At 41.5% G+C, this 144,179-nt stretch overlaps 3 protein-coding genes and 2 long non-coding RNA genes across 8 annotated transcripts in view; 3 read left to right on the forward strand and 2 right to left on the reverse strand.

Annotated features, from left to right (window-relative positions):
- Positions 1 to 6,931: 6,931 nt before the first annotated feature.
- serpinb1 (serpin family B member 1) lies at positions 6,932 to 11,337 on the reverse strand. Its single transcript, NM_001303844.1, is given in 7 exon segments — positions 6,932 to 7,457; positions 7,784 to 7,951; positions 8,254 to 8,396; positions 9,132 to 9,249; positions 9,679 to 9,816; positions 10,504 to 10,686; positions 11,161 to 11,337. Coding segments are annotated over 6 exon segments (1,140 nt in total). The 5' UTR covers positions 10,669 to 10,686; positions 11,161 to 11,337; the 3' UTR covers positions 6,932 to 7,049.
- Positions 11,338 to 11,394: 57 nt separating this feature from the next.
- Positions 11,395 to 16,543, forward strand: LOC109616011. The gene is made up of 3 exons (XR_002197040.2): positions 11,395 to 11,478; positions 14,618 to 14,767; positions 15,330 to 16,543. It is a non-coding gene; the product is annotated as an uncharacterized LOC109616011 (long non-coding RNA).
- Positions 16,544 to 32,659: 16,116 nt separating this feature from the next.
- mylk4b (myosin light chain kinase family, member 4b) lies at positions 32,660 to 84,980 on the forward strand. 3 transcript variants are annotated; one of them, XM_020048709.2, is made up of 16 exons: positions 32,660 to 32,922; positions 46,593 to 46,887; positions 47,072 to 47,137; positions 77,158 to 77,254; positions 77,498 to 77,831; positions 77,952 to 78,178; positions 78,614 to 78,719; positions 79,203 to 79,296; positions 79,713 to 79,822; positions 80,055 to 80,196; positions 80,822 to 80,892; positions 80,999 to 81,127; positions 81,372 to 81,524; positions 81,681 to 81,759; positions 81,838 to 81,888; positions 82,298 to 84,980. In XM_020048709.2, the coding sequence occupies exons 1-16, from the start codon at positions 32,858 to 32,860 to the stop codon at positions 82,325 to 82,327; spliced, it is 2,049 nt and encodes a 682-aa protein (XP_019904268.2). In that variant the 5' UTR covers positions 32,660 to 32,857; the 3' UTR covers positions 82,328 to 84,980. The 3 variants fall into 3 exon arrangements, with proteins under 3 accessions (XP_019904268.2, XP_019904269.2, XP_019904267.2); XM_020048710.2 differs by lacking the exons at positions 32,660 to 32,922; positions 46,593 to 46,887; positions 47,072 to 47,137 and adding an exon at positions 52,670 to 53,064; XM_020048708.2 differs by lacking the exons at positions 32,660 to 32,922; positions 46,593 to 46,887; positions 47,072 to 47,137 and adding an exon at positions 72,070 to 73,103.
- On the reverse strand, positions 67,690 to 70,330 carry LOC105026390. The gene is made up of 3 exons (XR_002197037.3): positions 70,246 to 70,330; positions 69,914 to 69,971; positions 67,690 to 69,221 (listed from the first exon to the last, which is right to left on the reverse strand). It is a non-coding gene; the product is annotated as an uncharacterized LOC105026390 (long non-coding RNA).
- A 6,910-nt stretch (positions 84,981 to 91,890) lies between the features above and the next one.
- gmds (GDP-mannose 4,6-dehydratase) overlaps positions 91,891 to 144,179 on the forward strand; it is a 170,311-nt gene continuing 118,022 nt past the window's right edge. Inside the window, exons 1-7 of one of the 2 annotated variants that reach the window (XM_010897815.3) lie at positions 91,891 to 92,122; positions 103,398 to 103,442; positions 104,579 to 104,666; positions 106,102 to 106,122; positions 107,608 to 107,717; positions 140,262 to 140,454; positions 141,830 to 141,934. In XM_010897815.3, coding sequence (XP_010896117.1) covers positions 92,027 to 92,122; positions 103,398 to 103,442; positions 104,579 to 104,666; positions 106,102 to 106,122; positions 107,608 to 107,717; positions 140,262 to 140,454; positions 141,830 to 141,934 — 658 coding nt within the window. In that variant the 5' untranslated portion in view covers positions 91,891 to 92,026. The remainder of the gene's footprint in view (positions 92,123 to 103,397; positions 103,443 to 104,578; positions 104,667 to 106,101; positions 106,123 to 107,607; positions 107,718 to 140,261; positions 140,455 to 141,829; positions 141,935 to 144,179) is intronic. The other variant, XM_010897816.2, reaches the window with a different exon arrangement.

The raw sequence follows: 144,179 nt of genomic DNA on the forward strand, positions 1-144,179 counted from the left end.
TTGAGGTATATTTTCTCCCATATTAAGTTTATTTGTAGGCGCCGACATTGAAGCCCAAAACTTTAATAACCATGCTGTTGTGTATGTGGGACAATATCTCGGCGCACCTCGCTAACTTGAAGCATTTTGTCTTATTTTCATTTGTGTGAACACATTTTTTCTTGTATGTATCTCGAGCAGAAGACCTAATATTTTGAGAACCGACAAGGGTGGTATAAAAATGTAAAAGCAACAATGTGACATTAGAACAACCCATGATAATTTGCTTTTGACTTCCCTGTGCTGAATAAAATAAAAATAATCAATGACCATCCAGTCTTTTGAGATTTTCTTGGGACAACATTTTTCCTAGTTGTTTTCCCTGAAAAGTGGACTTTTCCACAACTTATTCTATAAGCACCACATGCCAGACACTACACATTTGAAATGAAAGAGTTTTAATACTCTAAAGTAATTCAATTCAATGAGTGAAAATAACAGGAGAGGTATTATCTGCCATTTCTATTGAGTGTTACTTGGTTTCAGATCCACAGTCTTAATTGACGTCAACCTCAGTCAGTCCAGACCCACTGTAGCAGGGCTTTGTAGTTGCCTCGTGGTTCAATGCTTCACTGTTGTGACATACAACTTCTTCCAGGGGGTGGTCAACTTGGTTCAATGGCACCTGGATGAAATGCACAGTATCAGGGACAGGAAAGGTCTCTGGGATGCTAGGCTGAGCTGCTTTCCATGGTCTCCAGCAAAAGGTTCTCTTTCCAGATGTGTTTTCTGACTTCAAGTTTTCTGTGGTGGCAACTGACTTCTCCAGCTTCTCTTCAGAATCATCAGAAACCGGAGCAATCTGTGATGGAAATGATGCCTCTTTCAGACCAATCAGTGAAGAGATGCTTGCCCTTACTCTGGATGTCAATGTCAGCACAGGTTCAGTAGTAGCCGGTTCTCTTTCCTCCGCAGCACCAATAGCATTATTTCTTCTTATACAACCATTATAGATCGTTACAGCCTCAAATAAAAACAATAGTGCAACAACGATGATGAAAACAACTCTAAAAGTATAGTTTGATTTCACAGGTGGCTTGTCATGAGGAGGCTTTCTGTTGAGATGGGAATGGTCCTTCTCTGGCTTTAAAGCCTTGTGTTCTGGAACAGAAGTCTGGGGTTCAGCAAGCTCTGAGGGGTCATCTAGGGAAGGAAGTCCATTTGTCAACCGTCCCACACTACCTGGAGAAGAATCATCTTTCATCTTGAAACCTGCAAGTATCTTCAGTAACCCCTTTGAATTAGTCTCTGTTGCAGGGATGTTCAGAACAGAATGGTCCTTCGCTGGCATCAACGTGTTGAGCTCTGGTGATGAAAGAGGCAATCCAGTTGCAGTAACAGGCAATAGGAGGCTGAAAATAATCAACAAAAAGAACATCTTCGTGTTACACAGCCCATCCTTCCGGAAGAGCTGTGCCATTTTGACAGAAGGTATTCTATTTCAAAAGGAAATGCAGTGCAAATTAGAGGTCAAAATACTAGCTGGGTTAGCTGTGATTTGTTGAAGTGAATTGTGGTAGCGGTTCACTGTCAAACACACTTAAGACTTGGACCAAATAAGACGTAACAGAGCAATGTATTATGACGTCACGACCAGACGTCATAATCGCTCCTAGAATGTTGACTGTAATCTACATTAAACAATACAAGAGTGAGATTCCACACGAAAATTATACAAAATAAACCAAAAATGGGACCAGGGCAATGTTAGAAAGCGCGACCAGTGGTCAGGATTTCTGTCAATTTAATGTCGCGATTACCAAATCATTTTGTAAACTTCCCCTTTTGTGTGGAATGTATATATTTTTTTATAAATCTTCACAACCATAAGTATAATCACTATTTTAGCTTCCAAAGCGAATGGATTCAGATATGTTTATTAAGGGAAGCCATCTCTGGTAGGTTCACATTTACGCAGGCTGCCATTTTGCAACTTCAGCGAGGTGTGCTCGAAAGGTGGAGAAGGATTTCTCCACAAAAATCGACGACGTACAGTTCACTAGCTTTCAGACCGCAATGAGCTGGCCGTCGAATAATGAAGGGCGGGATATATTTGAGGGTTCGGTAACCAGCGCGATCCAGCGAAAGCTTCATTAGTTAGCTAAGGACCGTCATGAGCTCGACAAATCAGAAACCTTAGTAGATGCAACGGTTTTTCCAAAGGGCCTACCAGTTTTAGGATATTTTATTTCAGAAGTAGATATTCCAGTAGCCTAATATTTATAAACATTGCTAGCTTGCTACATTATTTGCATGTTTTATTAGCAACATGACTTATAAGCAAGGGCTGCAAGTTGAGGTTGAATGCATTGGGTAGACCAACCTCGGTTGTTTCTTTGCCTTTCCGTCTTCCCCCGTGGCTATTGTTGATAGTCTGGGGTGATGTCCACGTAGATTTGTCAGTTATTGTTAGGAAGTTTGAGTCTTTACTAACTCACATATTTTTGAGTCGTTCATTAAAAAGAACGCTGATCTACAGGAAGACGCGGGTTGTACTGATCCGTAGCAAGTCATTAAAATGAACAATTCAGCGATTGAGTCAGTACAAAAAGGCTAGGGGGTACATCTCAAATCGCATACTACTACTGCAATTATACATACTTCGCGGGTGATGATGGGTACTAACTCTGTATAGCTATGTATTGCGATCTAGGCTACTTGGTCATGAAATTGCGTGGCAACATAAGATAATGTCGCGCATAATGTTTGTCGCGCATTACACCAAGTTTTAATAATTAACTTGACACCATTAAGCATTGTACACTGACTAACGTTTCTGATAAATTTGCTTCCACCACAAATACCATGTACGAACTGTATGGCTTTTGCCACTGGCCGTTTTTATAGCTTACAAGCCTGTAAAACAAGTCTTATTTGGAATAGTCATTGAGCCCATGCTTGCGAGACTGAAAGCGAACTTTACACTGCCAAAGCGGCATAATAACGTTAGTATGTGAATGACATTGATGCAACAACTGTCAATATAGGTGACGATAACTGACTTTTTCGTCAAGTAAAAACACGGGAGAATCGTGGAAACCCCTCCCCGCAATATTATTCTCAACTGTTATAATTGTATTACTTATTGTTATAGTTAATTGAACAAAGGTATGTACCAGATAGAGAGGCTAGCCCTTTTGGGATCAAGATAAGTAAATCATTGTTCATGATGGGGACACTGGCCACACACTGGAGGGAATTAAACAACATTGGAGGGAGAGGCAGTAGCTACTTCCCTAACAATGCATATCAGTGCTACTGTCATGTTGGCCTGCCTTCGCATGCAAATAGGGAAGCATCTTAAGATTTGAAATTATTCTTCATTATATCTGTTTCATCTTGTGACTGTAACCAGGTTGAATTATTTTCTATATTCTAAGTGTCCAATTCAGTGTAACTACTAAAGATTAGTAAAAACTAAATCAGAAAGCTATAATTGAAGTGTCTGTTCTCTGGATTTGTTCCAACCCGTTTAGTCTGCAGTTTTTGCTGTTTGCTTTGCTATTTCATCAGACTCTGTATTCAGCTCATCACGATTATGGCACACCCTCACACCTATGATGACACAACCTCTGATCCAATTTCTAAACAGAATGAACAAGTTAATAATGGCACAATCCAGTCGATAAATGGTGGTCCTCCCCCTAACAGGCATGTACCAGTAGGTACTCGTTCATTTTGGTGTAGGTGGAGAAACAGGTCAGATGTTCTGGACCTACACAGACTCTGAGCCACACCCTGCATTGCAAACGGCTTCCATACATGATGCCCCAACATGTGAAGTTCATAGGAGCCCATCAAATTTGATGTGACAACAGCTAAGTATAAAAAAGCCATAACATTTTTTCCATTCTAAAAATGTGCCAATGTTTGCTTGTAAAAAATATGTAAAAGCGGTTTTAAAATGAGCAGAAAACGTGTTAATAAGTAATATAAAAAATCTAAATACATATAGGGAGAAGAGAAATGTGTGAGACAGACACCAACAATTTAAAAACATTTTATTAGGTGGGGGAAGGTTAAATGAATGCAGAAGGTAAAGAAACCAGGCAAGCCTAGTTCTGGGATGAAAGTGGTTGCCCAAGCTGGATTCGATCTACGGTTTACTGTGACAGTCTTTAACCACTACGCTATTTAAACACTGGGTGTGGATGCAGGTGATATGTGTGTAGAGATGTGCTGTCTGTTTACATGTATTGTCAAACCAATCCGTCGAAACTCCACGGTTCCCTACATTAGTTAACATCCAAACCAACAACAGATATAACAGGATCGCTACACTACGTTCAACACGTTCAACACGTTAAATTAGAAAGGGATTACTGTAGATGGCTAATAGCTATACAGTACCTGTAATGAAAAAAAACAAACTAAAATCACTCTCTGGTTTGATTAATTTCTGTAGAAAACCAATAAACAGTTGAATAGCTAACCACTACACCATTTTAACTACACCTGTCACGTCCTGGCTGTGCCCCTAGCCATCTATGCGCTGGGCTCGGGGCATAGCCAGGACAGGAAAGGAGGTGGCATCTAGCCACCTCTAATCCTTTTTGGTCTCCCCAATTGGAGGCAGGTGTTGGTCATTGCCTCCAATTGGGGACCCTATTTAAGTTCATTGTGTTGGCCATGCTGATGTGGTTCAATTTGGTTTTGTCCCTGTTTGAGATTGTTTTGTCTACTATGTTCAGACTGAGGAGTACAAAATCACCACCCCAAGTTCATAGACTTGTATGTGACCTCAGTAGGATTCAATCCCACGACCTTGGTTTTGGAATTTTTGTGCTCTAACAACTGATCCACAAAACAGCACTCCATTGCCAATACCATACAGTACTGTCGAATACAGGATGTGATTTCCATCCACAGTTGTAACCATATTAGAGGGACTGTGAATACTGGATTTGTCTTTCAACATGAATGTGCAGACATATATTTGAAGATTGTGAGGTATGACATACGACCCTTCTCTTGTCTTACAATGCTGGGGCTGCACCTCATTGACTTCCTCAATGAAACTATGTGAGATGATGTTATGTTCCACCATTCAAGGTGGTTCAACAGTGGTTTTGGGCCAATTCAAGATTCCTGACCCTATATCTTTCCCCTCCTTTTCATCATGGAGGTGGACGGTCTATGACCACCATCCCCATGAACATGTCACCTTCAGCCCATGGAAGAGCCAAGGATGGCATCACTGGTTACCAATGTCAGGTTTGGAATCGCCATGCCAAAAGCTTTTTCCCGCAGTGCATTAAAATGAAGATATTCATTGTGACTTGGACAAGATCTCAAGGCCAAAAGCCGGAGGCGGAATCAGTGTAGTGAGTTAAACATTTATTTCATAACTTTTTTTTCAGATCTTACAATATTTGTTACATTTGATTAGATCAAAATCTTTATGTTGAAATAAAAGTATGTTTTTTGCATCAATGACTCTTTTGATTGATTGATCAATCAATCAAATGTATTTATAAAGCCCTTTTTACATCAGCAGTTGTCACAAAGTGCTTTTACAAAACACCCGGCCTTAAACCCCAAGTAGCAAACAACAGTAGTGTTGAATTTCAGTGGCTAGGAAAAACTTAGGAAGAAATTTAGGAAGACCCAGGCTCAGAGAGGCTCAGAGGGGTGACCAGTCCTCTTTTGGCTGTGCCAGGTGAACATATTAAGAGGCTATTACAGCATTCAACTCTACTAGAGTTAAAAGCATGGGTGAGCTTCTCTTGGTCTTTTTGGGACACCAAGCCCTTGATTCTGGCTATATTTTTAAGATGATAGAATGCTCTTTTGGTGACCGCTTTGATATGACTGTTAAATGGGAGGTCTGAGTGTGACAGTGAGGTGATGGACAGCTCTGTCATCTCCCGCTCTTCCCGGATTGTATTGTGTGGAATGTATATGTATGCATTATACAGTGGGGAGAACAAATATTTTATACAGTGCCGATATTGCAGGTTTTCCCACTTACAAAGCATGTAGATTATTTTGTTATTTTTAACATAGGTACACTTCAACTGTGAGAGACGGAAAAATCCAGAAAACAAAAATCCAGAAAATCTGATTGTATGATTTTTAAGTAATTAATTAGCATTTTATTGCATACCATAAGTATTTGCTACATCAGAAAAGCAGAACTTAATATTTGGTACAGAAACCTTTGTTTGCAATTACAGAGATCATACGTTTCCTGTAGTTCCTGACCAGGTTTGCACACACTGCATCAGGGATTTTGGCCCACTCCTCCATACAGACCTTCTCTAGATTCTTCAGGTTTCAGGGCTGTCGCTGGGCAATACAGACTTTCAGCTCCCTACAAAGATTTTCTATTGGGTTCAGGTCTGGAGACTGGCTAGGCCACTCCAGGACCTTGAGATTCTTCTTACGGAAACACTCCTTAGTTGCCCTGGCTGTGTGTTTCGTGTCGTTGTCATGCTGGAAGACCCAGCCACGACCCATCTTCAATGCTCTTTTAATCATATTTTCATATGCCTCGAGTGTACAACAAAACTTTTTGCTATTTTTTGTTTCCTGTTGTAAAAAAGACTTTTCAAGGCCACTGTATCTGAGTTTTCCAAGACTGAATATACAGCTCCGGAAAAAATTACGAGACCACTGCACCTTTTTCTTTCCTTTCCAAAAAAGTCGAAAAGGAAAGTTTTGAGTGAGGAACAGAAGGGTTAAAATTAAAAGACCACTGCAAATTGAGCGCTTCTGATCCTCTCTCAAAACTTTCCTTTTCAACTTTTTTGGAATGTAAAGAAAAAGGTGCAGTGGCCTCTTCATTATGTCCGGAGCAGTGTATTCCACACCACCCAGATTTCAATCAAAATCCTATTTGGATATGGAACCGAGATCACCAACACAATGACACTGCCCAAACATTTGTTTTCCTTATTTTATTTTTTACATTGGAATAACCAATGTCATTGACAATATTGTCTAGATCCAGCACATATACAGATATGTTATTATTTATTATCTCTCCTGTCTACATTTACTATACTCCTCTACTGAGGAGAGGAGAATCTGCCAAGGAAGAGGATGCTTTTGGTTTTGTTGTGCCTGATAAAGAAGAGGAAGGGGTGGTCTGCGGTGAAGTGTTCCTCTCGGAGCATACAGAACGATACCATCCCAGCAGTGGCAGCCGCAGCCTCTGTCCCCTCCTCATTCACCTCCACAAAGGCCTTATGTACCACAGTAGACAGGAAGAGCCCTCCCTTCCCATTCATCCCAGAAAGGTCAGCCAGCCCACCTGTGAACACAACCTTCATGCCCAGCGCGACCAGGGGCTCAATCAGCTTGTACTCCTCTTCCAGTTTGAACTTAGGCAGATGAACTATGATGTCAGTGCCCGTGTCCATGTTTTCCCTTCTGGTCCACTCATCCAGTTTATCCACAGTCAGCTCTCTCTCCAGCTAAATGGTAGTTTGGTATACAGAGTTAAAATCAAGTCACACACAGTTGAAACACAGCTGGTATATAGGAGTTTTCACTTTTTTTCATCCATGGTATCTCTGAAGAAACACCAGAATTCCATGGCTAGGTCAGAAGAAACATTCCATATATCCACTATGTTGGTGCTCTACAAAGCACATGATATAGATCATGTTTGGTTTAACTTTCAGACCTTACTATGCAGTGTAGCAAACAGAGGGGCCAAGGAAACTCTTATTTTCCTAAAAGGATAACTAAGATCCCTTTAGGAAAATAAAAGACAATAGGTAAAAGCAGTTGTGTTTACCTTCACTAGGGGATCGGCTCCGTCAGTGGCCTCCTCTGGCAACAGGACAAACATACTCAGCTCCTCGTCTACATATGGAAGCTCAACGATCTGCAGGTTGTAGTCTGGAACATAGTTGAAGGGGAACTTCTTCATTTGGTGCATCATCTGAACCGGCTTGCTCTCATTCTAGGAAATAAAAGAGCATCATAAAGGAAGAGAATGAGCAACTTAATCTGAAAATGTTACCTGAACATATAACCCTTGGGCCTAAAGAGTACGTTTTTCTTTGATTACAAAGTAATGTGTCAAACTAATGCCTGCACAATTCAAAAAATTAAGCCCAAGTGTAAAAATAGGGCTGTTTTTAATTTAAAATACAGTATCTTCATATTGTCTAGCAGTGTAGTATATAATTGTGATGTCCAGTCAGTTGTCATGTTATTCAATCACAGAGATTACATGTTAATATTAATATTGCCAATATCAACCTGGTTTAGTTTGAAAGGCATCTCTTGGGTCTCTTTCTGGTCAAATCTGTTCAGCCAGTTTCCCTTGAAGTAGATGGCATTGACTAGGGCCAGTGTTGTCATGCTACTGACTGTCCCAGGCTTGAGAAGATCCTTGATTTTATCTACACACACACACACACACAGAAATTATAAACCAATTAATAATTATACCAGGTTTGATGGTTGCCGTTTAAGTTTTAAATGTGTGATGTGCTATATATGCTTATTGATCTGTCAAAGGTGTTTGACACTGCGGATTATAAGATCACGCTGCTGCGACTTACAAACATAGGATAATCAGAACAGGAAGTCTGACAGTTCAACAGCAACCAGACACAGTTTAATGTATTAAGTGTCCAGAAGGGGGTGCCACAGGGATTTGTTCCTGGATCTCGGTTGTTAATTATCAAAATGAATAATGTTGGTAAGAAATTGTGTCAATTTAAGTGCTGCTTTAAGGTTATCCCGGCTCAGTTTTCTCAGCTGAAGTTAAATGTAAATGCTGATGAACTCAAGCGAGTTCCACTGCATGTTTTCATTACAACCCTGTAACCAGTGATGTATTTAGGCCTGGGACACCAGGTGTGTGTAATTAATAATGAGTTACAACATCAGGCTCCAGCCCTAGCAGGGTAAGAGCTGAATACCCTTGGTCTAAATTGTAAGCACCAAAGCACGATAGAAGTAGACAAGGTACCCACATTGGGGATCTTGTGAAAAAGCTCAGGCATGTTGTATTTCCTTTGAAAGGCAAACTCTTATTTTAGAGGAAAATACTACTTTACCCTGTATAACACTATATATTTCCTCATGCGGTTGACTACCCTGAATGAGACTGATACATTAAATGATCATACTCTCTGTCTGCAGCTCCACCCAGCTGTTGATCTGGGCCCTGGACTCCTCTGCAGCTCCAAGGAAGTTCACTGCCTTCATGTCTGCGTGATAGAACTTGTGAGTTGATTCCAAGTAATCCTAGAGCCAACAGCAATATTAACACAGTCATTCTACTGTCCAATAAAGCACTGTTCTCACAGGACTAGTAGTCGATTGAAAGAGAACGTTGGGTATCTAATTATTACCCCAATACACCTGTAAATGGCATTGTTTTTTTACCTTTATTTTACCAGGCAAGTAAATTCACAATATGCTTGTTAAAAATATTAAATGTCTGGATTTTAAACACTTCTACAGCAGAGTGACACACAAACATAATATAAGCTGGCTTTGTGTGAGTAGAATAATTGTTTCACAATCAAAAGACAAATGTTTAACTCCTGTACTTGCTCCAACTCAATACAAAACATTATGAAAAGAGCAGGCCTAAATCTGTAAAATGGTTGTTAGTAGCAAGAGTATCATGTTACTAGACCCCCATGAAGAGTAGGGTGTTATTATACTCACAGTAAGGAAACCGAAGGTCTCTTCTCCATACAGACGGTTAGCCAGTTTGAGGATATAAGACGCAGCGGGTGAGTTGATAACTGCATTGAGTGTCTGGAAATCGGTGTGAACGTCTTTAGTCAAGTTGAAAGACAGGGCCTGAAGAAAATTCAGAGAGCAATAAAGATGATTAAGTGATGATGACAGCGATTTTATTGATGATAGTGATGACAAGTGTGACTACATAAAGCATGGACTTTATCCATAAATGTTACACATTGTCAAATGCTAATGTAGACTTGAAATGGTGCCGTATTCCCTACTAGTGCACCACTTCTGAACCGATGCATGAACTGCAGTATCATTTGGGACAGAGGGCGGGCTTTACAATCAGATTAAATGGTAGTCCTTGGCCAAAAAATAAAATAAAGCTCAATGGATTTTTAAAAATTTTTTAGTCCATGGCCATATGATTAATGTGTGATCTTGAAACTGGCCCGAATAACCTGGTGGTTAAAGATGGTTACTACTTAGACTGTCTTCTAGCAGTGGTAGATGCTGTGATTGCTTCTTGAACAGTCTAAAGTTCAAGCAACAACCAGCTAGTGAACATTTCTACAGACACACCCCTTCACACACACACACACACACACACACACACACACACACACACACACACACACACACTTTGAACAGGAGATTTATCAGAATTAAGGTTACGTTTTATGGGTATAAAATTCGGGTTTTGTTTAGGAGTTAGGGGTAGGTTAACTTCAGGCATGAAAATTAGGTTAAGGTTAGTGTTAGTAAATCTAACGTCTGTATGCATGTCAGTGTATGTGTTACCTTTGCCATCTGAGTGGCTGTGTCTCCCCTAGCTCCCAGATAGACCATGGCCAGAGCAGAGCTGATACTGAAGGGGGAGATGAAAATGTTCCCTGTGTTGTTCTGACGCAGAACTCGATACAGCTCCAAGGAAAATGCTGTGTTACAGCTACTGACAGAAGCCATGACTGGTGACTGGAGTGTCTACAGAAAGGAGATAATGTAATATTGAATACATGAAGATCATAAGATCAACAATAAATTCAACACATTCAAATTAACTAAAGTCAAAACCACTTTAAATGGTACAAATTTGGTAGCATCTTTAGTGGTGTCGGTCAGTAGTCAATTCTTTCTAGATTGATTCCTGGAAAAGTAGTCATTGGTCATATATGACTCATATTCACTTTAGAATAAATCGTATACTGAATGAAATTGTCAGCTGTGAAATATTGTCAAATGCAAAATGTTGTTCATTTCAACTCGGTAATCGAAGAAAAAGATTTCCCGAAATAGCCCAGCCCTTGAGACTGTCGCAACCCGGAAGCACTGCAAGGAGTGATATTAAATTCAGCAAACTTGAAACAAACCGCGATGAGGTTTGATCCTTCAAAATCAGTCGATTTTATGAAATTGTATGTGAATGAACACTTATCGCCACTTACTGGTACTGCTTACCTCTGTTAAAATGTGAGACGCGATCTTCCAGTGAAAGAGGATCGCAGAAGTTAATGCAGGAACGACGTAACACCTTCAGCACCAAAACCCCTAAAAAGTGTTGGAGAAATTAGTATATCACTAATAATTTAGGTCGTCTATAATATAGGAGACTGTTCTACCGCACCCAAAAACTAGGAGGAGACTGTATGTACAGGGCTGTCATGACATGATCAGTTTTGCGGAAGTCAGTCAATCAATAAAATAAAATCCCTGAATTTATCACAAGGCTGGTACTGGACTTTAGGCTCACAGCAAGACCTGCCCTCCAGAGAAGAAGTAAGGCAATGCAGCCCAGAGTACTTCAGGTTTTTTGTCGCTTTGTTACTATCAGTAATGTGTTTTTTCCTCTTAGTACAAAACTCCAAATGATCACACTTGTAACATGTTAAGTAAATGTAACATGTTAAGTCAAAACAACTGATTGTTCTTTCATTTGGTTTGTAAAAATCTTTCACCTGAAGATTATTGATTCAACCAGAACGTTTTTTTGTGAAATATATTGTGAAAAACAATACATTGTTTAAGTCATGAAAACATTACAATGCAATTCTCTCAGTTTAGTAAGTTTAGGTTGATATAAACAACCTACATCTGTATTTTACCAACTCGTTTTCATATAGGCTATGTAAACCAAACTGCAAATGTGTAGTGTTGTTTAAAATACAAGGAGTGAAGTGTTCAAACTTACCCCATGATCTGGGTGAAAAAAAAAGTATACATCTGAAATAATAATTAATATATTATAAACATTTGTAAATATTTTACCCTCTGCTAAATTATCTTTCTTAACCAAATAATAATTAGGCTAAACTAAATACCTTTGTGTGTGTGTGTGGGGGGGGGGGGGGTATTTGTATGACATGGAGTGTCCACTTAATCAGAGTCACAGTTGTGACAGTGGTATTGCTACCCTGGGGCACAAGCTTGGTGGGCCCATGATTTGCATTCCAAACATCACACCCAGACCTCCTTGGACTTGTGCTTCGCAAAAACAAAACATGTAACAAATTCGGTTTTACTCAGGATTAGTTATGACATTTTCTTGCACGTAGTTACAACTAACCCTGACAACTGCAACCTAGCTTCCATTTTAGGTAAACATTAAATCTTTAAGATTGCCAACTTGCATCAAATATCTCTACACACACTGGTTTTAAACCTGTTACACATGATGAATAGAACTACAAAGCAGTTGATGCTATCAACAAAAAAAAGTCAAAATAATTACTTTCTTACTCGAAAATCAGATATCTTTCATGAGATGCCGATGAGGATGGCAGTCATAGACCTTCCCTCTTTATAATGAAAATGAAGGGGCAAGTATAGAGTCAGGAATCTGAGACTGGCCATTGCTGAACCACCCGAGTGGTGGAACATAACACTATCTCCCACAATTTAATTGAGAAACCCAATGAGGTGTGTAGCCCCAGCATTGTAGACTCTAAGCAGGGGCTTATGTGCTACCACCCCATCTTTGGATATAGCTGCGCACATGGATATGTTTCCCCAACGTTGTCCAGGAACTTAGACAGTTGCTTATTGGCCGAACATCTTGCACCCACAATACAAAGTATGGCCAGGTAGAAGCCTGCTTCATCAGCAAACATATACTTGTGATGGTTCACAGCATTTCAGTTTGGAGTTCCTCATCTGCCTTCCTGTATCTTGCTCCATGCTGAAAGAAATTGCCATTGTTCACACCCCATCTTATACGATTACCATTTGTGGTTTCTACTACTGGTGGCAAACATCTGATATTTTACAGTTGTCTTTTGCTCAGTTGTTAGTGCACAACACCATCAACACCAAGGTTGTGGGTTTGAATCCTGCTGATGACACATACAAATCTATTACCTTTGGGTGGTCTTTCTGCACTTTTCTATCAGAAAATGGTAGGCAAAAGAATGTAAAATACATACAGAATATTCACTAAATGGTTGAGTGGTAATTCATCAATAACAACAGTTTTAGTGATAGTAAAAGGAATTTTTACAGTAGAGAAAAAAATTATATAAAAAGTCATGCATCTATTTTATATGAACAACATGTCTTTCTAGATGTGTTGTACCCAATGACAGATGTGCTTAGTTTTGAAAAAAAATTTTTTTAATGATCTGTTGTGTTTTTTGTATTAAGAGTTGTGAAACATTACCACACACTTGTGAAAATAGTACCAAAGCAACAAAGGGAACTGCAATTGTCCCATTCAACCTTAGTAACTCAAATTCAGTATTAAAGTGACATTTAAAAATATTTCAACCTTATCTTTTCATTATCTGAGCACCATTCAGCGTCAGTATACCATAGTGAGAAAACAGCAGGTTTGTATGATTTCCACTCCTGGGCCGGATTGACTTTACATTCAATGATTAACACTGCATCCATAATTCGTAGCAGCATCAGAGCAGACAGATACATCCACCTTGAACGAGACCTATCAGTAGTTAATCTTCACCCTTTTCTTTCCTATCAGTTGTATTCTCACTATGAGTACCTCGCCCCCTACTTCCTTTTGTCCAACCCTATCTCCCTCTTCTTTTTTTTTTGTGTTAAGGCAGTCCCTAAACAATCTTTTACTACTCTGCTGGAGAACATGAAGAATTAATCACTCTACTTCAGTGTAAAAACTTTACTCTTATAACCCTTTATATGGAATTGAAGACATTTAACTGTAAAGCTTGGTCAAATACATTACATTTACTCTTCATTTAATATTCCCTGTAATATTTCAGATTACATTTTGGAAGTCCAATAATGATGATATCCAATATCTCTGATGTTTAATTTGTTCACCCTTAAAGTATCCCAGCATCATTTTGATTAACAAAAACTGGCCTTTTCTACTATTTGTTTTGCCTCTAAATAACAATGTAGGATAGTCCTGGTTGTAGCTACTGCAAAGTCTGTAACTCTTGCAGGGCACTCTGGGAACTACAATTATTTCAATCACCAGTCTTTTAACACATACCAGGTAAATTGGCTAAGTACTCATTAGTATTTTCAGCAACGACCGAAGAGCAATTTGGAGAAAGACGATTTCTCAATTTACTTGCTCAGGGATTATTGCAAGCACCCTTTTAGTTACTAGGCTACTATGGAGTTAGATGTGTCTCAGTATTCGTGAATATATCTAGGACATTCGAGCGTATATTCATCACAACTCACAAATAAAAATAGGATTTGTGAGTAAATAAAAATATTTAGTAAATTAAACCATTATCTGTAAATATGTCAACATATTTCAAATATATAAATAAAGTCTGTGAATATGAAAATACATATTTCAAATAAAACCTAATCTGTACAAATAAAAATCACAATTGTTCAACATTTACAACTGTAGCTAAACATTTACAACTGTTGCCTTAGATTTACGACTCTTGTTTTCTTACTTATCGGCATTTCGTATTTACAGATTTATGACACTTTCCTTCGGTCAAGTTCTCATGTGCGTGGTTTCAGTCAGAGGGCTCGCACGAACTCATTGATGGGACCTATGGAATATCCGGACTGGAGCCTGGTAGATTGGAGTCTGTAGGTAGCTAGAATAGGTTCTTCCTGAAATGTGAGTATAATTTTATTTTGTATAATATTTTAGCAAATGACTGCATGACTAATAGGCAATACAACGCAGAGTTCAGCCAACTAACTGAAGCACAGTTACTGTAACGTCAGCCTACATCTGGTTGGCTAGCTAGCCAGTGGGCAACTGTAGCCTACAACTGTAGCCTACTTATTGCACAACTGCATTCGGTTCATTCAGTCTTTTCCATCCAGCTAACGTTAGTGGTTATGAATGGAAAACAGTATGTGTGTTATTCCATATAACTGTTGTGTGTAAAGTACAGAGGGATAGTACATCACCATCATGGTCCATCTACGTCTCTATTTTCAAAGGTGTATCTAATTTTTGTTTGACAAGTATTGGTCGCTTCTTGTCAACCTTTCATCACATATCCAATCAGAGATTAAATTATATCGACTGCAGAACACTCAGTGCACTTGCAGGTACATTGAGAATAGTTCTCAAGATGCTGTAAATAACGTATTGCAATATTGGATATTTTTTTAAATCATGAGTAACCCTTAATGTGTTTGTATTTCTCTTTGTTTCCTTCCTACTGTAGCTTGTGTCAACCTAGAAACTCTACCAGACGTTCCTCGATGCCCCTCAAACCTCACATCAAGGAAATAATCGAACTCTTCATTTCCTGTTATTTTTAGAATGACATTCCCGAATATTTAGTATTACCAAATGTACTGAACTATACTGTAGTGCCCTCTACTGACTTCTACACAACCTCAATCTCAGTGTAGTAATCATTCATTTGATAGTTACTTTGATAATTGGACAAAAAATAGCCATCAATCTTGATGTATTTCTGACAATACTGCTTCTCCGTCATGCTTTTTTCAGCAACATGTTTTAACAACCATCCTCTTTGCCACATCTATCGAATTATGGCCCGTCATTGAACTCCTAAAATAATCTCCAATTCATCAGGGACTAAGGATTATTTCTCAGAGACGAGACCATAACATAAAATATACTTTATAGTTATTAATATTGCTTTTATTATTATAATTGTTTTTGTTATGAAACATCCTTGTTTGACATCATGTTGTCATTATGATTGTATAAAATACTGTTCTTGCCGGAGCCGACCACGAAGAGCGAATGTCTCTTTGAGTGAGAGATTGATCGACTACCCCTTGAAATAGCGGTTAGAGACGTGGACAAGTAGGTCCCACGTTCTCGTCACAGTCTAACTAATTACGCCTTAGGATTTGTTCCGGATATAAACACACTTCGCTCGATACAACCTTCAGCAACGTTATAAGAAAGCCTAAAATAAACTGTTTATGGTTATATTGCGACTATTTCTGGTGGATTCTTTTTAGGGTAATAGGCTAGATCAAAGCCACTTGGGCAGTAAGAGTATGGGTTTCCATGATTCATCTTTTCACAGTTATCGTCACCTATATTGGTAGTTATTGTATCAATGTACAGTAATTTAAGTATTCAGTCTCGCTAGCAATTGCTCAAAATATTACTATTCCATATGCTGGGTAGTGGTATTTTTCACTTAATTGCGGTCTGTCCGAACTATAGGCTTTTCTGGTTATTAAATCCCCCTGAATGCAAACTAGCAATTAGATACTGGGGAATCCTTGTTACAATAAATATTTTGGTATATGTTTTATTGTCATAAGATTCACTGTCTTAACAAGTAATGCTTCCAAAAAAATATAAACTTTGCTTTGAGAATGCCTAACGTTATTGCCTACTGTCTTCAGCCACAAAACATGTATTAGTTTATTACCTGCCTTCAATAAAAGCAAGATAGTGCTATAGACTGGACATCATAAGAGGAACAGCAGATATAGTAGCACCACCAAAAGGTTCAAAATGAACAACTGAATTAAAACAGCAAAGGCATTGCTGTTCTAGCATCAAGGGAAAGCTTGTGAATGATGTATTGCAAGCCTCATCATAGATCCGTTGATAATATCTGCATACAATTATTATTGAGTGACGGTACCAAAACATCTGGGATGAGTTTATTACCCCAATCCTTAGCTAGTAGACCGCAGGCCAAATCTCAAATAATACTTCTGCACTCCTCGGCAAATACATTTGCCAGAGAGATAAGTGAAGATTAAACAGGCTAAACCCATAGTAATGCTTAAGGGACGCCTCCCTAAGTTCCCATTGTAGATCGCGCATGGACAACCCCATTGACAGTATCCCCCTTTTAAATGTAGTGTTGTGGGTGGGGACTTCCAACATGACTCCAACCAGGTCATCGGAAAGGTCATTTCTGTCACTTGACTACATTAAATTAAATTATGCTTTTAATGGTGATGTTCAAGCTAGGACAACCTTTTTGTCACTAGAGGCCTTGGACCTTCTTTATGGCTTAAATCAGGCTGCCCAACTCTTCCTGGAGATTGACTGCCCTGTAGGTTCTTTTCAACGCCATTTACGATTAACCTAATAATTACAAGAACCAGGTGTGCTAAATTAGAGCTGGAGAGAGGACCTAAAGGACAGTATATCTCCAGGAACAGGGTTGGGCAGCACTGGCTTAAACACTATCACGTCCAAAGAATGTGACCTTTTAAAACAGTCCTTATTGTTATCATGGCTTACCCTGCTAAGATATAAACTGGCCAGGCCTGTCAGGACTGCTTACAGTGTACATCAGGGATTTCCCCTTGTTTTAGTTATTTCACCACCACTGACAGGGGAATGTTTTGACACAATGATCTCTGTCCAAAAACACTTTTGGGGACATATATTTCAGGTTTTACTATCTTTGTGGTGACATCAGGTTCCCACATGTAAATATTGATGTGGAACACACACAGTGTTAACAGTTATAAATCCAGAAGGACAGGAGCTTATTTGTTCTTTTAGAGTCCTACATCACAAATGACTAAACAAATACAGACATACAGACACCTCTATCCCCTTAAGCCTGGTGACTAGGCTGATGTAGCATTGACACTCTACTGTGACAAACCACGAGACAATGCTTGGATCGTAAATACCACCCTATACATAGTGCACTCATTTTGTCCTGGGTCCATAGAGGCCTGGATAAAATTAGTTCACTCTAAAGACAATTAGGAATTATTTTGTACGCAGATAATTGGAAAAACGACTTCAAACTATGTTTCCATGAGAGAGTTTTGATTTTTTTTTTTATGATCCCCATAAGCAGAAGCAGCGGCTACTTGTCCTGCGATCAAAACACAACAAAATACATAATACAATTCACAAAATACACGAAACATGGGTCATACAATGCATCATATGCAACACCTGCACAAATATTAGAAACCAAAACAACATATCACAAAACAGTCCCTGTTGTTCAATTTGCATGCAATATTCATGATAACTACAGGACTGTCTACCAGAGTTGTTGCCAGACAATTTCATGGGACATTTCTCTACCATAACCATAACCACATAACCACATTCCACAATTATACCGCCTGTATTACCTGTTTTATCTAAATTATCAAATTATCTTAATCTTTAACAAAATCTCACCGGCTTCTTAGATTCTTACAATGACACATTCCATTTCATATTCTGTATATCAATTATTAGTTAGCCCCAACATTTAATGAACAGCTTGGTCTGATGTTCTCTGTTATAAGCCACCTCATTATGAAGATAATGTATTTACTATAGGAGAATGAACACCCTGGGTAAGTGATTCATGAGTGGCTCATGTCGGATGCAACAGTTGCGCTATGTACCCACCCACAACAATACCCTACAGCCTTCCGTTGTTGTGATTTTAATGAGTATTGGTAGATCTAAAGAAGCCACATTTCTTATTGGCGGATGAGTTACAAGCATGATTGGTCACCCCTGTTGTTCATCTTTGCCCCCTATAAATACTGCTTTGAAAATGAATTAAAAAAACTACACACTGATGGAGACCATAAACATATTTGACTCATCACACTCTTCCTGTTTTACGCTTACACTTCATTCAATGTCAATGCCTGCATCAGTGGTATACCACATTCAACTGTGTATCTTGTTACACAAGCATTTATTGATGAAAACCCTCTTATCAGACAGGTATGGTAAATCTCAAGTCAAGATATGTCAGGGAAATTAAAATCATTGTATCTACAATTTTGATCAACTGGTTATGATCTATGATATCAAATGCTCTAAGATCTACTGGTAGAGCTTCCACAATTATATTGTTGTTATAATCTATTCCTTTCAAATAATCATCAACCATGTGTCAGTGTGCAGATACAGTATCTCACAAAAGTGAGTACACCCCTCACATTCTTTGCAAATATTTGATTATACCTTTTCATGTGACAACACTGAAGAAACGACACTTTGGTAGAATGTAAAGTAGTGAGTGTACAGCTTGTATAACAGTGTACATTTACTGTCCCCACAAAATAACTCAACACACAGCCATTAATGTCTAAACCGCTGGCAACAAAAGTGAGTACACCTAAGTGAAAATGTCCAAAATGGGCCCTATTTGCCATTTCCCCTCCCTGGTGTCGTGACTCATTGGTGTTACAAGGTCTCAGGTGTGAATGGGGAGCATGTGTGTTAAATTTGGTGTTATCGCTCTCACATTCCCTCATACAGGTCACTTCATGGCAAAGAACTCTCTGAGGATCTGAAAAAAAGAATTGTTGCTCTACATAAAGATAGGCTATAAGAAGATTGCCAAGACCCTGAAACTGAGCTGCAGCACAGTGGCCAAGACCATAAAGCGGTTTAACAGGACAGGTTCCACTCAGAACAGGCCTCGCCATGGTCGACCAAAGACGTTGAGTGCACATGCTCAGCGTCATATCCAGAGGTTATCTTTGGGAAATAGACGTATGAGTGCTGCCAGCATTGCTGCAGAGGTTGAAGGGGTGGGGGGTCAGCCTGTCAGTGCTCAGATCATACGCCGCACACTGCATCAAATTGGTCTGCATGGCTGTCGTCCCAGAAGGAAGGTGATGCACAAGAAAGCCCACAAAACAGTTTACTGGAACCATGTCCTGTGGTCTGATAAACCCAAGATAAACTTATACCAGGTGAGGAGCACAAAGACAAGTGTGTCTTGCCTACCGTCAAGCATGGTGGTGGGAGTGTCATGGTCTGGGGCTGCATGAGTGCTGATGGCACTGCGGAGCTACAGTTCATTGAGGGAACCATAAATGCTAACATGTACTGTGACATACTGAGGCAGATAATGATCCCCTCCCTTCGGTGACTGGGCCGCAGGGCAGTATTCCAAAATGATTAACAACTCCAAACACACCTCCATGACGACCTCTGCCTTGCTAAAGAAGCTGAGGGTAAAGGTGACTGACTGGCCAAGCATGTCCACAGACCTAAACCCTATTGAGCATCTGTGGGGCATCCTCAAACGGAAGGTGGAGGAACGCAAGGTCTCTAACATCCACCAGCTCTGTGATGTCGTCATGGAGGAGTGGAAGAGAACTTCAGTGGCAACCAGTGAAGCTCTAGTGAACTCCATGGCCAAGAGGGTTAAGGCAGTGCTGGAAAATAATGGACATTTTCTATTAAGGGTTTACTCACTTTGGTTGTCAGCGGTTTAGACATTAATGGCTGTGTGTTGAGTTATTTTGAGGGGACAGCAAATTTACACTGTTATACAAGCTGTACACTCACTACTTTACATTGTTGCAAAATGTCATTTCTTCAGTGTTGTCACATGAAAAGATATAATCAAATATTTACAAAAATGTGAGGGGTGTACTCACTTTTGTGAGATACTGTATGTACATAAGGAGCAGTTAGTTACAGATTAACTGTGTTTAGATAAAGCCACACTCTAGGACTGCTTATCTACTCTGAACATCAGTCGTGTCTATGTCTATGTGCTTGTGTGCATTCGTGCAATGCTTGATAAAGAATACTATAACTAACAACATTAATCTTTCTGAAGGTCTGTAGAAGTGAGTGTACTCTTTACATGAAACTGAATCAGGTGCTGCTTGTTTGATACAACTGTAGAAATCTCCCTGGCGACGGGAAAAAGACTGAGGGACTGACGAGCATTTCTGTCATCCAGTGTGTCACTGTCGTAAAGCGTTTCTCAGATTTCTGTACTCTTGTGCCAAAATGTTTAGTCAGATTACACTTTGAGATTCAGTGGAAACTGCACACACTCTTTAATTTCATATCAGATGTTCTAAATACAGAGTAGTAGGTCAATCCAAACCATGAGTGACGATCACAACCGTCAGCATCGAGTAGCTTTACCATAGCACCAATTCACCTAATCACGCTATGAAATCATGTTCCACGCAAGGTCAGGCAACACAATGCCCACTATCTATAACTTGCCAATGGGTAGCTTATTTTCTTCAAAAATGTGTAAGATTAGGGAGACATTAAAAAATAATGTGATTTTATTATGGATACAAAGGACAGTTGTCCAAATGTGGCATGCATGTGCTGAGGCCAGAACATGTCATAACAGGGTAAAGGTAAACATGCTGTGTGTGTACACTACTTTAGGAGATTATGGAGCAAGTACGGTATTTATGTAATAAATAAACATACGTGCACTAAGACAGCTGGAAGACTCAGCCCAGTCTATCAAACACACACAGAGCTGTGACCTTCAGGGGGATCCCACAGGAATCTGTCCTACTGCTTCTGATGGGGATTCCACGTAAGATTAAACCACTCGCAGACTGTCAGGGTACACTGTATATCATCTGTCAACACACACACTGGGGCTCTAACTGTACACATTCGTAATCGTACATACCGTGTGTCTCTTACGGCTCTAACCTGAACCCAAATTAATACATTTGAAAAATAGATAGCTTTACGCTGTGTTGAATACCTCTTGAATGGAAAAATTTGCTGAGAAAAACCCCTACATATTCTGTTTAAATGGGAGTATTTGTATTTGTGAACATCCTAATTTAATAGTTTTTGGTGCTTTTCTAACTTCTAAATTGTGAGCCGAACCAGAAAAGTAACAGCTCAATATGGAGAGTGGTGGTACGTTCAGCAGCAGTTTGTCAGTACGTTGTGTAATTATGCTCCTGCGACGTGCTCAGGAGGTAAGGAAGATTACCAATTATGTGGTCATGCAATTACCTTCGGATAACATTGACACGTTTTGAGAAGGTAATGTCATGACATTACCAATCCATAACGTCAATGTTGGTCGTGGTTACGTAACATGTTAGCTGGGTGAACATCGGGTCACCTCACAAGTACTCGATTTCCACAAGTAATGATTCAACAAGATATTTGACAAAATTGTAAAAGTGATATAAATAAATTATGAATGAATTGAATCAAATGGTTGACACTCTGTTTTATACTGGTTTTAAACTGGTTTTCATTGTCCATGTCCAGGTGCAGCAACGTGTCCAACGGCAGAGGAAGGTGAAGATAGAATTGAAGACCACTCAGACTCATTTCTGACAACAAGAAAGAGTAAAGTGTCTGTCTTTGCTTGTGTGATTGTATTTCGTCAGTTGGATAATATAAACTGTTATATTCAATTTGTAATTTTTCTTTTCTTCATGATTTCACTATCCTTCACCATTTGAAAATAAAATTACCCAAAAGGTAAAGCAGTCATATTGGCTTGTGTTCTTATATTAAAATTATTTGTAAAATGTCCAGTTTGATAATATTTCTAAATTTGATCAGTTGATATCTGGAACAAAAATGTCAATGATTGGAGAAGAATAGAACTCTACTAGTGGGGAAAAAAATACTGTTTATCAGGGCTATTGCCATTGAAGATCTACAGTTTCATTGGAATTAACTAGATGAGATTGGCTACATTATCCTTCCTGATGGTTATGAAGTCCCATACAGTTCCAATTTTAATTTCTGTGCTGTTGACCAACTTGGGAGTGTGAGGTGGGTGATAAATACAATATTTTTTAAATTACATCAATGTTCTGGTTTGTTTGTAAATGTAAATGTATATACTTTTTTGCTACATATGGGGCTCTTGTATATTACAGGTCATGTAATTTGCTGGGAGAAAATGTCTGGACTGATGATCTAACAGCCTTGCCGTTATTATATCTGGGAAGGGGTTGATAAAATAAATGTATAATATTTATACATAATAGCTCACTGTAAAACTAAACGTCGGTGTAGAACCCTACTGAAATGTGTTTTGCACATTTAAGATTTCATGGAACAGTTGGAACAGGTAAACACAAGGTTGGAGAAAACTGTCAAGAAGTTGCCTGGACAGAAATGAATTTAGCTGTACATATTCTAGCTGTACGTATGAATATGGAAAATGTAAGAGGAAAAGGGCAATTAATGGTCAACTGGACAGGATGCCTGGGATTAGCAATTACAGACAACCTTAGAAACGCCACATTGCTATGACATGCTAGCAACAAACTGACAACGTCAATTAGTTACGTCGCAGCCACAACAAGAAAACTTTCACTTTTCCGGTTGTGACAACGTAGCTGATGTTGATGCTACCTAATTTCGGTCGCCAGATAACTTCGTAACACCATTGTGACAACGGAAAATTGCTGGGTAGACCCTTTTTGTGACGTCTGGTTGTGATGTCATAATCAATTGTTCTATTACATAATTTTTGGTCCATGTCATAAATGTGTTTGCCAGCGAACCTTAATCACAATTCACTTTGACAAATCAGAGCTAAACCAGACAGTATTTTTACCTCTATTTAGCACAGCATTTACATTTAAATGTGAATATCTTCTGCAAAAATGGCACAGCACTTCCGGAAGGATGGGCTGTGTAACTTGAAGATGTTCTTTTTGTTGATTATTCTCAGCCTCATATTGCCTGTTACTGCAACTGGATTGCCTCTTTCATCACCAGAGCTCAACACGTTGATGCCAGCGAAGGACCATTCTGTTCTGAACATCCCTGCAACAGAGACTAATTCAAAGGGGTTACTGAAGATACTTGCAGGTTTCAAGATGAAAGATGATTCTTCTCCAGGTAGTGTGGGACGGTTGACAAATGGACTTCCTTCCCTAGATGACCCCTCAGAGCTTGCTGAACCCCAGACTTCTGTTCCAGAACACAAGGCTTTAAAGCCAGAGAAGGACCATTCCCATCTCAACAGAAAGCCTCTTCATGACAAGCCACCTGTGAAATCAAACTATACTTTTAGAGTTGTTTTCATCATCGTTGTTGCACTATTGTTTTTTTTTTAGGCTGTAACGATCTATAATGGATGTATAAGAAGAAATAATGCTATTGGTGCTGCGGAGGAAAGAGAACCGGCTACTACTGAACCTGTGCTGACATTGACATCCAGAGTAAGGGCAAGCATCTCTTCACTGATTGGTCTGAAAGAGGCATCATTTCCATCACAGATTGCTCCGGTTTCTGATGATTCTGAAGAGAAGCTGGAGAAGTCAGTTGCCACCACAGAAAACTTGAAGTCAGAAAACACATCTGGAAAGAGAACCTTTTGCTGGAGACCATGGAAAGCAGCTCAGCCTAGCATCCCAGAGACCTTTCCTGTCCCTGATACTGTGCATTTCATCCAGGTGCCATTGAACCAAGTTGACCACCCCCTGGAAGAAGTTGAATGTCACAACAGTGAAGCATTGAACCACGAGGCAACTACGAAGCCCTGCTACAGTGGGTCTGGACTGACTGAGGTTGACGTCAATTAAGACTGTGGATCTGAAACCAAGTAACACTCAATAGAAATGGCAGATTATACCTCTCCTGTTATTTTCACTCATTGAATTGAATTACTTTAGAGTATTAAAACTCTTTCATTTCAAATGTGTAGTGTCTGGCCTGTGGTGCTTTTAGAATAAGTTGTGGAAAAGTCCACTTTTCAGGGAAAACAACTAGGAAAAAATAAGTCCAAAGAAAATCTCAAAAGACTGGATGGTCATTGATTATTTTAATTTTATTCAGCCCAGGTAAGTCAAAAGCAAATTATCATGGGTTGTTCTAATGTCACATTGTTGCTTTTACATTTTTATACCACCCTTGTTGGTTCTCAAAATATTGTCTTGTGCTCGAGATACATACAAGAAAAAGTGTGTTCACAAACATGAAAATAAGACAAAATGCTATGCTTTCATGGCAACCATAGTTCTAGGTCAAGTTTACCGACCTCCTGATATGAGCCATAGATAATAGAACAGAACTGTATGTCCCATCTATGCTTTTTTATATCTAAGATCTGAGCTACTACCACTTGTTTATTTTCTGCCCCAAATGACAGGACCAAAAAAGAAGCAGCAACAACTTGGAGTGCCATAGGTAACACAGTTTGAGACCTGACACCCTCTGTTGTGGCCAATTGGGAAGGGCTGCACAATTCATTGAAATATAATCGAAACTTCGATATTGACATATGCAACTTAAATGATTTTTAGTTCCAAAAAGGTGAATGTTATGCCCTTCACACGAGGCAACGGGCAAGCGTCGTACGTCAGTAACAGCTTTTCTTGCGGGTGCTGTAGGTATTTTTATAGATTACTTAAATACATGGACTAATTGTGTTGAAGTATAATATTGTTTTTCAATGTTAGTTTGAGTTAACACTGCAACTGCTAGCAAACACGTCGGCTTCAATTTAGCGAGTGGCGCCGAGATATTGTGCCACATACTCAACAGCATATTTTTACAAAAAATGTCGTCTTCAATATCGATGCCTACAAACAAACTTAATGTGGGAAAAAATATCCCTCAAGTTTGGAGAAATTTTGCCAAACCAGCTATGGCCACGGCATAAACATAGCAAAGGTCTGCAAACGCCATTGCATTAAACGAGCGGTTAAACCAATCGTTCGACACTAGGCTGTACCTTCAAATTGGTAAAAAAAAAGTGTCAAATACAAAACACTGAACTTAATTTATTCAGTTTAATAGCACATTATGTAGGGCATGATCTCTATTTTTAAGTGCAATTATGATGTTTACACCCATGTTTGAAAATCTCTAATCATAACCGTAACTGGAATATTAATTTGTCAAAGAAATCGCGATTCAATATTTTCTCCAAATCGTGCAGCCCTACAATTGGGTATTTAGCCCAGTGACGAATAATGTTTTCAATTGACCAAAAATTTAAATAGGTTAAAACTGCATATCAAAGTAGGTTTTGCCTTATTTTTCAAACAATGTATTTTAAGTGTTTTGAGAATCATATGACGACACCATTCAAAATGTCATATTGGATAACGTTAATGAATAGTCTAAATATTATGATATTAAAATGTTGACATCAAAAATACTTAATGAATATATAATGTGAGGCAGTAACCAATATTTAGAGCTCAGAAAATAAAACTTATGTCCACAGTTTAAACTTCAATTAGCATATTAACTTACAACAAACTGCGACTAGCTAGTCTGGTTGTTGAAGGTACTTTTGTATAATTAAACATTATTTTATGCCGAAAGGATAATGTTATGCTTGGGCAGAACGAATAAGCAAACTTAAGGAAAATTTGTCAGTAGGAAATGTAGCTACTCACTCACCTCAGTTGGATTTCCCGCCACTGAAGAGAGAAAAAACTGCATTGTGATGTCAGTAGAGTGGAAGGCCTTTTCTTAAAGGGGTCGATTCACTAATATTATAAGTTGGACAATCATTTGTTATTTAATATTATTATGAATATATAATTTGCTAATATTTAAATAAACAATGTTAATAATGTGTTAATCTCACAAAATGAATGGAAATGATACATATAAAAGCTGAAAACTGTATAAAAAGAATAAAATATCAAACGTGTCATTTGCCAGAGCAGATCATCAAGACATATTGTACAGGTTGTGTTAACTCAATTTAACTAGAGCTGAACTAGATAGGCTACACATCTAACAGCTTTAAAATAACAATGGAAGTTCATGAATATCAAGCCATACAGTCACAGGGATGTAATACAAGGCATTTACAAAAGTTTTCTGAATGAAAATATAAAAACCTTTTTTTGTCTAGGCGATGGTTCTCGCTACTCTTGCCGAACATTCACTTCCATTTACCTTTGCACCAGTGATGGTGGAGCTGGCCCAGGCTCTGGCTGCAGACAAAGTAGCACAGACTCGATTGAGGCTGTCACGCACATCGGCAGCTTACAAAATGGTGCATGGATTGGGGTATACATGTTCAGAGAGGATCTTCAGCAATAAACGAAAGTATCCATTTTCCATCAACCTCAATGGGAGCACTACCAATGGTGATAAAAAAACTGCTTTCCATTAGGGTTAGCTACTTCAAGTAGACAGGAAGACAGTTGAAGTGGAACGCCTTGGCTCTTTAGTGGTCTTGAAAGTTAGTGCTCTTGAGCTTGAGAAGTTGCTGGTTAAGTTCTTTAAGGATAACAACATCCCATGGTCCAACCTTGTCAGTATGCTGATGGACTCCTGGGGTGTCATGCGAGGCAGCAAGATGGGCTTGGAAACAAGAATGTAGCAGAACCACTGCCCAACCCTACTTCATGTTGACGGGGATAGTTGCCACCATATCCACAACACTGCAAAAGTTTTTGCAGCTCCTTTCAGGACTTTTCAGGTCAGAATGATGCATGGTACTAACTGCAATGCTTGTCTATACACTAAACAAAATTTTACCTTTACAGTATACACTCACCTAAAGGATTATTAGGAACACCTGTTCAATTTCTCATTAATGCAATTATCCAATCAACCAATCCCATGGCAGTTGCTTCAATTCATTTAGGGGTGTGGTCCTGGTCAAGACAATCTCCTGAACTCCAAACTGAATGTCAGAATGGGAAAGAAAGGTGATTCAAGCAATTTTGAGCATGGCATGGTTGTTGGTGCCAGACGGGCCAGTCTGAGTATTTCACAATCTGCTGAGTTACTGGAATTTTCACGCACAACCATTTCTAGAGTTTACAAAGAATGGTGCGAAAAGGGAAAAACATCCAGTATGCGGCAGTCCTGTGGGCGAAAATGCCTTGTTGATGCTAGAGGTCTGAGGAGAATGGGCTGACTGATTCAAGCTGATAGAAGAGCAACTTTGACTGAAATAACCACTCGTTACAACTGAGGTATGCAGCAAATCATTTGTGAAGCCACAACACGCACAACCTTGAGGCGGATGGGCTACAACAGCAGAAGACCCCACCGGGTACCACTCATCTCCACTACAAATAGGAAAAAGAGGCTACAATTTGCACAAGCTCACCAAAATTGGACAGTTGAAGACTGGAAGAATGTTGCCTGGTCTGATGAGTCTCTATTTCTGTTGAGACATTCAGATGGTAGAGTCTGAATTTGGCATAAACAGAATGAGAACATGGATCCATCATGCCTTGTTACCACTGTGCAGGCTGGTGGTGGTGGTGGTGTAATGGTGTGGGGGATGTTTTCTTTGCACACTTTAGGCCCCTTAGTGCCAATTGGGCATCGTTTATATACCACAGCCTGCCTGAGCATTGTTTCTGACCATGTCTGTCCCTTTATGACCACCATGTACCCATCCTCTGATGGCTACTTCCAGCAGGATAATGCATCATGTCACAAAGCTTGAATCATTTCAAATTGGTTTCTTGAACATGACAATGAGTTCACTGTACTGAAATGGCCCCCACAGTCACCAGATCTCAACCCAATAGAGCATCTTTGGGATGTGGTGGAACGGGAGCTTCGTGCCCTGGATGTGCATCCCACAAATCTCCATCAACTGCAAGATGGTATCCTATCAATATGGGCCAACATTTCTAAAGAATGCTTTCAGTACCTTGTTTAATCATTTCCATGTAGAATTAAGGCAATTCTGAAGGCGAAAGGGGGTCAAACACAGTATTAGTATGGTGTTCCTAATAATCCTTTAGGTGAGTGTATATCAAAATACCCTGGCCTTCTGTCTTGGAAAACCAAATATATCATATATTTTCAAATGATACATCGGTTGTCCTGTTCACTTCCATTGTAGCCCAGAGAGAAGCCATATTTAAAAAATCTAAAAATTTTTAAAATATTCATAATCCCCAGAAAAAGTTTCTCTACAGTCCATGATTATGCTAGTTCATCTGAAAAAAGGCCCCAGGTTCAAAAAAAGCGAACCTTTCCTTTAAATGGAGATATCTCAAATGCTGCAGCATGGGTTTGAATTCTGCCCACTGTTATTTCAGAACCTCTCGCCCATTTAATGAGAGACGGTCTTATTCTTAATGAATAAACAAACAGCAATCTCCGTACTCTGAGGTTAAAGAATGCTCTCTAATTAGGGTTCTGAAATGACCTGTCAGTAAACTACTCCAAAGGAATTAACACCGAAAGAATATAGAAGACATCATGTAAAAACATCAGACATATCATTTAGTAGAAATATAAGATGTGTCACTCAGATTACGTACAGTGTATGTCGGGTATGCATGATTCAGGCAGTGTGATAAACATGACCCCCTATGGGATTGCCATTCACAGTGCTCTATGGCCCTTCTTATACTGCAGAAAACCACTTCAACAGTCACTAATTAATGTCCGGTTATCTTTAGTCTGACTGGAAGCACTAAGACAAAATACGAAAGAGGTGTGGGTGAGTGCGAAAAGTGAGCCTGCACCTTGTGTGCATTTTTCCTGATCTCTTGTATAGTTGTTTGCTTTTTTCTTCTTATGGTAAGACATTTTCTGTGATCCACATTAGAAGTATTCGTTGGCCTACCAGGCTGTTTAAGATTGCTGAGCTCCCATTAAGGAAAATTGGAAACATGGTTGCAGGATTCAAACACCTGTCAAGTGGGTCAGAAAATTTGGGATTAGAACCAAAACAAATTATGGGGTGAAATGTTTTTTCTTTTCTCAACATTGCTGGCCAAAATGGGTTAACCAGACTAATAAAGGCAGTCATGTATTGGAAACATGTACCGTACAATGATAATATAGTTCCCTGTTTTTCGTGCATATGGGCACGTTTTGAAAGTAATTACTGCCGCTACGGGTAGTATTACCGGCATGTAGCTTTAAGTGAAGTTTTGCTTGGGAGTTGTGTTTGGGATCGTGGCTTGGCTTAAGTTCATCCACTTGGATGGCAATACTTGCGAGTTTGAAACACAAGAGATGCCCAATTTATTTTTCTAATCTTAACCATAACCTCTATCATACTATAAATGTATCTAACTGTTGTCTAACCTTTCCCCTAACATTAACCCTAACCTTTACCATACAGAGTATTAGCAAACCATAGCCATTGTAGTGCAGCTATTCCCTCCACCTACATCCGCATTCGTGAGTCGACATCACCCACACCTATGGACTCATAATACCGGTTGACATAGATAGGATCTGAATCTGCCTCATAGGCTTTGTTCTAGGCCCTCTCCTCTCTAAACACCAAGTCTCTTTATCATTCATATCTTCACATAGTATCTCTTTCATATGCACATGACACTAAACAATTTTTGTGTTTCTCCCTTCTGAAACCCAGGTGGAAAAGCACATTTATGTGCTATCTCTGCATGGGTGATGGCCCACCTCCTCTAGCTCAACCTCAAAAAGAAAGAGCTGCTCATTATATGGGTGAAAACATGTCTGCTCCAGACCTTGACAGCTCCTCTGTAAAACGTTTCTCTCGCTTCGCACCCCAGTGGTGGAATAGCGCTCCCAGTTGCTGGTAAGGTGTTGCACCACAACTGATTTATGGTGTTATGGAGAAGAAATATTTGATGTGTTTTATTACTCAGAAAGTTAATGTTTGTTTAATTGGTGGCAGTTCAGTTTTATAAAAGTTTTGATCTTACTTTGTTTGAACAGAGGAGAAACACATTATAGTAGGGAAACACATATGTAGCAAAGGAGAAATATGGATGAAAAGAAATGAGGTGTTTTGGAGTGAGTGCCAGTGACCCTTGGGGGTGAAAAGGAGTCCAGCTGAATCACAGAGGTCCTGAATATGGTATACCAATTCCTTTGCAGAAATAGCTTGATGAATGTAAAACCTTATGGGAAAACCTTATAGATATCTTAATAACCCACCATCCCGCACCCATAAAACATGACCTACAGTGGGGAGAACAAGTATTTGATACACTGCCGATTTTGCAGGTTTTTCTACTTACAAAGCACGTAGAGGTACACTTCAAGTGTTAGAGATGGAATCTAATACAAAAATCCAGAAAATCACATTGTATGATTTTTTAATAATTAATTAGCATTTTATTGCATGACATAAGTATTTGATCACCTAGCAACCAGTAAGAATTCCGGCTCTCACAGACCTGTTCTCCACTCATTTCCTGTATTAACTGCACCTGTTTGACCTCGTTACCTGTATAAAAGACATCTGTCCATACACTCAATCAAACAGACTCCAATCTCTCCACAATGGCCAAAACCAGAGAGCTGTGTAAGGACATCAGTGATAAAATCGTAGACCTGCACAAGGCTGGGATGGGCTACAGGACAATAGGCAAGCAGCTTGGTGAGAAGGCAACAACTGTTGCCGAAATTATTAGAAAATGAAAGAAGTTCAAGATGACGGTCAATCTCCCTCGGTCTGGGGCTCCATGCAAGATCTCACCTCGTGGGGCATCAATGATCATGAGGAAGGTGAGGGATCAGCCCAGAACTACACGACAGGACCTGGTCAATGACCTGAAGAGAGCAGGGACCACAGTCTCAAAGAAAACCATTAGTAACACACTATGCCGTCATGGACTAAAATCCTGCAGCGCACGCAAGGTCCCCCTGCTCAAGCCAGCGCATGTCCAGGCCCGTGTGAAGTTTGCCAATGACCATCTGGATGATACAGAGGAGGAATGGGAGAAGGTCGTGTGGTCTGATGAGACAAAAATTTATCTTTTTGGTCTAAACTCCACTCGCCGTGTTTGGAGGAAGAAGAAGGATGAGTACAACCCCAAGAACACCATCCCAACCGTGAAGCATGGAGGTGGAAACATCATTCTTTGTGGATGCTTTTCTGCAAAGGGGACAGGACGACTGCACCGTATTGAGGGGAGGATGGATGGGGCCATGTAACAACCTCCTTCCCTCAGTAAGAGCATTGAAGATGGGTCATGGCTGGGTATTCCAGCATGACAACGACCCGAAACACACAGTCAGGGCAACTAAGGAGTGGCTCCGTAAGAAGCATCTCAAGGTCCTGGAGTGGCCTAGCCAGTCTCCAGACCTGAACCCAATAGAAAATCTTTGGAGGGAGCTGAAAGTCCGTATTGCCCAGCGACAGCCCCGAAACCTGAAGGATCTGGAGAAAGTTTCTATGGAGGAGTGGGCCAAAATACCTGCAGCTGTGGGTGCAAACCTGGTCAAGAACTACAGGAAACGTATGATCTCTGTAATTACAAACAAATATTTCTGTACCAAATATTATTTTCTGCTTTTCTGATGTATCAATTACTTATGTCATGCAATAAAATGCACATTAATTACTTAAAAATCATACAATCTGATTTTCTGGATTTTTGTTTTAGATTCCATCTCTCACAGTTGAAGTGTACCTATGATAAAAATGACAGACCTCTACATGCTTTGTAAGTGGGAAAACCTGCAAAATCAAATACTATTCTCCCCACTGTATTTTCTATATTCAGTGGGTCCTCACTCACCCCTTGGTTCATGGCTAAAACGTCCAACCTTTTTGATTCCTCCCAACCCCAGTTGCCAGACCCTATTTTACCCTGATTGTATTTCCCTAACACGCCCCACTTTTCCTGTAGCCCCTCACTCCTCGCTACTCCCTCCTGCCTATTCTCCTCCCCTCCGCCCTAACCCAGCTCTCCTGCTGGGAGACACATGGTGCTACAGCATACCAGGCATTCCATTTTATCAAGCCACATTCCCCATGAACACCTCGTCACCCCTCTCTGTCCTTCTGGTCCTGAAAGAGGCAAATAGCTAGACCCCCTCCCGCCCGCCGCCCTCTCCTCACCCCAACCCTTCCCCCCTCAATACCCCTCCTCCTCCCCATGCTCCTCCTCACCCCCCCATACCATTTACTCTTATCTCTTCACGGACACTACAGATCCTTTACTCCAACCTGTACACAGACCACCTTTACTAAACGCACTCAGGACACAAAGGACTTCTCAATCAGCCGACCGCAACCGGGCAGGGAAGTGGAACTTCCATCTGGACCAGCAGTCACCACAGAATAGAGGGACAGAAACAGAGGACAAAGGAGAAAGAGGAGCCACACCGATGAGAGGCATGGGTGGAAAGGAGAAGAAGATTTTAGGCATTGCTAATGGGCCGAAATACCAGGGGTGAGTGTCACTTAATCCAGTTAGCTTCTCCAAATGACCTCAAGTGAGACAAAGAGATTGTCAAGTGGAAAAAGAAGACTTCTGATAATGCGAAACCCAACTTTAGGTTTAACCTCTTGTTAGCCTGCGCTGTAACTGTCCTGCTGATGGTCAGTGTAATCGCATGCAGGCACCTTAACCATGCAATGAATGTTAGCAGCTCTTTACATATAGTATTGATTACATCCCCTGCAAGATGATAGCCAGAAACTCTGCACATGAGCATTCACAGTTTGTGTTTGGTAGATATTGTTTAAATTATTGGTATTCCTGGTTATGACCTGGAAAACATTCCTTTTTTGCGTGTGATATTTTGCTGTGTTGTTTAAATATCAACTAGACTGGAACCACCAGTAAATCTTGAACATTGCTGTTTGTATTACTCTACACCCAAGGAAGCCAGCAGGCTGGGCTCTGACTGGAAACTTCAGAAAGCCAAATGATTGTGATTTATTTTCTCTCACAAATGTTTTTTCCTTCAGTGCAACCCTTGTTGTCCACAGCAAAGAGGGTATGGGGTAGTAACAGGTCACTTTTTAGATTGCATGAAGGAGAAAAACTATTGAATCTTTGAAGTCAACTTATCTATCCTGTCATTGCAAACTATTTTATGCAACTACACGGAGCACATACTGCATTTTATACAACATACAATTAGATGTATATGTGTTGGATACATGCAGGATCTATTTCACCACTTAAAGTGCAATACAGGTGCCTCTGAAACATAATGTTTAACAAGACAAATATAACCATAGTTAGGAAATTAATAGCTTGCAAAAAATTCAGTGAACAGTAATAATTACATTCGTACAATGTGTCTCCCTACTTATATTAGAATAGTATAAGTAGGGGTATTGCTATTTATTTTATACTTAATATTAATAAACATTTCAATTAATGTAATTACTTTCATGCAAATAAAGGATTTAGTTAATGAGTGGAGTATAAACACTTTCACAGCAGACTCTAACATTACAAACAACAACACTTAGTGTTACAGTTTGCATGTTTGTACGGCAGCACTGGGTGTCAGTACTTCCAAATATGATTCCGATTGCTGAACACCTAAATAAGGACCCAATCTTTTTCATTCCCTGCCATGGATGGAAAAAGTACATTTGGTTGGAGGAGAGGTGGTTACACTCATCTATAAGGTGGCATGCCTGTTGCCTGTGTGAAAGATAGGGATAACGTGTGTTTGTTTGTGTGTGAGATGTTTGACTGTGTGTTTGTTTGTGTCTAAAGAGAGAGAGAGAAAATAGAACAAGACAGCTGAGATTGAGATATTTGTGGCATACATGAAAGATCCCTGAGAGATGATTTGCCTTGAAGTGTATTGCATGTGAATGTTGTACCCATAGACCTACAGACCGGAGGTTGGTTCTGGATCATTTGGGTTTTGTAATCCTACACAACCCAGCCAAGGTCTTTGATATGAGTAATGACCATGATACGGTGATCAGAGGGACTAACTCGGCTTTAGATGCGATCAAAGCAGCGATCAGTCTGTGTGTGTGTGTGTGTGTGTGTGTGTGTGTGGTGAGGAGGGTGGAAACATTTTGCTGGCTTGGGTGAAGATAAACCGACATGACCCATTTATAGTAAGTGATATTCCTTTTAATTGCCAGTAGTATTGCGTTAAAGTAGACTGTCATGTGTGTCCGTGAATGTGTGTGTGTTGAAAAGGGTGGAGAAAATAAACCGGCATGACCCATATCTTTTAATTCTCATTAGTATTAATTGGGTAAGTGGACTCTGTCACAGTGTCAGAGAAAGAACGTCATACAATCCCACAGCTCCTTTTAAAGGGCCTCTAGTAATTAAAGACCAGTGACAGGGGACAAACAGAATCTACTTGGCTTCGTTTGGGACTTTTGGCAAACTGTGTTCATGTTTGGAGATTGTCGTCAATCAGTATGGGCCTATTGGGAGATCTACGCATTAGTCTAGGGGCTGAAAGCCTACGAGCTGCCAGTCAGGTTGGCATGTTAATCTCTCGCTGAGCCAAAACCTGATTTAAATAATACCTTTAATGTAAATATTGTATATGTGCTTGATTTGACTGGTTTTCCTGGAAGATTATGGAGAATAAGTATTCTGGAAAGATTTCCAATGTAGATGACCTCTGGTCTTTTTCCAGACTTCGAGAAGTCATGTTTATGCAAATAAACATGACAAGGAAAGAACACTCACACTGGGTCCTACATTTCACCATATTTCCTATCTTGTACACAGCTTCTGACTTGTGCTCATGTGGCACAGACACACACATACATTCACACACTTAATAGACAGAGAGACTGACTGGTAGATAAAGAAACCATGGCCCTTTGATAGAGCCATAGTCCTGTTATAATTGAAAATAGCTGGGGATTATCATGGAGACATAGCTTCCTAAAGGTGGACTGAATAGAAAGAATTGAAGTCAGTTGACCTCATTAGAGCATGTTATGTGCTAAATGAGATTGTGGACATGGAGGCTGAAAATATGTCCCTTCATTATTAATGACAACACTGGCGGTACATTGAATTTGGCAAGAGACAAAGGAACTGACGGAAGAACAAACAGATCTACCAAATCATCAAACTAGCCTTGGGGAGCAGCTCAACAGGCTATACCGTGTCAGGTTTAGATGCTATGCAGCTAAACCCGACATGCTATACATCTCAGTGATATATCCATGCCATTCTCCGGCTCCCCAAATGCAATTTAAGAATTTAAAATGTTATTTTATTCTGTATATAGTGCACGACGTCTGACCAGGTCTCCGCTACTAAGCACTTCCAGGACAGATCATCCGCTCCAGTGGTAAAACCGATCAACCGCTCAGTGAAAACCTTTTTGACTGAAATCCAAGGCAACATACAGTAGTACTGTGCTGTAGTGTATCATGAATATTCAAACAATGTTGTGTGGCTGTTCATTAACAGTCATTGGCATTATAAACCTAATAACCATGTGTATTATGCACTGCAGACCAGCCTTGGTATTAATAGATGTGGGGGGATATCTGATGTTGGCTAGGTTTGCATAAGGATATGCTTGGATGGATATGTTGCTGTCATCACTGGGCTTCTGTTGCACACCCGGCATTTCAGCTTTGGAGGCAGCAAGTTTCGTGTCCTCCTCTGCGCTTTCTCTTTTTCTCATTCTCCTTCTGGTTAGCCACACAAGTATGCGCACACACATATATGTTTGTGTTTCTGTCCTTGTGGGAACCTGAGACCAAACCTTGACCCAGAAATGAATGTTCCCTATTCGCTAGCCCTAACACTTACCCTAACTAGTAGTGCCTAAACCTCAAAGTGATCCCAATGTTAACACCATCCCCTATTGTATGTTTTTCCCTAACCCTAAATCCTGAGATGGAAATCACATTTTCCCTAGACAGTGGAAGACTGAATAAAGCCCTGCTGATATCTGGGCAAGACAGAAAACACGCATACACAGAATCACCCCCAAACATACATACCAACACACACATAACATCACACTACATATCTCATTCTACTAGGCTACCATACAAACAAAAACATTTTTACCAGTGGAGTTTTCCCTTTCAGCCTGCCTTTAACCCCTAATCCCTTAATCTGAAACCGTTAACCTGGAGTCTCCATCCCTCCCAATATAACCTCTTGAAAAGGTGGTGACCCATGGTTCTCAAGTCTGTTCTGGCTTATGTCCCAAGTGGCACCCTATTCTCTGCTTAGAGCACTACGTTTGACCTGGCTCATGTACATTATATAGTACATTATTTTTGACCCGGCCCTATTCAGTATCTAGGGCATGGTGTTCCATTTGGGACGCAGATCCATTGTTGAGTTCTGTCCAGCAGCAGCCGTCGGCCTGTAAATAAAGCACGCAAATACTGCTTTAAAGAGACTATTAAAAACACCCAACTGAAAAAAACAGGTGGCAGGTCAGGGTCCTGGCTGGGTCAGTCAACAGATGGGTTGTCAGTGAGCAGTTTAGTCACACCGTAGTCAAAGGGGCTGACTCTGTCTGCTGGGTTAACCCTCTTTCATGGTAACCATGCATTTCTGCGGCAGAGTAAGCTGTATCCAGCATATACAGTGTCACACAGAAGTGAGTACACCCCTCACATTATAGCAAATATTTGATTATATCTTTTCATGTGACAACACTGAAGAAATGACACTTTGCTACAATGGAAAGTGAGTGTACAGCTTGTATAACAGTGTAAATTTGCTGTCCCCTCAAAATAACTCAACACACAGCCATTAATGTCTAAACCGTTGGCAACAAAAGTGAGTACACCTCTAAGTGAAAATGTCCAAACTGGGCCCAAAGTGTCAATATTTTGTGTGGCCACCATTATTTTCCAAGCACTGCCAGAGCTTCACAGGTTGCCACTGGAGTCCTCTTCCACTCCTTCATGACGACATCACAGAGCTGGTGGATGTTAGAGACCTTGCGCTCCTCCACCTTCCGTTTGAGGATGCCTTTACCCTCAGCTTCTTTAGCAAGGCAGTGGTCGTCTTGGATGTGTGATTGGGGTCATTATCATGTTGGAATACTGCCCTGTGGCCCAGTCTCCGAATGCAGGGGATCATGTTCTGCTTCCGTATGTCACATTACATGTTGGCATTCATGGTTCACTCAATGAACTGTAGCTTCCCAGTGCCGGCAGCACTCATGCAGCCCCAGACCATGACACTCCCACCACCATGCTTGACTGTAGGCAAGACACACTTGTCTTTGTACTACTCACCTGGTTGCCGCCACAAACTGTTGACACCATCTGAACCAAATAAGTTAATCTTGGTCTCAATTACTGTGTGTATGTGTTCTGTTGTCCAGATATAGCCATAGAAACAGCCAACCAGGCATTTAGTCACACCCACTTTTGCCTAGCACAACACTCAACCATCAAACAGACGTCAACAGACCACAAACCACCCTGAGACAAGGCTGAGTATAGCCCACAGAGTTCTCCACCATCGCACAAGCCCGAGGGGGTAAAAGGGACAAAAATAGGGAGGAAGAACAGGTGTGGTCCTGACAGGCGGTGTAATTTCCATACTGTTGACTGAGGTTCTTGAAATCCAACACTGGCAATTAATAGTCTGTTGATTCTGAGGAAAAAATAAAGAGGTCCTTGGGAGTCCTTTGGGATGTAGTGGAGGCAGTAGGACATGAACTAACCTGAACCTGCAGACAGTTGGCCCTTGATGATGTCTGTAAAACAGGCTAAGCTGTTCCTTTCTGGCCAGGTCATGGATCCACTGGTCACTAGAACCATGCTAGAAAAGACAATAATGAGATAATATTCTCACCATTGCAATATACATTTAAGAGTGTGTCTAAAAGTGGGTATGAAAAAAATATAATGATTGACCACTCCCCCAGCACTCCTGAATTCTTTTTGGGCTGTTCGAGGTCTCAAAATAATCATTTTAAAGTATGGGATAAATTTGGGTTGATAACGAATACATATTCAAATATCCCTTTTAATAGAAACTTTAAATAGTAGGAATAAATAAACAATTTAAAAGGCTAGTTTTTAGTATTATTATAGTTTCAATCATGTGATTGAAAAGTCAACAATGATCAAGTCATAATCTTCTATAAAGCATTAAATATACTATATATGTATATATAATTAATTATTTAATAAATTGTACAATATTTTTGGGGAACATTTTATTGTTTATAACCCACAATTTTATGTAACAGCAATTTGTTGGAGTGCATTTCATGCTGATCGAGATTAATTCCTCTGTATTCAGAATATAGGTTGCCTGCAAAATGTAGTATGAGCATATGTGAAACATTGTGCTAAAATGTGGTTATTTTAAATGTAAAAAAACTGTTTGAGAGGTATTTATTTTAACATAGGGCAAATTACATACAGCTCCGCAAAAAAATAAGTGACCAAAAAAGTTGAAAAGGAATGTTTTGAGTGAGGAACAGAAGTGTTCAATTTGCAGCGGTCTCTTAATTTTAACCCTTCTGTTCCTCACTCAATACTTTCCTTTTAGACTTATTTGGAAAGGAAAGAAAAAGGTGCAGTGGTCTCTTAATTTGTTTCCGGAGCTGTATTTATGTTAGGACAAACAAAACTAAGTGTTATAAGTTTCAGACAAACTTATAAGTATTACAGTTTTAAGGTGAAATCTGTTTTTCAAGAAACAGTTAATACATAGTGTTGAGATAAATGAGCACTTTTGTGGAAACTCATCCTAAAGGATATCTGTGCTGCAGCATCACTGTTAAGAAGACCTGGGTAACTGCAAAGCCCAGGGACATTACAGTCACTCATCAGAGAGACATATCAGCCATCCCTAGTGGGTCTCAAATGACATCCTTCTCTATAAAGCACCCTGCTTTTGACCAGAAACCTGAAGTACTATACTTGAATGGGAATAGGGTCCCGTTTAGGAAGTAGATTAGCTGTCCTCAGGGCTCAGCAGGTAAACAGCTCTGTCTGACAATTCGCCATTGTAGATGCCTCCTTCATATAATCACTCAACAGAGTCAGGTTGTAAAACAGTCCCACTGGCACCGAGGATTACATAGATTAGCACGACAGATCGACGGCAATCCTTACAGCTACCAGCATTTCAAAGCACTGTCATCATGTCTCTATAGACTGCTTGAATAGAGCTGGAATCTGGCACCAACACTCTCCCTATTGTATGTCCTCCATTTCTTTCTCTCCAGTAACATTCCCTAAATGTTCTCTTTTGGTTCATGTAAAAATACTTTTACAGAATGTTCTCAGGACTTTCTGTTAAGGTTATGTCTCTAAGAACCAATGAAGAACCTTTAGGAAACGTTATGTGAGTGTTCTGTGCTGGGTAGGTAACACTAAACTGCAGCAACCCATATGGAAAATAAATATTTTTTTGCCATGCAAAATGTTTGTAGAATGTATGATGAATATATGTTGAATACATTTAACCTAATTCAAAATACATTTCAGGTATCAAAATGTATTTCACCTTTTATTCTGAAATGTATTTAAAAATGTATACATACATACATTTATCTTTATTCAAAATACATTTCAGGTATCAAAATGTATTTCACATTTTATTCTGAAATGTATTTAAAAATGTATACATACATACATTTATCTTTATTCAAAATACATTTCAGGTATCAAAATGTATTTCACATTTTATTCTGAAATGTATTGAAAAATGTATACATACATACATTTATCTTTATTCAAAATACATTTCAGGTATCAAAATGTATTTCACATTTTATTCTGAAATGTATTTAAAAATGTATTAATACATTTAACTTTATTCAAAATACATTTCAGGTATCAAAATGTATTTCACATTTTATTCTGAAATGTATTTAAAAATGTATTAATACATTTAACTTTATTCAAAATACATTTCAGGTATCAAAATGTATTTCACATTTTATTCTGAAATGTATTAAAAAATTTATTAATACATTTAACTTTATTCAATACAGCTTTTATTCCAAAATGTATTTGAAAATGTATAAATACATTCAACAATGCTCTCATTACAATTGTAATGTATTATAGAAAATACATTACAAAATGTATTTTGAAGGCCATATTAAAATGCATTTTTCAGGTCCTGTGAAAGTAAAAAGATAAAATGTAATTACAGATGTATTGATTATATCACATTTAGGTGTTGAAACACATTTTATAGATACATAGATACAATCTTAGTCACAAATATAGTCTAATGTACTAAGGTAAACTTGGTAATACCACTACTTGCCTCTCTTTTCAACCTAATCTGGTTTGGAGTAGTGGTTAGCGGGCCTGACTGTGGAACATAAGATTGCAGGTTTGAAACACCACCTTGCCCACTATCCCATATATTTAGAGATGCATTAAATACATTTGTGGGTTAAAAGTTTAAAAAGTTCTGACATGATTTATCTTTGTCTCATTCTTTTACATCACAAAAACCTTTAACAAGTGTGTGTAGACTTTTTATATCCACTGTAATTGATAATAGTACAAAGACAGTTTTTCAAATGTTACAACTGAGAAATGTTATTGTTTTGGGAAAAATACATGCCCATTTTGAATGTGATGCCAGCAACACGTTTGAACAATTTTGGGACAGGGACATTAGATTTTAGATTCAACTTTATTGTCATTGAACAGTACAACTACAGTACAACGAAATGCAGTTATTATCCAACCAGAAGTGCAAATAGAGGAGGGTAGAAAATGTACAAGTATTTACGTATTAAGTATATGTATATTACCAGTGGAATGTGTAGATGAGCAATGAAGGCAAATGCAGTACAAATGGCAATACTAAATGTGCAATAAGGCAAATAGAGGAGGGCAGAAATGTTACATGTTTTAGGTATAGTGTATGTTGCCAGTGGTATAATAGTTGTTCGGGTACAAATGGCAATTTCAAAATGGCAGTCAAGATGTTCAAACAAGGCAAATGAATGAGTGATGTATTAAGGTAGCATGTGCACCTGAGATGCAGAGATACTAGCAATGAGCTCCCGAGGTAGACATTGGTGTGTAACAGCTGTATAAATGGAGGCACAATGGCAATTCTAAATGTGCAGAGGCAAACTGAATGTGCAAGGTGCATGTGCAACTGAAATGCAGAGATAGTCTTTCACAAAGTGGTGAACTCCTCCCCATCTTTACATCGGAAAGACTCATCCTCTCTGGGATGCTCTTTTTATGTCCAGTCATGTTACTGACCTGTTGCCAATTAACCAATATAGTTGTGTTAGCATTACACAACTATTCCAGTAATTTGTTGCCCCTGTCCCAGCTTTTTTGAAATGTGTTGCTGTCATCAAATTCAAAGTGGGCATATATTTTTCAAGAAACAATAACATTTCTCAGTTTCAACATTTGATATGTTGTCTTTGTATTATTTTCTATTTAATTTAGGGTTTAAATGATTTTCCCATTTCATTCTGTTATTCATTACATTTTACACAGCGTCCCAATGTTTTTGGACATGGGGTTGTACATAATATTAGCCAAATTAACAGCATTGGAAGTTTAAGCAGTTGTGGTTGGGTTACAAGAGAATTGTAACACTGTAAAACCCTTCTCTATGGTAGACAACAGTTTGTATCACAACAGTTTAATACTCTGAATAGTTTCTATTATGTACAGTTGAAATAACTACTCTATTTGAGCATGCACTTACCCTTGGAAAACAGATTGTTTAAAACACAATTTTGTGTTTTTTTATTTTTTTATTATTCATATTCATATATATTTACTTAGAAGCAAGAACACATGGGCCTGTTCACTCAATCAATGTGAATTCACATGAATCCCTTTGAGTCATTATTGGACCTTCTGACTCTGGTGCAAAAAATAGACTGTATCAGTCAAAAGTAATTCAATTGTATTTATTTTTGCCATTTTCCGTATTGTAAAAATTATTGTGAAGACATCAAAACTATATGATTTGACACATGGAGTTATGTACTGTAGTTAACAATGAGTAAACAAAACCATTTATATATTGGATTCTTCACAGTCGCCATCCTTTGCCTTGATGACAGCTTTACACAGTATTGACAATCGCTCAACCAGCACAAGGGGTAGGTATGCCTCAAAATATTTTCCAACAGTCTTGAAGGAGTTTGCCCACGTGCTAAGCACTTTTCCTTGACTGCGAATCTCATCCAAAACCATCTCAATTTGGACAGTTGATTGTGGAGGCTAGGTCAGTGGCGTAGCTTAGCTTTCTTTCCCATGGGTGCGAACCTCAGCCGCGAAGCCCACAAAACAACCTAACTCAAATGTGTAATCATCAAATACGGGGCTTTATCTGAGGAACATTTCAATACTTAATTGACATGGAAATGGATTTATAGTATTTGAGAAAACCGAACCCTCCGCGCTTGTCATGTAACTCACGGTGTTCCGTAGTGTTTTTCAACCGTGATTTAGGATCTCTTTCGTAAATGAAGATACATGTAACCACAAAACGTACGTGAAACCTTATTTATTCTCATATTATACAAATCATTTTGTGATCAGGGCACCCAATAGCAAAATATGTGCCTACCGAATACAAACGTAGTAGCCTACACTGCAGTTTGACAGCATGACAACGAGCCGTATTTATTAAATACTACGGCAAAAAAGTAATACTACTTTTCAAGTCTACGTGGTTTTATATATAGGGTAACATGGGGCAACACGCCCCCCCCCCCCAACATGGAATTCTCACAAAAAACACAATGTCGCCATTCTCTTTTTTAACACCTCTGACTGCCAGTAGTCTTAATCAACTATACATTTCCTCTGTATCATCAAACCTTCTCAGACAACTATTAAAAACGTTTTCTTCTGTATCTCATCTTAAGGACTGCTGGGACTTAAAACATTGCCTTATTTAAACGATAATACGTTTAGTTTAACTGTATGAAATGGTATGTAAGGATAATGTAAGTGGTGTAAAAAACAGGGCCAATTCATAAAAACCCTTAGGTATTATCTTTTATTTGGATAAGGTTATCTAGGTGGCACCTAACCCCATGGGGGTTCCCATCTTACCCCAGTAGCTGGAAAAAATGGCCCTTTCCTTAAAAATAAATGTTATTAAATACAAAATAATCTGTCAACTGTAGCCATTTATTTCAATTTATAATCCATTACCCTAAGCATAGCCATCTTCAACATACAAAAAAATCACTAAACTTTTCCTCTTTGTTTCATAGGGTGACCACATTTTCAAACCCCCACGTAACATATCTCCCATTTCCGGGATCGCGCCGTAGCCTTTCCTTCCCCTCTGCCATTTTTTCAAAGAAACCGTACATCCATTACTTCAATCTTGCAGCTAGTGAAACTGTGAATGTCTCTACAATGATTTAATTGGAAAGAGTAGAAATTCAACTTAATTAGGTTATTCATGTCATATTTAACTTGGTAGAATTACATACACATGGTTAACTGTACGGAATACCGTGTGTGAACAGAACATCGTGAGTGCACTGTATTGCTTTTCTTTCCTCTGAGTGGCAGACATATCTACGTTCTATTATTTAATTTTCCACTGTTCAGATCCTTACCAAACGAGCCGACAAAATCCGACGTTATACCCAGGGTTGCCAGATTCACTGACAATATAGGCCCAATCAGCGGCGAGCTCCACATTAAAACCGCATGCTGTCATTAAAAATAGCCCAATTTTCGGGAAACTGTCTTATCTGGCAATGCTGGCTACACTCCCACGGTCACAGATTGGTCAATCGTACAAATGCATAATGGAATCATAAAAAATATAGATGTTTATCACTTCAATATCAACTAAATAGTATGTAGTAAATTAATCATAATATAATTTTATTATGCTTGCTATAATTCTTTCAACCATAAGATTAATTTCTTGGGGGGCCCTGTGATTGGCTGCCATGGGTGCCACGCACCCATTAAAGCTCTGCCTCTGGGCCAGGTCATCTGATGCAGCACTATCACTCTGCTTTTTGGTCAGATGTCTGCTGGTTTAACATCCCTTTCCTGTGTATGTTGGACCAAGCAAGTTTATTTTCATTAGTGACATTCAGTAGTGGTTTCTTTGCAGCAATTCTACCATTTAGGCTTGATTCATGCAGTCTCCTCTGAACAGTTGATGTTGAGATGTGTCTATTACTTGAACTCTGTGAAACATGTTTTTGGGTTGCAGTTAATTGATGATTTCTTATGACCTTATCCTCTGCAGCAGACGTAAGTCTTGCAGGTTTTCCTTTCCTGTGGCGGTCCTCATGATGGCAAGTTTCATCATAGCCCTTGATGGTTTTTGTGTCTGCACTTCAAGATACTTTAAAAGTTTGACGATTTTCCAGATTGAATTACTTTCATGTCTTGAAGTAATGATGGACTGTCGTTTCTCTTTTCTGTATACCAACCATATCTTGTCACACTACTCAGAATGCATTAATGCATTAATATGGAAAGCAATTCCACAAATGTACTTTTAACAAAGCACACTTGCTATTTTAACCTCCTGAGACCCTGTTTCCACATATGTGGACATTTTAGGTTTCCTGCACCAAAGCTCAGGTCTTAGGAGGTAAAAATCGCGTTATGAGAATGCAAAGAGTGTGTAGAGCTGTCATCAAGGCAAAGGTTGAGTATGAGTTCACAAAATATTAACTTTCAAAAGTGAGTTTTTTGCTAGGCAGTAGTTGTGATTATTATGACCTGAAGATGTGCAAACCCGATTCCAAAAAAGTTGGGACACTGTACAAATTCTGAGTAAAAAAGGAATGGAATAATTTACAAATCTCATAAACTTATATTTAATTCACAATAGAATATAAATAACATATCGAATGTTGAAAGTGAGACATTTTGTAATGAGAGCTACACATTCCAAAAAAGTTGGGACAGGTAGCAATAAGAGGCTGGAAAAGTTAGAAAAGTTAATCTGGAGGACCAATTTGCAACTTGTTACGTCAATTGGCAATGTGATTGGGTATAAAAAGAGCCTCTCAAAGTGGCAGTGTCTCTCAGAAGTCAAGATGGGCAGAGGATCACCAATTCCCCCAATGCTGCGGCGAAAAATAGTGGAGCAATATCAGAAAGGAGTTTCTTAGAGAAAAATTGCAAAGAGTTTGAAGTTATCATCATCTACAGTGCATAATATCATCCAAAGATTCAAAGAATCTGGAACAATCTCTGTGCGTAAGGGTCAAGGCCCGAAAACCATACTGGATGCCCGTGATCTTCGGGCCCTCAGACGGCACTGCATCACATACAGGAATGATACTGTAATGGAAATCACAACATGGGCTCAGGAATACTTCCAGAAAACGTTGGTGAACACAATCCACCGTGCCATTCGCCGTTGCCGGCTAAAACTCTATAGGTCAAAAAAGAAGCCGTATCTAAACAGGATCCAGAAGCGCAGGCGTTTTCTCTGGGCCAAGGATCATTTAAAATGGTCAGACGAATCAAAATTTGAAGTTCATTTTGGAAAACTGGGACGCCATGTCATCCGGACTAAAGAGGACAAGGACAACCCAAGTTGTTATCATCGCTCAGTTCAGAAGCCTGCATCTCTGATGATTGGGGTTGCATGAGTGCGTGTGGCCTGGGCAGCCTACACATCTAGAAAGGCACCATCAATGCTGAAAGTTATAGCCAAGTTCTAGAACAACATATGCTCCCATCCGGACGTCGTCTCTTTCAGGGAAGACCTTGCATTTTCCAACATGACAATGCCAGACCACTTACTTCATCAATTACAATGTCATGGCTGCATAGAAGAAGGATCCGGGTACTGAAATGGCCAGCCTGCAGTCCAGATCTTTCACCCATAGAAAACATTTGGCGCATCATAAAGAGGAAGGTGCGACAAAGAAGACCTAAGACAGTTGAGCAACTAGAAGCCTGTATTAGACAAGAACATTCCTATTCATAAACTTGAGCAACTTGTCTCAGTCCCCAGACGTTTGCAGTCTGTTATAAAAAGAAGAGGGGTTGCCACACAGTGGTAAACATGGCCTTGTCCCAACTTTTCTGAGATGTGTGGATGCCATGAAATTTAAAATAAACTTATTTTTCCCTTAAATTGGAGTACTGTATTCTCCGTTTGATACTATTCTGTTTCAACTGCCCTACTTGTGTTTGTTTGTTGGTGCTTTGTGGTTGTAGGTCAGACAAAAAGCCTCCTCTGTGCTGCGAGGGTGGTGGTAGTGAATCGACCCCAGGAAGCAGGAAGCAGAAATGGACAGTCTGCCAGACCCAGGAAGTGGAGGTGCCACAGTCTCCACCCCTTCCACACATCCCCGCTGCTGGGGATAAAATGGAGGGACTGAAGGTGATCCGTAATCGTGGCAACAGCCTCCGTCTGGGTCGTCTGGAGTTCTTCAGACACCTGGAGAAGGTGGAGACCATGAGGAGTTTCTGGGAGCTGAAGCTTGTGGAGCTGGAGAGAGGCCCACAACAGGTAGGCAACATTGCAGCCCTCACCCAGTTCCACTCACCCTTAAACATGTGTAGCAGAAACAAATCCATCAAGAGGCTTAAACTCCCTTCTCGCCCCTAGAGGAAGAACAAACAAGCTTTCCCCCTGAACTCAACCTATACACCCCCTTCCTCTAACCTGTAATCCATTATCCTCTGTCCTTTAGGCTAACCTCAAGCCTCACCTGTTGCCTGACACACAGCAGAAAGGGAAGAATGGAACCTGCCATCAGGTAGCACTGCTCGCCTTTTTTACAACCTCAGAGCAGCGTTTCAGACCGAGCTAAGCTTCAAACATCTATCCAAGAGCTTTTGCCTGCCTGTGGTTACATGTGTGTTTGTGAATGTTTGCGTCTGTGTATGCATTTCTTCCTGTGTGTTTCATAGAGCAAAGCCGCAGCTACTTTAAGACAGTGGCATTGTACTGCCCTCCGCTGGTGAAACGGTGGTTTAAATAAGTCAATCCTAAAGGTGAGCTGACTACTGGGTAATGGCTGGGAAGGGAATGAACACAGTAGGCAGTGACTTACACCACCTGTGTGATAAGGAGACCTCCAAGGCCTTAAAATAATGTGCATTTAAAAAGATTATAGAGTGCCTTCCTAAAGAATTCAGACCCTTTCCCTTTCTTCAGGTTTTTCTGTTACATACTACATTTATAATTGATGACAAATTGTTTGCCGTCATGTCTACACAAGCGACAACAAGTTTTTTAGAAATTAGTGCCAAATTCTTTAAGAAATTCATGTATTTACATAAGTATTCAGACCCTTTATTCAGTACTTTGCACAAGCACCTGTTAGCTTTGGCAGCGTTTATATCTTTGAGTCTACTTGGCTACCTGGAATAAGGCAGTTTCTACCATTCTTCTTGAGAAGATCCTTTTAAGCTCAGACATATTATGGAGGGAGTGGTGGTGAAGTGCGATCTTTAGGTCTTGACTTTTGCTCACGGACATTCACAGATTTGTTCCTAAGCTGTTCAAGCATTGTCTTGGCTGTGTGCTTCTGGTTGTTGTTGGGCTGAATGATGAATCTTTCAACACATCAATTGCAGTCTGAGGTTTTATGGGCTCTGGATCAGGTATACTTGAAGGAGCTCTCTGTATTTTGCTCTGTGCATCCTTCCCTCAATCCCGACCAGTCTCCCTGTCCCCTGAGGAGCATCCCCATAGCATGATGCTCTCACCACCCTGGCTAATATGATCACTGTAGGAATTATATTAGCCAGGTGATGAGTGATATACTGTTTTCCCTTGATATGCCGCTTGGCTCTACATACTCTCTGTCCTTTAGATAGCATTTAATAAGCCATTTAAAAGTGAAACTCCTCTTGTTTGGGAAAATGAATGGAAATGTTCTGTATTTTTTATCCAACTTATTAGTCCCCTTCATAAAACATTGGAAACCAAAGATTCAGGTATAATCAATTTGCCAATCTGGCAACACCCAAGTGTAAAGGTTCTTGAGGCCCTTTACAATCTAAATGGTGTAACAGCTCAGTTCTAACACCAGAGGAGGCTAATGCTCAGTGAATCTATTATAGAACTGTCAGGTGACCCTAGAGAGGAGAGCACTGAATCCATCTCATGAATATATGCAGTCACAGCACCTAGTAAAACATGCAGGGACATTTTAAAGTTAACTGAATTAGAGTATGTCAATACCTACAATGGTCTTGGAATTTTCTTTGACCGTTCACTCACATTAACCATCTCTAGTATGAAATCAAATCCAGTGTTGATTTCCTGTTTGACAACAAAGAATAATGTACCCACGCTGCAAAACTTGCTGTTATCAGAAGGTCCATCCGAGCAGTGTAAATGTTTTCACCAAAAATTGTTGTTATAACAATTAGTTTTAATGTGTGGTGTAATGTATTGACATTTTGCATATTATGTGTAACTGCTTTTGTATGTCAGATATCCATAGGAATTGGTTACAGTTGTGTATTATTGTCAATGCATACAACCAAAATAGGCTAAACAGTCATGGCCATATTTGCTGCTATAAATTGTTGTAATCTGTGGACCGGTCTGTATCTACGGTCTGCATTGGCAGAGTAAACCTACCCTGGTTAATTAATGGTCATAACTGTAGCATGCTTTACTCTAGGCTAAACAGCAAATTAAATGTGGACTCCTTTCACTTTCTATTTGTACCCCACTGTTGCTCAAGGGACAGCCAATGAAAGCCTTGGGAAACGTTCCAATTAGACACAGGACTGCATGTGTGTAACTTAAGATCCCTGACTATTTAAAATCAGAGAGCAACTATGCTACTATGTACTGTGAATTGAATGCTCTGAGTACATATTAGAAACACCTTCACCAGCAACTACAGCACTGATTATTTTGTAGGTATGCTTGGAAACCTATTACAAAGAAAATAATCTTCAAGCAAATTTCCAGTCTTATTGTTTAACAAATTTAAGATAAAATTGTAATAAGGCCACATAGCAACATTACGTTTTCTCTTGGTAAGTAACAACAATGTTAAAAATAAATATAAAACTCCATAGTCCTTCCTGATGATAAACTGACCCATGATGCAGCTAGTGCCATGCTTGGAAATGGTTAGAGTGGTACTCCATCACTTGTTGTATTGGATCTTTCTCTGGACCATAATCTTGAATCTCAGATCACAAAATAAAAACAAATAAATACGAATAAATGTCAATACAGAATTTATTTAATTTGTCCATTAAATAAACAAACATGGCCCACATTACCTAGAGTTTGTAAAGGCTTTTTAGGGAAACCATAGAGCATCAGTGGAATATTCAATTGAATTCACCCTGTATAGTGCTGACCAGAGCCTATAGGGACCTCTGCTCCCAGCTCTCCCATCTGATGCTGCCTGCTTCAGGTCTAGTTTATGGAGTCCAGAGGTAAAGTCTTACAGTCAACCGTTATTCAACCTTCCCAGACAGATAGATGTCACAGGGGACAGAATGACAGAAACACTTCACAGTATATTAATGACAGAAACAGTTTACAGAAACAGTACTTTACAATATTAATGACAAGGACCTGAAAGCTTCAGAACAGCTCCAATCCTTTTTGGAATGCTTTCATACAAGTCCATCACAATGTGTAGTTGGATATTGCACCATTCTACAAAAAAAGCCTCCAGTAATTTGAGGGATGACTGATGTGGACATGTCTCTCCAGAACAGCCCATAAAGGTTCAATGTTGTTCAGGTGATTGGAGAAGCCATGGAAGGCTTTTTACATCACCCTTGTGTTCATAAAACCACTCTTGGATTTGTTTAACAGTATATATGGGGGCATTATCATCCTGGAATATTGGTAATTTCACTGTGAGTAGATGATGTTCAGCTGACGTCAGAGAGACAGTCATTAGATGTCAGAGAGACAGTCAACATCAGAGAGACAGCCAGCCGAGGACAGAGAGAATTCTTTGAGTGTCAGTCAACAATAGAAGCAGTCAGCCAACTCCAGACAGACAGTCAGTCAATGACAAAAGAGACAGTTAGTTTACTTTTTAGAGAATCAGTCAACTTCAGAGAGAAATTCAGTTCTTAATCCTAATAAAACCTAGTGTCAAAACTCGGAAAGCATTTGTTCGTGTTCTTAAACCATTTGTTTCATATGGGATCATTAGATCCATTTCGTGTAGGCATCCACCACCTCAATGTTTTGATATCTGTGTAAATATCTACAGGACAATTTGACAAACTCCCAAGTCCATTCAGATGAACACACCCATAAAATGATGCTGCCCCCTCAGTTTGAAGTTTTGTGTGGTAGGTTAACATACAGTGGGGAGAACAATTATTTGATACACTGCAGGTTTTGCAGATTTTCCTACTTAAAGCATGTAGAGGTCTGTAATTTTTATCATAGGTGCACTTCAACTGTGAGAGATGGAATCCAGAAAATCACATTGTATGATTTTTTTTATAATTAATTTGCATTTTATTGCATAAGTATTTGATCACCTAGCAACCAGTAAGAATTCCGGCTCTCACAGACCTGTTCATTTTTCTTTAAGAAGCCCTCCTGTTCTCCACTCATTACCTTTATTAACTGCACCTGTTTGAACTCGTTACCTGTATAAAAGACACATGTCCACACACTCAATCAAACAGACTCCAACCTCTCCACAATGGCCAAAACCAGAGAGCTGTGTAAGGACATCAGGGATAAAATTGTAGACCTGCACAAGGCTGGGATGGGCTACAGGACAATAGGCAAGCAGCTTGGTGAGAAGGCAACAACTGTTGCCGCAATTATTAGAAAATGGAAGAAGTTCAAGATGACGGTCAGTTTCCCTCGGTCTGGGGCTCCATGCAAGATCTCACCTCATGGGGCATCAATGATCATGAGGAAAGTGAGGGATCAGCCCAGAACTACACGGCAGGACCTGGTCAATGACCTGAAGAGAGCTGGGACCACAGTCTCAAAGAAAACCATTAGTAACACACTATGCCGTCATGGACTAAAATCCTGCAGCGCACGCAAGGTCCCCCTGCTCAAGCCAGCGCATGTCCAGGCCCCTGTGAAGTTTGCCAATGACCTTCTGGATGATACAGAGGAGGAATGGGAGAAGGTTGTGTGGTCTGATGAGACAAAAATGTATCTTTTTGGTCTAAACTCCACTCGCCGTGTTTGGAGGAAGAAGAAGGATGAGTACAACCCCAAGAACACCATCCCAACCGTGAAGCATGGAGGTGGAAACATCATTCTTTGGGGATGCTTTTCTGCAAAGGGGACAGGACGACTGCACCATATTGAGGGGAGGATGGATGGGGCCATGTATCGTGAGATCTTGGCCACCATCTCCTTCCCTCAGTAAGAGCATTGAAGATGGGTTGTGGCTGGGTCTTCCAGTATGACAACGACCCGAAACACACAGCCAGGGCAACTAAAGAGTGGCTCCGTAAGAAGCATCTCAAGGTCCTGGAGTGGCCTAGCCAGTCTCCAGACCTGAACCCAATAGAAAATCTTTGGAGGGAGCTGAAAGTCTGTATTGCCCAGCGACAGCCCCGAAACCTGAAGGATCTGGAGAAGGTATGTATGGAGGAGTGGGCCTAAATCCCTGCTGCAGTGTGTGCAAACCTGGTCAAGAACTACAGGAAACGTATGATCTCTGTAATTGCAAACAAAGGTTTCTGTACCAAATATGAATTTCTGCTTTTCTGAGGTATCAAATACTTATGTAATGCATTAAAATGCAAATTCATTTCTTAAAAATCATACAATGTGATTTTCTGTTTTTTTGTATCTATGATAAAAATTACAGACTTCTATTTGCCTTTTAAGGGGAAAACCTGCAAAATCGGCAGTGTATCAAATACTTGTTCTCCCCACTGTAGATTGATACAAAATATTCCCATTCCCATTTTAAGGCAGTAGGTACATATGGCGTGTGTGTAAGGGAGAGACACACACACACACAACAGATATACTTTGCACCTTGAGAACACACACGTACTGTTCATGTATGAAGTGCTGTGTATGAAGTTAAAGGATACCAGGCATGTTCCCTGTCCCAAATGCCACCCTACCCCAGAGTGGAAAACTCTTGACTCTGGCCCCGTAGGGTGAGGGGAAAGGTATGCCATTTTGAACACAGACATGGTCTCTTGGTTTCTGTGAACACGCTATGTCAGCCAGCCAACGGTAGCGGACACTCACACACCTGTCCCCCACTTGTCACTGAGACGGCATGTTATCTGCTTTTAGTTCTCTGGGGGACTGAGCCGTGGAGGGGGGCATGTGAAACATCGTGACTGGGCAGAGAAGACACTTTCATTCTGTTCTGAGTGGGAGGAGTGGTTGGGTGTTTGAGCACTCAGATTGGCCAGGGACAGAAATGGGCTTCGCTATTCTCTGTTGATGCCCGAAACCCACTGTCGTGCCCATGTCAACAACCTCAGCCCGCAGCCGATCGGCGCGGTTTTCAAGACGGGAACAGGCGGGAATAATCCAGCCCTGAGACGAGGAGCAGGAAGAGCAGTTTGACCCTGAGGTCTGCAACCATCAGCCATCAGCATGGAAAACATCTTGAGCGACAAGAATATTTGGATAATAGGGGGCGTGTGTCTGGTGGCCTCATTCCTATGGAGACGGATCTGGAATTTATTTACCTACAAGAGGAAGGGGGATGGAGACACGCCCCCTCCAGATGTACAGGTAAACATAGCTAGTCCTGTCTGCTGTCTTTATGGCTTCCTTCATATTACCGAGCCAGAATAAACTGTGATGGCTGGTTGAGGCATCCGCTGTAATTGCAGGAATGCTGTTAAAGAAATGTAATGTTAAACGTTAAATGTTAACGGTGTTAAAGGTTCGCTCAGGCCTGCAGGTGTTGTTTCTACAATCCACTAGCAGAGGTTATGTTCACCCGTTGACCCAATTCGATATTTTAACTATTTGGAACAAATTCTCTGCTAAGTATTTTAGTTATTTTTCATCTGTCCTGTCCTGATGGAAACACTGTAAAGAGAGGACAGGGAGTCACAGTAACAAGTGAGCCTGTGGGCGGAACGATGTTGACTGGTTAACACCCAAACAGAAATGTTAACCCATAACGACTAGACATGCATGCTGAGGCCCCTCGCCCAATAACAAGGCATATCTTGTTTAATTAAATCTCTATCACAGAGAAGTGTGGTAGGCTGTCAGCTGGTAGCGTGAAGTGGCTGGCTCAGAAATTCTGCTCCACGATGCCTCGCTATGTTTGGCAAATAGGTTACTCACCCACAGAAAAAGTGAGGCTGAATTCTAATGAAAGGTGTTCCAGGTCCACATGTGCTGGACCTGGAACAAGTTTGTCTTTGTATGATATACTGACTAGTTTGTTGTCATTTTGAATTCCAATTTCTTTTAATTAACATTTGTCGGTTTTACACAAACATTTGTAGGTATTATTCAAAATGAGACTTGATTAAAAATCACTGTCAGTAGAGGTTGAGCATGCTTTAAAATCCAGTACTAGAGATAATCTGTGTATGGTAATCCGTCGTGTAATGCTTCATTTGCATTTGACTGTGAGCTATCTGGCTTGGTCAATGCGTTTCTATGATTCTAGGCCGTCATAGTGACGACAGATTCCCAGGCAACACCACACGCTGGCTAGAGGACTTTGATATGTTGGATTTGATTGATCACGTCACAGGCGTTGGAAATATCTGACCCTGACATCTCTCATCTGAGCTATGTCCATGTGACCTGAAGTTGGCAGTGGCTGCATTTAGTTTACACACAGCATTAAGTTCATACAGCCTCCTAGAAGTAAGATCTGGAAAGAAAATGTCTGCTTTAAGAGTATTAGCAAACCAGAAGTGCAGCTGATGATCAAAATCATGGGAGGAACATTACTCCAGTGCAGTCATCCAGCATACGGGCACAACTCAAGTCAGTCATTGATAGATGTCATCGTGGAGTTGATTGTTAGCAGGGAGTTGTTAGAATGACATCACTGAAGCCACTGCACCTTTTTTACAAGCTCTCAAGCTGTATAAGCCCGACAGTTCACAGTTCAATTTTTCATTACTTTAATACTGGATTGTGTTATTCACTGGCTAGTTTATGTTTCATCCAAAAATCATATTTCGGTGACAGTCCCCTTACCCCGAGTTTGTCCTTCTGGCACACAGTATCATTTTTTTAAACAATCCATTATACAGCTCTGTCTCAGTCAGTAATTAGTGCAATTAGAACCGCTATCGTAAACCTGAATTGCAAGCTACTCTAAAACACTCCAAACTAAAACATGTGGTGGTGTTTACCTCGAAATAAAGTTTTCTTTTTGCAATATAATTGTAATTTCAAAAAGATTGGTACTTCCTGTGTTTACCAGTCAGTTTTGTTCACAATTGTATCCATATGCGGAAATCCCAGGGGGGACATGACCCCCCCATCCTGGGAATCTGACTGTCTGTCGTTGGTGGGAGACTTTCAGTAAGTAGTTCAAACAAAGGATATGTTAGACATTTCTTTACTTCTACCACTCAATACAATAAAAACATTTCTAACTGTCACCAGCCTTCATTTTCTTTGCATTGAATTACAGGTCACACTTTGTTAGTTAGCGGTTAGCTGATGTTTGCTAGCAAGTTATGGTAACATCAACCAGCTTTTGCAGCTGTTTGAACTTGAGTCAATGAGAGAAGCTTGCAGTGCAGTGTATGTAGTGTTCCTTAACTGGCAAGGTGACAGTGTTCGTGTCTACCAACTAAAAGGGACTCAATGCACGTAGCTAACATGAGGCTAATCCAGTAAATTTGTTTTATGTTGCTAGGGTTCACACACAATAGCTGAATTTGCAGAGCTACAGTAGCAAGCAAACCAATGGTGCAAACTAAAACAGTATTACAGCACTACTTTTGGTGTCCCCCTCAAAAATGGCTCTTGTGAACATTTTATGTAATTGTCCCCTCCAAACTTTATATAAAATGTTTGCCCCTGATTGTATCAATCTACACATTCGTTCTGGAAGAGTAATTGTATGCATCACAGTAAACAAAAATTCCCTAGCTAGAAAGCAAGTGGCCTATTTCGTCTTTGATATTATTGATGGAATTGCATTCGCCTTTAGTCCTCTTCTAAGTAAACTTTTAATATGATCCTTGTATTAATATGTTTCCATCAAAAATGGTATGTCTCGTTGGCGAAGTTGAGTTGCTCCATTGACAATCCCACAATATGACTTGTTAATAGTTATTATCCCTATTGCAGAGTGGGTAGAATTGAATTTCAACTCCAGATCCACGAGCAGGCAGAAGTTGACATCAATACAAACAAAGGAAATACAGAAGTTCAAAGTTTATCAAATGCACCAAATAACACAGCGTCATCCTGTACAATTAAGTTAATGTGACATGGCACACCGCATTTACGTAGTAAGAATTAAGAAATATATAAAGCAAAAATATAGCAATAATACATAAGTGTAAACTAGCAGAAGTTTTATAAAGCTAGGCGAAGCAATCTATCATCACACAGCTTTTTGAGGTTAAGGTTCACGCTCACCTTGATGACATCACTGCTGAAGAAAGGAAGCTGTGTATAGTGGCTGTAGGAAATAGTTCACTAGTGCCAGTTTGAATCCAACCAATTCCACTGGCGGTTTTGTCAGCATACAGTTTAAAAAAAATTATGCTATGGCGACAGATTTCTGAATGCAGTTTTCTGCTTGCAATGCAGCTTTGCGATACAAACCGTCTCCATTCAGGAATTTGGATGATGCTAATAATGCCAAGTACAGTCTGGGTTGACTCTCAAATCGCATACTACAAGTACGCACATCGCAGATGATAGTAAAGTACATACAGTTTAGTAGACAGTAAACTGGCATGCCAGTATTGGGACCATTTGGGATATACTACCTCATCATAAAATTGCTTCTCAACATTAGAGGATTTTGTGACGCATTAACATAACACCAAGTTAGAAAATTTACACTGAACAAAATTATAAATGCAACACTTTCTTGTTTGCCCCCATTTATCATCAGCTGAACTCAAAGATCTAAGACTTTCCCTATGTACACAAAAGGCCTATTTCTTTCAAATAATTTTCACAAGTGTTAATGAGCACTTCTCCTTTGCCGAGATAATCCATCCACCTCACAGGTGTGGCATGTCAAGATACTGATTAGACAGCATGATTATTGCACAGGTGTGCCTTAGGCTGGCCACAATAAAAGGCCACTCTAAAAATGTACTTCCCTGAAGTGATTTTATGTTATGATTATCGTCGTTATAAACCCAATTAAAGGTGTGTCTAAAAGCTGCATTAATGCCATGATAAGAAAATGATAAGGAATTGAATCAATAATTAAATTAATCAAAAGATATAATTGTTCATTACAAACTATTGTAGCAATACACATCATTCATTTGTAGCCTACCTTATAGTTGCAGGGTGCTAGCTAGTTAGCTTGCTAAACATGTTTGCGATTTAATTTGTTTACAGTAAAGTCACATTGGACAGACCACCAAAACAGTAATATAAAGTGACAGATCTCATAAATACATTATCTGGAGATTCAATAAGGTAGTTGTATATAGCCTATCAGGATGACAACCACTGGGTTGGGTCGTTCACCCACTTTGACGGAGGCAGACTGAATGGACACTGAGTTTTCTCTATATATTGGCAAAAACATAAAATAATTGTTTGCCTGACTGGGCATAGTGTTTATGCTTCTAATAGCTAAAAGATGTTAGCTAGTTAGTATTTGTTTTTCTTATTTTGTCTGAATTAATTGGCAAAGAAGTTGGATTGGGCTGCTTACCCCCAAAAAGTGGCGGAAGCCTGACGCAAAGGCAAAGTACCCGGGCTGATCTCATCTGTGGGCTGAGACATAATAATCTTCTCGCATACTAATCTGGCATACAATATAATATGCAAGTATGCGATTTGAGATTCAGCCTGGTACAGAGCTGAATAATGGATTGTTTGCAAAAATGATTGTGCCTTCTGGAATCTCTCTTGGTACTGTAAGTGAACTTTAAGAAAAATATGAAATCTGGACAAACTATTCCTTTAAACAAAAATAAATAAATTAAACAAAAATTACCAGAAGTATCATTTGAATGCAGTGACCGGCAAAATCTGCCAAACAATGTCTGCCTCATCCATCTGTGGACTAGTGTAGTGAGGAGGGTCAGTTTGAGCTCATGCCAAAATGCACTGGGACAGCCCATGGAAAAAGATATCATCACACACACACACGCTTGTCACGTGGTCATGTCTCTATCACATCCTTCCACTCTCTGTAACCATTGTAGATTGGGTTAAGTGGGTCCATATGTTGATTATTTTTTTCCTCCCAACCCCTTGAAGGACAAGTCCTGAAATTGATACCGTAATTGAATTAACTCTGCCCATTTGATATGAAAGAAATATATATTTGGCAGTTATAGCAGAGGGCTATCTAAGTCACAGTGGTATTTTATAGCATAATTGCCACTGTCACTGTAAACATCAACACATTATAACTTTGCATGACTTTAAGCATCTGGGTCATTCTACAAAAAGAGGTGCCATTTGCATCTGTTTCATATGTTTAGAAATTGTCTCTGAACCTCTTAGTATGAGACCCAATGCTTCTGTATCGTCTTTTTCTGACCAACAGTATCAACATTCTCCTTGATAATCAGATATGGTTTTCACTGGATGTCCTGGTTGGGCGGGAGCACGGCTCCAGGGCATTGGGCCTCTTCAACAGGGCCCAACTGGATGTCCTGGTTGGGCCCTGCTGTCATGTACCCATGTCAGTCTGTGATACCGCCTGTTATGATGCTCTGGAGGGTGCTGCAATAGTATTTGGAGAGGACCCATGGGTGATATGCCCTAATTCTTTACTAGTCTCAGGGATTAGAGTTGCTGTTGTGCCTCTGACAACGTTAGTGTCATTAATAATCTATGGTAAGTGCTTGGCTACGAAAAGATTCAAATGTGATCTGCAATGTGGATGATGACAAACTTAAAACTTCTGTCTCTGTTGTGGGTAGACCTATTGAACACAACTCTCATTACAATTGGGAAAAACTGTTCCTTTAAAGATATATTTTTAGAAGGTGAGTCAGCTGGAGTTGCTGTTTTTCTATACATTTTGTGTAATTGAGCAGTTTAAGCGTAACACATCAACCACACCCATTGACAACAGTCTGGGATGTGGTTTGAGTATCATTTTTTATGTTTATATCACAAAATAACCTATTGTCTCAAGTAGTCCAATACATTTTAGGAAATATATACAGTAATATATCATGTTAAAACCCCAACCCCTTTTTAAACTATAAGACAGTAAACAAGAGCATTATGGAACTTTTGTAATTAAGAAACTACTTTTTAAACCTACCATTTTGAGCTTTATGTCAAATCTTGTTTGGCCAATTTCTCAGTTAAGTCTTGTCTTTTTTTCAAATAAACATATTGGTTCTAATAGTCAAATAATAAGATGAAGAAACATTTTCGATCTAATAGTCAAATTATAGCATCTAAACATTTAGAGTTGATAGTCAAATCTGGTTAAAAACGTGATGGACTCGTTTTCAAAACTGAGCTTAAGTAAAGACAAAAAGATCAAACAAGAAAGAACCAAGAGAGAAATGCCTAAATGTAAATATTCTTTATGCAAGGTTTCAGTTTACATCTGTGTGTACCGACAGAACAGCTGATGGAAGGTTGTGGGATACGTGGTTCCAGAAATGTGCCCGGCCGTTGTCAGTCTCAAGACTAAAATACTGTATAATGTTTATACGTGTGTGTGTGTGTATACTTTGTGTCAAGAGATGGGAAAACCTTTTGTTTAGGTTGTGATGGTGACATTTTCATAATTTATTAAATGACTGTAATGTTATTATTCAGTCTTAAAGTACTGCGTAATAGTGTGTAATAGGAAGAGAGCTTTCCCACTGCACCTTGTGTCTTAATGTGAGTGGATCTCTCTCCTCCTGGCCCCCATGTCTACATAACTGGATGGATTTGACTTACTCCGAAATGAATGCAAAAGTGTGGGGAGAGGAATAGAAGAGTTAGTGGGAAAATGATTGACTAACTAAACCGAGTAAGAAACAGATATGTCAGGTTTGGGTTTCAGAGGACTGAAAAAGAGGGTCTAATGGAGTTAGGGAGTATGTGGCTGGTATGTATTAGGACACGGCGTGGTATGTCAGTATGTGGCTGGTATGTATTAGGACACGGCGTGGTATGTCAGTATGTGGCTGGTATGTATTAGGACACGGCGTGGTATGTCAGTATGTGGCTGGTATGTATTAGGACACGGCGTGGTATGTCAGTATGTGGCTGGTATGTATTAGGACACGGCGTGGTATGTCAGTATGTGGCTGGTATGTATTAGGACACGGCGTGGTATGTCAGTATGTGGCTGGTATGTATTAGGACACGGCGTGGTATGTCAGTATGTGGCTGGTATGTATTAGGACACGGCGTGGTATGTCAGTATGTGGCTGGTATGTATTAGGACACGGCGTGGTATGTCAGTATGTGGCTGGTATGTATTAGGACACGGCGTGGTATGTCAGTATGTGGCTGGTATGTATTAGGACACGGCGTGGTATGTCAGTATGTGGCTGGTATGTATTAGGACACGGCGTGGTATGTCAGTATGTGGCTGGTATGTATTAGGACACGGCGTGGTATGTCAGTATGTGGCTGGTATGTATTAGGACACGGCGTGGTATGTCAGTATGTGGCTGGTATGTATTAGGAAACGGCGTGGTATGTCAGTATGTGGCTGGTATGTATTAGGACACGGCGTGGTATGTCAGTATGTGGCTGGTATGTATTAGGACACGGCGTGGTATGTCAGTATGTGGCTGGTATGTATTAGGACACGGCGTGGTATGTCAGTATGTGGCTGGTATGTATTAGGACACGGCGTGGTATGTCAGTATGTGGCTGGTATGTATTAGGACACGGCGTGGTATGTCAGTATGTGGCTGGTATGTATTAGGACACGGCGTGGTATGTCAGTATGTGGCTGGTATGTATTAGGACACGGCGTGGTATGTCAGTATGTGGCTGGTATGTATTAGGACACGGCGTGGTATGTCAGTATGTGGCTGGTATGTATTAGGACACGGCGTGGTATGTCAGTATGTGGCTGGTATGTATTAGGACACGGCGTGGTATGTCAGTATGTGGCTGGTATGTATTAGGACACGGCGTGGTATGTCAGTATGTGGCTGGTATGTATTAGGACACGGCGTGGTATGTCAGTATGTGGCTGGTATGTATTAGGACACGGCGTGGTATGTCAGTATGTGGCTGGTATGTATTAGGACACGGCGTGGTATGTCAGTATGTGGCTGGTATGTATTAGGACACGGCGTGGTATGTCAGTATGTGGTTCTGGGAGGTCTGTGATGTCAGTAGCATCTCCGCTATCACTGTGTTAGTTAAGGGACAAGTCTGGCTTCTGTCCCTCTCATATTTAATGTCCCTTAATTTTGCTGAATGTCATGTTATCCTGAAGGTGTCTGTTTCTGTCTGTCTGTCTCAAACCCTTTTCCACTCGCTCCTCTTCTACGTGTCTCTCTGTTTCCCGTGTTTCTCACAATTCCGGTCTTCCCTCTCTCTGTGGAACGGGGATCTTGTAGGAATATTCTGTTTTCACCCAAAGGAGTCATCTTCCCTGTGGCCTCTCTCTGGTGTCTAGTAACAGAGCATTGGCATAACTCATTACTAATGCAGATCAGTCTATGTTCTACTGCTTGACAGACAGAATGCAGAACACAGAGACACAAAGACACAAACAGGTGCACCCTGTACAAACACACACACAGCAAACAGGTAGCTTTTACTGTGTAGGTACACCGGTAGTATCTTATGCACGTGGCAGTGTGTATGGGTGGTGTGGTTGTTTATTTGAGATGAGACTCCAACTGGGTCTTCTCCATTACCTGTCACCAGCAAAATCACAGGCAAGGTGGCTCACTAGTTAAAATACAGTTGTGGTTGGTCACTAGTTAAAACACAGGGGAGGTGGGTCACTAGTTTAAACACAGGAGAGGTTGGTCACTAGTTAAAACACAAGGAAGGTTGGTCACGAGTTAATATACAGGTGAGATTGGTCACTAGTTAAAACATGGGAGAGGTTGGTCACTAGTTAAAACACAAGGAAGGTTGGTCACTAGTTAAAATACAGGTGAGGTTGGTCACAAGTTAAAACACGGGAGAGATTGTTCACTAGTTAAAATACAAGGAAGGTTGGTGACTAGTTAAAACACAGGAGAGGTAGGTCACTAGTTAAAAATAACATTGTTTGTATTCTTTTTAAAGTAGTGTGAGGGGTTACATTTCAAATTGTATTTAAAATACAATATTAATTGGCCAATTTTGTTCAGTATAGGCAATAACTTCTGGTCATGAGCAAAAACACGAAAAAGGCTTGTCACTAGTGGAAACTTAATAATGAATTGTAACCATTGAAAATGCTAAAAGGCTGGTCACATTATCTAAAAAAATAATTGAGTCTGGTCACCAGCGTATGCTGTGTGTTAGTTATTTGGAGGTATATCACCCATGAAGCACTAGGCATGGAGGAAGGAGGGGGAGGGAAAAAGAGTGGAGAATAGGTTTCAATTGAGCTTTTGACTGACATGCAGCCACAGCCGGCACTAAAAGAGGTATTCCACTGCGTTCCCCTTTTATTGGCTGTCAGCGCAGTGGGCTTTTAAAAAACGAGATAGATAGATTTGTAAATGACAGACAAATTTGAAAGACATATATTGATTTGAAAGAGATAACAAAATTAAAAAGGTAGGTAGGTGTGAAGAAATTGACATAAAGTCTGAAGAGGAAGTCCATATGCAACTAAACATCAGAAAATATGGACAGGAGATACTTTTATTTCTAAGTATTCAACCAAACAGAGGAATGCTTCTCTGATGAATAATTGTCTGACACCAAAATCCAGAGACTCCAATGGATTGCTCATTTAGTGTGAATGGCATGAGGCCAATTCTGGAGCTTCCTCAGACGTTAATGTGTCTCTCCTGACATCTAGTGGTGGGGAAGAACAGGTGCAACACTTAGTTTCCTCTGACTGGAATGGTACCTATTAGACCAGTGGTTCCCAACCAGGGGTGCTAGGACCCCTGGGGGTACTTGGCCTCTCCACAGGGGGTACTTGAAAACACTCATAGAGAGGTGTGAAATTAACATGAGGGTGTACTTCAGGGGTACTGAAAGCAGTGCAAAAACATTTTGGGGGTACAGTAACTGAAAAAGGTTAGGAGACACTGCATTAGACCGACATATTAGAATGGTACCTATTAGACCGACATATTAGAATGGTACCTATTAGACCGACATATTAGAATGGTACCTATTAGACCGACATATTAGAATGGTACCTATTAGTCCGACATATTAGAATGGTACCTATTAGACCGACATATTAGAATGGTACCTATTAGACACATATTAGAATGGTACCTATTAGACTGACATATTAGAATGGTACCTATTAGACCGACATATTAGAATGGTACCTATTAGACACATATTAGAATGGTACCTATTAGACCGACATATTAGAATGGTACCTATTAGACCGATATATTAGAATGGTACCTATTAGACCGACATATTAGAATGGTACCTATTAGACCGACATATTAGAATGGTACCTATTAGACCGATATATTAGAATGGTACCTATTAGACAGACATATTAGAATGGTACCTATTAGACCGATATATTAGAATGGTACCTATTAGACCGACATATTAGAATGGTACCTATTAGACACATATTAGAATGGTACCTATTAGACACATATTAGAATGGTACCTATTAGACAGACATATTAGAATGGTACCTATTAGACCGATATATTAGAATGGTACCTATTAGACCGACATATTAGAATGGTACCTATTAGACACATATTAGAATGGTACCTATTAGACAGACATATTAGAATGGTACCTATTAGACCGATATATTAGAATGGTACCTATTAGACCGACATATTAGAATGGTACCTATTAGACACATATTAGAATGGTACCTATTAGACCGACATATTAGAATGGTACCTATTAGACCGACATATTAGAATGGTACCTATTAGACCGACATATTAGAATGGTACCTATTAGACACATATTAGAATGGTACCTATTAGACCGACATATTAGAATGGTACCTATTAGACCGACATATTAGAATGGTACCTATTAGACCGACATATTAGAATGGTACCTATTAGACCGACATATTAGAATGGTACCTATTAGACACATATTAGAATGGTACCTATTAGACCGACATATTAGAATGGTACCTATTAGACATATTAGAATGGTACCTATTAGACACATATTAGAATGGTACCTATTAGACCGACATATTAGAATGGTACCTATTAGACACATATTAGAATGGTACCTATTAGACATATTAGAATGGTACCTATTAGACACATATTAGAATGGTACCTATTAGTCCGACATATTAGAATGGTACCTATTAGACCGACATATTAGAATGGTACCTATTAGACCGACATATTACTTGTTAAATAAATAAATATTTCTCAGCAATTCTATTAATTCAATATAACAATTACTTTTTTTGGTCAACAATATAGCTTAGTATTCGTAATATTTTATGCAGTATTTTCTTTTCTTCATGTAGGGTGCCAGTTGTTTCAGAGGTCATTGTAGAATCAAATTAGTGATTCTAAGAAACCCTTGGGGCATCTCTCTGATAACCAATCAGCAGCGGTGAAGATGAGAGATGGTCCTTTAGCTAATTAGCTCAGATTTACCATTTAAGATTTGCTTACAGGTGAGAAAAGAATAGAAAATAGACTTGGCTGGCATACATCAGAATAGAGCATGTCCTTTGAGGACTGCTTGGCGGAAGCCAGCAGAGGAAGGTACAGCATGATCAGTATGTTTCTAAATAATATCCTGTTATGAGTGCGGTATGTGTTAAGTGTCTCAAGTTTCACCAGTGGTAACAGAGAGGCTGGAGTTCTTAATCTTTTAACGACCTGTCCTTCTTAGGGTGCCTTGGTGTTTGTGTGTGTCTGGGCTAGGAGAAGAGAAGTCTGACTGATCATACTGGGGTCATAGTGAAGCATTTACCCAGAATACCACTTTTAAAAAACATATGGTTTATGGCTACCTAGTTTCTGAACAAAGCTAAATTAAATAATTCCTGGAAACTCACACACACACACACACACACACACACACACAAACTCCTTTGTCCATCCACATAGCACATCTCCCATCTATGGTTCACATTCCAACACTGGACATTGTATGTCTGCGCGTGTGTGTATGTGAATGTGCATGTGCGCGTGCGTGCTTGCCCTGACTGAGATCAGTGTGTTGCTTTGCAGTAAATGCATGACTGACGTCACCAGCCACCTCTACATGGAAACAATCTCATAGCTACACACGGTGCTAACGTCATTCAGACATCACAAACAGAAAAGGTCGTGTCCGGACGTCACTGGACCAGTTCAGTTTGAATGACCATGAAAGGACATACTGATAAATTCTAATGAGGGACAAAAATAATCAGTGACAAACACATACCAACAGGTTAGTGAGACTGGCTGGGGGGACGAACATGTAGAAGATGTATGTTATGTAAAGCGTTTCATTGTCACTCTTGAAAATAGTGTGAAAATAGAGAAGGGGAGACAATGAAATAGGCAACAATGGCTATTTGTGTATTGTAGCAATGTGCTGAACGTGTAGCTATGCTTAGCTAGGGTAAATACTGAAGTTTAATTCAGTTATCCTACAATATATTGTTACAAGCTGTAGAGGCCAATAGTCTTCTGATGCATCCAGGAAGTATTCACCGGCACAAATCCGCTAAAAGATAACACATTCCCCAACCAACAGCCACAATTGAGCTTGCAGGTGTCCAACTTACCACAATGAGCCTTTAGATTGCGGTGTGAAACAGAAGCCCGCTTCCGACATCCACCCACGCCGGGGGTTCTCTGGCCTCCACTGGACCCTCTGGCTTTGTTGGTACACCACGACCAGGATTCAAACACCCAGCTGGAGTGATGAAACTGCACTGCTCGGGGCCCCCAATACTGGTCTTTCTGATGGGCAGATCCAAGCTGTGAGGATTGAATGTTTCACCACGACTGTGAGGCGACACCGACTTCATCAAGTTCAAAAACACCGCCCTGGCTGTAGGCCTGATAACCAAAAACTGTGAGTCAGCCTGCAAGGAGGCAGGAAAACTGGCTTTGTGGCATCAGGACAATCACCTTTCCCTCAATGTCAGCAGAACAAATCATGTTCTGATCTGCATCAACAGACCGACTCTTGACTAGAGTCAGAAGTTTCTCAGCGATTTCATAGCCGAATATCAGTGTCAGCAGTGTTGTCAACAGGGCGTAACAGCAACTTTACTCCTTTAAGGGATGTTTTTCATGCCCCCGTATGTCCTCCATCAGCAAGCGTATTCATCCATTCACCATCGACCCCCAGCCACATGCTTTTCATCCACTCACCATCGACCCCCAGCCACATGCTTTTCATCCACTCACCATCGACCCCCAGCCCAACGCGTTTCATCCACTCACCATCGACCCCCAGCCCCATGCCCCATGCGGTGGTCAAGAAACTCCTCGGTGGCAAGGCACCGGGGGTGGATGAGATCCGCCCTGAGTACCTCAAGTCTCTGGATGTTGTGGGGCTGTCTTGGTTGACACGCCTGTGCAACATCGCGTGGCGGTCGGGGACAGTGCCTCTGGGATGGCAGACCGGGGTGGTGGTCCCTCTTTTTAAGAAGGGGGACCGGAGGGTGTGTTCCAACTATAGGGGGATCACACTTCTCAGCCTCCCCGGGAAAGTCTATGCCAGGGTACTGGAGAGGAGAATACGGCCGATAGTAGAACCTCGGATTCAGGAGGAACAGTGTGGTTTTCGTCCGGGCCGTGGAACACTGGACCAGCTCTATACCCTCTACGGGGTGTTGGAGGGTTCATGGGAGTTTGCCCAACCAATCCACATGTGTTTTGTGGATTTGGAGAAGGCATTCGACTGTGTCCCTCGCGGCATCTTGTGGAGGGTGCTTGGGGAATATGGGGTCCTGGGTCCTTTGCTAAGGGCTGTCAGGTCCCTGTACAACCGAAGCAGGAGCTTGGTCCGCATTGCCGGCAGTAAGTCAGACTTGTTCCCAGTGCATGTTGGACTCCGGCAGGGCTGCCCTTTGTCACCGGTTCTGTTCGTAATTTTTATGGACAGAATTTCTAGGCGCAGCCAGGGGCCGGAGGGTGTCAGGTTTGGGGACCACACAATTTCGTCTCTGCTCTTTGCAGATGATGTTGTCGTGTTGGCCCCTTCTAACCAGGACCTGAAAGAGCTGAGCCGCAAGGCGAAGCTCTCGATTTACCAGTCAATCTACGTTCCTACTCTCACCTATGGTCATGAGCTTTGGGTCATGACCGAAAGGACAAGATCCCGGATACAGGTGGCCGAAATGAGCTTTCTCCGCAGGGTGGCCGGGCGATCCCTTAGAGATAGGGTGAGAAGCTCGGTCACCCGGGAGGAGCTCAGAGTAGAGCCGCTGCTCCTCCACATCGAGAGAGGTCAGCTGAGGTGGCTTGGGCATCTTTTTCGGATGGCTCCGGAATGCCTTCCTGGGAAGGTGTTCCGGTCCCGTCCCACCGGGAGGAGACCCCGGGGAAGACCTAGGACACGCTGGAGGGACTATGTCTCCCGGCTGGCCTGGGAACGCCTCGGTGTCCCCCCGGAAGAGCTGGAGGAAGTGTCTGGGGAGAGGGAAGTCTGGGCATCCCTGCTTAGACTGCTGCCCCCGCGACCCGGCCCCGGATAAGCGGAAGAAGATGGATGGATGGATGGATGGATTATATATGTTTCTTATGCTTTGTGCCATCTGCCTTCTGGGACAAATTAAGTTCACATTTTCCAGCTGAACAGGAAATATGTATTTACTTTTAATACAGAATTTTATTTACATACTTTTGTGTAATCTCACAAATTGGATGATAATACAGAGGTAACATTTGTTCAGTTTTGAACATAATAATTGTAAGTGCTGTATTCTAGGAATACAATTCACATATTGTGGTATCTTTTTTTACCCAAATAAATCCAATAAAATGTTTGTCCTTGTTGGCCAAAAGCTTTCTCAACAACTCTAAGCATACATTATCTATTTAGTGTTACTTTACAATTACAAAAAAGCAACATGACAGTCCAAAAATGTTAGTAACATTTGTATTCTAAATCAGGCACCAATGGAAAGAAATAATTTAACAACAAATCTTTCTGTGGATCGAAGTTTAATACAATAGAGTAGTCTTCAGGTCCACAATGCAGCATACTATACCTTACACAACAGGGACAGGAATGGGAGAGTTCTCAGAAGGTAGATTTTTCTAAAATCTAATCATAAACCTTAGCACCTAAAGTAGGCACACAAAATACATTGACAAGCCAGAATCTTTGGAAGAATTAACTTTGGAGGGATTCATTTTTTTAAAATTGTTTAACCATAACCAAAGAAGAAATATTAGGAGAAAAAAGTGTAAAACCTTTCAAGAAAAGAACACCTTGCCAACTGTTAAGCATGGGGGTAGCTCTATTATGCTTAGGGATTGTATGGCACCCAGTGTAACTAGTAATATTGTAAGGGTGTACAGTAAAGTATGGATCGAACTGAATATCTACAAATCCTACACTAATGTATAACATTCATGAAACTAAAGCTGAAGAGGTTGGACGTTTTATCAAGACAATAATCCAAAACATACCTCAAAATCAACCATTAAATATTTACAAGAAAAGGGGACAAAAGTTTTGGAATCACTGTCTCAGTCCCCACACTTTTATATTATAATAGAAAATCTAAGCTTTCAAACATGCAGTGCATGCAAGGAGTCAATTTCTTGTGCATCTGTCAATTTCTTGTTTTTCTTGGTCCAAGCAAGTTTCTTCTTCTCACTGGTGTCCTTCAGGAGTGGTTTATTTGCAGCAATTTGACCATGAAGGCCTGATTCACGCAGTCTCCTCTGAACTGTGGACGATGAGATGTGTCTATTACTTGAACTCTGTGAAGCATTGATTTTGGCAGCAATCTGAGGTGCAGTTAATTGGCGATTTCTAAGGCTGGTAGCTCGAATTAACTTATCCTCTGCAGCAGAGGTAACTCTGGGTCTTCCTTTCCTGTGGCGGTCCTCATGAGAGCCAGTTTCATCACAGCGCTTGATGGTTTTTGCGACTGCACTTGAAGAAACGTTCAAAGTTCTTGAAATTTTCCGTATTGACTGACCTTCCTGTCTCAAAGTAATGATGGACTGTCGTTTCTCTTTGCTTATTTGAGCTGTTCTTGCCATAATATGGACTACAAGAGTACAGACAAAATGTATACAAAACCTACCTAGTCACAACACAAACGACTGGCTCAAACACATTAAGAAAGAAATTCCACAAATTAACTTTTAACATGGCACACCTGTTAATTAAAATGCAATCAATGTGACTACCTCATAAAGCTGGTTGAGAGAATACCAACATTTTGCGAAGCTGTCGTCAAGGCAAAGGGTGGCTATTTTAAAGAATCTAGAATATGAAATGTATTAAGATCTGTTTAACACTTTTTTGGTTGCTACATGATTCCATGTGTTATTTCATAGTTGTCTTCACTATTATTCTACAATGTGGAAAACAGTAAAACTAATGAGTGTTTCCAAACTTTTTACTAGTACAGTATTTCTGCATAAAAAATCTTTAATGCCATAATTGCTATCTCCAACTCGTCCAAAACTTCGTTAGATCCCAAAGCACATAAGGCATTGCTGTAAAAAAAAGAAAAGAAATAGATTTAATGTAAGCTCAGTAACAGTAATGATACATTTGACAGCTATTAGTTAAGAGGTAAATACTTGTTACCCTGTACGATCAGTGGGAATAGAATAAAGATCTTGAGTATGTCAAGTAGCCAACCCACACCAAAAGTTTTTAAGACAAGATATTTGAAATGTCTGTTATAACGCAATTTGATCAAGCGTATATACATGAATCAGTCAGGAGCTTTGTACACAACGAAATATAATAATTTCAAGGACATTTCTTAAGTTACAATACATATAACATCATAGGTCAATTGAAATAAATAAATTAGGCCCTAATCTAAGGATTTCCCATGACTGGTAATATAGATACAGATGCATGAACAATTAGGAGGCCAACACTACATGTTTATGTACAGATTTTGTTCAGTATATTGAATTGACAGATTTCCATATATGAACTATAACAAAAACATTGAAATTGTTGCAATGGACGTATTGTTTAATGTAATATACAAGTACAAAAGCTTAGCCTTTCATTTAAATTATTACATTGTCCTTCAAACCAATCGTCAACAACCCAGTAAAGCAGGGAACAGATCAGTGAGCAAGTGACAGCATGAGACAATGAGACAGCATGCATGTAGTGACTGTATTGACAAGGAAACCACATCATTATTGATAATATTTAAGAATACCTATATTGGCGTCAGTTCCAATTAAATCCCTGTAAACCCATGACTTCCTGTCCGGGAACTACAACATATTGAAAAAGATTATTAGCGCATGATCTCATTAGCTGGCTAGTATGACCTCCGTTTCAGCATTGCAAAACGGATAGCTAGATTATTTACAGGCAAAATAACGTTCAGTTCCGTTAGCAGTGTCCAACGTTGTTAGCTCGTTTGGCTACTGGACTAATGTCGAGATGAAATCCCCAATGATCCAATTTAGCATTCATAGCTATTAAGGTCGTTTGGTGAACATTTTAACATATCCAATATGTTAAATGAATAAAGGTTATACTCACATTTCATAACGTTATTGTTTACATTGATTTCCCAAGAAATGGCTGCTTGCTGGAAATACTAAAGCAGCCGGGATGACATCATCGCCGTGCGCCTGAAGGAACGGATTGTATTTTTACAAAACCACAAGCAAGAAAATAGTCAAAAAATTCTGCCAACTCAGAATACACCACACACATTCTCCCCCCCAATTAATGCACATTCCACAGTCGTAAGGCATTTATGGCTATTTGCTCACAAATAGTTTTGTTCACATTTACAGCTTACAATCATCATTTTATTCGCAGGATATTTTTCAAATATTCACAGAACACAGTTTTGAAGTATCTGTTGTCTGGGAGGTTGAGAACCGAGCAGGGGACACATTTTCTGTTCTTTGCTACAACATAATGTCTGTTCAACACAATAACGTCTATTTGTCTATATGTCCGAGTCTATTCTGTTCAGTCCAGGGGCTTAAAAGACAGTTGAGGTACAGTGAAAAGCAAGCTCATTTTTAAACTTAATCTATACATTTTAAGATGTCCAGTGACCTACCAGAGATTTGTGAGTTTATTTCAGACATTACCTACAGTAGCGGGCACACAACTTAATCATGATCAACCTCTTCCTGATGGTAAAAGTGAATCATATCCACTTTACCCTGCATTAGGTATGGCCCTTGTTACATAGACCAATAAGGTGAAACCCATCAGTCACTGGGACCAATCAGACAGAACCCACCGGTTAGTACAATCTGAACATTTAGATGGTTTCAGCATTCTACATATAGTCTTCAAGGTATTCAGATCAATATTCCTTGTGGACAAAAAACAATGATGTCCATGGGCATTTGCATTGTCTTAATATTTTTTAGGTGCAGTGTTGTATTTGTCTAAATTGTACTCATATAGCAGTTATTTGGCATAGTCAGTCTAGTTTTCACTTAAATGTTTTAGAATAGAAGTTGGAAATCTATGCAGCTGCTCTTGTCTGTTAATATCAATATTTACTCAGCAATTCTTTTATTGTCTTATATCAATGTGGTTCAGTGTGAACTTTAAATGTTTGAATGAAACCAGGAGTTGACACTTGGAGTGAGATATGCGGAAAGAAGGCTTGTCCAGGAAAGATTTGACCCTACAAATGAAGTCTCAGATGAGACAGTACTTCTCATTTGTTCTGCCCGATCACATCCTCTTCTGGATGGAAACAGCGTACCCATTGGGGGTGTTGGAGAGGTTCTGAAATACTCCTGAGTTTTTGAAGGGTTAATAGTCCTAGTGGCCTTAAGTGCACTAGAACCTGTTACTACAACTATGCAAACACATCAACACACACACACACACACACGCGTGCGAGTGCGCACACACACACACACACACACACAAACACACACACACAAACACACACACACACTGGAACAATGTGAGAGAAAAACACACCCAGCCAGTCCATAATCCATCAAGGTTCAAATGGTCTGAACTGTACCTCACTTTTTTCATTCTTCACTGCAGCAGCTGTTTGTAGTACTATATTGTTTTTTTGCCCTAGGTTGCTGGCAGATTTGATTTTCAAAAGAGCATTCTCAGGATTGTGACACCTGGCTGGAAGCTTTTAAAGTGTGTCATATGTCACACAACAATCCCCGGCATCCCCTTTCCTCACCCGCTAGGTCTTAACCTCAAGCCTCTAGTGCCCACCAGTGATCACTCATCACTGCCAGGCTCTGATGACCAATCTGGGGGCTGCACTGTGTTTTGGAGGACACCCTCTATGCCCCATATTCTATTCTTAAATAGACATTTGGATATTCTATCCGTCTGTTGAGCCATGTAGAGAAAAGACTGACCAGTAGACCTCCTCTCTGAGCCTCTCTGTTATCTTTCTTCTCACTGTCTCCTCTGATGACTGGATGTTTGGCTTTGGGAATTGATGGCAGTTGAACTGGACTTTAATCCAATGGGAACTGGAGACAGTGGTTGAACACTGAATTCGATAAAGGCTTGTGGATGGACGATTACCACAGAGAGAGATTTCTGTGTTTGAGGAGAGCAGGGAAGAGAAGTGCTACAGCTGCAGTAAGTGCACAAGTGCAAAATATTTTGTAATTAATGGTTTAGATTCTAAAAGAGGTGTATTTTTAAGATAGAGAACAGGAACATTCAATCTGGCTCCCCGAAGAAGCAATAAGGACGGTTACATTTGCGCTGAACGTCGACCACTTTATGAGCTTGCTTGTGTTGTGTAGGAAAGAGCTCTGCGCGTGAAGAGAGGGGACATTGCGCTTAGCCGCTCTGCTGCAGAACACGCCATGAGCTCCAGTCTGGTCAACTCGCTGGCCAAGGTGTATGACCCTAACCCTCTTCATGGTCAGAAACCGGTTGTGAAGAGGCTGACAACAGGACCTTACCAACCCCACACCTCCTCCTCTCCAGACACTGTGAAGGCGAGGTGCACAGACACAGAGAGTCGTATGGACTCTCTAAGCAGCCAGATGGAGCATCTGCTCCAACTCCAGGAGACTGTCCTCACCCGGCTGGATGGCCTGTCCCGGGACCTAGGGGGCGTGGGACGGGAAGTGGCCTCTCTTCGGGCTGGGGGCTGGGGGTCTGGAGGCACGGTGGTAGGCCAGAGCCGGGACGAGACCCAGTTGAAGGTGGACAATCAGGTCCAGGAAGTGGTTGAGGCTTGCAGAGAGCTCCAGGGGGTGGTGCAGGAGGCCAGCAGGCGGGTGGAGCAACAGGGGCGGAGGCTGGAAGGGATTGAGAGGCTGGTGGAGGGCATGCATCAGGTCATTAACTTCATTGGAGAGATGGTGAAAGGTTCCCGGCTGGCTGAGCTGTTGTTTAATAAAACTGGAGGCTTTAAGGCCAGGAAGGTGAGTGTGAATGGGACCCTATACAAAACACACATGCACTGACACTCTTAAACATGCTAGTGTATAGGGATGTACATCTTACATGTTTAACTATGTGACATGTGGCTGGGCTTGTACGTTGTGGTTTTCTTTTGGTCTAAATAGTGCCGATGTTGCTTGGGCTTGTGAAACTCCCACCCCTTAAAATGTGTATCAGATGTCTTGTGAGTCTTGAGGAGATTTTTTTTCCTTTTAAGGAAAGAGACATATGTACTGTATTTCTAACCTCAGGTCAAACATGTTTAGGGTTGTGATAGTGTGATTTGAAAAATGCAAGATCACAAAATGATGGTCCCAATCAGGCCAATGACACCTGAGGTATCAGAGGTGGTGCATACACAAACCTACATATGTATGGAGACTGATTCATAGTCCCTTCCTTTATCATTTCATTGTGTGGGGCAGCCAAGGGAGTTGTCTTCATCATAGGCTTTTCTGGGTTGTACTGTATTAGATGCCTTGTGTTATTCACAACTCAAAATGTAATGACTCACCCATGCCCGGGTCATATTAGCTATACAGCTGAGGAAAGGACTGTAAAATGACAGAAATTAATAGTATTTTGGGGATTGGGGTTCTCCTTTTGTTTCTGAGGGTTAGGATTAGGATTATATTTTGTTTCGAAGGGTTAGGATTAGGATTATCTTTAGTCTTTGAGGGTTAGGATTAGGATTTTTTTTGTTTCTAAGGGTTAGGATTATGATTATATTTTGTTTCTGAGGGTTAGGATTAGGATTATCTTTTGCATTATAGAAAATGAATTCCCAGTTTCAAAAATGTCTCAGGATACTAGAAGTCACATAGAATGAGTACCAGACATTCATAGAGGAGAATTGTTTTAGTAGGTAAACCTCTGAATATGTGACATGAATATGCGACTCCACATGATTCATCAGTCAGTCAGCTGGACAGCTGGCCTTGTGGTGGGATCTTAACATTGTTGTCATTACACTGTGCATGTCAACCATGCTTAGTCTGTTTTGCTGTACTTCAAACATGGTATGGAGGACATATGGAGGTTCAGTGCAATTGTAGAACAATATTGCCCCAATTAAAAAGCTGGTTAAAAAGTCAACTGGCATGCTTTTAAGGACTAGATGATAAGTGCAGATTTTATTTACATTGAACAGCTGATTTGGGGAAAAGGTCAAATTCCACCTTGTTCTTCATTTGAAAACAGACATGGGGTGTGCCTTTTGTGGTCATCGTTAGTGAGTTGCTCCCCTCCTGGTACTGATATAATATCCAGAGTAGCAGTTGGCCATCTCTGCTCCCCAGATTTCCACAGCTATGTCCATGTATTTTATGACCAGTTATTTGTCTGCATTGCCAAAGCTGTTCGGGGGAGGGATCTGTCAACACAGCCACTGCCTCACTGAGTCATGGCGGTTGTCTCCATGGAACATAACAGCAAAGGGTGAAGGTGCACTGCATTATGGCTGTTGGGGCATCCGGGGCCTCACGAGGACACACTCGTTTCTGCCTCCCTGTCACAGCACACGGCTTAACCATAGTATTCTGTTGGCTGGGCCAGGAGGGGTGAATAGGTGGCCTGCGTATTCAGCATCGCCCTAGGGGGCCACTGATGTGTTCAGACTCTCACTTTGGGCAGGCTTCTAAAGGCTGCCGAGTTCAGCGTATCATCACTTCGGTTTAGCGGTGTGATTGTATTGGTCCCCGTAGTGTGTTGTTCTGAGCAACTAAAGTTTTTTTTTATTAATACAAATCTGGTTCCCTGCAGGAGGGACTGAAGGACGGAACAATGAGGGCCCTACACGGTTAAGTCACAATGACCCTAACACATGGTTAGGATTCTTCAGGGAACCGTGGTTTTATTCATATTCCCTAGTGATGTTTAGGGTTACGTTTAAGTTAAGCATTTGGGTTAATAATGGGAAGGGTGTGTGTGTGTCTACAGTGGATATAAAAATCTACACACCCCTGTTAAAATGTCAGGTTCTTGTGATGTAAAAGAATGAGACAAAGATAAATCATGTCAGAACGTCTGCCACCTTTAATGTGACATATAAGATGAACAATTCAATTGAAAAACAAACTGAAATCTTTGAGGATTTATAAACTCGCAATAACCTGTTTGCATAAGTGTGCACACCCTTAAACTAATACTTTGTTGAAGCACCTTTTGATTTTATTACAGCACTCAGTCTTTTTGGGTAGTAGTCTATTAGCATGGCACATCTTGACATGGCAATATTTGCCCACTCTTCTTTGCAAAAGAGCTCCAAATCTGTCAGATTGAGAGGACATCTCCTGTGCACAGCCCTCTTCAGATCACCCCACAGATGTTCAATTGGATTCAGGTCTGGGCTCTGGCTGGACCATTCCAAAACGTTAACGCTTCTGGTGAAGCCATGCTTTTGTGGATTTGGATTTGTGCTTTGGGTCGTTGTTGTGCTGAAAGGTGAACTTCCTCTTCATCTTCAGCTTTCTAACAGACACCTGAAGGTTTTTTTTGCCAAAATTGCCTAGTAACCAGTTCCAGCTGAAGAAAAACAGCCCCAAAGCATATTGCTGCCACCACCATGCTTCACTGTGGGTATGGTGTTCTTTGGGTGATGTGCAATGTTGTTTTTGCGCCAAACATACCTTTTGGAATTATGTTTTCCTCAGACCATAACACATTTTTCCACGTGCTTTTGGGAGACTTTTTTTTGTTTTTTTGGGCTTGGATGTTTTTCTTTGTGAGAAAAGGCTTCCGTCTTGCCACCCTATCCCATAGCCCATTCATATGTAGAATACGGGAGATTTTGATGTAGCACACTGCCAGTACTTGCCAGAAATGCCTGCAGTTCCTTTACTATGGCTGTAGGCCAGTTCTCTTCTCATCTTTTCATCAATTTTGGAGGGATGTCCAGTTCTTGGTAATGTCGCTGTTGTGCCATATTTTCTTAATGATGACTGTCTTCAATGTGTTCCATGGTATATATAATGCCTTGGAAATTATTTTGTACCCTTCTCCTGACTGATATCTTTCAACAATGGGATCCCTTTGATGCTATGGAAGCTCTCTGCGGACCATGGCTTTTGTTCTGAGATGCAACTAAGAAAATGTCAGGAAAATCCTACTAGAACAGCTGAACTTTATTTGTGATTAATCAGAGTCACTTCATGGCAGGTGTGTAATGACTTCTATTTAACATGAGTTTTATTTTGAGTGGTTAATTCTAAACACAGCCACATCCCCAGTTATAAGAGGGTGTGCACACTTAGGCAACCAGGTTATTGTAAGGTTTTGATTTTTCATTTTTCCCCCTGAAAGATTTCAGTTTGTTTTTCAATTGAATTGTTCACATTATAGGTCACATTTAGAGTGGAAAAAGTTCTGACATGATTTATCTTTGTCTCATTCTTTTACATCACAAAAACCTGGCATTTTAACAAGGATGTTTAGACTTTTTATATCCACTGCAGGTGCTGTTGTCCTACATGCCCTACATGGGTCATGGAGTTGAGGTGTAACCTCGATAATGTTAGCTTCATGACATGGGCTGCTTCCCAAATGGAACTTTAAAAGTAGTTCACGACTTTTGTCCAGATCCCTTTAAGCCCTAGTAGTACCTCCTGGGCATCTAATGTTCAGGCACTATCCCTCTGCTTGGAGAAGATCATTCCACCATGAGATGCCAACCACGATTCAGTTATGATGGCAACCATAGCAACGGCCACGAACACCTAAATCTATTTATGTGCAGTGAAACATATAACTCCACTGTTGCTATTGGAAATGTGCCACGTTCTGTCTACTTGTATTTGTAAGGAATATAATAGCTTTCAGAGATTGTTAAAACATCTTGACCACAAATTGTTGGTTATGGGAGGTGCATTCAGCTGCAACAACTTTTGAATCTCTTAAATGTCTTGTTGTGTCCTGTCTGTTTTTACCCAGTGTATTCTCATTCCACCGCTTCTATTTACAGTCGCTGTTACATTTAGCATCGTTGTCCAGTTTTCTTTCAGTCTAATGTTTGTACATCTCTCTCACTCTTCCTGTCAGCTGAAGGACAATGGGATAAGGGATGTTAAGGACAAAGCCAAGTTCAGCATCAAGGGCCTGAAATCCCACAAGAAGAAAAAGCCTCCAGATGCATCAGGTATGAGAAATACCTACTTTACCTAAACACTTTAAAAACATGACGCACATATGAAATAGAGCAGAACTTACCTCAGTATGGGTGAATTTACCTCAGTATGTAATGTTGTCCAGCCTGGATGCCATCATCCAACAAACCACTATTTGTCAGGCTTGTCATTTGTGATTGTGTTAGCAACATTGAGGGGAATTTTAGCTGGAGAGACTGGAACCAAGACCAGATTCTGCTCTGTACTGTCCTCAGACTCTGTAGAGCTCCTCCTTCAAGACCAGGTGGAGAAGCTCAACAGGCAGAATGCTGAGTGTTCGTTTGGTAAAGTGGTTCAGGACACACCTCACACTCTCGCTGTCCAATCAGAGGACCTGGAGGATGCCGAGGGGTGGAAGGACAAGACGGGAACTATTGATTGTGAGGAAGAGCCGAGGCCCACAGAGGAGGAGGAGGGGAATATATTTGGTGACTCTGAGGCTGAGGAAGAGGAGGGCAGAGAAAAAGGTGCATTCAAAGTTGAACAGGTTGTGGAAGAAGAAGTGCTGGACAGAAGGCAAGTGGAGGAAGTGTCATCATTGTCATCAAGGTACCTTCTACAGCTCAGCCCATGTTACCAATGACGACTAAGATGAACCAAACTAACTACTGGCTCATTTCAGAACAACACTGATTATTTTGATATACTGCATGTTTGTTTTTCATTTAGATCTGAGGAGTTAGCTGAAGTGGCTGCCTGCAGTAAACGTTGTGTCACGGAGGAGGATCTGGTGAAAGACGATTTGAAGAAGAGTCGAGTGGAGGAGAGGAACGAGGAAGGGGGAGCAGAGGAGATTGCAGAGGCTCAGGCTGCCTGGCCAGGAGGAGAGAAGACTGGGGGAGAGAAGACAGGGGGAGAGGAGGTGGATGGTGGACGATCAAATGAGTACATCATTGGTGAGGTCCATCATTTCTCACATGGTTAAAAGACCAGCGTTTTAAAACCAGGCAGGAAGCAAATTTGAACAGTTGTTGCTATTGTGGCAACATTAACGGAACAAAATGTGGCGTTGAGATATCTTCTGTAAATTAGCCTGGGTGGCCAAGCCAGCTGAGAAACAAAACTACTACTGTCACTAGTTAGAGGCATTAGACTTTCAGTCACTTACCAGTCAGGACACAGATCACATTACTTCGCACCACGCATGGTTGAATGTCACAAAAATGTCACAGCTGGCAAATTGGATTATGAAATGTAGGCCTGAAGCCATACGATCCGTTTACCAAGACAGGACAGACTAATGTATGTCTTGGACCTCCGTCCCCTCTCCCTTTCTCCCTGTCTGTGCTCCTTCCCCCTCCCTGTCTTCTCCCCATCTCTGTCTTCTACAGACTCCAGCCCCCCGCCAGCGGCCCCCTTCAACCATCGCATCGTGACTCCTAAACCCCACCAGATCGCTACGTTCTACGCCATTAACAAAGACGAGGTTCTAGGAGGGTGAGTCAGAGAGAGACGGGCTGTGTGGAGAGAGAAACCCCCGGGGAGGCTCATTATGCACTCACAGTTTCATAAGACCCTGAAACACACGCTCCTCCGAAACCCCACCCTCAGCTCTCATAACACCACTGTCAGGACATTTATTTTTACTCTGTGGTATGTGAAAAACACACACACACACACATACAACAAGTTGTAATCAAATCAGGGAAAATGTCACACCTCTGTGGTGGGGCAGGTTTCAGTATTTCCCAAGACGTTTTAATTGCCCTCTCAAGGACAGATGATTACAGACCATGGGGAATGACAGGCGTCTTTGATGCAGACAGCTAGTCAACCACTGTACCGTGACCCCGCGCAATAATACATCTCCCGGATGGCTGCTTCAGGAACAAATCATTTATGCTCATGTTAATTGCAGGCCGAGAGGGAAGCGTATTGTTTGCTTATTTGTTTTTTCTGTGTGTGATTTTGGATTCGTAGCGGACGTTTTGGACAAGTTCACAAATGTGTGGAGAACTCTTCTGGACTGATGCTAGCCGCCAAGATTATCAAAGCCAGGAGCCAGAAAGAGAAGGTAAAGCTAAATGTCATCCTGCCCTCTATCTAGTGGGCCTCTATCACTCGTTTTGACCAGAGCCAATTGGAACAAGTGTCGGTGCACAGTATGTTTCCACTGTCCCCACCATGAAGATGAATGGAGAATCTCTCATCGCACGGCGCCGTAAAGAATAGAATAACGTTTTAAAATAGACATAGTTTAATCACCTTAATACCCATTCCACTGGGCAATATGGCAGAGTTAATGTGTATTGAGAAAGCTAACAGATGTTTAGCTGAAAGGCTATGTCATCTTTTTAGATATACAGAGTACCTAGCCTTTCAGCTAAACATCTGTCGCTGACTCCGATGCTTTTTGATACTGTAGATCTCCATAACGGACAGTGTTGGTAACCGACCCTGTTGGTGTGTCTGCTTGTGTCTCCTTCTCAGGAGGTGGTAAAGAATGAAATCCAGGTGATGAACCAACTTAATCACGCCAACCTTATCCAGCTATATGCTGCCTTCGAGTCACGCACTGACATCATCCTCATCATGGAATAGTGGGTCTCTCACTCTCCTGCTGTCTGTCTCTCTTTTGGTCTCTCTATGTACAGCATATTTATTACAGTATTCATCTCTATCTATATATCTGTCTATCTGCATGTGTATGTGTCTGTACATATACATACTATTTATATGCAGTATATAAAGTCCATCCTCCTCTTGTGCTACAGCCCTGCCATACCTGTCCATATACCTATGTGGGACTGTATCTGTAAACTCTCTACACAGTGTGGATGGAGGGGAGCTGTTTGACCGGATCATAGATGAGAACCACAACCTGACTGAGCTGGACACAGTGCTGTTCATCAGGCAGATCTGTGAGGGACTGCAGTACATGCACAAAATGTATATCCTACATCTAGACCTCAAGGTATAGCATTCACTATGTAGATTATATATCCTACATATAGACCTGAAGATATAGCATTCACCCTGTAGATGATGTATATCCTACATCTAGACCTCAAGATATAGCATTAACCCTTTAGATGATGTACATCCTACATCTAGACCTCAAGGTATAGCCTTCACTATGTAGATTATATATCCTACATCTAGACCTGAAGATATAGCATTCACCATGTAGATGATGTACTGTATATCCTACATCTAGACCTCAAGGTATAGCATTCACTATATAGATGATGTATATCCTACATCTATACCTCAAGGTATAGCATTCACTAAGTAGATGATGTATATGTTACATCTAGACCTGAAGATATAGCATTCACCCTGTAGATTATGTATATCCTACATCTAGAGGTACATCTTCAAGGTAGAGCATTCACTATGTAGCGGATGTATATCCTAAATTATCCGTAATTTATATGTTAAGGCAGCATTCACTCTGTAGCTCTTCATTCGTTTCTTATTTCATCTCTTTTTCATTTTCTCCTCCACTTGTGCTGTTTCTCTTTCTTGATGGCCTTGCCTGCACTCTTATGGCCCTACTATAGACAACTAATTTTTGACTCCTTTGTGTCCTTCCCTAGCCGGAAAACATTCTCTGTGTTAGTAGAGCTACAAACAAGATCAAAATAATTGACTTTGGGCTTGCAAGAAGGTTAGTTTATACCTATGACACAAGTTTATATACACATACATCTTTAGATCCTCTCTACCCACTCTCCTCACTATTCTCTCCTGATTCCACTCTGTCCTTGTCGTAGGTATAAGCCCAGGGAAAAGTTAAGGGTCAATTTTGGAACGCCCGAATTCCTTGCTCCCGAAGTCATCAACTATGAATTTGTCTCATTCCCCACAGACATGTGGAGCTTGGGAGTCATCACATACATGCTGTAAGTTCTCAGAAACAACAAGATGACCTCCTCCTGCAAACACCCTGCACACAAACCCCAAAATATGCATGGAGGATGACACCTAAATAATACTCAAAGGAAACGCAGGACAATTGGCTTGTTTTGAACACAGGAAAGCGCACTGTGTTGGCATAGTGTAAATAGCTTGTATTTCAGTATCGTAGCCCTCGTCCAAACTGTGTGGCCACCGTTGCTCACTTACTGTCTCTTCCTGTGCCTCCAGTCTGACCGGTCTCTCTCCGTTCCTGGGGGACGACGACAACGAGACTCTGAACAACATCTTGGCCTGTCAGTGGAACTTTGAGGTGGATGAGTTCACCGAAATCTCTGAGGAGGCCAAAGACTTCATTACATGTCTGTTGATCAAGAGCAAGAGGTGAGGGTTACACTGTGTCTCTTAACATGTAACCATCAATATGTTAACATGCTACTGTGTTAAAGTGTGTGTGTTAACGTGTGTATGTTAGCTAAGTTTGAATTTCATTATTCAGTTGTATCCCTGTGATATGCGTTTTAATTATGTGGTCTCTAGTTGGAGGATGAGTGCATCCCAGTCACTGAAACATTCCTGGCTGTCAGACCGGAATCTTCACTACCGCCTGCATCAGAAGGTAGAAAATACACAATCTAATAAACCCATTTCTATTGCAAAACACAGACATTACATTTTCTGTACCTTTTCGTTACAGAAGAATAAATGCCACTCAACACACTCTCCCCCTCCCCGGAGAGCTGGACAGGTAACCCAGACACCGTCTCCCAAACCTTTTAGACTTTCCGGTCAGCTTAAACTACAATAGACACTATGGGGGCTGGACAAAATAATGGAAACACCTAACATAATATTAATATCAAGGACCTTATAAGGAATAGGGTCACCCTTTCCCTTCAGAACAGCTCCAATCATTTTTGAAATGCTGTCATACAAGTCCTGATCTGTGTGCAGTGGGATATTGCACAATTCTACAAGAAGATAAGCCTCCAGTTCTTTAAGGAATAAAGGATGTGGAAATCTGTGTTTCCATTATTTTCTCCAGTCTCCACCCTCCATATATCTACTTTCACATATATAGTGAAGGTGCCAAACATCATGGTCTTTAGTATCAGTTTAGTCTGCAATTCATTCAAAATGAGTCTCCCCTCCGAAAGGACCCCAAAGACTCTGTGGACGCCTTGTGATGACATGGAGGCTGGCGCCTTTTGATGACACGACCGGGGGGCGTGGCCAAACACTGGACCAACGATGCTTTACCTGTATGGCTATGGGATTGCTACTCTCTGCTCTGCCTTGCATCCTCACATCCGGTAGCTTAGAACAGCAGCTCTCTATTGCTCTGACTTACTGTATGAATAAATCACCACAGGTGCAAGCGTTAGGCCAGCAGGAAGTTACTTTTTAACTTTAGGTTTACAGTTCTACCTCCAACCGCAGCCCCCTTCCAACCAGTTACTCTACATACAACCCCATTCTACAATGACACTCCGAGAACCAACGAGCTAACAAGGTCCTCAGAGAAACCCCCATCAAACAATGTCCTCAATAAACCATCAAGCAAACGAACTCCTCAGATAACCATCTAGCTAACAATGTCCTCATAGAACCAACCAAAAAACAATGTCCTCAGAGAATCACCCAACTATCAACGGCCTCAGATTAGAACCTAGTTAACAGTTCCAAAGAGAACCAAACATACATCGTCCTCAGATCATTTGGAACAGTGCACCATGGAGTCCTATACTCATGAACAACCAAAGGGACGTTGACCATGAGGACGGAGGAAGACATTACAGGTAGTTTGTTCCAGGCTTTATTGTCCTGTGTTTTGCCTGGTGCCTGGTGGGCAGCCTCCAGGATGATAATGAGGAGGGCCACTGGACTGCCAGGACTCCTGATCCCAGTGGTTGGACGATAAGGCGTGGAATGCAATGGTGGTGTGCCGTTCCCCACCCAGCTGCAACTGAATCCAGTGTTCATTTATTAGTTATGACACTGCAATGAATGTGGTGTAACTGCTAACTTGTAATGAATCTAATTAATACATGTATTATTATACACAGTCACGTATTATAAGCTTCATGCCATGTTCAGCATTGGCTCCCAAACTGAAACGGTCATAGCCGTCACCAAACACATTTTCAACATTCTGTGTATGTAAAATACCATATGGGTCTAGCTTACCAAGTCTTATCATGCCACTAGTTTTGATTTATTTGGGTGGTTTTGAAGTTTCTGGTTCGAGGTAAAAAAAATTTATCTAGTATTTTCCAAACATTGAGTTTGAATGTTTTTTTCATTACATTTGACAGTGCTGTCCTTGGTCCTTTCTTTATGTTTTCCCCATTGACATTTGCTTTATTCATTGATGGAATTTGGAAAATGATAAGACATTGTTACTCAATATTTGCTCTTCCCATTGCTGCTAACTTTACTTTCTACTGGAGCCGCTGGTGTGAACTTAGTGTAAAATGACCTTTGTGTGTGCATGCTGTTGGCTTGTTCCTGACCTTTAACTGCTTTGCTTTAGCCATTTGTAGAAACTGTTTCACCTTCCATGAAGGCACTGTACTGATCAACAGAACACTACCTACAAGACAAAAATAATTATGTTTACCACTGGACATAGTAGCTTGAGTGCCAGTCTGTTAGTGCTATTAAACCATCTGGCTATGACAGCAAGGGCAACAACAGATTTGGGACCAGGCTATGACTTTAGTAGATTTTTACTTCATGAATAATCTTGGTTCCTCACCAGATTTTTACTTGAAACGCAAAGCTTAGCCGCTGTAAGAAGGTTCATAATATTCTATGTATCTCGGAGAGAGAATGGGAAATGGGATACTTGCCAGCTTGCATATAAGGTACTGTACAAGCCAGATTTGGCTTCCGCCTTAAACACAATCCATCTGAAACGGAGGAGTATGGGGAGATACCACAATGAGTGCCCAGGGAGCAATTTGTTTTTTTCTGTCTTGTTCATGGACAGAGTCAGCTTGCGGATTTGATTAAGCAACTATTAATTTACTGATCAGATGAACTAACAGCCAGGTTACCTGCTGGTATTGATAAAAAAAAATAGTTTATTTATTTATTTGTGTTCTATTGATTACATTTTATGTTTTTTAAGTAAGTACAGTAATTACTTCTGTAGATCTAAATCAAATGGTTTTCTGCATTTCTGCCTCACTATACATAAACTGTGGATAGTCAGTTGATTCTTATTTGGTCAGATATTGATGATTTATTTATTTATGAAGTCACATATTGGTTGTTTGGTTAATGGTCAGACATGCCTTTTTTCTAACATCAGCAGAGGTGTAATGTAACTAATTACAATTGCTCTCGTTACTGTAATGGAGTACACTTTTCGAGTATTTTTCAAGTCTGTAATGTTACTTCAACTCAAGTGAAATGTAATTGAAGTACCAATGGTTCTACTGGTGTAGGATATTTCAGTACTCTATCCTTTGCTGGTGGTGAGTGAAAGAGAGAGTTTGTGAATGAGTGAGATGAGGATTGAGAGTGAGAGTGCAGAAATTACTTTTGTTTCCACTGTATATGAATTTGTCTTTTTTTTTCAGTTTTATGCATGGAAAAGTTTATATTTAATAACATTAACTTAACTGTAGCAAAATGTCTTTAAAGTAACCGTACATTTACTTGAGTCTAATATTTCTGTGCTCTTTCCATCCCAGGACATCAGTTGTTTCTTCATTTCCCTTTATGAGGGGAAATGGTGCAGTGAGTTCTACACATTTTTGTGATTTGTTTTTCCAAGTGGGTTTTCACAGTTGGTTGTCATAATGAAACTAAAGCATAGATATAAATGAAGAAACGGAAAGTTAATAAAAACATTATGAAATGATTTACATAGTCCTGGTTTTACTCTTCTGCACAGTGAGAATTTATTTTTTGAAAAGAAATCAGAGGCAGTACATTCCTAATCCTTTGTTCTCTGATTTTAAATCGGCAATCAATAAACCTGTGAAACAAGTAAAATAAAATCATAGCTTTAATACAATAGTGATCAATTAGTAATCAATTAATTATCAGTTATTTATTAATAATGTGAATATCAACTAGACATCTTGTGATTGCATCAATAATTGTATGGTACTAGCCACCAGAGAGCAGTAATGAACCAGGACAGTCAGTCCTCATACTGACAGATGTAGCCTGGTGAATCAAGCAGTACATTACGGCTCATGCTTGATTTCTGTGAGATCTATATAATGTTGCTTACGTAGTTCCTGATGAATTGACAGCATATTTCCTCTGTTTGATTTAATAATTGTATATTTATTTTGCTTTTTAAAGACCTAATCGACAGTAAGGCGCTAATACTATTTCTTGAATACCTGTTTATATTTTACTTTCTTAAATGCCTTTGTATATTTTACTATTTCTATTTTGGCTAACCAGACAGACCTAATGTTCATGAAACAGAAGGTAGCCTAGCTGGTCAGACCAGTTTATCCAGAGTCTCACTTTCCTAACAGACCTTGTTAATTAGCTACAGGACATGATCCAATGCAACAGACCTACAGGTCCTCCCTCTGTTTGATGCCTGTGGTGTGCACATGAGCAACCGCAGCACCTGCTTTCTCACCATGGTTGCGCTGCTCGTGCTCCTTGAGTCCTGCCTCCAGGTCTTTATGTAAAAACTAGTCCCTGAGTGCACCGCCAGCAGGATACGTTGTCATGCAGAGCACGATCAAAGCAGCAAATTCGAGACGTAATTAGGCCTTCCAACTGGGACTGGTACATCCACCTCTCTACACTCACCTGAATAAATAAACCCTGAAAGCACGGAGGAATGTGGGTGGAAAAGGGAAAGAAGTGAGAGGTTGGGGGAGAGCGCTGGTGTGGTTTGCAGGTCAAAGGAAGACCTGATTGGGAGAGAATTTAGAACAGAACACATCTTGTACAACAGGGGGTTGTCCACCATGGGATGAAACAGAGGTGTGACAGGCTTTTTGCCCATAGCTGCCCGTAGATGTGGAGGTAGAACGCTGCCACCCAGGCAGGACCCAGGCTAGCCACGTGACCTCACTGTACACCCGCTCTCAAGCTCTCCATTCACACTGACTCGGAAATCTCAATCTACTTATTGTTTCAAAAGTTAGTCAGAAATGGGTTGTGCTGAATTGGACACACATACACACATTTTACTCAAAGACAGTAACAGAATGAGTAGCAAGGACAATAGCATGAGAAGGTTCTCACCCCGGACAGCAGAACACAGATGATCTATCACAGAGTTGAAGCGGTCGATTCGAGCAATAGAAAGTCTCTCTCTGCCTCTCTGGATGTACTGTATACATGTGTGCCTATTTGCTTTTGGAGATTTGTTGTCAGTGCCATGTTCAATGCAACCTGCCAGATCACATTTACTTTGGAAAGCCCATTCCTCGCTTTGATGATCAACTCACATGCCCTACCACAAAAAAAGGGGAGTCACTCCAGTCAGTTACCTGAGCCAGAGGTCAGCCAGTTAGGAGTCACTCCTGTCAACCCTGTTCCGAGCCAGTCAGAAGCGGAGAGTGAGATTTGCAATGAGAACGTCAACTGGATTGCATGCAACCAGCTAAACAGGAAAATCTCCCCTCACTTGCCCTAACTGTCACGTTTCATAAATGGAGACGGAGGCAGGAGCAGAAGTTTGGGTTTCCTTTTAATAATGTTCAGGGATACACAAAACACAACAGGCACACAAGCACAATGACCGACAGGGAGAAAACGGCCAAACTAAATACACAGACAAACAAGGAGAACAGAAACAGGTGGGGGCTAAACACAGGTGAAATGAATATACTGATTAACTGAAACAAGAACAGGAAAGACTAACACTAACCTCTTCATACCTATTGACCTTCTGAAGGTTAATGCTGTAGGCTAACTGAAAGCATGTATCACACATAAACACACATAAACACACACACATAAATGCACAAATCAGAACAGCTGGACCTGGACAACAAATAGAAAGCAAGGGATTCTCTTAATAGAATAAAGAGAGACAGAGAGAGTAAGATAGACCTGTCCCATATCATTACCAATAATAGCACCTGCTATACAGTAGCATCAGCTTTAGAAACATTGAGCCTTTCAGTTATGTTATCAACAGTTGATCTGAGCTGAAAATGGAAGCTTTAGAAGTTGTTTTGTCAGAGGTTTGATGAAAGGTGGGAGTTGGAGGTGTTTGAGCAGCTGAATAAGGTAAGAAGGAAGAATTGCATGAAGAATTGGTTGGCCTACAAACACACACTCACATACATACACACAGTGAGTTTCATGTACCAAGAAACACACAAAACGAAACACACAGCTAGACACACAACGGCAGGAAGTGAGATGAAAAGATCATACTGGAGGGAAAATGAATGGCTCTAAGCTTTTCTCTTTTGATCGGCCAGCGTGGACAGCCTGTGTGGTTCTAAAGGACCCCGAACAGGTGTTTTTTATTTGGAAGGCCAATGAGATTATGTTTACATATACGCGTAATGGAATCACACCTGTCATCCTGCTGTGCAAAGCACATGGGGTAGTCTGTCCAGGCAATGAGTGAGCACTTCCATAATATTACAGAAAGAAGGTTGCTTCCTAAATAGCCGCTTATTCCCAATGTAGTAAACTTCTTCTGAGCAGAGCTGTGGACTAAATAGGGACTAAATTATAATTTGGAACACAAGCTGAGACACTGTGGGAGCCGATGTTTTCAGATGAAGTCTCCTTTTACTCAAGACTATAAAGGCTCATGATGTTTGCTCAGTGTATTTGATTGTACCATGAGGCATTCCCAGATGTTCCAATTAAATGGATATACTGTAAGCCTAACTATCCAATGGAACGGGAATACAAAAGATAAGATAGCAGAAATGCTTATTCTAATGAGATTGATCAACAAGATGTTTGGCATTTTCCAGAGTTCCCATAGTTTAAAAAAGCTACTGGAAATTACCATTTCGAGTATTGCATTATTAACACTCAAGGTGAGTGGTTATGGTCGCTATAATCATCTTAAGGATTCCACAGATGTTTTCCTTTTGTGCTGATTGAATTCTGTGGACACTGGTACTGTAGCAGCTGACAAAGTCACTGCAGCTTTTTTTTGTCTTGCAAATATGAGGCTTTTTGGCTGTTGTGTACAGAACAATTGGGTCTGTCTGATTGGGATACGAAGGACATTTACGTGAAGACAACTGCAAAATGGATCCACTTCTGGGCTAGTGAATGCTCTCTTCTTTGTCCTTGTAAAACAGTTGATTACCTCTCCACGTCACAGTGATCTTCTGTGAACCTGAACCAATGGCGCACGACTCTGTATAAAGTAATCCAGTGGGCTGTCTAGGACCTGGAAATGTTCTCATAAATTGAGCTGGAATATGAATGCCACAGGGAGCATATAGAGTTACTGTAAGTAAACAGGAACTTTCGTCACCTGGAAACCTACTGCCAGCTGTTATGTTTAACTTGAGGTGACTAACTCTTGACACATTACAGTATATTCACAGGTAAGAACCCTGCAATGAAAACCATGGATGCTGGATTTCCTGAATGGAAACTGATCCTACAGCAGCTGAAATACAGGCCAGAAAAGCTTATCTGAGCCACGTTAAGACAATGTTGACCCAGTCTTCTTCTGGCCTTTATAGATGTGTTGTGAATGAATATTCTAGATCAGTAAAGCACTGTGTCAATATTGCCTTGACTGGCTAGTTGACGTCACTGACAGGACGTTTGCTTGTGCTAAAAGCTGCCAAGAAGGATTGGTAAGTTAAAGGGTTTGCTGAGAAATGGCCCATCAAAGAGATTTGCTATTGCCAAGGTTTATGAATCCGTGTCCGCATCCGGGTACACACAGACAGTGTTACAGGAACAGATAGCCTGACACATAACCACCAAAAGGTTTAGTCACTGGAATTGACTCTCCTGTCTGAGCTTTATAAATTTTTTAAAGTTAACAGTACAGTACATGGATGCTATTGTATAAATACTTATGTCTGAAACCCTGTTTGTGTATCCTCAATAAATGAAGTGAGGTAACACTAAATAAATTGATATCAACTACGAGGAAATTAATTGGTACAGTAATATGTTACTTGAATGAATGGAAACATGGAAACATGGATAAATGGAAACATGGATTGATCATTTATTTTATTTTATCACTGTTCTGCAACATATTCTGCTTAAACTATTTAAGTATTTACTGTGCAAAACCTAAAGGGTAATAGCAGCTTTGTAAACATTGTTTCACAAGGCACACAGCCACCAGTCTGCCAGTGGCACAGTCAAGGCTCAAATCTCAACTGTTCTGGACAGCTTGATACTATGAAAGACCACCATAGACTGCTGCACCACCTGGGAGATCTCCATTTATTGTCTTTCTAAACAAATGGCTCCAGCCTTTCTAAAGCATGTGGATACATCCTGCTGCCACACAGTTTTGGTCTTTATGGGTCTTCCTGGTTTTGTCTCAATGTCTGCGGCCTGTGAGGAGGGGTATTTCATTGCTTTTAAACGCCTGAGATTATTTTTAGACTGTTTTTCTAACTAAGTTCCATGTCTGTCAAACTGATAGCATCAAAGTGTGTGGAGGAGAGGAGGGGGAGGAGAGGACGGGGAGGAGAGGAGGGGGAGGAGAGGAGGGGGAGGAGATTAGGGAGGGACAGAAGGGAAAAGAAGGAAAAGAGGAGAGGAAGATGGTGGTGAGGGGTTTGTGTTGGGATAGAATAAAACATCCATGCCATTAAAGATGATCAGACTTCCTGTCCCAACATCTCTGGAATGTTAATGCTCAGATTTGTCTTTTCAAGAATTTTTTTCAAGAATTTCAAAGAAAGCTATCTAGTTTCTGGAATAGTTCAAAGCATTGATCTAGGCCTTTTTGGTTTTACTCCTCTAACAAAATGAGCCAGTCGGCATTCTAACCAAACATCACAAAAAAAATTGTAGGAATATAAGTACATTTTGAAATGAATTAAATGAATCATATTATAATTATTATTATTATTAAATGTTTATAATTGCAATTATTTTAATCTGCATTATTTGTTATTAGTATTGTATTTTTTGATAAACAGTGGATATAAAAAGTCTACACACCCCTGTTAAAATACCAGGTTCTTGTGATGTAAAGGAATGAGACAAAGATAAATCATGTCAGAACTTTTTCCACCTTTAATATGACCTATAACGTGAATAATTCAATTGAAAAACCAACTGAAATCTTTGAAGGAAAAAAAAAAAAAAAAAAAAACTCACAATAACCTGGTTGCATAAGTGTGCACACCCTCTTATAAAGCATGTTGGTGTTTTTCAATTGAATTGTGTGTAGCCCAATTATTATGAATTATTGTAGAATAATAGTGAAGACATTAAAACTATGAAATAACACATTTGGTATGATAAACATTACTGAGCATTGTTGCAGACCATGTGCACCCTTTCATGTCAACGTATTCCATGATGGCCTTGACCTCTTTCAGCAGAATAATGTGCCCTGCCACAAAGCAAAAATGGTTCAGAAATGGTTTGAGGAAGATCTCAATTCAATTGAGCATCTGTGGGATGTGCTGGACAAACAGGTCCGATCCATGGAAGCCCCACCTCGCAGCTTACAGAACTTAAAGGATCTGCTGCTAACGTCTTGATGCCTGATACCACAGCACACCTTCAGAGGTCTAGTGGAGTCCATGCCCCGACAAGTCGGGGCTGTTTTGGCGGCAAAAGGGTGACCAACAGAATAGGCAGTTGGTCATAATGTAATGGCTGATCGGTATATGTCTCCTCTGCCACTCATTCTGTGTTCCTCAATATTACATGATATGTGTTTGACTTGCAGTTAGTTTTGGAAATATTTGGAGACTGACACAATGAAACAACCGAGATGCAGTTGAAGTGTAGACTTTCAGCTTTAATTCAAGGCGTTGAACCAAAATATTGTATTAAACATTTAGGAATTGCAAACATTTTCATACACATTTCCCCTTATCCTCAAATATAATTGGACAAATTAATACAATCATAAATAAAATGTTCATTTTTAATACTTTGTTGAGAATCCTTTGCAGGTAATGACTGCTTGAAGTCTGGAATGCATGGACATCACCAAACACTGGGTTTCCTCCTTTGTGATGCTTTCCCAGAACTTAACTGCACCTGTCTTCATTTGTTGAATGTTCGTGGGACTTTCTGCCCATGTTTTGTGTTCAGCAAGTGCTATGGCTGGCTCGCGTGAAAGCCGCCACAGGACAGGAAGATACTGAGTTACCTCTGAGGAATTTGTATAATCTGTAAAAACTAAAATAAAGATGTATCTGCCCATATGGCAGAATTTCTAGAAATACACTATAAAACTGCCAATTTCTTTCCAAGCGTGGGATACAGTATTGGTTAACTGTAACTAAAGTGACCACATCAATGTAAAATATAATTTAATTTTAAATTTTTTAATGAAAAGAAATCCAAAACACTAGCATCTATGAAATAAAGTGTAATTTAGGGTTAGTTGGAGTAATGTTTTAGCATCGTGGCTGTTTTTGTCAATGTTTTTCTTAAGCAGCTCCATAATTCTTCCCCAGCTTCCTGACTTTTGAGTCTTTAATGAATCCGAGATGGCGCTATACAAAAAAGGCACTCTATAAACCCTAAACGGAATCTCTTCTTTTGCCTGAAGATCTTCTGCTGCGACGATTACTTGCCATCTTTCGATTGGCTGCCCTATGACACTTCCTAATACGTCACATGTTGTAGTTACGCTCCCATCCAAATGTAGAGTCAACCGGTAAACACAGCTAGTTAGGAAGACAAGCACATAACTGCACATCAGAACAGCTAGTTGGTTATTTTGATACCCTGAAACACTCCACGCAAATATGTCCGAATGCACCGAACCGTCCACCAGCACAGGCGCGAACGGAGACGTGAGAAAGCAGAGGAAGGTGGCTGTAATCACAGGCATCACTGGACAGGTAAGTGCAGTTTGAGAGGGTACGAACCGTTTAAAATAAATACCCCATGAGGTGTTTTTTGTTTTGTACTGGTCGACATACAACGGTGGGATTAGAAGAGCAAACGGTGCGCTATCGTTATTTTATCTCACGAGATACATTCCCGATATGTCAGGTGCACTAACGCACCACGGCTAGTTCGTATAGGCCACATAAATATCACAACTGACCGACGGTTTCTTATCTAGTATGGAACTGTTGCTGACAATTTATATGTTCAGTCATATTTGCCTTGTATGTAAAGTCAAGAGTACAGAATTACCGCCTTGCGTCAATCCAGGAAGTCGAAAGAGTATTTCCTAGTAATGCTACAGCTTGAGTCATGGCCATGCCAGTCTAATCTTACTTTTTAAATGGCACTGATACTATGGCTGGACAAGACCGTACACATCCCTAGGGCCTAGGCAAAGATGGTTAGTCCATAAGCTGCTGTAGATATACATAAATTGCAGGCCTGTTTATGATATTGGTCTATGATGGCAGCAGATGTATGAAGTTAGTATGTCTGTAAAGTAAGGCCTATGTATGTTGTAAAGTTGAACAGGCAGCATGTAGATAAAGGTAGTAGGTTAGGTCCAGAAAGGTAGTATATAGATATAGGCAGTAGTCAAGGTGTAATAAGTTAGTATATTTTTATTAAAAGCTCCTGTCTGGGTATATAACTGCATCTGAAAGACTGCTCCCTATGCAGGGCATTGTCCCCTTAACTGGTCTGGGACACTATAGATGAGTTCTTTATGCGGGAAGAATTCCCACTACTGGCCTTCCAACACCACTTCCAGCAGCCTCCGGTGTCCCATCCAGGGACCGGCCAATGGCGGCCCTGCTTGGTTTCATAGGTGAGGCAGGAGTTGGATGCAAAGTGCTATGCTAATGGGCTTGGCCACATCATCGCAGCAGGAACTAGAGCCATGTATCTTTGCAGTCAAATAGGATACTGCTGGGCTAAGTCAACCAGTGTCCCTATAATGTTAAGTAAGTCAAGCCTTACACCTTTAACATCCAAGAATCGTAAATGTAATATTAGAAGGGGTGTGGTTCTATTCCTTTCATATCACAAATGCAAAATATACAGGACACCTACTGCATATTAGCTGTTTTTACCACAGTTGTGATCATCACAAAGTTATTTATTAAAGGTTTCCAAAACTGTATTACAAGTAAGGATTATCCAGGTGTAGACAGAGCCTCTAAACCCTCAGTCCCAGCGTCCTATGGTGAATGAGTGTTTCCTCTGAAACACTGCTTCGAAGGGGTCAACAGTGATCTTGGAGTGAACAAGCCAGGCAGGTTTCAAGACACGTCCATCTTGATAATTGTTAGCAATTTGCCCTGGAAACATACCCTGTTTGTTTACCATCAAAGTGTAGGCCCATATCATTTGTATGTGTTCATGTTAATGCATGCTGAAGTGACTGTACCTGTTCAGCAGGATCCAGAAAGCTCTTATTTTATAAACAAGACCCAATGAATAATGAAATTCCAGCATTATGGATGAAAACTACAAAACAAATGTAAAGGAAAAATATTCCCTGTACCCTGAATTCTTTTCTTAATATTAAGTACGAAATTATACTCCGGTAACTGTGTCCTTCCCTCTGTTTATGTTAATTCAATTGTAAATGTTTAAAGGCTGTATAAAATTAACAACATTATACATTATATTGTAATTTGGTGGAATATATTTCATTCGTGATAGTACATTAGAAAGTTATTGAATTATATTTTCAAGTTATTGGCAGCCATGTTTTTAGTACTTTGTGCACTGTCGCATTCCAAGAATATTGGTTCTGGGCCTTTACCTGAGCCAATGAAAAGGCTTGAGTTTGGAGAGCACATTGGAAGTGACCAGAGCACAGTAAGCCCCATGGCATCGAAGATCCACCACATTTTACAGCAGGTACCATAGCAACTACGTTTTCATCACGTCCAAAAAAAATTATCCTGTGGCATTTGCTACACTGCATTGATATTTGGTTAACTGGTGCTTCGGTCAGATGTTTTCAAAACAGAGCTATTTGGCTTCACACAACAGTAGTCTGGTTCAACCTAAAATCTCTGGGATTCAACCCTTTCAGGTCTGCAAAATTCATGATTGATTCAGATTCAGCATCTAAAAATGTGATTATTAATTTGCTTGGTTGCATAAAATATGCATTCTTAATCTGAACCACTTACGGATATGTACCTTTTAATGTGGGTATAGTGTACTGTAGTTACATTGTTCTGTGCGCGGACACGTCAAGAAATTATTAAAAAAAAATCCCCCTAAGTGATATGCTGGTAGACCTCGTCGTTGAAGGATACCTGGGTTATATATGATACCTGCTGTTTGATATGTCTGGTTCACTGTAGCCTTCTGACTGGACTGACACACCTTGTGTTATTGATTTAGGTTAATCATTAGGCCCATTACTCATTGGATTAGCTGTGGCAGTGCAAGTTATTATACCAGATTAGCAAGTTTTATAGCAAGTTTTAAACCCCCACAATTGTTTGTTTCAATTTCAGTGGGTTTTTGTTCCAGTCGTTTCTGAGACATTACCCTTCTTGGTCGTGGCTTAAGTGAACAATGCACAACGCGTCATTGATGACTCAAGCTAGTCTTCTTGATAAGAAATAGATTACCCCTAGTAACACAACATGTCCTGTTGGCTTTCTCAGCGAGGCATCCTGCATTTCAACACTTTATCTATGGCCTGGGAGTGCTGGTGTCGGGGTGTGTAATTACATACTGGTGTCACTGGTACCGCTGTAATAAACCAGTAAAACCAGTTAGCAACACAACTTGAGAGAGAGAGCCAGGGAGAGAAACCTGCTACACACACTACAGCTAGCCAGGCCTGAAATGTAGCTCTATTAACACATTCACAGATGCCGAATGAGAGTAGCAGAGGATTATGGGGTGGTTTTGATGGGACCTGAGTGAGGTGCCAGTGTGTTGAAGGAGAATCCATTCTACAGCCCGTTTAACTTTTGGCCTTTTTGGTTAAAAGCAGGACCACTTGAATTTGCAAGCCTCCAATGCGTAGCCTAACAGACACAGATGTTTTTGTGAAGTATTATAAATATACTTGTAATTGATGTCTAGCTGTCATTGCTTCAGTTGGACAAACGCTGTAGGGATTTTTTCATAAAATGTTGATATTTCACATTAACCTGATGAAGAGTAGACAGAACGTCTCATGTGATCACTTGTATATTAATTGAGTGTTAATTGATAAAACATTTAACCAGGGCTCATATTATTTTCCCAAACAGTTTAATTGTTAAGAGAGAGTGGTGAACTGTGCTCTGGCTCAACTATTGTTCCCATGGTTAGTGCAATGAGTGGTTGTTGTTATCTCTTATTGAGGACAGAAGGACCTGCAGCTTGTCCTTGTGTCTCTTGGCAAAATCTTGGGAGGATGAGTGAGCCCATAGATAAGGAAATCCTTCCATTTCAGAGAATATGCTGAGTCATGATGAGTACTGGCTGGGGGAGCGAATCCCAGAGGGTTGTGAAAAACATTGATGGAAGATTCCAGAAGGATCCATCCAGAAATTAGCATAATGGGAGGACCTAATATCATTTTATAACCATACTGTATAAAAATGTGTGTTTAAGGTTTGGAAGTCGGTTATTCTGCGGACCAACATGGCTTGGTTGCTCTGCAGATCAGCACAGCTTTATGACGTCAATAATGTCTACTTTTGGATTCGAAGGCTCCTGAGTCTTTGCATCTTTTTTGTCTGGAAATGTTTTTTTTTTAGTTAGACTGCGTCTGTTTTTAACGCCAGTTATAATCATCAATTTAATCAACACATTCCTGCATTAGCTTTTATGTGGGCAACAGAAATGTGTGCCGCCTGCTTGGTCCGGTCCAGATCTCGACCCCCCTCAGTCCGGTAAACCGTTTTAATTTATGACCCAGACCTGTTGCTCGCTCCCCCATTCTGCTGTGTGTGGGGTTTGGGAGGGGATGTCAGGTAGGTTAGGAGTTATGGAGGGTAGGGAAGAGGTTGAGCGTGTGGAGGTCAAGGTTATGGAAGGCGGGGAGTGTGGTAGGTTGGGGTTAGGACGGTTAGGCTGGTCAGGTCTTCTGTTGCTCCAGTTCCTGTGTGGCTTTGACAGTGCAGCAGAACTTCATTCCCTGACGCAGAGGTTCGGACCTCACCTGACCAAACACACCTTGGTTAACACAGCTTAGGCCCAAGGCTTATCTTGCAATTTCTTCATGTTGTTAATGTTCATTATTGGGCGTTGGACTGTACTGTGAAGTAGTCTCATATGATTTATTGTCGTTTAGGTAGATGGTAGCTACCACCTGGTTCAGGTATTCCTTCCTGAATCCTGAATGTTCTTGGAATCCCTCCCTTCAGAGTCAAATCTGTCCCATTCCTATTCCCCGATCTTGGAAAGTAATTTCCAACTTCTCACATTCCTCCCTATGGCCGGAATACCAGACTTCCAGAGCGCTCCTGTGGCATTGTCTCTCTCTCCCTGTCTCTGGCTCTCTCCCTGTCTCTGGCTCTCTCTCTCTCTCTCTGGCTCTCTCTCTCTCTCTCTGGCTCTCTCTCTCTCTCTGGCTCTCTCTCTCTCTCTGGCTCTCTCTCTCTCTCTGGCTCTCTCTCTCTCTCTGGCTCTCTCTCTGGCTCTCTCTCTGGCTCTCTCTCTGGCTCTCTCTCTGGCTCTCTCTCTCTGGCTCTCTCTCTCTGGCTCTCTCTCTCTGGCTCTCTCTCTGGCTCTCTCTCTCTGGCTCTCTCTTTCTGGCTCTCTCTCTCTGGCTCTCTCTCTCTGGCTCTCTCTGGCTCTCTCTGGCTCTCTCTCTCTCTCTCTGGCTCTCTCTCTCTCTCTCTCTGGCTCTCTCTCTCTCTCTCTCTGGCTCTCTCTCTCTCTCTTTGGCTCTCTTTGGCTCTCTTTGGCTCTCTCTGGCTCTCTTTGGCTCTCTTTGGCTCTCTCTGGCTCTCTCTGGCTCTCTCTCTCTCTGGCTCTCTCTCTCTCTGGCTCTCTCTCTCTCTGGCTCTCTCTCTCTCTGGCTCTCTCTCTGTCTCTCTCTCTCTCTCTCTCTCTCTGGCTTTTCCCTTTCCACCTTTGTTATAGTTTTCAGATTGTATTCTACTCTTATGTCTCTGTTATATATCTCCCCCCTACTGGAGCAGTTGAATACTGAGGCCCCTTGTCCTTGCTGCTAATTCTTCATCCAGGAATAGACCATCTGGTTATACCATCTGAGGGTCTGGGGTGGCTCCCAACACAGCCAGGGTCTTAAGGTTGTGGTGATACCATAAATTGTCAGTATAACTACCGTTCATAAATTGAGACCTGCCACGGGGACAATGCATTAGTCTGCTGCTTCTGGGATTGGTTGAGGTGTAGTGGTCCGGGATGGGTTGAGGTTTAGTGATCCGTTATTGGTTAAAATGTAGTGGTCCGGGATTGGTTGAGGGATAGTGGTCAGGGATTGGTTGAGGGGTAGTGGTCAGGGATTGGTTGACGAGTAATGGTCAGGGGTGTTTGTCATGACGGACCTCCTTGTTGCCATGGCTGGTGGTCTGAGGTTTGTTGTTCTGGTTTAGTATCTGGGCTGAGGGGTTTAGTAGTTTAAGGGACCGGTCCAGAAACTCTCAAACTGGTCCACAGTAAAATAGACCTGTACAAGCAGGCAACTCTTTAACACTTGACCTCTTTAAACAAGTGAACCTTTGCAATGTGCAACCTGCAAACTTTCTCTGTACCACTTAGTTTATTTTGGGTCCTCCTTTCACTTCCCCTCTTCTCCACTTCTCTCCTCCACTGTCCTCTACCCTCTCTCCGGTCTCCTCCTCCAACTCCTCTCCTCTCACCTCTCCCATCCTCTCCTCTCATTCCACAGTCTGCGTTCAGAAGTAGACACATAGGAAAGCCTGAGAGGCTGTCGGAATGCCAGGAATAATAATCATAAAGCTAAGAATCCGTGCACATATCCTCCATTATCCGTCCTCTGCTGCTCGTAATCGCTCCTGATCTCCCCTCCCAGGCTGATTCCACCTCGGAATGACATCTATCTGGAGTTCCAACAGATTCAATAAGTAAAGGGGGAAAGGTTGTTTTGGAGAGTTTGCACATAACTGGGCAAAATGAAACCGAGCTGACCCAGTTGTGAATGTGAAGGTTAATGTGAAAATGATCAGTGCTAGGGAAGTATTGTGCGGGTTGGCCCAGCAGGGTAAATCTGGCTCTTTTCTTCCCCCTATAGTAACTGTATTTGCCATTTGAGACTATTGCTAAGCTAACCAAGTATGCCTTTAAGGGTGTCCGGACTTTATCCTGCTGCAATGAATCTGAGCTGTAATGGGGTAGAAGTGTAGGTGTAAATACAACTGTGTGCGTGCATGCATGCCTGTGTGTATTTGTACATGTGTGTTTGACCTGTGAACAGTAGCTGTGTGTGTGGGGTTATGGGGCCATGTCTGTCACTCCCCACTGTGAGTTGTAAAGTGATGTATTTCCTGTGTGGACAGGATGTCCCATCAGAGCTCCCCTCACTGATTACAGAAACACATTGGCGTATGTGAGGGAGTTCTGCACGCGCTCAGTCAGTCATTTGTTTCTGTTGGCCTGCCTGGGTTGGGCTGGAGAAGTGGAGGGATTCGGAGTGCTTTGCTCACTTCTACAGAATTGTGTGTGTGTGTGTGTGGATATCTATTATTATTATTCTTCATTACTCTATCACATCTAATTGTATCTGTGTTATGTGCCTGGCAGCCACTCACTGCCTGTGGTCTAAATAAAGCACATTAAAGTGATTAATTTTTATACACTGACAAATATGCATGTTCAGTGTATACACACTTCTATTGCGTGCCTTCTGCCCATATAGCCATTTCAGATGTCTCTAGACATATTTGATGGCATATGTGTTTTACATGTTCTCTTTTCCAAATCAGTATATCTCATAATACATTTTCTGGCTATGGAGAGATTAAGAGTTTAAGGAACCTGTTGATGGAGTTTCTCCAAACACCATTGTTTAACATTTTCACCAGCAGGGGGAGCCAGATCAGTTTTCAGTTGTTATATACTGTATATCATCCCCCTATTTCTGCTCAGTCATTTCTTATTTCTCTCTTTCTCTCTTTTTTTCTTTCTTTCATTCTTCTCTTTACTTTTTTCTCTTTCTTTGTGTTTCTGTTTATCTTTCTGTCTTTCCTTCTTTGTGTGTTTTTGGCTTTCTTTCTGGGTTTCTTCTGCTTAGGCATGGCGATGTTTATATAGTTATAATGAACACAGTCTTATTGCTAATGCTCTCTGTTCTCCCACAGTATAACAGTCTCGGTAGATGTTGGCAGTGTTGTGGCCTCAGCATAATATCGGACCTTAATAAGACAATGTATGTTTGGTCTGGTATTCTTCTATTAAGGGTCTGGACTAAACCATACAGGATTTAGTATGTCCATGTTCAATCTTTCACTAAATGAAACCACAGGAATTGATGATGTGGGTGATGATTATTGAATCTAACAAGGACTTTTATGATTATTTCACAAGGCCAACATCACACACATGGTTCAGTAGGCTCCACAGTCTGAATCTTTGGTTTATGAGAGACACACGTCACAGTAGTCTCCCCAACTGGTCCCTGTAGTCTCCCCAACTGGTCCCTGTAGTCTCCCCAACTGGTCCCTGTAGTCTCTCCAACTGGTCCCTGTAGTCTCCCCAACTGGTCCCTGTAGTCTCCCCAACTGGTCCCTGTAGTCTCCCCAACTGGTCCCTGTAGTCTCCCCAACTGGTCCCTGTAGTCTCCCCAACTGGTCCCTGTAGTCTCCCCAACTGGTCCCTGTAGTCTCCCCAACTGGTCCCTGTAGTCTCCCCAACTGGTCCCTGTAGTCTCCCCAACTGGTCCCAGTAGTTTGAATCCTATCGGTTAGAGAATTGGCTTATGTCTGTTAAAGGTCAAGAGTCCTAAGACATTTCGCTAACCGATAGGATCATTGCATACAACCCAGAAGAGTGGAGATTTCTCTCTCAGAGCTGTGGAGGGCAAACACTGTTATAAGGTTAAGATTCCTAAACCAATTCCCTAAACAATAGGATCATTGCATAAAACCCATCCAAATAATATACATTGCATACAAATAATATACCCTTATTAACCTTTGAGAGTATCTTATAGAGTATATAGAGTATATTATTTTTGGTACTTGGCAGGCAGCAGGTGCTGTGGGGATAATGTGTAAGATCGCCCTTCTGCTCTTTATTGTTTTTTGCGGTAGCAGTGTTCTCAATGGGTTTTAGTTCAGGCACTAAAGCAATCAGTCAAGAGGGTGTTACAGTACTCTAACTGTAATCTCTCGTGGACAGACAACAGTTTTCACTCAGTTGGCCAATTATGTTAGGGATCTAGTTGGTCCAGATTGTCACCAAGTCTACGTTGGGTCATGTCCTTCGTAGGCCAAACGTGTGACAGTCAAAAATGGGTTAGTCAGTCATTACCGTTGCTAAGTAGCAACGTCATATCTGCAATCTCAAAGTGTTCAGACGAGCAGGACAGAATCGGAGTATAAAATCATACACTCGACTCTGCCCTTTCCAAACAGATAAAACAACAACGTTTTCTGGCTGAATGTTTTATCTGTTTGGAAATGGCAGAATCGAGTGTATGATTTTATACTCCGATTCTGTCCTGCTCGTCTGAATACTTTGAGATTGCAGATATGCCGTTTTACACATTACGAATGTCATTGTTCTTTCTTCTGTGTAAATAGTACCAGGGAGCGTATCTATTCCTCTTCTCATTTCATTCCAGAGGGAATTCAACCAGCCAATCAGTCAGACTCCAATCCCTTGACCGCTGTCCAAACCGTCACCTGTAACCAATGGAAATTGTCCATCTGATTATTTTGCTTTGGACCAAAATGAGACTCAGGGGGCTGTGTGTGTGTGTGTCTGTGTGTGGTGTGTATAGGTGTGTGTGGTATATATATATGTGTGTGTGTGTGTGTGTGTGTTTAAGCGGGTGTGTGCATGTGTGGTGTGGTGTGTGTCTCCCCACCCTGCCCTCCCTGGCTCCCCATAACAGGAAACAGAGAGGTGAGGCCAGGGTTTATGGGCTGAAACTGCCTCAAAAGAGCTTCTTGTTTTCTAACAGAAAACCAACTCTTCATGTTTTTCCCCCCCATAATTAATTTGGCACGTCGAGGTTTGACCTTGGCACGGGGGGCAGGAAAACATGACAGTACCCAGGGGCCGGAGCTTTGAACAGCGCGGGGTTTTGCAGTTAAGGGTGCGTCCCAAATTACAGTGTATTCCCTTCATAGTGCCTTACTTTTGACCCAGGCCCTTACAGGAATAGGGTGCCATTTGGGTTGAACCCAGGGAGAGAGAGACCACATGGTTCGGTGCCAGGCTGACAGGACCCACATCTCTCTAGGTACCAAAGCAGACTCAGTGAGGCCTCCTTTCTCCAGACAGCCACAGTGAACATGTCTTGCCAAGCAGCCTTCTAATGGCGCTAGTCCCTCATACTCTCAACCTCACTGAACCCACACAACTTAAAATAAACTACACTGCACCTTACTGAACCCACACAACTTAAAATAAACTACACTGCACCTTACTGAACCCACACAACTTTAAATAACCTACACTGCACCTTGCTGAACCCACACAACTTAAAATAAACTACACTGCACCTCACTGAACCCACACATCTTAAAATAAACTACACTGCACCTTACTGAACCCACACAACTTTAAATAACCTACACTGCACCTTGCTGAACCCACACAACTTTAAATAACCTACACTGCACCTTGCTGAACCCACACATCTTAAAATAAACTACACTGCACCTCGCTGAACCCACACAGCTTACATTAAACTACACTGCACCTCGCTGAACCCACACAGCTTACATTAAACTACACTGAACCTTGCTGAACCCGCACAGCTTACATTAAACTACACTGAACCTTGCTGAACCCACACAGCTTACATTAAACTACACTGCACCTCGCTGAACCCACACAGCTTACATTAAACTACACTGGACCTCGATGAACACACACAGCTTACATTAAACTACACTGGACCTCGATGAACACACACAGCTTACATTAAACTACACTGGACCTTGCTGAACCCGCACAGCTTACATTAAACTACACTGGACCTCGATGAACACACACAGCTTACATTAAACTACACTGGACCTCGATGAACACACACAGCTTACATTAAACTACACTGGACCTTGCTGAACCCGCACAGCTTACATTAAACTACACTGAACCTTGCTGAACCCGCACAGCTTAGATTTAACTGCACCAAACTCTCTACCACCATGCTGGTCGATTCTGGTGTGTGGTGGCCTATAATGCGTCAGAGCTCCTGTGGCCATCAAGGGTACTCTTTGCTTATCATAGTAGACAATGAGCTACACATAAATCAGACTACAGGAGTGGACCATGGAAATAAAATCAATAGAAAAGGCTCAAAACTTCTTTTTCGACCTTGGCTGGTTGACTTGTATTATAATTCTGTGGCTGATACGTTTTTCCATTCTTAGCTCATGTACCCTCTCAGGCCGTGTCAGTAGAGCACCACCTGGCAACACCTTCGGCAGCACCGGCACTCAGCTTCCCGGTCTTAACTCCTTCACGGGCCAAGGCTTCACCACGGTCAGGGTGTCCAACACAGCTTAGTGGTCATTAGGATTTGGCAGGACAGCCCAAACTGATTTGGTACCAGGTTACTTGAATAAGGCTTGGCCTTGGATGGCAGATTTCGTATCTGGGTCTTGTCCAGCTGTCTGTCTTCCTCGTTTCCCTCTGGTTTGGAGGGCTGCAGCTCTGCCGCCAAATCACTGCTAGACCTAAAGAGGAAGTGTTGGGGTGTCGGTAAAGGGGAATGGGGTACGGCGGGTTGAGGTTAGAGAGAGCGAATGCCTTGACTGGTTCGGAATGTTCCAGTGTTTCAGAATGTGCAGCTGGAAATGTTTGATGGTGGGGGTAGGCTACATGGATGAGAGAGAACAAGACCTATTCTATAGGACACACAAACGCGCGGGCGGTTAGGTGAGGATGTGTCTCGCTGTCTAGGGAAACTGCGTGCTTGTGTTGTTTGTCAAGCTCTGTGTTTCGTGTTAACGGTTACTCTGGGAGAGCGTTGGGGACACTTATTCTGTTCCCTCCCTCCTGACATGGCCTGGGGTGTTCTGATAAGCCTCATAATGTGTGTGTTTGTGTCTTTAACAGATCTTGTCTGTGTTTCAGGATGGCTCATACCTGGCTGAGTTCCTGCTGGAGAAGGGCTATGAGGTAAGACACCCGGGGAGGGGCTGTCCTACTGGAACAGACCCTGCTCCTCCCCCCTGGGCTCCAGACATGCATACACACACAAACACACACAAACACACACACACAGAAGCACATATATACACACAAACAAAAGCATGCATGCATACATGCATACATACACATATACATACATACACACACACACACACACACACACAAGCACATATACATACACATACAAACATACAAAAACACGCACAGACCGCCTCACAACTAAGTCTGAGATATATCCTCTTTGGATCTGTCTTGTCCGTCAACCTCTGACCGTTCACCAGGACATTGCTGTTATTATATGACCAGGAGTGAGGTCAACCAACACGTTCCCATCTCCGCCGCTGAACCGTGACTGGTCAGGCACACAGCTCCGTCATCTGCATGCACTCTCTGATGTCTCTGTCCTTGGTCCATACAGCGTGTAACGGAGGTTGGGAAATCTAACACACAGCACCGTTGTGGTGTGTAGATCCCTGCCCAGCCTCTATCTGCACTATCAGCATTTCAGTGAATATTCTCCCCCAGTCAGATCCGCCTCGCTGCCATGGAACCTGTCCGCATTGGACAGGAAGTGTCTCCAGGCACCACGGGAAGCGGCTCTGCTCCAGGCTTCAGACTGGGGACTTGTTGGGAGGGGGAATGACAGAGGGGCGGATAGGCAGGCAGGAAGTAGAGAGTGAATAAAGGAAGTGAGGTCAGGGCGCAGTGGGTGTCCTTTCCGTAATGTTCTCCTCTGCTTCCCAGTTATCTATCGGCAACAGAACATCACCTCCCCAGAACAACTCGTCCCCAGAATTCCACAACAGCGCCTGGCCACAACAGCGCCTGGCCACAACAGCGCCTAGCCACAACAGCTCATGGCCACAACAGCTCATGGCCACAACAGCTCATGGCCACAACAGCTCATGGCCACAACAGCTCATGGCCACAACAGCTCATGGCCACAACAGCTCATGGCCACAACAGCTCATGGCCACAACAGCTCATGGCCACAACAGCTCATGGCCACAACAGCATCTGCCCAGAACCTCCCCCCAGTCCCCCACTTGTATGTGAGTGTGGTTTGTGTGTGTTAATTGTGAAGTATGTATTCCTTCCTGCAGGTTCATGGTATCCTGCGTAGATCCAGCTCTTTCAACACTGGTCGTATTGAGCACCTATATCAGAACCCCCAGACCCACACCGAGGGAAGTAAGTTCTGGCTCTGACCTTTTAACCTTTTCCCTTCCACCCCTGTTTAGTTAGTTACAGAGTATATTTGGGGACACCAAACAGTCTGTACATTTTCTTACTATACACTACAGTTCAAAGGTTTCGGTTCATTTCCTTGGTTTCCATGAAAACATACATGGAATGAATTAGAATAGGAAATACAGCAAAATGAATACGCAATTTAGAAAAGGTTAGGTTAGAAATTAGGATTTTTAATTGAAATAATAACTGTGTCCTTCATAATTTGCTTTTGTCAAAGAATCCTCCATTTGCGGCAATTACAGCCTTGCCGACCTTTGGCAATGTTTTTGAGGTAATCTGAAGAGATTCCACCCCATGGTTCCTAAAGCCCCTCCCGCAAGTTGGATTGGCTTGATGGGCACTTCTTATGTACCATGCGGTCAGGCTCTCCCACAACAGCTCCATAGGGTTGAGATCCAGTGAGTGTGCTGGTCGCTTCATTACAGGCAGAATACCACCTGACTGCTTGTAATACCACCTGAATACCACCTAAATAATTATTGTATAGTTTCGAGCTGTTCTTTGTCCTGTAGTAGGTAAAAAAAAAAAATAGGCTCCATTTAGGTGCCAGCCACAGGTATGGTGTTGCAAAATGGAGTAATATCCTTCTTCAAGATCCCTTTTACAATTACCCTGGCCTCCTACTCTTTCTATTCTGGTTAAAGCCAGTTTGCGCTCTTCTGTGAAGGGAGTAGTACACAATTAAGTTCCTTGGCAATTTTACCCATGATATAGCCTTAATTTCTGAGATCAAGAATAGACTGATGAGTTTCAGAAGAAAGTTATTTGGTTTTGGCCATTTTGAGCCTTTAATCAAACCCACAATTGCTTATGCTCCAGATACTCAACTAGACAAAAGGTCAGTTTTACTGCTTCTTTAATCAGCACAATTTTTTTCAGCTGTGCTAATTAAATTACAAACTGGTTTTCTAATGATCAGTTAACCTTTTTAAATGATCAACTTGGATTAGCAAACCCAATGTGGCAATGGAAGCCTGATTGCTGATAATAGGCCTCTGTACCTCTATGTGGATATTCCATTACAAATCGGCTGTTTCCATCTGCAATTGTCATTAAACAACATTAAAAATATCTACACCGTTATTTTAATGAACAAAAAAAAAGTGTTTTTCTTTTGGTAGCCAGGGCATTTCTGTGTGACCCCTAACCTTTGAACGGTAGTGTGTTTTGCAACTATTATGTGATTGTATGAGGCACTGATATCTTCACAGCGTTGCTGAAAAAGGCTAAGCCAATAGAAAAATAGCAACCCTTTTAAAATTCCTTGCTTTATTTGGCTACATAGACATGCTGTAATAAAACAATCACTGCATTACTGGTAGTTTGTTGAGCTTCTCTAACTTATCTGCATTTAACTTATCACCATCACCAGGGTTTGGATCCTATAGTGGCTGTAAGTGTAATTTTCCATCCAATCCAAGTTCAGGTCTGATAATCTGAAATCAAGAATGAAAGGGAAACTGGACTAGCCTATGGCTTCTTTGATTATACTTGTCTTTTAGTTTGTGTCTGGTTTTTGGTGTTGATGCTGTGTAATTTATTGTAATCCTGACAAAACACCTCATTTAATGATGAAAAAGACCATCTCTATGTTTTGATGTAAAAAATATTTACATTAACATCAAAAACCGGACATTGCTCTGGGCTGTATCGCGCCAGAGTTTTTTCCTCTACGATTTCCGTTGTTTTGATATCCTCGGAACACTCGGGACAGAGTGATGGTGAGACCTGGTAGCTGTTGTCAATGACGTCGCTGTCAGCCATTTTCTATTCAGTGACTGGAACAAACTCGGCAAACAATTGAATTTAAATCACTCTCTCTGTCACGACTGTGCTTATTTCATTTGGTTGGAAACTGCGAGCTCAAACTTTAATCTCCTTGCTGCGTAGTGTTATTACAAATGGTGTCTCATATTTGAACGAGATCAGTGAGTATCTCAAATATTTGCTAAGATTAGACACAACGTCACACTTCTGTATTGTATACTAAACAGTTGTTCATGTCATTTAATTATTATTGCATGAAAGAAACATATTACTGATCTTGTAGAGAATACATTACAGTGTAATAATAACTTTTTAACTAAACTAAAAGGCATTGGATTTTAGTCATAACCAACATAATGAATGAAGCACGAAGTACATATTCAAGCCCATTTACAACCTCCCACATGCCTGCCTCTACCCTTTGTATATAAGAGGAGCAGTACATTTCTAATAAACAGTTCACAAGCAGTATTAACATGAAAAGGGGAAAAAAACTAAAACCGCTAGTGTCTGGTGTGTCTGAATCGAGTCCAGTGTAATCTCCTTCCCAGATGATGAAACGCTGTCAGAACAATGCCTTCGCACTCTGCCCCATTTGGAGCCATGCCTCTGAGTGTTGTGTTCTAATGAGCTAAAATCAAAAGGTGACGAATACTTGAAGTTCACTGGAGTCGAATGATATGGTCTTTCCCACTAAAGCGTTTTGGATGATAGTGTGGGGGAAAGGTTAGTCTGAATGTAACTGTAAGATTCACACACCACATTACCGGACGCCAATGCCCCAGTGGCCGGCCACCCACCCAAATGACCTTCCCATCAGCGCTGTGTCCTTTAATCCTCTGCCTAAACGCTACGTTGGTTGCGGATAACATTATCAAGCTTTTCCTCATGTGTGGTTTGGTCTTTTCCAGGGATGGCTTTACATGACTTACGACTTGTCTTTCTGGCTGAATGCCATGTCATTGTGGTGACACTTGTCAGAACACAATGGATGGGGGATGTCTCTTTATGTTGGTGGATTTTCTATGGTGATTGGGTGAAGAGTAAAGTGATTATTGACCTTATTAATTGTGTGTGTGTGTGTGTGTGTGTGTGTGTGTGTGTTTCTCAGACATGAAATTGCACTATGGTGATCTGACAGACAGTACTTGTCTGGTGAAGATCATCAACCAGGTCAAACCTACAGAGATCTACAACCTGGGTGCCCAGAGCCATGTCAAGGTAGGACATCTTATCTGCACACCCAGTTTCATGCTGTACCTTCTGCACAGCATGGACGTGACTGATGGAGACCCAGGCAAACCGACACCCATAGAAGTCTATGCTGACACGTGGCGTCGCTTTGTTCCTTGAAAAAAAAAAAAAAATATTGCTGTAATTGCTTTGGTGTGCAGTTGCTGACACATTCGAAATTCCTGCGGGAATTCACACCATTTCTGAAAATTCTCAGAATGTCCCGAAAATCTCTTAATCCGGCAGGCTGAAGATCCTGAAATGCGGGATCCTCAGCCAGTCGGCTGTAAATGTGGTTTGATACAACTGGGATCTCCTGTTTGCATTGACTGTTATGTGGGTAGATAACATGAAGCCTGGAACACAAACCCAAACCCTCAATCAGTGCTGTAAGTCTTTAGGGGATATCGGGGTTGATGAGGCAGGATGTAGTTGTGTGTGTGTGTGTGTGTGTGTGCGTGCGTGCGCATGTGTCTACATGTGTGTATGTGTGTGTGGCACAATGTCCTTTTTGTAAGAGAGCTCCTTCAGTGAATCCCAGGAGAGTGGTGTAACGCCTCCACCTCCTGTTCTGCCCCAGTAGGGATCTGAACAACACAAAGAACCGCTCTCTGTGTTCTGGATGGTTGGGAAATGAAGTGAAATGTACTCATATTTGTTGTTGTTGTTGCTGCTGCTGTGTGTGTGTGTGTGTGTGTGTGTGTGTGTGTGTGTAATGAGAACTAAGCCTATTTTAGGGTTAGGTTTAGGGTAAAAATACAATTTAATTTAAATTAGGATGGAGTTGGAGGTTAAGATAAGAGTAATGCAAAATAGGACAGTCGAAGAAGGAATGGTGTCATCCGATGCAAATCAAAATGAAATGTTTTGTCTTTTGTTAATTACAGATTGATACTAACAGTGAATTGCTTAGTTAATGGCTCTTTTCCATAACATTAGAGGAGCTATTTGAACTGATGGCCACAGTGACACAGCAGGATTTCTAGTCTGTGACAATGACAACCGGGCCCTCATGAGCCCCTGAGAAGAACAATGTAATCTATACTCTGATGCTTGTCACCTGGATACTGCTAGATACAGACAGAGGGTTTATGTACATTACCAGAGAATGAAATGTTAGGTAGACTTCTCTTAGTGGTTGAATTTCAGGAGAGCACAGAGAGTGAGAGCAGGACAAAAAGACAGACGGATGTGACGGATAGAAAAAGTGAGACAGACCGAAAGAGAAACAGACCGACTAACTTACAGACAGACAGAGAGAGACAGACGAACAGAGAGAGAGACAGGCAGACAGAGGGAGACAGACAGACACACAACAACCAAGCTAGTATGTGTGTCTCTCCCACTCTCCCCACATCCTCTCTGTGGTCAATCAGACCATGCCTTTCCTGTCAACCTCCTACGTGGACTGTCCTTCCTGGAACGAACATGGCCACACACACACAGACTACTAAATATATTTATTAGTTTCATCACCTATGCCGTCTTTGACCCCTGAGTCACTGGATGTGGTTTCCACAATTTATGTCACAATGGAGCTGCTCATCTCCAGCTCTCCTTGCACTCCCATGTCAGAGCTTTGTCTTCTGCTTTCCAGGAAAACATGGAATAGTTGTCCCTCAACTGTGCACATTTATGTTAGCATTGTTTACAGGGTCAGTAGGGTCTGATGGGGTGGGGTGTATGACCTGGATACCATGACCGATGGGAGTTCTTAGGCATGACCTGCATACAAGCACTTAGCTGTGCCGTACTGCTCATGTACTACAAAACCGCAGTTTTCCTCATTGCTTGTCACACCCTTGATATACTGTTATGTTGTACTGGATAACAGCATGGGCTAAGTGGAGGGCGGGGGTTATGAAAAAAGATGTCTTTTACCATGTTTTTTAGCCAATCAGCATTCAAGGTACCGATCACCACAATTATAAGGCGGTCTGATGTGTTGTAGTGTTTGTGTGAGTGCATTTCCCTGACTGGGTCTTTTTTTACTGCTGTATGTTATCTGTTTTTATGTGTGTTTGTGTCCATTTGTGTGTGTGTGGGTTATTGTTGCCTTAATCCACAGAGAAATAGAGGGAGAAATAGAGGGAGGGAGGGAAGGAGAGAGTGAGAGAGAACGAGAACAGAACTCTGCCTGAAATGGTCAGGGAAGAGCAGACGGACACTGGAGGGCTGGGGACCCGGCCATCTGCTGCATCAAAAGACCAGCACTAAACAAACAGAGAAAACAAAAGGGCTTTATTCCATTGCCATAACTCCAGCTTTGTTAGGTGCAATGGATGTACTGTATTATGTTATTACTTAACAGTCATATTTTATTTATTGGTCACTTTCTGGTAACCTCTTTAAGACTGTTGACACTGTTCACAAAGATGGTTATAAAATAATAATGAATTATTTACCCGAGTCGATATTCAACATTTTAATATGATATTATATATGGAAACTTCCCTTTTGAAATATGCATGATCAGTTTGATTTGAAGTGTCCACAATACAGTACAGATATAAATAGAAAGCCATTCATTTTTATCTAAATAGAAACACCAGTGTTGGACATGAATGCTTTGGGAACGTTCCTTTTAAAATATTCATGATGCTGTTTGTTTGCAGGTGTCGAGAGGGTTAATGGTTGAAATTTCAGTAGAAACACTTCATTGTTTGGTCTCACTGAGGCACTCTGTCAGGTAGAGGAGAAAAACAAAAGACTAGAGGTGTTTGACTGAAACAGCTGTCAGAGGAGAGTGACAGTGGTGTGAAGCTGAATTATAAACACACTGACCGAGGGGAAAAAAGAAACAAAGAACGAGAAGGATTTGAAGAGAGAGAACAAAGAAAAAGATTGGAATAGAGGAGGGTGACGTGTTTCTTCTGCGCATCTACTGTGCTAGCTAACATCACCATGTCATTGCCTACATCTACTGTGCTAGCTAACATCACCATGTCATCGCCTACATCTACTGTGCTAGCTAACATCACCATGTCATCGCCTACATCTACTGTGCTAGCTAACATCACCATGTCATCGCCTACATCTACTGTGCTAGCTAACATCACCATGTCATCGCCTACATCTACTGTGCTAGCTAACATCACCATGTCATCGCCTACATCTACTGTGCTAGCTAACATCACCATGTCATTGCCTACATCTACTGTGCTAGCTAACATCACCATGTCATCGCCTACATCTACTGTGCTAGCTAACATCACCATGTCATCGCCTACATCTACTGTGCTAGCTAACATCACCATGTCATTGCCTACATCTACTGTGCTAGCTAACATCACCATGTCATTGCCTACATCTACTGTGCTAGCTAACATCACCATGTCATCGCCTACATCTACTGTGCTAGCTAACATCACCATGTCATCGCCTACATCTACTGTGCTAGCTAACATCACCATGTCATCGCCTACATCTACTGTGCTAGCTAACATCACCATGTCATCGCCTACATCTACTGTGCTAGCTAACATCACCATGTCATCGCCTACATCTACTGTGCTAGCTAACATCACCATGTCATCGCCTACATCTACTGGATACGCAGTTTTTGCTTTTCCTCATGCTAAACCCTCCACGGCGTCAGTGGATTACTCTGTGTGCTGTGTCTGACTCAAACTCAGTCAACTAAGAAAAGCAGCAGCTTATATCTTGACACCATTCACTGATCCAATACACAGACAGGGTTTCATATATATCCTCATTATTTAGAAAAGGACTGCCTCCACTCCTACATAAAACTACATGTTTCAACATCCCCCTTAATCCTGAGCTTGTCTGTCCCTTCTCCTTCATCCCCTTCTTTCCTTGTTCCCACATCCGGATTTACTCGACAGTAGCTCCCACGTTACTGGTTGACTGAGCTTGTTTCAATCAAACCTAGGAGGGTTTCTCAAAAACCCCAGACATTTGTTTTGTGTGTGTTTGTTTCCATGTCTTTGTACATGTGGGGACCTGAAGTCCCCACCAAAAATATTTTTGATAGGTCCCCACTGGGGGATATGCTATTACCAACTTAGGGGTTAGGTTTAGGTGTAAGGGTTAGGTTTAGGTGTAAGGGTTAGGTTTAGGTGTAAGGGTTTGGGTTAGGTGTAAGGGTTAGGTTTAGGTGTAAGGGTTAGGTTTAGGTGTAAGGGTTAAGTTTAGGTGTAAGGGTTAGGTTTAGGTGTAAGGGTTAGGTTTAGGTGTAAGGGTTTGGGTTAGGTGTAAGGGTTTGGGTTAGGTGTAAGGGTTTGGGTTAGGTGTAAGGGTTTGGGTTAGGTGTAAGGGTTTGGGTTAGGTGTAAGGGTTTGGGTTAGGTGTTAGGGTTTGGGTTAGGTGTAAGGGTTTGGGTTAGGTGTAAGGGTTTGGGTTAGGTGTAAGGGTTTGGGTTAGGTGTAAGGGTTTGGGTTAGGTGTAAGGGTTTGGGTTAGGTGTTAGGGTTTGGGTTAGGTGTAAGGGTTTGGGTTAGGTGTAAGGGTTAGGTTTAGGTGTAAGGGTTAGATTTAGGCGATAAGGGAACATAAGGATAGAAAAACAAATGTCTATGTACCTTGTTTACAAGCACGTGGACCTGAGGTCTCCACATGTACAAAACAAATATATATATTTTTTTGGGAGGTCCCTTTTTGGGAGGTCCCCACTAGGGAAATTGTGAATTCCTGCTCAGGGAGTAGGTTGAGGGAAAAAACGTACAATTGGGGTTAGATTTGGGGTTACTTTTAGGTTTGGTCAATCCTGGTTAGGGTTAGTTTTTATGGCTAGATTAAGATTAGGCATAACAGTTCTTGAGGTTTAGGTATGGATATGGTTGGTTATGGTTAAGGTTAGTGTTTAGGAATAGGGCTTGGGGATTTCTGAGACAGTGTTAGGTATTGAAAAACAAACGTGTGTGTGTGTGTGTGTGTGTGGTTTTTCTACTTTGGCTGTTTGTAAATTGAGTCGTCATATTGTGTAATGTGTAATAGTGTTTTTTTACAGTCTACCTAATCCCATTCTTTGGGATTCCCAGTGCAGGGACGAGAGGATTTCTCGACTCTATTAGTGGTGATTTAAGGAATAACTTCCTTTGTTTGGTTTCTCGATGCCGGCATCCTAAAATGCACCCTGGGGACTAGCCTGGAGGAGACAATGGGGTCCAGCAGCCAAAGAACCTTTCTCTTAAGTTTACTATTCGTACACATTTCAGTTAAGTCTTCCTGTGTTACCGCTGACCATTACTAACTCCTAGCCCGTCTCTGGGAACTCCCCTTGGCCCGTTGAGAACCAGGATTTTCAGATCTCAGATGTCGTCTAAAGCCCAGACGTTTATTCTTTCGGTTCCCGTGCCACTCCGGCCGGCTCCAGCACATGTGGAAAACTTCGGAATGTTCCTAACTCATGTAGATTGTAGAGAACGTGCCCCGGGGCTCAGTGTGGTGCGTGTGATTGTACCGGCGGCTTCAGAAGAGATCAGAGCACCGCAGGCTTCATGTGATGAGTTCTCCTTAGCACCCATTGGCTGGCTTGACTCACACTCTGATTGGTGTTTACATTACCACCCGCCAGTCACCCCCTCAGTGGCACGCTCAGCACTGTGTCTGTGTGTGTGTGTGTGTGTGTGTGTGTCTGTGTGTGTATGTGTGTGTAGCACGTCAAGCCTCAAATTAGCACATTCCTGGTTATGTGATGAAGTGCCTTTTCAATCAAAGAGGTGTGTGCGCGTGTGCGTGTGCACGTGCATGCTTGCTTGCGCACTCAGGGTGTATGAAAACGGCACTCTGTCGAATCTTAATAATTTGATTATTTCGTGATATCTTTTGTCATGCCATGCTGTATGGCTTCATAGCGCCCAGTTACAATAAGTGACTGGCTGGACTTGACCTGGAGGCCTACTCCCACTGGCCATTCAGTCTAGCTCTCTGAACAGACAGACAGGCAGGCAGGCAGACAGACCTAGAGGCTTGTTTTGAATGGTTTGGGGCTAATATCGGTCCTGGATGGCTAAGTTGAAGTGAAAGTGAACTTTAAGTTAAGAATTAATTCCCCCATGCCAATATAAGCACATGTGGCACTTTCCATTGCTCGCTGTGTCAGAATGAGACAGGAGTGATGTTGTGTGGAACTACACGACGAGACAGATTTACACAGGATCTCCACTAGACTAACAGAAGTAAGGAAATTAAAATAGTTGTACCTCTTCTCTTAACATTGATTTTATATGTTTCTCTCTGGAAAGAAGTGGGTGCGAAGTTAGAACATTACTGTAAATAAATGCCCACACAAGAGCTCTAAAAAAAAATCAATGAGGCTGTTTTTCTCTGATGACCGACAGCCTGAGGTGCCAACGGAGACAGACCTAAGCCAGAGCGACTGATGGGACTGCAGTCTGCTGTGAGAGAGGCTCTGCCCGATGGCTGCAGTTCTTTCTGTGACTAATAGATGGCAGCAGTGAGCCACTAAGTCGTCCCTTGACAATAGTGCAGGTACATGGACTGTATGAGTGGATACTGCCTACTCTCCTCTACTTGTTACACAGATTTCACTAAGAGGAAAAACATTTTATTGGACCGAGAGTGTTTAGATTGACATGTATTACTAAAAGGCATAACGTATCGGTACTCATTAGGTAAGGAAATGTTAATGTGAAACTAACTCTGCTAGACTTTAATGCCCTTATTGTGTTAGAGCTGTTTGGAGAGTGTGTAATACCTTGGGTTTTCATACTGGTCAGATTTGACACACTTTATGATATGATATCAGAATATATTCGACCTATGTTTGTTCATGTTGTTTGGAGGCGGGCTCTAGACAAGTGGTTCCCATGTCTGGTCCTTCAGTAACACCAACAGCAAATATTTGAAGTATCCCCAGACAAATGTACATAATTTAACACATTGATAATTAGTTGACCAGTTGAATTAGGATACAATAAATGTGTACAGTAGGTGTGTTCCCAGGACCGGGAGCCACTGGTCTTGACCTTCCTATCAGCCAGTCAGTACTGTGTAGGTAAATGCATTCAAATTAGTTTCCTAAACCCAAAGATCAGACTGATAATTTTAAGGACCAAAGGGGGATCAGATACATTTTTAAGATAAATATTTTGTTATTATTTATTGGACGTAAAGTGTACATTGTTACTTTACACCAAAGTGTACATGGGGGCTTTAAGGTCAGTTAACTTCATCCAGTAAAGAACTCGGTATGGTGGACTGGTCTAAGATCCCTGCTGATGTCTTATTCAACCTTTTAGGAAAGGGCTCTGCGCAGTTATTCTTACAAGCTGAGGCGTTTTTCAGATGTCAGCGTTTACACCTACAAATACCTACACCTACTTAGCAATGGCATTAGTATTTTGGGTTAATACAATGTGTAAAGATCTGCATGGAATATAGCTCAGATTAAACATTTCTATTCACCTTCCTGTTTGATGTGAATACTTAGTCACCCCTCATAGACACGAATAAACGTACGAACACACACAGCCTGATTACAGCTTCACTACACAGAGCAGTTGACACAGAGCTTACAAACATTATCACGTTGTGTACACACGCACACACACACACACACACTGCTGTTTATATTGAGCTTACTTTTTGTCTGCTCAGGGATATTGATATGAGTATACAAAGCTTTATTGTACACACACACACACACACACACACAATGAACCCTAAGTCTAACCTCAATAACGTAAACTTTGTGCCTAAACTCAGCCAAGTCCTAACCCTAACCAACACGGTGAAACAAGGAGGGCAATGCTTCTTTCTTTTACATTTACATTCTAAAATATACATTTGAGATCTCATGAAGAGGCAGTTCAGAAGAGCTGTGCTATGGCTGACTTAACAGCTGCCTGAATTTCATGTTTTCCTGAGGTAGCACCGCTAATTTACATTCTCAACTAATCAGCAAACCCTTAGTTAGGGAATCACAGTAGTATTGCCCACAAAATATGTTTCGTCTTGTTTACCTCAGCTAGCTAGCCTTAGTTAGCTTCACACATTCCAGCTCTGGCTTCATCTACACCAGGATGATATATACTGGTTTTTTGCTTCTGGCATTTGCAGGGTTGTTACTACGTGCTTGTAATTACTTATGTCATATGGACAGTCAAATACTGAACTCTTTGCTGAGACAGTGCTGAAATGTCAATTGATGAGCAAGTCAGTGACATGTTTTCATTTTAAACTATTCTAATACACTGAGTAATTAGAATAGTCATACAATCAAAGAGATGATGCAATCTAAATTAAGTGAGTGCTGTTTCATTCTTCCTTAACTAGGTCGACACACTCATTTTATTCAGGGTAAATATAGCAGGGAGTTTATGCTGTACATTTCAGTTTAAATGTTGACCTTGTCATAAACACAAAAATAACAGTTTTAAATTGTGTTATTGATCTACGTACCATCACACCTCTTCACAAAATGCTTTAAAACAATAAGTTATGAATATTACATTTTGAGGGTTTGGAGCCAGTAGGTGACATTTTGGGCAAATATGAATTCTATACATCAAATGAAAGCTCTCTGTGAGCTCTATTCAGTGCTAAAATGACAGAAGTGAAGTCATGACCAAGAAATAATAAAACGGCAAACCTTAAAGACCTAACTGTTAAAAAGGGGCTTTGGTCAAATTTTGTTTTTTAAATGTCACTTATGCCCCTCTGGCTCCAAACCCTCGGTTTATAGAGAGGTTTTTGTTTTTATTGATGGTGAACCTGAAAGTCGGAAAGACAGAAGAGAGTTTATACTCAAATATTAGTGGGCCTGAATCAAACTAAGGCTTAGTCTGCTGGACCACCCAATCCCACAAGATATTTGCCGTAGCTTACCGATCTCTACTGAACAGCAAACTAAACAAGAAACCAGGAAAGCCTAGGTCAGCCAGCCCACAATAAAAAGTGATGATTTCTGAACTCCCTGAACTCGAACACCACAGAGCTATACATCTCCTGAGAGTTGGTATGGTCTTTCAACATTAGATCATTTTGTCACGCATTAACATCATGCAGAGTTTGAATATGTCGCTAGATACCATTAAGCATTGTGTTAACGTTTTCTAGGTTTACCTCCACCTGTATGAACTGTATGGCTTTTGCCACTGGCCGTTTTAACAGTTTAACAGTTTATTATTTATGAATGGCATTGATACAATAACTATCAATATAGGTGGCGATAACTTACTTTTTTGTCAAGTGAAAAGAAGAGAGAGTTGTGTAGCCAGCAAGGTTTTTGTCTATCCTGAACAAATCCTAATACATAATTTGAAAATCCATCAGAAATAGTCGCAATATGACAGTAAACTGTTTTATTTCAGGCTTCCTATAACCTAGCTACTGAAGGTTGTAGCCAGCAAAGTTTTTCTCTTTCCTGAACAAATTTTATTTTGCCACTGGCCGTTGTAACAGCTAATTGGCCATTTGTGGATGACATTGATACAGTATCTATCAATATAGGTGACGATAACTGACTTTCAAGTGAAGAGATGACAGAATCGTGCAGTCAGCGAAGCGTTATCCTGAATCCTAATATACACCAGAACTGTTTTATTTTGGGCTTCCTGTAACATAGCTACTGAAGGTTATAGCCAGCAAAGTCTTTGTCTGTCCTGAACCAATCCTAAGGCATAATGTGTTTTGACTGTAACGGGTGTCGAACCTGTTTTTACCGCTGTCCTCGTCTCTAACCACTACGCTATTTAACAAGGGGTAGTCAGTCAGTCAGTTAGAGACATTTGCTCTTCAGCTCCGCTTATGTGGTCCGGCAAAAAGGGTTAGCCAGGAATGTGAATTTTCCTTCTATTTTTGCTTTGATAGCAATGGCATCCGCTGCTAAGTTTGTCTTCATAGTTTTAGCTTACATTATGCTATTTACTCATTTTTGCTAGGATAATGTTTGATGGCATTGCTAACGAACTAATGTTTGCTATGATTAAGGTGACCAAATGTCTGAAATGACAACCGGGGACATGTCCAGTTTGGCGGTCAATATATCATTAAAGTATCTGATGTTATTATCTATGAAATAAAAAACGGGGACAATTCTGGTTTCATGTATTTAGTATAACGGGCACATTGAGATAGACAGACAGGGAAAACAACTATATTACAGAAAAACAACAGACAAGTCTGAACTGTCCAATCTGAACACCTAGTCAATGGTCCTGGTTGTCTGGGCAGAATAAGAGCAGAAGAGAACATGAGCAACATTTAAATACTTTCCGTCTCTTTACCTTTCCACTTCATCTTCTATACTCTCCTCGCCTTCACTCTTTTTACTCCCATAATTTTTCCTTCTCACTCTCTTCTCCTTCCTCTCTTATCTTTAATAATATATAGTACCCTATTAGATAAAATACTTTGGTTAACATATTCCCATTGCTTGCCTAATTTTAGTATGTATTCTCAAATACATTTGTTTGTGTTTGTAATAATCAATTGGCAGGCTCTGTAATCATATATTTACCTTTGCTCCTCAATCTCCTTCAAACTTCTTCCTATCTAGTCTTCCTCCTCTCCTTCCTCTCCATTCTCTAACAGAAAATATTAGGCTAATGTTATCCATGAAGATTTCTAAATATATTTTCACAATAAAATCATCATTAAAATAATAAAAAAAAATATTCTCACAATTATTTGTGCATTAATTTATGATGATCATATTTTCAAAATAGCCTTGTGTTTTAAGTGAAAGTTTTTTAACCTAAACAGAAGCTAGCTAACCTCTACATAGCTAACATTAGCTAGAATAACCTATTTTAAACCTTATAGAGCAAATCATCTATGTATTTAATAATAATAATACATTGTGACATTATAACATCACTAGCTAGTATTTAAAACAATTGAAACCTGTCTCGACAAGATGTTTATGGTGATGTTGCTAGCTTCTGGACGAGTTTTCCGCAGCAGTTTTCTCTAAAACTAGCTTGAGCAAGTAATTCGCAGAAGAGTGAATGAAGCTACTATAGTGAGCTGCCCCCACTTTTGGCCATAAAGAAGCACAGCGTGATTGAGACGTCAACCAGTAGGCTCTGCTGCCCGGTCTTTTTTGTCACGTAAAATATAATTACATTTTGCGGTCTCTTTTTAACGCACAGTTTAAAACGGGGTCATTTCTGGGGAAACTGGGACGTCTGGTCACCCTAGCTATGATTAACAGCCTTTATTCTCATAAATACTGCTGATCCTTCTTTCTCCTCACATTCTCTCTCCTGACTTCAAAACTCATTAGAGGAGAAGGTCAGGGGCTAGGAACGTCTGACTTTCTTATCCAGTGGCACCAAAGGCAAACCCTATTTAGGAAAATCTAAACATTACTCTTAACAAGAAAATGACCGGCTATCAACTAAAGAGATGTGTTGATGCCTGTACTGAATCCAGGCATGGATTGATAAGATCCTTTGTGAATCATTCATCTGCACACAGACTCGCACACACGTGGTGACGCCAGCTCTTTTGCTACAATAGATACGCATGTAAACATTGTTGCTAATTTGTGAACTAAGGCATAACGTCTGTTCCTCTATCTTTGTCCAACTCACTCACACACACACGGATCCAAAATACACCAATATTTCCTTTACTGAAGACATAATGGTTTGTTTGTGTAATGTTCTAGTTTGTTTAGAGTTTTCTTTCTGAGTCTGGGCTGTGGCTGCGTGTTACTCTCATTCAGCCCCAGAGCTCATCCAGGCTCAGTGCTGGAACGTCAATACGAATGTAAAATAGCGAGCTTGTTTGTGTGTTGGTTGGGTACTTTAAGGATTGCATCGTTCTTACTCATTCATTATAATAATGAGCTGTGATCTCTTGTTTGGAACAATACCTCCCACAAAAGAGAGGGAGAAGGTGAAGGTGTTTTGTTCACTAAAGGAATTTTCCTGTTTGTGTGTGTTGGTGATGGTGGTTGTGTGGCGGTTGGGGGGGAGGAGGTTATTTGTATGTATGTTCACTGCCTGTCTTTGTTTTAATTGAAGCCTTAAATCAGGCTGTCATACAGTGCCTGTAGGGCTGTACCACTTTACTTAATTTTACCTCAGCAAGCTAACAAACAGTCCTTTATTCAGCCAACGTGCACCACAAAGCATCCATGCACGACTGAATTCAAGTCTGTCATTCATTTACAGAACTGTTTTTTAACTAAAACATTGATTACCTTTTCAGACCGTCGATAAAACAATGGGTGCTGTTCTGTTTATGGCGCGCTGTACTTTTTGTATCCTAAATGCTGCTAGCCACTAACAGACGCTAGTGATGACCCCGCTACGCTGCTAGAGAACCCTTCCTCTCAGGGATTTGTTGTCAGCAAGCGTTCACTCATGGCAGACAGGTTAGTCTTCTGACAGCGTACAACTCAACTGTCAATTACCCTCACCTGTCTGTCCCCCCAACCTGTCCTGCCAGGCAGAGAGGCTGATGATGGATGGTTCCACAGAGACTTCGAAACCATTCATCTAAATGACAGATGTTTGCCAATGAGAGTGGGTGTAATGAATTAGCTACACCTGTCAAGGCTAGTAGCGCGGTCACAGAAAACCAATAGCAATGCTAACGCCATGCCAACATCCCTACCAGGTCCCTCTACCGCTGATGATTCCTCTGTTAACTAGGATAATGAAGACATGGTAGTCAGAATCAGAACTGCTGTTGCCTCAAGCGTAGGTGTGATGATGGTTTAAACCAACTTACTCTCTCTCACACACACATCAGTCAAAGTGTTTCTTTTGTCAGAAGCAACAAATAACACAGTGTCATTCTGAACTGTGAAATTCTTGTGACATGGCATGCGACATCAACACAGTAATTAAGAAATCTATAATGCAAGAATAATAGCAAAAATATACATAACAATAAATACTAGCCATGATTCCAGGGGAATGTAGAAATGGGAATATGGACAGTATGAATAGAAGTCTGAAATATTATAAATATAAATCTAGTAGTGCCTATAAATGGATACATTAAATGTGCTAGTTATACATTAAATAGACATAGAAAGTGACCAGAGCAAATTAAGTGTTGCGATCAATATGATGTTGCTGGTTGAGAAGCCTGGGGGGGAAAAAACTGTTTGTGAGTCTGGAAGTGCATGCCTGATGCTCCAGTAACGTCTACCAGACGGCAGCAGTGTGATCAGACCGAGGCCTGGGTGGCTGTAGTCTTTTATGATGTTCTGTGCGTTCCTAAGACATCGTGTATGGTAGATGCCTTGCATGGGTGGGAGATGGCATCCAATGACGCGCTCCTCTGACTTTACCACCCTGTGGAGGGACTTGCGATCAGCAGCGGAGCAGCTGCCGTACCAGGCAGTAATGCAGCCTGAGAGTATGCTTTCAATGGTGCACCTGTAGAAGTAAGTGATAGTTTTTGCAGACATGCCAAACCTCTTGAGTCTCGTTCAGGAAGTATAGGCGCTTTTGGGCAGTTTTTGGGCAGTTTTTACTGTTGAGTTTGCTTGCCCGGGCCAGATGAGGTCATCTTTGATGAGCATACTGAGAAACTTGAAGTCGGAGACTCTCTCCACTTCAGGTCCATCGATGTGTATGTGGTCGTGACCTCGCTCTGCCGCTTCCTGAATTCCACGATCGTCTCCTCAGTCATGCAAACGTTGAGTGAGAGGTTGTTGTCCTGGCACCATGTCATCAAGTCACTTACCTCCTCTCTGTAAACACTGTCGGAGAGCGTTGTCAGTTTAATCTTCGTTGTCCGAGATGAGACCCAGGATGGTGGTGTCGTCAGCAAACTTAAGGATGACATTTGAACTGTGTGTGGCCACACAATCAAACCACAGAACATTTTTTTCCAGTTATTTGCCATGAGGTGCCATGTTGATCTTCCAGTGAGGAGTATTAGGGTTTGAGAGCGATAATACCAAATTTAACACACCTGCTCCCCATTCACACCTGAGACCTTGTAACACTAACTAGTCACATAAAACCAGGGAAGGGAAATGGATAATTGGGCCCAATTTGGACATTTTCACTTAGGGGTGTACTCACTTTTGTTGCCAGCGGTTTAGACATTAATGGCTGCGTGTTGAGTAATTTTGAGGGGACAGCAAATGTACACTGTTATACAAGCTGTACCCTCACAACTTTACATTGTAGCAAAATGTAATTTCTTCAGTGTTGTCACATGAAAAGATATAACCAAATATTTATAAACTGTGATGGGTGTACTCACTTCTGTGAGATACTCTATATCAGACTAATGTGTTCAGGCTAATTCATTTTATTTGTTATTTTGTGATGTTACTATGAATGAATAAGTGCGTGTGCATGCGTGCGTGTGTGTGGGTGTGTGCGACAGTGTGGAGTATGAGTCATAATTGGATTCTGTTGACCCTATGGACGTGACATTACATCAGTGATCAGACTTTACATTGTGACATACAGTATTCTGTCCATTTCATCAGTGATCAGACTTTACATTGTGACATACAGTATTCTGTCCATTACATCAGTGATCAGACTTTACATTGTGACATACATTGTTCTGTACATTACATCAGTGATCAGACTTTACATTGCGACATACAGTGTTTTGTACATTACATCAGTGATCAGACTTTACATTGCGACATACAGTATTCTGTCCATTACATCAGTGATCAGACTTTACATTGTGACATACATTATTCTGTACATTACATCAGTGATCAGACTTTACATTGTGACATACAGTGTTCTGTACATTACATCAGTGATCAGACCTTACATTGTGACATACAGTATTCTGTACATTACATCAGTGATCAGACTTTACATTGTGACATACAGTATTCTGTACATTACATCAGTGATCAGACTTTACATTGTGACATACAGTATTCTGTACATTACATCAGTGATCAGACTTTACATTGTGACATACAGTATTCTGTACATTACATCAGTGATCAGACTTCTTTACATTGTGACATACAGTATTCTGTACATTACATCAGTGATCAGAATTTACATTGTGACATACAGTATTCTGTCCATTACATCAGTGATCAGACTTTACATTGCGACGTACAGTGTTCTGTACATTACATCAGTGATCAGACTTTACATTGTGACATACAGTATTCTGTACATTACATCAGTGATCAGACTTTACATTGTGACATACAGTATTCTGTACATTACATCAGTGGTCAGACTTCTTTACATTGTGACATACAGTATTCTGTACATTACATCAGTGAACAGACTTTACATTGTGACATACAGTATTCTGTACATTACATCAGTGATCAGACTTTACATTGTGACATACAGTATTCTGTACATTACAGTAGGTTGGACGTGCTGAGCAGTGAGGACGGTGTTGTAAAAACCCTCTAAGTGTGGAAACATCTCTGAATACTCCAACATGGAGGGTCTCCTCTCAGAGACATGCCTAAACTACAGCTAGTGACCCGGAGAGAGGTGGTGGCTGTGTGATGAGTCAGGAGATGATCTGTCTCGGCATTGAGTGTGGGTACAGCTCCAAACGCAACACACACTGTTTTCTTTCCTCACTCCTTCATCACACACTCGCACAAAATTATGACCTAGCCTTAAGCAGCTTGTGTGTGCGTGTGTATATGTGTGTGTGTGTGTGTGTATATTTGTGCGTGTGTGTGTGCAACATTAACAGTGTGTGTTCAGTGTGTGGTGCGCACCCCGTCTGCCGACTCGTCTGTTGACTCCTCACACACAGTCAGGGGTGAAGGGTCTAGGAAAGAGAGGTTCGGTCTCTGACGTTCCTGAAACGTTCCCCCTGCATTCCTTCCCCCAATTACCCATATAACGAGGGGGAAAGCCATAGATACACAAACAGCGGTCTGGGCAGCATTCACACTTTCCCCTGGAAGTGTGCTTGACTGTCCCGGCCTCTGACAGTCCACGCTGCCCCACACGGCTTCATCTCTCAGGGGAAGAAAACATCATCTGTCCCTGGGCCGTTGGTGTTTACATCTGACACTAATGCACTCACCTAGAGTGTGTGTGTGTGTGTGTGTGTGTGTGAGAGAGCGAGAGATATTGGAGCTTTTCCTTCCAACAGACATGGCCAATGTTAAAACCGGCTGATGAGTTGATAATGTTCTTCAAGCACTACCTATTATTATAATTTTTCAGTCTTGATAATATTCTTTAAACATGGTCAAGCTAAAAAAAAATTCACACTAATTATAACACAAGCCTGTTTTGATAATGTTCTTTTAAACTCTACCTATTATAATAACAGGAGACGGTCTTGCTAATGTTCTTTACTTACTAATTATAACGCAAGAATGTTCTGATAATGTCCTTTAAACACTGCCTATTATAATACAACAACTCTTTTGATAATGTTCTTTAAACACTGCCTATTATGGTACATCGAGACTGTTTTGATAATGTCCTTTAAACACTGCCTATTATAAGACAACGAGACTGTTTTGATAATGTCCTTTAAACACTGCCTATTATAATAACATGAGACATTCTTGGCTGGTGTAATATAACTGAAATGTCACGCTGATGGTGAAATTAAACTGTCTCACCCTTGGTGGTAAGGCTGTAAAGTTACGATTGTAATCGAAAACACACTCCTCCTCGCATTTCCTCTGCTTTCATCACACGCGTGTGCGTGTGCGCGTGTTGGTGCAGATGAGAATTTCTCAGCCTTTGGTGGCTGTGTGTACACTCCTGTCGATATGGTGTATAGGCTTTGATTTGTGTATGTACCGGTGACGCAGTCAAGTCCCAGAAACCTCTGTCCCTAGTTTGGATGCTTTATGATGTACAAGTCAAACTATTGTTATTATTATTAATGTTAGCAGTTTTACATTTGTGAGGCTAAATAGACTGTACACGTATATAAAATGCGCCACGTTTGCCAGTGCTGTGTTTTGAATTATGCCAGTCACAAGTGATCATATCTGACTAGGAAATCCTGTCCCCTACTCCCGCCGCGCTGTGTATGAGCCTGTTGGGCCAGTCAGTGAGGGTACAGGACCAGCGAGGGCTGAGTGCGGGTTAGTGGGTGGTTGAGGCTCTGTGAGCGTCTTTGTCTGCCGGATTGTGTTTAGACTTGCATAGTTCTGGCAGCCTTCACAGCGATAACATGAGATGCTGCTCTCTTCAGAGGGAGAGAGGGGTTGACAGAGGTAGAGTGAATGTACATAGTGCTTTTGGAAAGTTTTCAAAGGATATTATTAAAAGAAATATAATCTTTATATAGATATAGAGATATTTATAGAGAGAGATATATAGAGATATATATATATATTTATAGTTATAGATAGATTTCTAGATATAGATGATCTATATCTATCTATAGATATCTATCTGATTATATTTATTTTAATAATATCCTTTGAAAACTTTCCAAAAGCACTATATACATTCACTCTACCTCTGTCAACCCCTCTCTCCCTCTGAAGAGAGCAGCATCTCATGTTATCGCTGTGAAGGCTGCCAGAACTATGCAAGTCTAAACACAATCCGGCAGACAAAGACGCTCACAGAGCCTCAACCACCCACTAACCCGCACTCAGCCCTCGCTGGTCCTGTACCCTCACTGACTGGCCCAACAGGCTCATACACATAGTTGTGTTATATACATGATTTATATTTGAGATATATATAGTTATAGATATATATCTATCTCTATCTCAAATATAAATTATGTATATAACACAACATGTGGGGTAAGTGAATGGGTCTACTTTCCGAAGGCTCTGTCTGCCTCTGTGCGCACGTGTGTACAGAAATATAGAACAAATAACAAAATGACAATGATCACCTTCGTCAGATGTCACGGCATGCTTAGAAACCCTCCGTCAAGGCAGAGAACCACAGAATAACCGGGCAACAGCCATTCCAATATGTGACCGTATAAAATGTTGACTAGTGACTCAGAGAAGACACCGCTCAACACTAGGATGCAGGTGCACCACATGTCCTCTGGTGGTTACAGCGCCCTGGATTATCCTCCATGTCAGGTCAGCTACTCCTTTATCAACGAGCAGCTTGTGTAGGCCATCTACATCCTTTCAGGGAACAGCCTCGTCCAAACAACCATGCCCAGCTTGACGGTTTTAACCCTTCCAGAGAGGACACATACGACCCCTTCACACATAATGTACATTTCAGAGAGGGAGGGACGGAGGCAGAGCCTGAGAGAGAGCGACTGCTCTCTCTCAGGGGTGGGATGATACTGGCTAGATATTATTTTCAATATATCTTGTCTCTGTTAAATGGTTCTTGGTTCTGTTGTCAGTTTCAGGTGTTGTTGGCTAGTGCCTGAGCTAAGAACCCATGAACCATATTCACATGGGGCATGATGGTGCATGTTGACGGAGATGTTTGGGTGTAGTTGTGGGTATGTAAAGCCTCGGTGCAGCCTAGTGTAAAGCGATTGGTCGGCTGTCTATTTTTAGTCATGCTTATAGTGGCGTCATGGGCGGGTAGTGGAACCGCTTTACTCCCTTCATACACCCTTTTCCCCTGCTCCAACTTACACTTACAGTACAGTGGTGAGACAATGTTTGTGAACCCTTTAGTATCTGGTTTCTTTTTGCATTAACATGGCCCAAAATGTGATCAGGTCTTCATTGAAGTTGGCATAATATTAGATTATATAAACCTGAGTTGATAAATAACAATATTTTTTTTACTTCATGACTTTATTGAAAAGTAAATTGAATTACCTTTCTCTTTGGGGAAAAAGTATGAGATCCTCTAGTATGAGATCCTTAATCAGCTCAAAAAAAAAGTCATCAAAACTGTATTATTTGGTGCCATTTTCTTGCTTTCAGTGTGAACAATTTTCTTTTTCTGGTAAGAATACGATTGAAAAATATCTATATGTATATGGATAATTATGAAAATACTGTGAATAATGTTGAGTTAAATGTTTTCAGAGGAAAAAGATAAATTTGACCAAAATGCAAATTGTATTTGTTTAGGTGAGAGGTTAGCATATTAAATTGTTCACATTCAAGTTGTTACCAGATTCACTCATGTGTTCAGAAACATCTTATCTCCTTCCCTAAAATGTAAACATTACTCCAGTAATCAGTCACCACAGAGCTATCACTGGGGGAAAAAACCCAAAACAAACAAAATATTATTTTCCTGGATGAATCTTATCCAGTGACTGTTGATATAAGTACCAGGTCTTTAGAAACAGAATGATTATGTATGAATGCTGAACACCTTCAGGACAGTAGCTAAATGCTTTTCTTTGTTACAGTGAGCCAATTTAAGTTATGTTGTTATGGTCTTAAACAAATAGAATAAATGGATGTATGTGTTTTTCAAAGAAACAAATAATAGTGAGAGTGATGTGTGTTATACAGTATGTGTGTTTTCTTGGAGCTGTCAGTAACATAGTTTTGGTTCGTTCATTATTTCATCTATTTTTCCCCTGTGGCGGATTCTAACCTCATGATATGCTAGATTAAGAGATTATGTTATCAGATGTATGTCCTCTGCAGAAGAATAAAATTGGACTTTAACTTCCTTTTAGTTTCCTGATGTTGTGTGATCCCCCCAATTTCACAACTTGACAGTCGTGTACTTCCTGTTCTTTAGATACTTTATAAGTGGACATTGTAGTAGGGCTGGCTGGTTTCCATGTCTCCATTCTGGCATACATTTCCTGTTCCATACTATTGTGTAAGGTAGTACCAGCAGTACACACAAGGGGCACTATTTCATAGATACTATTACAGTACTAGCAAATCATCCAGGACTAATGCAAATGAACCTGAACTTATAATGTCAAAGGCTACTCATGCTTGATCCATGAGGGGATTCATTGTCATTGCTGTAACCCCAGGCTTTGATCTAACAAGCCAGCCACCAACAGTATATCTGGCAGGTTGGGAAACCAAATGCATGCCTGGAGGTCTGAGCTCAAGACAGCTGATAAGACATTCAGCAGGGCTGGGATGATACTGGCAAGGAACCAAAAAGTCCAGAACATTTGAATTCTTTAGGAACACAGCCATGATGTTGGGAAATAAACAAGTATTTTGTCATTCTGGATCAGCCTTTTGTTTTTTTTTATTCGATAACTCTTACATACTTCTTTATTTTGTATTATTTATGAAATGTTTATTTAACCATGTTAAGTCTCATTAAGATTAAAATCTATTTTCCTGAGCAAAAACAAGTAATAATAATAACTGCATCCAAAATACTATAGCGTCAACAAACTATGGTTGTACATAGAAGTGGTGAGGAGGAGTAGTGCAGCCTAGAGGTCAAACATTTACACATTCAAACTCATTCATTGTGACTCGATTCTGTCATTTCAGTTTAATTGTTTTTGTTTAGTTTTCAAGCTTATTCCAGGTATAGAGAGAATAATCATGGAACATTTTTATATTTTTATGTTGCTATGTGCTGGCTTTAGGCATGCAGTGTCAATGTTATTCATTAGTCTTGTGGACATCTCAGAATAAAGGTAAATGACCAAAGGTGGTGTGGAAGATCGTTACATAGGTGTATTACAATTCCCCAGGACTACACTGTAGACAATTGTAATATGAATCAGTGTCAATGACTAAAACCACAGATCTCATGTTTCAACCCGAAGAGATCAAACCTTTTATTATAGAAAATATATAAAATGTTGCATGTCTGATTGTTTTCGTTCAACATTCATTTCTCACTTTTTCAGCTGTTTAAATATGTTCTATATATTTCGCAGAGGTATTCCAAAACCTTATCAAATGTGTGAAACAAAAACGGATGTCATCAGGCAGACCTTAACGAACCCACTGACAGCCCCAGAGATGGAAAAGGTGTTCTCTTATCTGCTGACATCTGTCTGAACACTAGTGGAATTATGCTGCAAAGAATGTATCGAAATGTTCCAGCCATTACCGAAATACTGATCCGTGAGTCAAAACCATCAGTTACTGAATGGGCCAGTGATTGCTGTAGATGAGTGAGTGAGTTAGACAAGGAATGGCTGTTTGATAAGGAGTTGGCTGGGAGTCAGTTATGTCACTTGGCTTGTCATTGTGGTATGTTGTTTGCTTTGGGTATTGTAACCGCCCTCGCCGATTGTCACACACACAGCAGCGCCTGTCTCCTGCTTTGACGTGTTCTTTCAGGTAGAGCTGTCACTCGTATCGCCTGTGTGAAATCCGCATCATCAGCCTGGTTTGGTGAGCTTCCACGGGATTCCTTGTGTAGCAGTTAGGCTATATTTACCACGATGTGTTGCTTTTCATCCAAGTTGGCTGAGCCACAAGACGGTCTGTGTTCTGTTTCTGCAACAGCAAGGGGCGTGCGACGAGGAGCGTGTTGCACGTACACAAGAACGCACATGCATGCACATTGAGGAGTGGCCAACGTTTTCTACGTAGGATCACTGTTGCCCAAAAAACACACCCACACATACAATTACATTCCTCTAAAGCACTCCTATACTTTTTATGAGTCACCAGTAATTAACTGCATCAAATTAATCATTTGTTTTTATTTTCACATGGTCAGCATCAGATGAATGAATTACCTGTGGACCTATGCCACATTCTGTTTTATGTTCTGTTTCTTCTTTGTGTAGTTATTTTCTCAGGCTTCTTTTCATTCTTTTTTTCTTTTTGGGAAACCTTTAATGCATAGCATGTGGATTAGGTTCTTCTGGGAAGGAGAACAAACACTGTTTCACTTCTGTGCAAAGATTAAGGGATAGTTTGTCAAAAATGCTATTTGGTGAAATTCCCCAATAGCATAATTAGCATAGTCAGTAGTTAATTTATTAAAACTGTGCAAACGTTATAGCAGAAGCTGCATTCTAGTGGATTTCTTTTACACATGGATAGTGGCGTAGGATGTCAAAGGATGCTGGTTGTTTAATCCTGAAAAAAGTAGCTTGCTGGCTAACTCTAGCTCTGGCACACACGCCTTACTAGTTTGTTTCATCAAGATGTAAACAAACTGTCAGCATACCTGTCAACGTGTTTTCTCAACAAAAGCTTGTTTTGATCAGCTTTGCCCATTGCAGCAGGTCGAAGACAGCAGCTGTCTACGTGGAAAGTTCCACCTAAAGCAAGCTAACTACCTACTGTTGCTGAATTAGTAGCTAGCTAGCTGCAACAGTAGCTAGTTACCTTGGAACATATTTTACGTTGTGTGAACTGCAATGCTTAGTAGGATCCCTAATCCTACTCCCTGTTACAGTCACTGCTACATCATTAGCAACCATGCTACTTAACAGGACTTTCCAAATGAAGACGTTGCCCGTTTTATAAAATAAATGTTTTAACTACTTCATAACAAACTACTTTTCATTTGCATTATGACAAACTAGCCGACTACTGTTTTATAAGGGCGAGGTCGAGCGCATACATATTGCGAATTTTGTCAGAACAAAACGTTCCCATGTTGTCGTGAATAGTAAATGTATCTACATTTAAATGTTATTTCTTCCCGATATCTGTCATCAGTTTGAATAGGCCCTGAACCTGAACCCTAAAGACATGTCTTGCAGATTTGGCCAACTAACGTTTTCAGGACATTTGGTACTCAAAGGTATAACATTTTGACATATATGTATTCCTTCATTCTCTTTGCCCACAGAGGATGTAGGCAATAAGTATCAATGTGCAGATAGAACGTAATGATATCTTTCTGGAGGAAGAGAATTTTCAAGCAGTTCTTTGAAACTGTTCTCCCCAGTAACGGGACCCTCCCCAGATGGGGTTGTGGTCAGAACACGCCGGGGAAGCGGTCTTCCAACTGATTGCGTAGTTCTACCGGTGTTGATCTAAAGACAGAGAGTCCAGTGAGGATGGAATGAAAGGCAAGGGGAGCAAAGCGGAAGTGTGTTTGTGTGTGTGTGTGTGTGTTTTACACAGTGTGTGAATATTTGCTGGGACAAACAGCTGGGAACCAAAAGGTTGCTCCTGTGGTCTGAACAGGTTGCAGTTGAATTGTGGGATAGAATTGCTGCTCTGCTCTGGCGGACCTCCTGTAGCTACGGGTCTTTATTCTTCCAAAACGCTCCCAGAACACAGAGGTCATGCCCCAGTTCTGCTCCAGTCACTGTGTGGGACAATTCTGAATGCAAGTTTTCTACGTCAGTTCTCAGGCATACGGCTGTCGGATCGCTGTGTCCTGGACACCTGATGGGCCCTGTCTTTCCCCTGCATGTGTTTCAGTACTGTATATTTTAATGTATGTGTAGTTAATGTTCTGTAATACGTTTTATGTATAGCTACATATGGTACTGTCGGCGTGTATGAATTTCTCTCTAACACTGTTTGTTTATTTATTTACTTTACAGATTTTCTCTTTCTGGATATTTTCCTGCATTATTCTCCTGTGACATATCTGTGCGTATTCTGTGCTGTGTTAGAATTCGGCTGCTGGTTTACAGATAAGGGAAGTTGTCTCCTGTGTTTAGCGGAGCTAAGGGTAGTCTTTCTATTGATATATAAAACTCCAGCCGAGCACTTCCTTTTCCCATCCATTCCGTGTGATAGCCCTCCTTCAAAGACTGTTGTTCCAAAGTGTTCTAAACCCGGCATTCCGACCCCTGACACTGTGTTCCCACCCTGTTGAGGGCTGGGTAGAGCTGCACTTAGTCTTGTTCTAACTCCTATGTGACTGTTTTTCTGGTTCATTGTCTTGTTGTAGCTCTTCAGTATGTGTGTTTCTGGTTCAATGTCTTTTTAATAGTTCTTTTTGTGACTGTGTTTCTGGCTCATTGTCTAATTGTGGATATTCTGTAACTGTGTGTGTGTGTCCCTGGTTTATGAACCATTATTGTGTGTGAATTTCTGCAAATGAGAGTAATAGAGTATTATCCACATCTAGATAAAATACTTTTAGAGAAGGGAAAATAAAGACATCAAGAAATGGAGAGCGTGAGAGTGAAGGGAGTTTAGTCTTGCATTGCTATTGTGAGAAGTAGCTGGTAGTGACTAATAATGGAGATTGAGATGGATGATTCAGATTAAACTCAAATTAATAAAAATGCACTCAGATTAAACCTCTTTTTATAACCCTCCCCAATAAGGACCTCCGTCCAGAGATTGATACGTGGTATTAATGTGTCATTAGTAAGTTCAAGGAGTTTGGTGTTCCTGCTTCTCCCTGAGTGCCTGCGTGATAACATACCCTATCTGTCACATACAAACCCCTTTCCAAACATTGGGAATTAAAGCCTCCGTCTGTAATTTTCTCATTAATGTCACAGTTAAATCCTTTGATTTTGAAGAATATGAATATAAATGACTTAATGAGATTATAACTACTTCCCAAATGTTGGAAGTTGATGTGGAGAGTGAAAGAGTGAGGGAGAGAGAGGGGGCTAGAGTGTGGGCTAGACCATGGCAGACCTTACATGATGTGTTTTGAAGGTCTGGTGGAGGTGATGGATCAGTCTTGATCCTCTGCTGGTGCTGGTATGCACTGTGTGAACTTGGACAGATTTTCGACGGTTGTACAGTTCACCGTGCGGACTTGGCCGCAGCAGATATGAAAACATGAAGCTTAGCTGATTTATGATGGGCCAGATGTGCCAGATATTTCCTTAATAACACTTGAATGTTCCAGCGGCGTGGTGGTCCTTCATTCTCTTTCTTCCAGGTCTCTCTCTCCCTCTTGTTCTGTTTTTTTTTCTCTGTACCTTGTACCAATTACCTTGGTAATAAACATCGGCCACACCTGCATGCAGGGTGAAATCATCCGCCAGGAGTGTCCTCCTTAAAGGTGAACTCTGCTCAATGTCATTTATGCTGGCGGCACTGTGGATACTGAGGTTTGTGTTTGTGGTTCACAGGTTTGCTTTCTGCTGTTACAGGATGGAAGAAAAAGCAGTGTAGCCAGTGTCATTCTCTTAACCTAATTGCCCAGGCAACCAGCTGTGCGAACACACACACACACACACACACACACACTTTTATTATTTAATTTTTTTTGTGGGGGCCTGAATCCCAGAAATCCATGTTCCCTTTCCACTAGACCAACACCCCTGACTCGTACCCTGAACATAACCTCAATAACCTGACCATTATCCCTGGAATTAACCTAGCCCTGGAATTAACCTAGCCCTGGAATTAACCTAGCCCTGGAATTAACCTAGCCCTGGAATTAACCTAGCCCTGGAATTAACCTAGCCCTGGAATTAACCTAGCCCTGGAATTAACACCAATGCTAACACCATGCCCAGTTGTAACTTTTCCCCTGAATCGAACCCAAGAGCTGCAAATGTTTCCTCTAGTGATGTTCTCTTGTGAGTCCGTGACTCTCAGACAGTTGTTCACATACAGACTAGAAGGTATTTACAACTAAGATAAGGAAACTACACAGCAAGCAGTAGGCAGGCCAGGCACACAGCTGTTCTCCGTCTACCCAGGGGGTATGGGTCCTGGGTGGGCAGTGCGGTGAGGCTGGGGAGGGCTGTGTGGGGTGGTTGTCTGGGTAAATGAGGCGTGAGGGGTCCATGCTGTATGACAGGACACAGCCCAGATGAATGTGCGTGTGTGCGTGCGTGTCAGACTAGAGGGGTAGCACCTGCAATGGCCTCTTGACATGACTTCTATTTAAAGATCATGTAAGCAATGCCCGAGGCTGGAGGGGGGCCGCTTCCCTCCTCACAACGGGGGCATTCATCAAGTCAGGGGGGCATGGGGGCAGGAGGGCTACTCCACGGGGGTGCTGCTGTACTTAAGTGGGGTCTGGTGGGTCGTGAAGGAGGTTTAACGGGTGTAGTAGGGAGGGAAGGAGGTGGAGGGGGAGGGGGGGGGGGTGTTGTGGAGTCTCACCCCTCTTAGTGAGATTGGATGCTGGGAGACTGATTACGGACAAATGGAGGAACAGCTGGGATGTTTGGTCCCTGGTCCCTTCGGGGGGGGGGGGGGGGGGGCTTCCCTCCACTCCTCCCCCCCCCCCCCCCCCCCCCCACTGCTTTGATGTCATCTGGTCCTGCTGATGTCCAGCTGATAGGAGTGTGAGAAAATGTACCCACTGGAAAGGGAGGGAGGGAAGTGAGAAGAGAGGGACATGAGGGAAGGAAAGCGGGTGTGTGGGGAGAGAGGGACATGAGGGAAGGAAAGCGGGTGTTTTGGGAGAGAGGGACATGAGGGAAGGAAAGCGGGTGTTTTGGGAGAGAGGGACATGAGGGAAGGAAAGCGGGTGTTTGGGGAGAGAGGGACATGAGGGAAGGAAATTGGGTGTGTGGGGAGAGAGGGACATGAGGGAAGGAAAGCGGGTGTGTGGGGAGAGAGGGACATGAGGGAAGGAAAGTGGGTGTGTGGGGAGAGAGGGACATGAGGGAAGGAAAGCGGGTGTGTGGGGAGAGAGGGACATGAGGGAAGGAAAGCGGGTGTGTGGGGAGAGAGGGACATGAGGGAAGGAAAGCGGGTGTGTGGGGAGAGAGGGACATGAGGGAAGGAAAGTGGGTGTGTGGGGAGAGAGGGACATGAGTGAAGGAAAGTGGGTGTGTGGGGAGAGAGGGACATGAGGGAAGGAAAGCGGGTGTGTGGGGAGAGAGGGACATGAGGGAAGGAAAGCGGGTGTTTTGGGAGAGAGGGACTAAATAAAGGTAGAGTAGGGCCAGGTAAGGGAATGGTAGAGAAATGTCTGGACACAGACTGGTGTGCTTAGTACTCTGGATGTGTTGTCGGACCAGGCTGGTCCTAGGCAGCTCCCTCTATAAGGACACTGCATTGTTTTGCTGCCTGTGGCAATCAGACTCAGTGAGTTGTGGTGTGGCGCAACCATTCAGCCACTGTCAGGATGAGTGTGTATGCGCATGTTTGTTATTGTTCTGAGGTCAGTAGACCGCAGCTAAACACCCCCCCGAGGGGAGAGACCGTGATGACGCAACACCCCCCCCCCCCCCCCCCCCCCCAGCCGTGTGTGTGACTGCTGAAGGCAGCAGTAGCCAGGGGGCCCGACCACAGACCACTGCATTAAGGCCTGTTGCCATGTTTACACTGCTGTTTATGTTTGTGAGGGAGGATGATTGAAGGGTACTTGGTGTCTGTCGGGTAATTGGGCTGATTGGGAGGGGAGGGAGGGAGGGAAGGAAGGGAGGGGGGAAGGAAGGGAGGGGGGGACGAAGGGAGGGGACGGGACGGGTGGAGGGGAAAGTATGAAATTGTATGCAATTTGCTCTGTCAGTTGCTCTGGATAAGAGTGTAAATGAGGGAGGGAAGGAGTTCTCTCCCAGAGTGTTTCACCTAATACTTAAAGGGGAACTTTACCCCAAATCACTGTCGAAATGGTAATGTTTTAGGTGCGATATAGTGGACCTGTTAACTGTTTGGTGGTGTGCTGATTAGGTGAGCATGGTCTCATTAGTCTCTGTGGGACAGGTGGCCAGTTGCTAAGGGCCACAGCACGGGAAATGAAACTGTTCTGGCTGCCTGCTCTTCACCTGTGCTTGGATTCTTTTTTGGAAAAGCAATCAAACCACCCGTTGGTTAGAAAATCTGATAACTGCTTCAAATTCAATCACAATACCAGACTGTGCATTTTGACCCTGCTCGGCTATGTTACTAACTTTATAAACCAACACGCACTAACTGGCACATCCTCTAGCCTTGTTCGACTGTTGTACACACCTTGTTTTTGTGATTGAATACAGTGCAGTGGAAAGCTAACATTAGCATGAATTGCTAGCTATTTTTGACTCAGCAATTTTATTGTATTTAATCCCTCTTTTACCTAGTTATTAGAAGGTTTTTTCAAGGTTATGTCTATTTACAACAGCCTGTTTTTTTTTGGTCTGTCTTGAAGGCTGTAACTGTTTAACATAATGTAATTAATATGACAAAGTAATATTAATGACTGGGAAACCCAGGTGGTTCAGTATTACAAGCTTTTTGTCCTTTTTAAATCTGTATTGCCTGCATCACCCAACCAGCAGTGGCTTCATCCCTCTAGTCCACTCCACTCAGTTAAAGAGGGCAATCTTGGGAGTTGTAGGACTCAAACAGGCAATTGGTAATATCAGGACTGACCAGGACAATCAAAAACCAGATATATGGACTTGTTTTCTTTGTGTGTCTGTGACTGACGTCTACAAACACACAGACCACGACTGTTTTGAGGTCCCAGAGTATATCCACCGTTGACCCGATGACGCTAGCGGATCACTCTTGACACTGATGGGCTTGGGATCTGCAAGCCATTGGATTGGCCGTAAGGTTCCAGGAATTCCCAGCATGTCGGAGCGTTCTGCGCAAGACCGGCGCCCATGCCTATCGATACCCATCACACTGATCTGGCAAGCAAGAGGGCTGAAGATGTGGGTGGGGTGGATGGAGAGGCCGACGAGAAGGAGGGGTAGCGAGTGGGACTGGGCCGGGAGGCATCTCGGAGGGACTTTCCAGACTCTTCCATGAAGCCGGTGCTTGACAGCAGATCTACGCGGTCTATGTACCTGCCTGCCCCAACAGACGGCGGCGTACGCAGCACATCCCTCCTCCTCCACCTGTTTAGTCAGTATTTCGGTTTTATTTATCCATCTCCATAGCTGCGGTGGGCTCCTCACCAGCCAGGCAGAACGCATCTGTAATTAGAAAGACAGGCAGACAGGCGGACAGACAGGGGAGAGGAACGCAGTAAGGCGAAGAATGGAGCTGGGGTGTTTTCTGAGGACATGCGTGCTGAGCCTTGCACTGTGATCTGCCGGGGTGATCCGTGTAAGGAAGGACTAATCACGTGTGTTTCTGTGTCCTTGGGTTCCGAGCTAAACACTGTTTTGCCTTTTACTGGAGTAGTTAGTAGGGTGTGATTGCTTTAATTCCACCATATAAAGGCTCCTCCATGTAACATGCCTCCACCAATATGAATGAATGAATGACATCTTCTGTAGATGTAGACCTGTCTGTTCTTAGCGGATGGAGCTGAGTGTAGCACTACATGTTGATGTACATAACTACATTCAGGTATTGTTTCATGCTGTCATCACGTCGTATAGAACGAGTATTTAAATGTGACATGTATCCCATGGACAGCAGAGTGTTTGTATGTGTGTGTGCGCGCACACCTTTTTTTTTCATTGGAGATAACGCTTTCTCTGGCGTGTGTTAAGTGGTTGATGGCAGTGTGTCAGTCCAGATGCCTCTTGTTTAATCTCCGGGTGAGAAAAGTCTGCAGAGATAGGAATGTTTCTGCATAGGTTGTAAGCCTGTTATTGTTTTGCTAAGCCATTTTAACAGCTTTGGATCCCTCTGGAAACCTAAGGGGACGATTAACAATGTGACGCAAGTTGCAACAGGGCTCTGAATGATGTTATATCATTGATCCCCTCTCTCTCCCCTCTCTCTCTCCTCTCTCTCCCCTCTCTCTCCCCTCTCTCTCCCCTCTATCTCCCCTCTCTCTCCCCTCTCTCTCCCCTCTCTCTCCCCTCCCTCTCCTCTCTCTCTCCTCTCTCTCCCCTCCCTCTCCTCTCTCTCCCCTCTCTCTCTCCCCTCTCTCTCCTCTCTCTCCTCTCTCTCTCCCCTCTCTCTCCCCTCTCTCTCCTCTCTCTCTCCTCTCTCTCCCCCCTCTCTCTCCTCTCTCTCCCCTCTCTCACCTCTCTCTCTCTCCTCTATCTCCCCTCTCTCTCTCCCCTCTCTCTCTCCCCCCTCTCTCCCCTCTCTCACTGTCATTCTCTTTCCCTCCCTCCCTTACTCCTTCACTGTTGGAGTGTTATTGTGTCTGATTCTGAGGGAATGTCAAATTGGCACATCCAAAGTAAAAAAAACAGGTGTGTGTAGGTTGTGTGCGCGCAGAGGAGTTAGAGTGACACAATCACAGCAAGACAGGACTTGAACTGTTGAGCCACCCTTCATCGTGTAGAGACACCACAGGTGTCATAGATCTAAAGCCATGCTTCTGGATAGTTTTACATACTGTTAGTAGGAAACTGTGAGAAATGTATGGTGACTCGTGTCCTCAGTGTCCACTGCAATGTGCTCTGATATTCACTTGATTATGTGCCGCTCTTTTGAGCCGGTTAGTAGGTGATTGTTTTCCTCCTTACTGCCATCCCCAAGATATGGAATATGATTTCTGAAAATGTGTACCCAGCCATACACAGGAGGCCACCCAGGCGAAACAGCTTTTTAAGGCACTCTTTCGTAGCAGTGGGCTGCTCGTCAGCGCTCGGGTTTGAGCCTCGACTGTGCGGCTAGCTGAGGAGTGAATAGGCCAGAATCACCTGGGTAGGGGGGAGGCATGGACAGCGGGGAGTCTCATCAAGCTCTAGCGACTACCACAGGTGACCTGGGAGCCTGCGTAGCTAACCGATATCAGCTGAGTTAACATCAGTACATGTGCTGTGTGGAATGGTGGATGCCTCAAGGGAAAGCTTGCCGGGATCTTTAACTATTCCAATTCTACTGGGAGTTGTGATGAGATGGGGCCATAGACACAATTACAAATTGGGGAAGGAAGACAAATGAGGAAAAAGGGTGTTGAACAACACAAGTTATCTTTTAGTTTCTGGGTCCTCAGGAAGTCATGTAATGCTGAATTATTAACTTGATATTTCTGTGTACGGTGTTAAATTAATCACTTTTTCTGTTGCGGAGTGCAAAAAATAGTTATAGTTAGGCTAGTTCATTTTTAATTCAGGAAGTGAGCTGAGATTTCAATTAAAGTCTGCTCTCTATCATCTGACATGCTGGTGGATTGAGGACAGTGGACAATGAAGCTCCTGTGTTTCACCCCATACCCGTTCCTCTGGAAAAAGACACGGTAGAACAACATTACTACATCTGTCTGTTCTATACGTTACTGCAGCGTTAACGTTGCTCATCAGTGAGTGTGATGTTCTGGTCCTAGATGGTCCGTATATAGAGGATCACCTCAGGGCGATCAACAGATCAGGATTCCAACCAGCTGTGTGTCTGTGTGTTTGTGTATGTGTGTCTGTGTCTGTGTGTGTGTGTCTGTGTGTGTGTGTGTGTGTGTGTGTGTGTGTGTGTGTGTTTTTCATGTGTTCTTTAGGCCTCCATTTAGAAACCTTTTAAATGCTTACCTCTTTTTTACGTCTGAAATTTTGCTTGGCGGCCAGTGGACCCCCAATGCTGACAGGGCTTGGCTGGGTGCCCGGACCCCGAACAATATCTGCCAAGGGGGCTGGAGAGAGTGAGGGGCCCGGCCAGACACACACACACACACACACACACAGACGCGGGAACGTCTGGCCTCTAAGCCGTCAGGACTGCAGCCCTGCCTTCTATAATGACAGAGAGTGGAGGCATTACGGCAATTTGTTTGATTTAAGTTGTCAAGGCGGTCCAGACCCTGGCCCTCTCAGCTGGTTTTGATACCCCTATGTTTGTGTGTGTGTGTGTGTGTGTGTGTGTGTGTACGTACGTACGCGCGCCCCTTCTGCATACCTGTCTGTGAAATGAAAGCAGCAGAAAAGGACATCTTCTCCATAATGACGGTAGCACACCAACGTCTGAGACGAGAGACAGGAGGACTGACAGAGGCTATGAACAGGAGAGAGGGAAGGAGGTGGGCAGATGGGAGGATGTCTGGAGGAGGGAGAGGAGATAGAGATGGATATGATGTGGGGGGGTAAGAGATGTGAGACAAGGATTAGAGAGAAATGAGCTGGAAGAAAGGTGAGAAAGTTGGCATTCTGTTCCACCTTAGTGGCCTCACATGAAGGAGGCGTTCTGGGTCTGTTAGGCCCCTGGTTTCTTTTCATCTAGAGAAACAGCCAAGGAGTAAATCCCCAACGACACCCTTCTCCCTTTTATACAGTATGTACCTTTACCCAACGCCCAGGGACTCCTTTAGGGCTTGTTGCACTTTGTAGGGAATAGGGCACAGGTCTCCCCAGCATCTGATGTGGCACAGGTCTCCCCAGCATCTGATGTGGCACAGGTCTCCCCAGCATCTGATGTGGCACAGGTCTCCCCATCATCTGATGTGGCACAGGTCTCCCCAGCATCTGATGTGGCACAGGTCTCCCCAGCATCTGATGTGGCACAGGTCTCCCCAGCATCTGATGTGGCACAGGTCTCCCCAGCATCTGATGTGGCACAGGTCTCCCCAGCATCTGCTCTGCTGGGTCTGGATGCCTGCTAGTTAAAGACCTTGTTTCACTCAACAACTCCTGACAGCTCAGTGGGAAAAGCACGTCTTGACTAGGCTGTGTGTGTAGACACGTGTGTAGATGAATACTGAATTCCACATAAAGGTGTGTGTGTGCGCTTGTGTGTGTGCGCTTGTGTGTGTGCGCTTGTGTGTGTGCGCTTGTGTGTGTGCGCATGTGTGCGTGTGTGTGTCGGGGGAATAGAGTTCCTCTGTTCTCTATAGCTTCAGGTTAAATAGTGGGTCTTTATCCCAGAGCTCTATCGCAGTACTTGGTAAGCGGTTAACTGCAGACACATTTTTGTATGGGCGTGTGTGTGTTCGCAGTCAACCACCAACACATTTGAGCCGTCCATCCACAAGGCCGTGTGCTTGGACCTACAGCAGCTCGTCTGTAGATGGTTAAACAGGATCAGGTCCCACACCAGGAGAGATCCCGTTCTTTGTAGTGTTGAACTTGATTGGTTTTGTTAAACACTGGTAGGATTTCTCAGTGTAGTGACGGATGTCTCTTTCTCTTTTAGATCTCCTTTGAGCTGGCGGAGTACACTGCTAATGTGGATGGTGTCGGGACCCTGCGGCTGCTGGACGCCATAAAGACCTGCGGTCTGACCGACAGCGTCAAGTTCTACCAGGCATCCACCAGTGAACTCTACGGCAAGGTCCAGGAGATCCCTCAGAAAGAGACCACACCATTCTACCCACGCTCACCTTATGGTACCAACAACACCAAACACACACACACACACACACACACACGGCTATACCTTAAGGACATTCAAGTTTAATTTTGTATGGAAGGCCTTTGAAGCTTCTATGCCCTGGCAGTCCTCTTCAAAGAGGTGTGTTTATGAACAGAGCAGCCTTCAGAGCTCTCTTCACCCCCCCTCCCCAGCCCAAGCTAAATGTCTGACTGAGGACCAAAGTGAGTCGTACTTCAACAAAGACACCTTTATAACCACTGATGTATACAAATCATGATTTGTCGATGGCCATTGGGAGTCTTTGAAGCTATCGTTCGGCCATATTGGCCCTCCTTTTTGACATTGCAAGAAAGCAAATACAACGCTAGATTAGTTAGCGTAATCATTTCCATTGCAGTTGAATTTACACCGGCATGTTTGAGACGTACCACCCAGGATTGTGGCCATCAGTTGCGGGAAAATCAAGCAATATGCTTGCGCACGGCGTAGAAACTTGAGAAGGTTCTGATGGAGTAATCTTCACGCTTCACTCTGGATGTGGCTATATTGAGAACCACACATTTCTGCATTGTTAAATATGCAAATATATTGCAATACTATGATTGGTAGTGAAATTTCTCTGCATTTTGTAGTCACAATAAGTTAGCAATAAGATATTTTCTTACAAATATTTCCAGACATGAAACCTTACAATAACAGATTTTGTGTGTACGTGTTTAAAAATTTAATTTGAAACCAAATGTCATTTTTTTTTAAAACATTTGCACGGCGCTGTGTACTTCATGTGGTTGTAGATGTTATCCACTTCAAGTAGAGATACAACATTTATAACAAGGACTAGTCCACTTTTAGTTTGGTGTCATTAGGATGACCTCGTATTGCTCTTCTGGTCCATGTCTGCTGCTGACCTCCTGGCTCCTCCTCTCTCACTTAATCCCTGGCACCTCCCCCTTCTCTCTGTGTCTGTGGCCTCTCTCTCATCAAGTGGGAGAAGAGAGCCTCAGGGAGAGATGAAAGTGGAAGATGGGTGAGGAGGGGAGGAGTGTGGGAGAGGGTAATGATGGGCGAGGTAGGAAGGTGAAGTCAAGTTGGAGGGAGTGCTTGGAAAGAGGGAGGAAGACTGACAGAATGGAGAAGCGGTTCTGCTTCCACTCTGTCATCATCAGACATCCACTGGAACACGATCGGTGGTACCGGTGTATTCAAATACCATGGCAGGACTGCACATTCATTTCCCTCTCTGTCTGTTTTTCTTTCTCTGTCTGTCTGTCTCTCTCTCTATATATATTATTACATTTCTACATTTCACTCTATTTTTTGTCTCCGTTTCTATGTCACCCCTTTGCTTCCTTTACTATTATTTCCTAATCCCTCGTTCTCTGTTTCAGGCGCTGCTAAGCTCTATGCCTATTGGATCGTGGTGAACTTCAGGGAGGCCTACAACCTGTTTGCTGTGAACGGGATCCTCTTCAACCATGAGAGCCCCAGGAGAGGTGAGCCCTGTCACTCACTGGTCACTCACTGGTCACTCACTGGTCACTCACTGGTCACTCACTGGTCACTCACTGTTTCTCGGTACTGTCATAAGTCACATCCTGACTACTGGCCTCTACAGGATGCTATTTTTTATTTTTATGTATGTTTCTTTATTAAAGGGGGGGGGGGGTACATGATACACACTAACAGAGGTATGCACTTACACACATGCAGCACACACATGTAGATTTTTAATATACTTTCTGAGCCCAGAGGTCCAAAAGGTTGTATGCGCTGGTTTAACCTGATTTGCACACTACAGGGACTTGATATTAGTACCACATGACTGAACACAGACCCATTCCCTCCCTCAAATGTGCACAGTTTGCTAATTCAGGTGTTTATGATTTATCTATAATGAAGGCTCTAACCACGACCCCTTCAAAGGTCCAAGGTCATGGGCTGGCCAATAAATCCAAATGTTTTATTATAGAGAGGAGAAGAAAGTGGGGGAGGGTATGGGAGCGGTGAAATGAGCTATGTTAGAGTCACTCCAACCCACAGACTTTTAGACTGACTGGTGGCCACTACTATTACTGAAACATACCGAGTCAGAGATTAAGACTGACTGGTGACAATACTACTGTTACTGACACATACAGATACAGACATTTAGACTGACTGGTGACAATACTACTGTTACTGACACATACAGATACAGACATTTAGACTGACTGGTGACAATACTTCTGTTACTGACACATACTGATACAGACATTTAGACTGACTGGTGACAATACTACTGTTACTGACACATACAGATACAGACATTTAGACTGACTGGTGACAATACTTCTGTTACTGACACATACAGATACAGACATTTAGACTGACTGGTGACAATACTACTGTTACTGACACATACAGATACAGACATTTAGACTGACTGGTGACAATACTACTGTTACTGACACATACAGAATACAGACATTTAGACTGACTGGTGAAGACACTACTGTTACTGACACATACAGATACAGACATTTAGACTGACTGGTGATGACACTACTGTTACTGACACATACAGATACAGACATTTAGACTGACTGGTGACGACACTACTGTTACTGACACATACAGATACAGACATTAAGACTGACTGGTGACGACATTACTGTTACTGACACATACAGATACAGACATTTAGACTGACTGGTGACGACATTACTGTTACTGACACATACAGATACAGACATTTAGACTGACTGGTGAAGACACTACTGTTACTGACACAAACAGATAAAGACATTTAGACTGACTGTTGACGACACTACTGTTACTGACACATACAGATACAGACATTTAGACTGACTGTTGACGACACTACTGTTACTGACACATACAGATACAGACATTTAGACTGACTGGTGACGACACTACTGTTACTGACACATACAGATACAGACATTTAGACTGACTGGTGACGACATTACTGTTACTGACACATACAGATACAGACATTTAGACTGACTGTTGACGACACTACTGTTACTGACACATATATATACAGACATTTAGACTGACTGGTGACGACACTACTGTTACTGACACATACAGATACAGACATTTAGACTGACTGGTGAAGACACTACTGTTACTGACACATACATATACAGACATTTAGACTGACTGGTGACGACATTACTGTTACTGACACATACAGATACAGACATTTAGACTGACTGGTGACGACATTACTGTTACTGACACATACAGATACAGACATTTAGACTGACTGGTGACGACACTACTGTTACTGACACATATATATACAGACATTTAGACTGACTGGTGACGACACTACTGTTACTGACACATACAGATACAGACATTTAGACTGACTGGTGAAGACACTACTGTTACTGACACATACAGATACAGACATTTAGACTGACTGGTGACGACATTACTGTTACTGACACATACAGATACAGACATTTAGACTGACTGGTGACGACATTACTGTTACTGACACATACAGATACAGACATTTAGACTGACTGGTGAAGACACTACTGTTACTGACACATACAGATACAGACATTTAGACTGACTGGTGACGACACTACTGTTACTGACACATACATATACAGACATTAAGACTGACTGGTGACGACACTACTGTTACTGACACATACAGATACAGACATTTAGACTGACTGGTGACGACACTACTGTTACTGACACATACAGATACAGACA

Source organism: Esox lucius, chromosome 8 (genome assembly GCF_011004845.1).
Source record: "Esox lucius isolate fEsoLuc1 chromosome 8, fEsoLuc1.pri, whole genome shotgun sequence".
NCBI lineage: Eukaryota > Metazoa > Chordata > Actinopteri > Esociformes > Esocidae > Esox > Esox lucius.

What these genes read in the sequence shown, in the direction of transcription:
- mylk4b (XM_020048708.2), top strand. Translation starts at nt 72,537, where the DNA reads ATGAGCTCCAGTCTGGTCAACTCGCTGGCCAAGGTGTATGACCCTAAC. An exon ending in GAGGCTTTAAGGCCAGGAAG is followed by an intron (nt 73,104 to 77,157) that starts GTGAGTGTGAAT and finishes TCTTCCTGTCAG; the next exon opens with CTGAAGGACAATGGGATAAG. An exon ending in GACTTTGGGCTTGCAAGAAG is followed by an intron (nt 80,893 to 80,998) that starts GTTAGTTTATAC and finishes TCCTTGTCGTAG; the next exon opens with GTATAAGCCCAGGGAAAAGT.